The 138,941-nt window shown below is 46.0% G+C and overlaps 1 protein-coding gene and 1 long non-coding RNA gene across 3 annotated transcripts; one reads left to right on the top strand and one right to left on the bottom strand.

Moving 5' to 3' along the window:
- Positions 1 to 24,972: 24,972 nt before the first annotated feature.
- On the bottom strand, positions 24,973 to 94,618 carry LOC115081187. 2 transcript variants are annotated; one of them, XR_003853744.1, is made up of 3 exons: positions 94,471 to 94,618; positions 28,308 to 28,372; positions 24,973 to 25,256 (listed from the first exon to the last, which is right to left on the bottom strand). It is a non-coding gene; the product is annotated as an uncharacterized LOC115081187 (long non-coding RNA). The 2 variants fall into 2 exon arrangements; XR_003853745.1 differs by lacking the exon at positions 94,471 to 94,618 and adding an exon at positions 30,385 to 30,644.
- A 3,936-nt stretch (positions 94,619 to 98,554) lies between these two features.
- On the top strand, positions 98,555 to 132,749 carry PDZD4 (PDZ domain containing 4). The gene is made up of 8 exons (XM_029614593.1): positions 98,555 to 98,647; positions 98,981 to 99,294; positions 124,260 to 124,350; positions 125,407 to 125,505; positions 126,200 to 126,262; positions 126,381 to 126,482; positions 126,993 to 127,103; positions 130,509 to 132,749. Exons 1-8 carry the CDS (start codon positions 98,555 to 98,557, stop codon positions 132,090 to 132,092), a joined length of 2,457 nt encoding a protein of 818 aa, XP_029470453.1. The 3' UTR covers positions 132,093 to 132,749.
- Positions 132,750 to 138,941: the final 6,192 nt, after the last annotated feature.

The following is a 138,941-nucleotide window of genomic DNA, read 5'->3' as shown; positions in this document are numbered from 1 at the left end:
TTTCTTTCTGAGCACGCTACCAAAATGTTCATCCATGCTCTTATCACCTCCCACTTAGCATACTGCAACTTGCTTTTTGCCACTGAATTGTCTTTCTCCACTGCAGTCTATTCAAAATTTGGCTGTATTACTCATCTGTCTTCAACGTCACTATGATCATGTAACCCCCCTCTTCTCAAGTTGCTACATTAACTCCCTGTCCTCTTCCACATACTGTTCAGGCTTCTCTTACTCGCCTACAAAGGCATTAACTCTGCAGCTTCTCATTTCCTATCTTCTGTTCTCTTTCCCTACATTCTTCCTCGTGAACGCCGACCATCCAGCAAGTTGCTCGCATCAGTGCCCTTCTCCACTGCCAACTCCTCACTTTCCACCTTGCTGTGCTGTATATGTCTGGAACGGACTTCTCGAGTCTGTGCGTCATGCTCCCTCTCTGACCTTATTCAAATTCAGCTTAAAAATTCACCTTTTTGAAGCTGCTTTTAAATCCTAAGCTCTTCTCTACAATAAATACACTTCTCACAGACTCTTGTTTGTCGTGTGTGTGTGTCTTGACTAGATTGTAAGCTCTTATGTGTGACTGTATCGCGCTTTATAAATGATAATTAATAGCAGTAGTTGTAGCTCTGCCAATGCACCTCAATCCTGCCCTGCAGCGCACCCCCTGTTTCAGTGACTAAGCCACTGGTCCACTGACATCAGTAGCCCAGTGGGGCAGTTGTCTAGCCTCCGGTGATCTAGAGCCTGAGATTTTTCCCACTCTACCCCCATGCAGCGGGTCTCCAGCTGCTCTGCCTGCGACAGGTTCTCCTGTACTCCTCACACAGTGAGACGCTCTCCTTCCCAGGGAAACAATCCCTGCTCTGAGCTGCTTTCGTGTCAATTTAATAGACCAAGTTTTGAATTTTACAGCAAGAACAAGAGCATCCTAGCAATATTTATGAAGACCCTCTCTCTGCACAATCTGTCCAAACTCTCTTTCCCTTCCATCTGTCCTTCCTTCTCTCACACTCTACCACCATTCTCCCCTCCCTGCTGTCCCTCTCTCTGCACACTCTCACCATTGCTCTGTCTCTTTTCCCCATTCCTTTTTTCTCTCTACTCTCTACTACATTTTCCCTCCCTTTCCCTACTCCTTCCATCTCTTTCTCTGCTCTGCATGTCCACTATTTCTCTCCATTCTTTGCACCCGTCTGCTCTCTCTCTCCTCTTCCCCATCTACCTCTTTGCTCTCTCCTTTTGTCTCTCTCTCTGCTTTCCACTTCTCTGTTTCTCCATTTTCCCTGCCACAACTCTCTCTCTTACCATCTATTTCTCTTCCTCTCCCCCATCTTTTTCCATTCTCCCCTCCCCTCTATCTCTCTGTTCTGCTCTCCTCTATCTGTTCTTCCCTTCCTCTCCATCTCTCTTCATATTCCTCCACGCTCCCCTTCTCCCCATCCCTTCTGCCTCTTTCTCCACTATCCCCCCGTCTCTCGTCTCTCCCTTTCTCTTCCGTCTCCAGCATTTCCCCCTCCCTTCTCCATCCTTTTAACCAGCAGTAGCGCTGCTGAGACAGAGACACACACACAGGGTGCATGTGTGTGTGTGTGTGTGTGTGAGGGCATGCAGATGCTGTATTGCTGCAGAACAGGCATCTCTTGCCTCCTGTCTCTTGACAAGGTGCTGCGCAAGGGGGTGGAAGGCAGGATAAACCCATCTCAGACTTAAACCACCCTGGACAGCGTCTGCTGGGGTGGTGCTGGGGAGGACTTTTCCCATCTTTCTGAAGAGCTGATTTCTTTTCCTTCCTGCTGAAAGGAATGCATTTTGTTGCTACATTCTAATTGATTATTTCCAGGCATTTTCCAGCCTAGCTCCGTGGCTGTAATTTTATTTTTCATTTTTTGTGTGTGATTTTGGGGGTGGTTGTTTGTTTTGTTTTGTTTTTTTTGCCTGCCAGCAGGTGTTCTTCCCCCGTTCCTTGGGGCTGACCCTGCCATTCTCAGGGGTCTTGAGGAGGGTCAGAGTGGGGGGGTACTTGGAGATGATGTACCCCCGCCTGGTGCCCCCCCCAGGCCCCAGGCTCCCTCTGAACCCCCTGGCACACGATTTACATCTTTCTGCTGATGCCTTCCCCTCCCCAGCGGCTGGACGGATCACTGAATAATTTGTTTTTACAGATATCTTTTTTTTTTTTTTTTTAACATCCCCTGTTTTTGAGAGGGGGGGAAGGAAGAGAAGCATTCCATACCAAGCTTGGAAATAAAGAATTGCAGAGCCTCAGGGGCACCATGGGATGTAATATGTGCGTGGTGCAGAAGGCAGAGGAACAGCGCCGGGTGATGCTTCAGGTACGGAGGAGGGGGGAGGGGAAGAGGAGGTAGGTTGGGGGCAGGGAAAAACTCACCTGAAGAAAGGTGCAAGTCAGATTATAACCAACCCAATGCCTCCTGCAAGGGAAAGAAAGCATAGGTAACACATCTGGAAGAGAAATGCACCCACCTCATCACCACAAGCTGAGAAACATTTACATGAATACACCTTATTGTACAAGAGAAACAAGGATGCTCACAGGAGTGTCACAACATGGGAATAGACCTGTTTGTTTTACAGTACTGCTGCTGCCTATGCTGTACCTGTTCTACTCTGGGGCAGTGAGTATTGGGGAAGCTTGCACTGCTATCTGTTCTGTGGTGAGTTAGCCTGTGTGCGTTTGTATGTGAGGGAAGTGTGTACTGCTGCTGCCTGTGCTGTGGCAAGGCTGTGTGTGTGTGTGTGTGTGTGTGTGTGTGTGTGAAGCTTGCACTGCTGCTGGCCACCTGTTCTGTGGTGTGCACTAAGCTTGCACTGTGGACACCTGTGCTCCTGTGCTGTACCTGTTTTGTGGCGGAGCAGCGCGTGCATGTCTGTGTTTGTGTCAGTGTGAGGGAAGCTTGCATTGCTGCTGCTGCTGCCTGTGCTGCACCTGGTTCCGTGGTGGGGCAGCACCTGCGTGTGTGAGAGGAAGCTCGCACAGTTGCGGCCTGTGCTATAGGTGTTCCATGTTGCTCGGTGCCTAGTGAATGTTCATTCTCAGTTAAGAAATGTTATAAGGGGTTTAGAGAGAAAGCAGCCTCCTTTTTTTTTAGTGTGCAGTCTATTGCTTTCCCTTGGAAGAAGGATCTCCCACACAGGCAGCCGGCCCTGCTGATCTGATTGCAGCGGGCGGGGTCCCCCAGGCCCTGCACTTCTGGGATTTGTGATCGTAGATCAGCCAGCGGTCTCCCCCCCTGGGAGCAGCAGCAGCAGCAGCACCGTCCTCACTCACGCTGGCTTAACGGGACTGCCTGTTACTTGGGTCCTCCGAGAGGCTGAGAAATAAACGAGGGCCCGTGGTGGGGTGGAACTGGAATGGGCGGGGGGTTGCTCTGGACTCAGCAAGTGGTTTCAGTAGAAGGTTTGACCGGGATATTTCCCACTCGGGCGGCCCATCTGCTGGAGCTCAAGAGGCTTCTCTCCCTCCAGGCGGTAGATCGCAGTCCTAACATTTGACCTTTCACGACTGCAAACAAATGCTTTTACTCTATCCTTCCCCAGGATATGGCGGCAGCCCTCCCGCTTGTTTATTGCTCTCTCCATTTTCTGGTGATGGCCCCCATTTTCTTTTTCTCTAATGCTCTCTCCCCTGTTTTTTTTTTTTGTCTTTATTGTTCTCTCTCTGTCCTAGTTTTTTTCCTCTCTCCACTTCCCTGTTCTCTATCTCTCCCGTTTCTCTTCTCCTGCCCTTTCTCTTCTGCTTATTTTTCCTTTCCTCATCCCTCTCTCCTGCTTTTCATTTTCTTCTCCATTCTTTCTTCTCTCTCCTGTCTTCAGTTTCTTCTCCATTCTTTCGTGTCTCTCTCCTGCTTTCTATTCTGTTCTCCCCTTTTTTCCATTCATTCTGCCTCTCCCCCTTCTGTTCCCTTTTCCTATCTTCCATTTGTTTTCTCTCTCTCCTTTTCTTCCATTGTCTCTTTTCTCTCCTGCCTTTCATTCTGTTTTCCTTCTCTTACTCATGCTTTGCGCATACAATGACAGGAAGAAACCTTGTTCCTGAGCCAGAGTATTCTGGGCATAATCTCGGTCTCTCAGATTTACTACTAGCTGCTCTTCTTAATGTTTGCATTGTGTCAAAGAGCTGCCTTCCGGAGCCCCAAGGATGGAATCTTATATACCGATAACATATTGAGATGTACTGGGAAGGATTTGTTCGTTTTTTAATCAGGCCAGTGGTACTTATGACAACTAGGACTATTTCTGTATTTCTTTGCCTGAATTTCTTGGTCAATGATTGCATCTCCTGGCACTTGATGATCTTCTCGCTTGTCATATGCAGTGCAGAATAGTTGCTTGGTGCTGACGCTTTTATTAGCAACGCCGTTCTTGGAAGAGAAACAGGAGGACATGTTCTGTAATCCCTTCAGCAATTTACCATTTACTGTAGGAATAAATAAGTCTTGCTTTTGGCACCCCGGGAATTTCCTCCTCTCTAGAACTGAGAATCGGAGACAAGGGAGATTTGCAAGGCTTTAAATCCAGTTGATCTTGTAGGGAAGGGAAAGGAGGTGGTGAGGAGACAGAACGAGCCCTAATTAGTGAAATGAAAGCACAGGTATGATCACAGTGAGGCCGGTGTTATCAAGTGTGCTAGACCAAGCACTTTTACTCCCACTTATGCACACTTTTTTGTGCACGTAACTTTACGCACAATGTAATAAGGATTTTAGTGCACAAATATGTGCACAACAAATGAGACTACAGTCTGGCCAATGCAATACAGTGCGCTCCACTGAGTGCACTGGTTAACCCGTGGTTGGACGCGCGTTTTGGATGCGCATCAAAAACCCCTTATGCTATAAGGGATTAGAACGTCTAAAACACGTGTCCAACACCCCCGCGAAGGTAACAGCGATTATCACATGTAAATTCATGTTGATGAGGCTATTAGCTATTCCCCCCCCCCCCCCCCGATCCAAAAATAAATGTGCGCCCAACTCGCACGTTTTTACCCTCAAAAATTAACGCATGCCCTGAGCAGGTGTTAAGTTTTGAGGAGCCCAAAAAGTTGATAGAAAAGCAGAAAATACTGCTTTTTTGTACTTCCTCCGACTTAATATCATGCCAATATTAAATATTAAATCGGGCACCCCGAAGAGGTCGCTCAGCACGCATTATGCACCCGTTTTCCACACGCCAATATTGCATTGGCCTTAGTGTGCACATAAATTAGTGCTTTTGCATGTAAATCTCATTCTAACTAAGGCACTAGCTATTACTGTCCCATGCAGGGAGGTGAGCGAAAGCCCTGAAGGCTTAACTTATGTTTGGGTTTTTTGTTTTTTTTTAATACTGGAAATTTAACTCCTGTGTCAAAGGCAAAGTAATGTTAACTCACATTTCTGGAGCTAGTGTTAGTCTATGGTGCTGTGCCAGCATGATCTTGGACTGAGGTTTTGGGATGCAGGAGTCCCGGATTGAGTCTCCCCTAGAACAGCTGTTCCCTTCCAGCACCTCATGGCTCTCAGTGAGCGTGAGCCCTGCAGTGCACAAACTTCTGCGCTGTTCTCACAATCTTGTGGTCTCACAAGTTTAGGCCCTGCAAGGCTCAAACACGCCAAGAGCTGTGCAGTGCCAAAAGGGAACAGCTGTTCTGGGGGCTGTGGCTGCAAGCATCAGAACAAGGTAAGAGAGAGAGAGATGGGTGGATTAGTAAACTGGTAGAGACTGACTGAGAGAGCCAGTGGACACTGGGGGGGGGGGGGTGGCTAGAGACTGGGAAGACCTCTAGAGACTCGGGAGGGGGCAGCTGGAAACTGGGGGGAATGTTTGGGGATTGAGAAAAAAAGGCAGGTGGAGACTGGAAGAGGGGTGAATTGAGAGGGGGGGGGAAGGGGTTGAGCAGTTGGAGACTTGCTGACTTGAGGAGACAGCGGTGGGAGAAAAAGAGGCGAGGAGCCCTGTGGGTCCACTTCGTGCCGTTTTTCTGTTCCATTGGCCCAAGCCGCCACTCACATTTTGCATGTTTAGGAAATGCTGCCCTAATTCTGCATTATGCAGCAGTGCAGAATTCCCCCAGGAGTAAGGAAGGTGCAATTTTCCATAATAAAAAGAAATTCAAGGACAATGGATCACAATATCAAGCTTGAAAGAGGGAGGCTCAGAGGTAACATGAAGGAATACGAGCAGAGGTGGGGAGAGCCAATGCTGTCCATATCATTTAAGCATGCTTGGGCTGAATATAGAGGATGAGAGGTGGGGAGAAACACATGGTGGGAGAAGAAGCCTGGGAGTTTAAACATTAATCGCATAGAAAAGCCGAATGTTTAGGACAACAGTCTCTCAGGCTTTGGTGGCTATGTGAAATGATGCCACACTAGTTAGTAGGGCATGGATCTTGGATTGAGTGTTGGTCTTCTGGGAAGCGGAGAGGAAGATGACAAGGCCCGGGGTGACCTGCCTGCTGGGGCGGTGGGGACTGGTGCAGTGGCAGGGTTTGTTAATGTTTGGGATGGATGGTGGAAGAGGGCCAGAGACATGGGGAGTTTGGGCATGGGAATTTGTGTGCTAATCTACCCAGGGTGATAGAGAACCAAAGAAGAAGAATTTCAGTTGGTTAGACTAGATGGTCCAATTGGTCTTTATCTGCCATTGTTATTATGTCTGTTTAAGTGGGACCTTGTACGCTTCTCTGTCCAGAATGGTAGAGAGCCAAGAAAGAAAGACGATTGAATAAAGAAAAGTATTCTGCAGGTGGTCAAGCTTGTATGGCTGACAGATGGAAGATATCCTTAGCTGGAGCAGCCTAGATAGGAACAACAGGGCAGACTAGGAGGGCAAACTGGTCCTTATCTACCATCATCTACTACATTACACTGTAGTAGAAACTCATAGAGGTTTAGCCCCCTCCCTTTGCTGAGTTTTAAAGAAAACTGTTAGCAAAACAAGGAAGCAGAGAAAGGAGATACTGGAAAAAAAAGGTAGGATAAAAAAGAAAAAAATAACAGAATGTAAAGGACGTACCCGAACCTGCAACTGAAGAAGACATGGATCCAGCTCATTTCAATAGACATTTTATTATCAGGCCCAAAACATTTCCAGCTGTCAATAAGGACTACTGTAGCCCCACCTAACTCCCCCTTCTGAACTCCCAGAGGGGAACTGTCAACTCCATAACTGCCAGCTTGCAAGAGGCACAACACTTCTATGGGAGGGAGGCTATGCACATTTGCTTCATGGGTCTTCTCACGGGTCATCCTTCTGTGTAAAGGTCATCTCTGCAGGGGCTACACTCCCCACTCCACAGAATTAGTTCAGGACAGGCTGATCCAGTCCTGATTTGATCCCACTGCATGCAAGTCTTGTAGACCTGTTTTTCTTTAAAAAAAAAAAATCAAGAGTCACCAGAACTATAATTCTATGCAGGCAGAAAGATAAAACCAGGACTGGAGCAACCTATCCTGAAAAAAGGAGCCAGTTGGCCATTCCAAACAGAACTGTTGTAAGTTCATGTTGAAATTGAAGCTGGTTAAGTGCCAGAGGAGAAAAAAACAACAACATTATGCATCTGTAAATCCACTCCCCCCGTTCCCCCCCCCCCCCCCCCCCCCATCCCGCTAAAGGATTATAACTGATGTGGGCTTTCATCATTGCAAAGTCTTTTGGGGATTTGAGGGGAGGGGTGGATTGAGTGCTGTGGCCTGCATTGATAATCCTTTAGGCAGGGTGGAGAGTGGGGGATCAGGCCTACAGGTCTGCAATGTTGAGAGGGTGTTAGGTTTTTGCAGCATTTAACCGCCTAGATTTTGAATATAGCTCGTTAAGGTTAATGTTATCCAGGAACGCATTCCTGGATGATTTTAACCCCACTCTGAGGCACATTCAGACAGCTGAATAATTGATTAGGCTTATTCTGAATTTCAGAGTTAGCCGAGTAAATTATCCGGCTAAGCTAACTCTGCTCCTGAGTGCCTGCAATTTATCTGGATAAATTTTATCTGGTTAATGACTTAGCCAGATAAAATATATACGAATGCAGGGGCCAGAATTTTAAACCTCTGGATTTGTCTAGCAAACTCAAAAGTTATCAAGACAAACTCCTTTGAATATCGACCTCATAATGCCTCCATATCGATCCATGGTGTGACTGCGCCTTGAGTACTGTGTGAAGTTCTGGTCACCCCATCTTAAGAAAGATATAGCAGACCTAGAAAAGGTGCAGAAGAGAGCGAGAAAAATGCTAGAGGAGATGTAATGGCTCCCTTATGAAGAAAGGCTAAACAGGTTAGGGATCTTTAGCTTGGAGAAGAAATGACTGAAATATGAAAGAGTTTTATAAAATCATGAGCAGGATGGAACAGCTAAATAGGGAATAGTTATTTACCTTTTCAAATAGTAATAAGACTGGGGGACACTCCATGAAACTAACAAATCGTAGAAAATTCTTTTTCAATCCACATACAATTAAGCTGTGGAATCTGTTGCCACAGGACGTGGTCAAGGCAATTACCATAGCAGGGGTTTAAAAGGGGTTGGTGCATTTTCCCGAAGGAAAAATCCATAAACAATTATTAGCCAGCTAAATTTGGGAAAACTGTTGCTCATTCCTGGGAGTGGGCAACAAGGAATGGATCTACTCTTTGGGATGTGCTGGGTATTTCCAAGTGGACTGGCAATTGTCAGAGAGAGGATGCTGGGCTCGATGGTCTGCCCCAACTTGGCACGTTAAAAAAATAAAGTACGTGGGTGTTTTCAGTGTGCACACTTTACATGGGCTAATTTTCAAAGAGAGGATACCAGGATGCGTGTGCTGTCTGAAAATTGCCCCTATTACATTTCTGGCCTGGTGGCAGTCTGCCACATGTTTTGCTGCTGGAGCTGCTGGTTTGGGGTTTGTTTTTTATTTTCCTATGCTTATACAGAGATTTTCCTGCTCATCCTTTTGTGAGAAGTCATTTATTTTCTCTGTCATCTCTGGGAAATATGCACGTCTGATATCTTGGATTTTGCACAGCTCAGGAAGAAATTTTCCAGTGTTGCACTGCATACAGAGTTTGACTTCTTAGAATTTCCAGTTCAGTTTTTGTTTGCATCTTTCTATTTCTAATGTGTAGTCCCTTAGTTTGTATTTGGTAAGGATCTGTCTGTGTTCTGTGAGTGGGACCAAGGTGAGGGATTCTGCTGGCATGTAAGTGTAGGGATCGATAGCAGCACAGCTTCTTGTATTTTCCAATCTGCATCCCCTAATAGGAGGTATATTGGTGTTCTAGGAACCAGTGTAATGTTTGCGGTGTTGCCTTGTCATAGGTGGGGTTTTGTCAGTTTCAGTCCTGGGAGTCAATGCTGTTGTAGCAAATCAGGTTTGCTACATAGCTGCTGACTGTTCTTTGCTGGAGTTTTGTGTTACATCACAGAGTGGAGGGAATTTGTGGCACTGTTACTGTGGTGACACAGAAACTGAATATTATTTTTTGTTTGGTAATAAGGGGGCGCATCCTTGTCTGGAGGGACTTTCTGCAGATGCAAAGTCTCCATTTACAGAACTAGAGGTGCAGGGGTTTTGCTCAGGTTCTGTATAGTTTTAGGATAATGATGGACCCCAGATTTCTTTTGTATGCAAGAGACTTGTTGAATGATACTGTCAAATAATTTTGATAGTGGTTTCACCAGTTTGAAACTGGCCAGAGGTTTCTTTGGAGTTTTGTTTTTTTTTTCTCATAGTGTCTTTATTGCCAATATTGGAGGCAATTTTCAAGCTTTCTGCACCAGGACATAAGTCGCTCGTACTTTTAACCCCCAGACTTTGCACCAATTTTCAAAGCAAAAATCTTTCGCCTTGAAACTTGTTGCGGGTATGAAGTACTCCCCAGATATTTGCATTTGCTTTGTATGCATGTAAATTTTTGCTTGAACAGTATGCCGTCTACGCGTGTACTCTGCCTCCTCCCGGTGTGCGTCGTTCCGCAATGCACGGTGGGGAGGGCAGTTTGCAGAGCTGCTTTACGTGTAAATGCCTTTCAAAATGGCCCTCTTACAAAACCTCGATGCACTTATTGTCAGGACAAGGTACCCAGAACCTAGGGTGTGCTCTATTTCCTGGTTAGTTATGTAAAATTGGAATTTGTTTTGGTGACTTCTTGGCCTTTTCTTTATTGGGAAAACACAACTTTTGTCATGTCTAGATTCACCTGTAGGGCTCATGATTTGCGATGGGAGGATCCTCCTCCAAGCCATCTGGGGTGAGGGATGAAATGACCGGATTCTCTCTCCTTCTGAATCATATTGGGGTCATTTTTATCAGCAACTCAATCTGAACACGTCGCCAAAGGAATACAGCTCTCATTCCCCTTCTCTCATTTCTCTATAGGTAGCAGGTGCAGCACTCCTGCTGCCTTTGTTTATGTGTGTCTTTCTTTCTCTCAACACGGGAGGGAACAAAAGTCACAGCTACCGTAATGAATATAACTTCCTTCACCTCTCAGAGAATGCAGGCAGAATCACAAGACAGCAGAGCTCCCCCCCCCCCCCTCCCCCCTTTTCCAGTCGCCTTCCATCCCGAAAAGTACAAATGCAATACGGCTCACTGATTGTGTGTGCGCTGGAGGTGCAGTTAACATTACAAAGCATTTCTTTGCACACGGGGTGGTGGATGACTGCAGCTAGCCTTCCAGGGGAGGAGTCAGAGGACAAAACAGTAACAGAATTCAAGAAGGCCTGGGATAAAAGGATCCTTAGCTGTGGGGAAATAAGAGTAAAGCTGCAAATTATGAAATGTTCTCCCATTTTCAGTCTATGGGGAAAATGCATAGCACATAGAGCAACAGGAAGGGAAATGGGGGCTGATGGTTCATGTGTTCCTTCTCTCTCATTATAGTCTTCTTTTTCTTCCTATGTTAAAGGGCTGAATAGTGGAACAGTAGGGGCTGCTGCAGGGCAGGATCGAAGTGCATCAGCAGAGCTATGTGTGTGGGTTGTAGTATCTCTTCAAAGTGTCCCATAAGCAATTCTGCCAGACTGACCCCCATAATTGGACAAAGTGTCACATGTTGCAAGATAGGAAATTGGGCAAACCTAACAGCTAAATCTTCTTCAGCGATTCTTTTTAATACATCTTTTTTTTGACTGCGCCATCCGCTCTGTCAGGCCATTTGCCTGGAGTCGGCTAGGTTCAATGGTGACAGCCCTAATGAGGTATCTTTGCATAAAGATTTTGAAGTCATCAGATGTGAAAGTAGACCTGTTGTCTGAATCAATCATGTCTGATTGCCCATAAATTGCAAACTGCTGTTGAAGCACTGTAATTGATACAGCCCATGTTTGTGAGGAAACTGAGATTATCTCAAGCCACCTCAAATAAGAAACTACCACAACAGGGAGGTTCTTCACTTGAAATGGACCTGTACAGTCAATATGAATCTTTGACTATGGTTTCTTAGTAATCCCCCAGGGAAAGTGGGGGCTTTTGATGGGTTGTGCCTAGACATCTGGCATGTGTCAAACTCCTTGACAACCCTTTCAATGTCAGCATCTATTCCAGATTACCAGATGTGGATCCTGGCCAGTGCCTTCATATGCACAACTTGTCTGCACCTTGAATTTACAACTTAAAGAGGTCCATATTCAGCACCACTTAAGCCGGATAGGTTTCAACTTATATGGCTAAGTGGCAGCAGCTGAATATGCGCCCAGGATCAGCAGCCACCACTTAGCTGGGTAACTATTTATCCATGTGGTTAGTCAGCTAAGTGGCGGGTAGGGCAAGGGCGTAACTGGGAAGAACTGAGATATCTGGCCAACTCCGACATTCGCCCAATAGACTTGTCCTAAAGTTAACCAGATAGGCAGTGGGGTGGACAGCTTGGGAGGACTGTGAGTAGGAGACAATTTCTTGCGAGTGTCACTGATGTCGACACCCCAGAACAAAAGTCAACCTCCATTTTGCATCCATTTGGACTGTTATTTACACTTCTATCTTCATCCAGACCCTGGGATCCTCCATGAGCTCCGGAATTCATCCCAAATATTCTGTAGAGCAAAGAGCCCAAAAAAAACTTGGGTGATAAAATCCAGAAACAAAGAGAAGAAACTATATCCAGCAGGTGCACTGGAAAAACCTCAACAATGTTTATAGCAGATTTAAAGCTCCAACTAATTAGGGTGGCCTACTCCCTATAAAGCCCATTGCGAAAACCACAACACAGAAGAGAAACAACCACATGATAGCTGCGTTAAAGCTTTTCCATGAAAAGTTCGAACTCATCATTGGTGGTAAACAATTTAGTTTCCCCATTATCAAAAATCTTTAAGCAGGAAGGATATTGAAGGGAAAATGTGATCCCTTTGTGGAAGAGCTGGGAGCAGTATGGCAAAAAGCTCCTTATGTGATGGCAAAACATTTTTTAGAGAAGTCAGGAAAAACCAGTTGTTGAGCATCTTCATATTGCAACCCCTTTGCCTTGAAGTAGTTGTTAATCACATTTTGTCAGTTAAGTTCAAATATTAAATGATAACTTGCCTTGACTTATGGGCAACATAGGGAGCAGAAACCAAGTAGTGAGTACATTCCACTAAAATCGGGTGTTCACCCAGTCTTCGGCAGCCAGGTCTCATCTCATCAAAGTAAGGCCTCACCCTGCATGCTTTTTGGGAGATCTACAATTTGTATATTATTCTGTCGACTTCAGTCCTCAAAGTCATCGTTTATCTTCAAGGACCTGATTTTCTGATGCAGTTGAAGCCAGGAAGCGCCCCATCCTTTCCCAACCCTCATTATGTTGTACCACTTTCTGCTCAGTTGCGGTAGTCACTCCTGGTGTTGCTCCATTTTATTGTTAAGCTCACCCATAAAAGATTGCAGCTTTTGCAGCTTGTCGTTCACTGCAGCTGACACAGCCCTAGTCGGTTCTTTTTAACAGGGCCTCCGGAATCCCTTCTGCTGCGTTGTTCGACTCCAGCGCCATCTTCTCTTCCGCCGCCGCAGTTTTCCCCCAACTCCCGTTCTTATCTGCCTGTCCGACATTTCCAAAGATTTCTTGATTTACAAACTGCCCAGGAATAAAGTAAGGTAAAGGCAAGTAAATAAGCTATCGCCACTTCCAAAAATACAAGAAATAGATCAAGATCGCCGCCGAATCCCAGGAGCGAGGACAAGCGACAGTCGCTCAACTCTGCCTCATCACTGTTCAGAGCTTCTGAATGATGTGACTCCATGTTCTCTACTATCTGGATGTGATATAGTTTTCCCAGTCTCACCACTCATTGCTATGTTGAGCATCTTTGTGAGCACACAACCAATTTCAAGAGGTAACTGATTCAAATTTTATATACAATACCAATCATGAACCTTGTGCACCATCTCCAAAGGAAATGTTTTTCAAAACATTTTTTTCATATATATGTAGGACCTCTAAACTCGATGAGTCTGTCAATCATTCAGACTCATACTAGGGTGAAATGGTCCAGTTGCTTTATTAATCAAAAATCAATTTTTAATCCTATCATTTTTTAGACCTATCAAAGTCATTGCCAATAAAATGCTCAAACAGTGCATCCATGAAACAGTTTAAAGATAATGTGAAAAAATACTCATCTGAATCATTCAGCAACGAATTCCATGAATAAAGATGTCCCCTTATCTGAGTTAATCAACAATAGATGCCATTTTAAAAAACTGTCCCGACACGATCGTGTTTTGGACCACACCGGGTCCTGCTTCAGGGGTAACGGCACATCCAAAGAGGTTCTTCACCAGCACTGCGATAAACAAAATTTTTCCGGTTCCATTCGATTTATTTTTCTTTTTAGGGCTCATTTGGTGTGATTGAGCATCTTTGTGAAACAGGGTCTTTGTTGTTTCCGCTATGCCTCTCACCACTGCATTTTGATCTGCAAACTCGTTCATTGTGGATTTCTCTTTGCAAAAATGACACTCTGCCCCTTTAAATCTGCATACAGAGCACTGATGCTGTCCTCCACAGCTAAAACACAAGTCTGGAAGCACAGCCCTTTAGGTTGGCTGCTGAGTGTTTTTCTTGTTACTGTGGTTGGTTTCTGCATTGGTTACTGTGACCCAGATTTCTTTCATGTGTTGCAGTGTCATTTCAGCTGCCAAAGCCTTTTCCTGTGCTGCTGCGAGGATGACATTTTTGGCTCAGCCACTACTGAAATGCTTCATTCTGGAGGCCGCAGATTAGACGGTCACAAAGCATGTCGTTTAGGAATTCACTGAATCTGTAATGCTCTGAGATTCTCTGCAGCTCAGCCATGTAGGTGGCAAAGCTCTCAAAAACAACCTTGATTCTGCTTGTGGAACTGAAACCTTTGCACTATGATGGACGATGCAAGTGAGAAATGGGCTTTTAGCAACGCCATGATCTCCTCATATATCTTAGTGTTTGGCAAGGCTGTCAAGTCCAGTGAATGTATGATGGCATGTGTTTTTTCCACATACACAGTCAAGAGAATAGCGCGTGTCTGTTCAGGGATCTCAATCTTATTGGTTTCCAAATAGAATGACAGTCTCGCTGCATAAGAGTCCCAAGCACTGGACTGTCCCACATCCAATATCTGAATGTATCCAACAATGGCCACAGCTGCAGGTGCATGTGTTGCTTTGATTTCCAAGCGCAGCGCTGCCCTCTGAGTGCTGGCTGATTGTGCTGGATTCACCAATGAAGACCTGCACATTCCTGCTGCCCACGCACATCATTTGCAGCAAAATTCCACCCTCATCACCCCAAAATGGGTGTAGAATATTAGGTGAAGCAAGAAGATATTAACCAACTTTTATTATGTACACCAGCACCCACCTTGGTAGAAGCGGCACAGAAAAGACAGGAGCAGGAACCAAGTGAGTGTCTAGCACAGAACTTAAATACTCAGTACAACTAAAATGCTCCCTGCTGTATGCATGATACGTGCCTCAGTAATGGAATAACAGGGGTTGCTGCAGAGCCGGAGTGAGGTGCCATTGACAGAGCTGTATGTTTGCCTGTGTTCTGGTCTCAGCACTGGAATAGGAAGGGATGATGCAATGGAGAACTGAGGCACTTTGCTAGAGCTGGATCTACTGTTGAAAGAGGGGAGCAGGGCAAGATCAAGGTGCACTGACAAACAGAATGAGGTCCAGGACTATAGAAAGAGCAGCTTTGAAGGATGCAGATGGAGGGTGAGACAGGGAAAAAGATGCTGATGGACAGAGAGAGAGAGAGAGAGAGACATATACATGCAATGAGACACTGGGGGAAACAGATTGACTGATGTAGGAGTGTGAGAAAGTTGAGAAACACACACATAGTGGAGGTGAAAGCCACAGAGTGATACTGAGTGTTAAGAGAGCAGGACAGATGGGGAGAAAGCCAGGGATGCATCAGCCATGTAAATGCAGCTGCAAATCAATAACAGCATAATAAAGCACCAGGGCTGGAAGAGCCTTTGAAAGTGTGAAATGAACAGATCGAGCTGATAAAAATGCAGCTCTGGAACTCATTACACACAGAGGTGAGACTCATCCGGGGGCAATGAACTCCGTTCTTAACGATGGAGAGACAGAGTAATGTGCTACTTTGGCAACACATGTACAAATTGTAATGCTAAGAAAGTTTCTTTAACAAACCCAAGCCTCTGTTAAATCCTTTTATGCAAATTCCAAAGGGTGTTTGATCGTTTTTACTTCAAATGTCTTTAGGTTGCTGGGTTTATTCTGAATTTCCCTTGCAGTATCCTGGTCCATAAGGCCGTTGATGCGGTGGTTCTGGTCCTGAAACATTTCCCCTCCCTGGAACTGTTCCCCTGCTCTTATCTGTGATGTGCATTCTGCATCTGTATTCTTGTCTTCGGCTTCTGGCCTGTGTTGCCACATTAGAGGAGGAGGAGGAGCATGAGCAGGATCTCGTGGTAGTGTAAGTAACTGTGGGGTCCTGTGCGACTCGCAGGGGTAAGTGCCACTTTTGTCTTCCAGGTTTTTTTTTACTGATTTTTCCTTCAGAGGAAGTGGATGCCGGAAGCATCCTCTAGGAGTAGTGACTGTAATAGGCCTTCTATGATTTTTCTCACTTTGTCCAGCTCTCGAGTTGTACGTCACTGTAAGGGATGTTCGCTCAGTGTTTTTTTTTCCTTTGCTTGTATTGCACTAGATTTCCTTGGATGTTTCAAGTGAAGATGCAGTCTTCCTGGAGATGATTTTGGGGTTGTAGTCTCTTTTTGTTTCAAGGAGTCAGTCAGGACTTTGAGGTGTTTCTTGTCCCTATTTTTTTTTTTTTTGGATCAGAGTATTTATAATATTGTGTGGCTCAGCTGTGTAATATGGACTCTTGTGTATGAAGGGTGGAAGCTGGAACTGTAAAGGTAGCTGTAATTGTCACTCGGTTTTCTGCCCGGAGATGCTTGTAGTACAGAGGGATGTGCATTTATTTGAAACGAATGGGAACTTTTAACTAAATATCCTTTTTCACTTCAATTAATAAAACAAAAGAAAAAGCTAATTCAATTTCCTTCATTTTCTTTCAAAATTTTGCTGCCACCAAAAGGAAAAAAAAAAACCAAACCTTCCCAGGCCTCCTCTATGATCTCCCCCACCTCCCCAACCTCTTTCCCCATAATTTTCTTCTTCTTCACAGGGCAGGAGTGAGCGATCCCCAGTCGCTCCTACCCAGCCTGAGTTATGCTCACAAATGGCACCTGGAAGACCAAGCTCAGCGCTGTTACTGATTTTCTTCCGTGCGTCATGGATCTGGGCCTGGCCAGTGCCAGTTTGTAAGGGGAGAAATTAACAATGGCTGCCAGCTAACAATTGTCAGTCTTCCGGCACCGTTTGTGAGGCTACCTCTGGTAAGTTTCTAAATATAAGGGTCCGGCAGCGGCAGCGGCCTTCACCTTCCACTGTTTCCCAGTGAGAAATAGGAAGTGAGTTCAAAGAAATTCTGGGCTGTGAGCTGGCATTGCCCCTGCGGAAAATGGCCACTGCCTCTGGTGGGTCAGGAGTCACTGGGGATTGCTCCTGCCCTGCGAAGAAAACTAAGGGGAAAGGGATTATGGGGGTCGGGTGGGGGAGATCAGAGGCACAGGAAGGGTTTTGTTCTCTCTGATGGGTCCCAGTATTCTTGCTTGGTTTTTCATTGCAACATAGTAAACGACGGCGGGTCAAGACCAACATGGCCCATCCGGTCGGCCCAGTAGCGACTGTATGCATACCTGCCCAAAGTGGACCAAATTCCCATGTGGAACCCATCCCCCCCCCCGTGTGTGACTTTTAGGACCTGTAACTGCTGCTCCGTGCAGGTTACCTCAGTGCTTCCTTTCCATCCTCTTGCCTCTGTGTTTATCCCATGCTTTTTTTTTTCAGCAAATGAAACAAAACCCAAACGGAGGTCCATGCGCACCCCCGGTGTTTTGATGGCCATTGTTGTCTGAGATTGTGGCACGCAAAAACGTAACTCTTTCCCATGGTAGAGTCCATTTTGAATCTGACTGAAGAATGGAATAGTGAAATTGTTTGAGAGCCCCTTCTCCCTAAACCCAAATCATAAAACATGTCCCCTCACGTAAAATAAATAAATAAACACCCAGGGCCAAACCCTGCTGCAATACAAATGAAGGCAAACTGCAGAGAGAGCACATTTTCTGGAAACATGCTACAGTTTCCCAGTTTTTCTTATCTGTCTGGATAATGTTTTATTTGGTTCCTTTTTTTTTTTTTTTTTTAGCTCTTTTGGTTGGGAGAATTTGGAGGGATCTTTGTCATCTGCGCAGGGAAGGAAGGTGGATTGGGAATATGGGGAGGAGACAGAGATGGGGAAACAGGGAGGGGGAAGGATCGGGAATATGGGGAGGAGACAGAGATGGGGGAACAGGGAGGGGGAAGGATCGGGAATATGGGGAGGAGACAGAGATGGGGGAACAGGGAGGGGGAAGGATCGGGAATATGGGGAGGAGACAGAAATGGGGGAACAGGGAGGGGGAAGGATCGGGAATATGGGGAGGAGAGTAGAGAAAAATCAGGGATGGGAAAAATAGGGAAGATCATGGTTGAAGCAGAAGAAAGGGAAGGGAGGAAGGATCAAGGACATTTTCTTTTAGGATAAATTATGTTGTCCCTTGCTTTGGGTGCCACTCTGTGAGAATGTGAGCAATAAATAAGATTGGATTGGATTGAAGGATTGGGGATGATCAAGGAAGAGGAGGATCCAGGGCTTAGAGTGAGGGGTGATGGGAGGATCCTCTCTTTCGCACCTACTTTCTGGTGAAGATCCCCTCTCTCTCTCTCTCACACACACACTCACACACACACAGCCTTGGCACAGATATCTCATCTCTCTCTCTCATGTTCAGGAAACTGATTTGGCATGACAGTTTGTACGTGGATTTTGGATTTAGCTATTCGTATTTCTAAATCCGATGTCAAGGCAAGTTGCATTTAAGTGTGGTAGATATTTCCCTATCCCAGAAGGCTTACAATCTAAACGTTTGTTCTTGAGGTAATGGAGAGTGACGTGACTTGCTCAAGATCACAAGGAGCATCAGTGGGAGAAGCGGGTAATTAAACCCTCCCTTCATGTGCCCCAAACCATGCTGACCTCTTCTACAGGGGTCTCTGATGTACAAAGGGATAGGAGCAATCCCCAGTCATGCCTGCCCTGCTGGCTGCTGGTTCAAAAATGGCACCCGCCAGTCCTCAGGCTGGCACTATTTTGTTGTAGGGCTGTACAGCATAAAGCCAACCAAGAAAATGGCGCCAGCCTCAGGGCCATTCAGCCCCCTTTTTGAACCAGGAGCCAGAGGGGCAGGAGTGGCTGGGGATTGCTCCTGCCCCTTTCTACACTGAAGACCCCCATGACAGGATTAAGCATAGTCTGAGGAAAGGAGAATTTGGGTCTTTTAGGGGGGGGGGGGGGTTATGGACTTTCTCAAACAAAAGTCAACAAGAAAGCCCTAATTTGGCTGGTGGGGGAGATGTGTTTCATTTTTAAACAAAACAAAATGAAATGCAATGCAAATGTTTCATTGCATTTTTCATCCCTAGTAATGTATTTTTACAGGATATTTCTAGGCGGGTTGGTGATGGGGTCATAATAATTGATGAGTTGGCGATGCGACCGCATGGGATACATCCGAGGGTACTAAGAGATGTCCTGGAGGCTCTGCTGGCTCACCTTTTCAATGCTTCTTTAGAGTCTGGAGGAGTTCTGGAGGCCTGGAAAAGGGCAGATGTGGTTCCTATTCAGAAAACTGGAAGTTAAGGAAGAGTTTGGGATATCCAGCCCAATTAGTCTGACCTCTGTGGTGAGCAAACTAATGGAATTGTTGCTAAAACAGAGGAAAGTGCAATTTTTGGAATCCAATGGATTGCAAGATCCGAGGCAGCCTGGTTTTACCAGAGGTAAATCTTGTCAGATGAATCTGATTTTCTTCTTGATTGGATGACCAAAGCGTTGGATCAAGGGAGAGCACTAGATGTAGTGCACTTGGATTTCAGCAAGACCTTGACACGGTTTTGCACCAAAGACTTATAAATAAATTCTGTGCCCTTGGCATGGATCCTAGAGTGACTAACAGGATTAGAAATTGGCTGAGTGGGGAAGCGACAAAAGGTAATGGTAAATGGAGCTTTCTCTGAAGAGAGAGTTATTACTAGCAGTGTGACTCAGGGATTGCACTGGTTCTTTTCAACATTTTTTGTGAGCAACATAATGGTAGGCTTATTGGGAAAGGTTTGTCTTTTTGCCAGTGACATCAAAATCTGTAACAAAAAGGATATAAATAGGATGGAGTCAGTCCAGAGTGTGGCTACTAAAATGGCCAGTGGTCTTTGTTCTAAAGCGTATGGGGATAGACTAAAAGAACATGTACACCTTAGAGAAAAGGTGAGATAGGGGAGATATGATAGAGACATTCAAATATCTCAAAGGCTTCCATGCACAGGAGGTGAACCTCTTTCAATGGAAATGAGGTTCTAGAATGAGGGGGTCATGCAATGAGATTGACAGATGGTAAACTTGGGAGTAATCTTAGGAAATATTTCTTTACAGAGAGGGTGGTAGATGTGTGGAACAGCCTCCCAGTGGAGGTGGTGGAGACAAAAAAAGTATCTGAATTCAAGAAAGCATGGGATAAATGCAGGGGATCTCTAAGGAAGTGATGAGGATTATAATGCTAAATTAATTGGATGGATGGGTAGACTGAATAAGTCATATGGTCTTCTTCTGCCGTCATGTTTCTATATATTTCTATATGAGTTTAATTATCAAAATATCATGGGAGGGGGGCAGAGATCCTGAAAGTTTAATTTGGGAAGGGGTGCAAGGCTGAAGGTTCACGTAGGGCAATGGTTCCTAAATCTGTCCTAGGGGACCGCAGCCAGTCAGATTTTCAAGATAGTCACAATGAATATGCATAACATGAATTTGCATGCAAATATATCTCATACATATTTATTGTGTCTATCCTATAAGCCTGATTGGCTGGAGGCTCGCCAAGACAGTTTGGGAACCATTGACTTAGGATAGCTACTACCTTGCTTTGACCCTATTCATAGTGCAAGGCTCCTAACATCATGTTTGCACCAGCCCATCCAAGCCAGAAGGAGGAAGATGATTCACACCACACTGGACGGATGCACATGGACCAGAAGAAGATAGCAGAGTGTTTGCATCTAGGGCTGGTGCCTCCATTAGGTGCACTGGGTGGTTGTCTAAGGTGCCAAACCTAGAGGGGTGCCAACAGCTCTCCAGTGTTTCCTGCTGGTGGAGCCCATCCCACCAATGAAGGAAGAGTGACAGACCTGGGGACTAGGACCACTGGTGGAGTCCATTCCACCAGTGACTGAAGAAGAGTGAGAGGACCAGCAGGGCCACTCTTGGAGCCCATTCCACTACTGGCCAAAGAAAAGAGAGAGGCCCAGGGCCATGGCAGCCAACATAGCACATCTTGCTGGCAGCTGAAGAAGTCTGAAGTGCCTTAGGACTGCCACCAGTAGATAAGTCTGGGGGGGAGGCAGAGGAAGGGGCAAGATCAGGAGTTCGCCTAGTGCACCCAATACCCTTGTTCCGGCCCTTCTTGCATCAGCCTACATAGGCTACAAAAAGATATGTTTTTGTGTTGGTCTGCACAGGCCAGAAGTGGCATGCAGCTGCCCTCTTGTCAGCTGGCAGAGAGGAAGAAAGCTGAAGCAGCAGCGGGCTGGCAGCCTCATATTAACAGGAGGAGGAGGGAAGGAGGAGAATGCTACAGTCAGGGAGGCAAGGTAAGATGGCAGTCAATATAAACAATATAAAAGGGGGCCATCCACAGATCTTTGTGCAGAGCCCTTTAAGTGGTTAACATGGTTTGCATCTCTTACATTTTTGTATTTTACCCTGTAAAGGAGGCAATGCATTTCTGTTTCTTTTTCTTTAGTGTTGAACTGCATGCAGAGTCTGGCTTCTCTAGGTTTGCACTTCAGTTTTTGTCTGCACTTTTCTGTTTCTAATATGTAAAATATTCTATATTTGGCATAGATCTGTCTATATTCTTCATGTGTAACTGTGGTGAGGTAATCTGCTGGTGCAAGTTTCTGTGTAGGGACCTATAGTAGTCCAACTTGTTATATTTTCCAGGAGGTGTATTGGGATTCTAGGACCCATTGTAATATTTGCAATACTGCTTTTTCATGGATGAGGTTTTTGCTGTTTGAGTCTGGGGACTTAGTGCTGCTATCGTATGACAGGTTTGCAACATAGGTTCTGAGTGTTTTTTAAGAGTTTTGTATTACTTCAGAGAGTGCAATGGTAATGGAGGGAATTTGCATCATTGTTACTGAGGTGACACCAGAAATTAAATATTTGAGTTTTTAATGGTGTATAGTAAAGGAAATTGTCCTAGTTCTGCTCTGTTCCTATCACTGGGGGAATTTCTGTGGATGCAGACTGTCTTATGCAGAACTGGAGGTGCAGGTTTCTATGTCATTCTGTACAGTTGTAATAACGAACTCCAGAGTTCACTTCCATACAGGAGAATTGGTTGAATGATGCCATCAAATAGTTCTAATAGTAGCCTTACAGAGGGGTTGATGTTGGCCAGGACTGTCTTTATTGCATATAGTACTTTCAGAGATTATGCCTGTAGCGTCTTTATAGCCAATTTAATGCTAACATATGTACTCACTGGCAGGACAAAGTAGACAAGGTCTAGGGCAGAGATGGGGAATTCTAGCTCTCAAGGACCACCAACCAGTTGAGTTTTCAGGATATCCCTAATTAATATTTGCATTCAATTAAGGCAGTGTGCATGCAAATCTGTCGCATGCACATTCATTAGAGATATCCTGAAAACCTCTCAAGGACTGGAATTGTCCACTCCTGGCCTAGGGTAGTGGTGGGCAAACTCTTGGGCATGAGGGCCACATTGCAGGCCCAGTCTCTCTGGGGAGACCTATAAGGGTCCAGGAAAGGGAGAGGTCACCCCCCCCCCCCCAAGAAATTCAAGGAACAGGGGGAGAATCCCCTCAAAATCTGAGAGGCACATGGGACGGGGGAGTGTCCCCAGAGGTCCGACAGCAACATCACTTCCAGCTGGAAGTGACAGATATAGCTGGGAACTTATGAGTTGTGGTCACCCTGACATTGCTGTTGATTAACAGGAGAGAGAGAATATCAGATTTCTCTCTTCCCTCACCCACCACTACCACCACTTTACCCCTTCTAGGGATGAGCCCAGCTTTCTTCCCCTTCCTAGCTCTCTCTTTGCTCCCATCCCCAATAAGTCACAGCTTCCCGACTTGTGCTCCCTCAGTCTGAGTCCCAAGTCCTGGAATTACAACTGCAGACTAAGTTGTGTCTATTGAAGGCAGCTCCTCCTCAGTTTCTCCCCAGACTCACCGCTCCATTCCTGTTCCCTGCAGGAGTGGCCAGAGCAGTAAACAGAGGCCCAGAGCTTTCTAGGTTTCCCCAGCAATTGATGCAAATTCCCCAAGTCTCTGAGTGAAATCCAGAGGGTTCCCAGCTATGGTGACAGGCTATCATTGCCATAGGCTAAATGTGGTCCAGGGCCACCCATGGACCATAGCTGCCAGTCTCTGTTCTAGAGTGTGCTTTATCTTTTTTATTATTTAAATATAATTTTAAATTTGTATTGGAGATATTTAGATTTTTCTGTAAAATCATAGAGGTCCATATACAGCCATTATCCGGCTCAGCAAGTTAGCTGAATAAAGATTTCCGGCTAATTTGTTTGGGATATTCAGTGGTGCAGCCACGCTGCTGAATATATCCAACTAATAGATAACTAGATAAGTTTATCCAGCTAACTTTAGACATGCTCAAAAGCAGGTCTAGCTTAGCTGGATAAAGTGGAATATCGGCACTTATCCAGCTAGCTGGGAGATGCATCAAGCCACAATATGGGCTCTAATGCATGACAGAGTCCTATCGTTTGTAATATCCTGCGATATACACGATATTTTGCATGGCCCTGCCCAGATTCCCTCCCCTATTGGAATGAGCTGTTTTGAACGTGATTTTCATGCATGAATTTCACAAATCCATGCAACGCAGCTCATTAATAGGCAATTCTATTGTAATAATTTATCGCAGCTGACTGAGAAAGTGGTCAGCCGTGATAAATTTTCTCCCTGGGAATCGTTAAATCTAATGTAGGAGCCCTGGGACCCTAACACGGACCCCGAGGCTCCTGCCTTAGATTTAAAGGGCCGACCGCTTTAAAAACAAACAAAAAAGAAAAAGTGTAGTGAGGATCAAGGCTTTGCCCTGTTCACCCTGGGGCTGCCTCCTGAGGGGGGCCCCCAACACCCAAAGTTTTAAGAGAGAATAAATTAGTCATGGGGCAACATCCCCATCCCACCCCTCAACTCTGTGTTCTGTAAATAAATTGTGCCCCCATCTCCTCTTTCCTTTAGAAATAAGGGATGCCATGGTACCCCCCTCCCACCTCATCCCAATTTTCAAATTCAATCATTGGGGGTATAGTGCCCCCTCACTACCTCTCCCTCCCCATCCATCAAATGTAGGAAAAAGTATTTGATTGTCAGTGGGACCTCGCCCCGCACCCTAGAAATCTGATCAGGATCACGCGATGGAGTCGGTGACTGGGGCAGGGTCCGGTGATCGGACCTTGGATAATATCTTTATTATCCAGCTAAAATTTAGTTGGCTTATCTTAGGAGTGTTTTGGGACAGAGTTACAGTAGCTGGATACGTTACTTGGCTAACTCTGATATTCAGAGTTAGCCAAATAACTTATTCAGTTGAGTCTAGTTGCATCAAAGAACTGCCCTAAAGATTGCTGGATAATTAGTTTATCCAGCAAAATTTGCTATCCGGTCAGCATGTGAATATGGATCTCAACATTTTTCTTCTTTCATTTTTGCCTGCAGAGTACATAATTTCAGTAGGTCTCTAACACAAGTTCTCACATAGCAGCAGCTGTGGATGAATCTAGATGAAAACCTTTCGCACCCCAGTCTGACCTTGATGGAGTCACTTTATCGCCCTCTGCTTCAGCTCTAATCTCTGGCTCTGTCACTGACTCTGTGTGTGACCACGGAGGAATCACTTTATCTTCCTGTGCGGCAGCTCCAATCCTTGCTCTGTCACTGACTCTGTTTGTCCTCAGCTGGCTCACTTTTTTATCCCCCTTGCCTCAGCTGTACTTCTCAGCTCTGTCACTGACTCTGTGTGACCTCGACGGAGCCACAATCTCCCTGTGCCTCAGTTCTAATCCCCGACTCTATCACTGGCTCTCTGTGTGTGTGTGTGATCTCATGGTAATCACATTATCTCCCTGTACTTCAGCTTTAATCCCCACCTCTGTCACTGATTCTCTATTTATTTATTTTTATTTTCTTAAGGTTCAAACTGTTTATTAATATTCAACAAACATTACAAAGCATGTACTGTACCAAAGGCTTACACTTGTACAGATGAATCCGTTTCAAGATTTCAGCCCCTCCACCCCTCCCCTCCTCATCCCCCCTAGAGGATAGATATATACATGTAAATTTGGCACGTATATGCAGATAAATGTAAGCATAAGAGAACAATAATAATAAGAAAAAGAAAAGGATCCATAAGAACAGCATTGTTGACTTTGCGCAACGGGACTCCTCTCCTTATGAAAATCGGTCCAGGAGCATCAGGACTCCATAATTGGGCTTTCAGCAAATTTGTCTTGCCAGTCTGGCGAGAGATGTTGGGGAAATGTGGCCCATATTTTAGCGAATGCCCCTTTTTTTTGCGCAGTTCAGACAGAATCCAGGTACGATAATCCAACTGCAATAGAGTACACATCTCAGTTAGCCAAAAAATCTAGAGTTGGTGAATCTGGTTGTATCCCACTTTGCTAAAATACAGTGTCTCACCAGACCCAAGGCTTTACTGATTAATAAGTCATTGCTTTGTTCCCCTTCCAAATCAACAGGACCCACACCAAGGACCGCCCGCTCAGCCACCAGAGGGGGTAGACCATCTAGAATTTCTGTCATGTATGCCCAAATCTTGGACCAGAATTCTTGGATTGGCGGGCAAGATCACATTCCATGTGTTAGTGAAGCTGCCTTATCCTGACATTTGGGACATGCTGGGGTAGAAACAATTCCTATTTGAAACGCTCATGCGGGTGATATAGTGACTCTGTGTAGTATCCGCAGGTATTGTTCACGTCTCTGCAGTGCTGGCATAGCTTTGAGGTAGAAGTGAATTGCCTCAAGTAGCCCTTCTTCCGTCACCTCGGTCTACAGGTCTCTACTCCAAAGTTCCGACAGAGTTTGTTACTGCCTTCTGTAACAATCTGTACAGAGATGCTAGGGATTGTTTCCATGCTTTGTATAGACCCAACATCCTCTGAAATGGTCCGGAAATTACATTAGCCTCACTGGGTCCAAAGGTTTTAGCCACAAAGCTTGTTATTTGGAGATAATATAAAAAATCGTGGGGACGCCAACCAAACAGTTCTTGGCATTGAGAAAAAGTATATAATTTAAAGGTCAGGTCCATGAGATCCGCAAATGTGGCTATTCCCAGCCGCTCCAGATTATGATAGAAGGATTCAACTTGACCTGGAATAAATTTAGGGTTACCATATATAGGCAGTAATAACGAAAACTTTTCTTTCAGATTCAGCCTTTTACGCATGGTGCGCCACCCATACTGTCCGTAGGCTACCAGTATATTATTTTGCAATTGAGTAGAGAGTTCACGAGGCACTACATGAAGTATGAATCTTAAATCGAGTGGCTGGGCGAGCTTACTATCTAAATGTACGTCTGAAAAACAAGTACTTCCACATACCCAGTCTCCTACCATACGTAATGCACATGCCAAGTTGAATAAAAGTACGTTAGGGAACCCCCACCCTCCAAGAGCCGCCGGTACTATTAGTTTCTTAAAGGCAATCCGTGGTTTGCAATTACGCCACAGGAAGGCAGTGCAAACTCTCTGTATCTTACGGATATCCATATTGGATAAGACTAGTGGCATTAATTGTAGAACATAGAGTAATTTTGGGAGGTGTGCCATCTTGAATAGAGCTATACGTCCCATCAGGGAAAGAGGAAGCGCCATCCAGCTCGTCGTTAATTTCCCAATTCTTTCTATAATAGGGGGTAGGTTTAGATTATACCAGTGAGTGGGATTACCCAATATATATATACCAAAGTATTTGAGGGATTTATCAACCCAACGGAGAGGAAGATCGGGCCAGGTTGCCTGTAGGTGGCCCAGAATATCCAATACCTTGGATTTATCGAGGTTCAGTTTGAGATCTGAGAATAAACCAAACGCTGCAAAGGTCTGAAAAACCTTTGGGAGAAAGATGGGTGCCTGCGGGACAAAGAGTAGGATGTCATCTGCAAACAAAAAAGTATTAGGAAGCACTACCCCCTTATAGGCGGTAAAGTTGTCCAGAATGAGTTGTAAAGCATGAACTAAGGGTTCCAATGACAGTATGAACAATAAAGCGGACATTGGGCACCCCTGTGATTCTCTATTTATTCTTCATTCCTCTCAAAATAATTCCAAATATTTTATTTGTTTTTTGACCGCCACTGTACACTGAGCTGAGGATTTCAAAGTATTGTCCACAAGGATTCCAAGGTCCTTTTCCTGGGTGGTGATTTCTAATAAGAAACCCAGCATTGTGTACCTATAGTTGGGATTATTTTTCCCCATATGTTTCACTTTGCACTTGACCACATTAAATTTTAGGGATGTGCATTCGTTTCATCCGTTTCCTATACAAGCATGTAATGTGAAACGTATGAAACATATGAAACGAATGCACATCTAATTGACATGTAATGGGAAACGTATGAAACGAATTAAACGAATGAAACGAATGCACATCCCTATTAAATTTCATCTGCCATTTAGATGTCTAGTTCTCCACTCTGGTAATGTCTTCCTGTCTCCCAAGGTTCTTCTACAATTCCGCACAATCCACTGCTGTTTTAACAACTTTGAATAATTTTGTGTCATCTGCAAATTTGATCACCTGACTCGTCATTCCCTTTTCCAGATCATTTATGAATATATTAAACAGCACTGGTCCCAGTACAAATCCTTGGAACACTCCTCTCGACATTTTTCCATAGAAACATAGAAATGATGGCAGAAAAGGACCAAATGGTCCATCCAGTCTTCCCAGCAAGCTTATGGTAATGTCTGCTGCGCCATGCAGTATACCTTTATGCTTATCAGTTTCCCAAACCATAAAAAGGACCCCACAGCTTTTCGTACATGAAGCAACTGGAATTACCTGATCTTGAAATGAATATAAAGAGGGTACCGCCAGCTTCCCATTTCTTTGAAGTACCATGATTTCAGTTTTACTTAGGTTCAATACTAGCCTATTACAAATCATCCATCAATGAACAGCAGACAAACAAATAGACACCATTGCAAATGTTTCAGACCAAGTTTTGGAATCTGGTATAAAAAGCTGAATATCATCTGCATAAAGATAGTATCCTGAAGAAAGCCTGGCTAATAGTTTACATAAAGGAGCCATGTAGATGTTGAAAAGGTTGGCAGAAAGTGCCGAGCCCTGTGGGACACCTGTCTTTAGTGTCTGCCAGAAGGAGTGTTCAGATGAAAGATGATCACATTGAGTTCTGTTTAGGGATTTTACCTCTTTAGCATATCCTGATTTATTTTATTTAACAAATTTATAGCCTGCTAATCCAGAGATCTTAGTGGATAACACATTTACATACATAATATCAGCAAAATTACAACACTCAAAAATAGAAAATAAAATTTAAAAAAATTGGACAACTTAAAATTTCCAAAACACAATAACAATTAATATGTTGTCATCAAACTCACCCATATTGCTGGCCCAAACAGTGGGATATCATAACACTATCAGGCCAAAGTATGTATGGTCATTACTACATAGGAAAGATAATAGAAAAGAGATACATGGGTTTTAAGTAATTTCCTAAATCAGAATAAATCAGACTCTGTTTTAATTCACGAAATTCATTCCAGAGTGAGAATCTAGCAACACCAAAAATACATGAACATGATTGACAGCATGAATTAATGCATAACACAAGTTGTAGAGGTAAGGAAACTGTCGCAAAGCAACGGCATTGTTGGAAATGCTTTCTGCATTAACAATTAGCAAACAACCCTCCCTGATCACTGTTTTATAATCTTGTGAAGCTGAGTAGACATACATTACAGAAAAAAATGAATTTGCTATATATTATGATTTTATTCAAGTGCTGTTTTCTGGGCAGAGGCATGCTAGGAACTTAAGATTACTTAAAATAAACTTAAAAGAATAAAGTATGCAAAGTACTTAAGATACTTAAAAGAGTACTTAAAAGATTTCAAAGCTCTCCTCCTCTCTCTCTGCCCCACCCACCCAGGGTAGGCAGGAATGGCTCAAGGCAATCTGCTGCCTAAGGTTAGGGTGAGATGGCAGCCCTCCCAAGGTGTGGTACAGGTCAAATCATCCAGACAGCCAAGGGGGTACCTCTTGGAGTCTGGCCTTTCCAGTGATTTGTAGTGCTGGTTAAGAGGGAGACAGGGGTCAGTGCTCCCAGAGGATGGTAGATAGTATCATTGACTATTTCTAGGAAGTTAGCAACCCTGCTACGCTCCTGAGCACCCTATCACCTGCCTCCCACCCTTCCCCAGCATATAACATGAGGTAATTGAAATCTTCCAATATTATTGTGTTGTCAGTTTTATTAGCCTGTCTAATCTCTGTTAGCATTTTACAGTCCATTTTCTCATCTTGACCAAGCAGTTGGTTGCATATCCCTACTACTGTATTCTTCCAGTCACCCTTGGAATTTGTATCCATAAGGATTCCAGAATGCTGTTTGTTTCCTGAAAAACTTTTATTCTACTTGACTCTATGCCATCCTTAACATATAGAGCCACCCCTCCACCAATTTTATCTGCTCTGTTTTGCCAATATAATTTATACTCTGGTATCACAGTGTCTCATTCTTTGGATATCCTCATTCTACCAGGTTGGATATCCTCATTCTACCATAATCTCTAAGATGCCTATTATGTCTATAATTTAACATACATTCTAATTCTCTGATCTCATTTTTCAGACTTCTGCCATTCGCATACAGACATTTTTATCTGTATTCTCAACTTGCTAATCAGCAGATGAGACAGGCAGTTTGGAGTCATTCATATGTGTGTGCTTTTTATTTAAATCTGTCTGGGCTACTTCAACCTTTACTACAGCCTCCCTATTGGAATATTCTAATTCCCTGTTTTGCCAGTATGCTTTGAAGGTACCGCACCTCCGGACCATACACTTCTGAGATACTATCAGCATTTCCCCATAATCTATTTTCAGTGCTGTTCTATCTCCTTTTTAAATGTTAGCGCCAGCAACCAGGTTCCAACCTGGTTAAGGTAGAGCCCATCCTGTTGGAATCATCTCCCCCTTCCCCAGAATGTTTTCCAGGTCCTAACAAATGTAAAGCCTCTTCCCTGCACATCATCTCACCCAAGCACTGAGAGTCTGTGGCTCAGTCTGCCTCTGGGGTCCTGCCCGTGGAACGAGCAGCATTTCTGAGAATGCAAGCCTGGAAGTTCTGGATTTCAATTTCCTCCCTCTCCTGCACCTTCCTATGGTATTGGTACCCACATGTACCATGACAGACGGCTTCTCCCCAGCACGCTCTAAAATCCTCTCATTGCTCAACTGTGCTTCCTATTCCTAATATCATATCCTAGCCCCCTCCCCCCCTCCTGCTTCAAGCTGTGAACATGTAATCCAGTTAGTAAAACACATTAGCAGAGAAACAGCCTCTTTAATGAGCATTAATGACCTCCCCCCTAGCGAGTTTGCCTTTTGTTTATAAAGAGACACCCCCCACCCCCCTTCTCCATCTGTAATCAGACTGGCATGTTATCTGCCTACCAGCCACTGCCAGGATGTGCCCACCGTGCCCCTATAGAGCAAGCTAATTGCAGCTCCAGGGCCATCTCTGTGCAGGTGTGCATCAGCCCCCATAGCCGGAGGGGGCCCTTCGGTGATGGTCGTATCTGCACAGGGCTAGAGACAGCCCTGCATTGTGGGCAGCAGCAGATAAAGAAGCTGGGGCCTGTGCAGGGCTGGCAGGAGCAGCAGCAGCTCCCAGGCGAGCCAGACCTTTGCTCCCCCACCCCGGCACAGCAGCCCCGCTTGTATCTCTTGTGTGAAAAGCTGGCACCAGAAGAGCAGCAGGACGGTAGAGGTCACGTGAAAGGGGACAGGACGGTGCTCGCCTCACGTGGTTCATCCTTGGCCCACCCTGCTGAGGGGAAGCAATGAGGCACAGGAGGAGGCAGGAGAAGCAGCGGCGGCAGCAGCAGCAATGAGAGCGCGTCCTCCCGCTCCTGTCCTGCTGCCCCCACAGCCCGCTTGGCACGGGCTGTTCTTTAAACGCACCGCTGGAGAAAGCAAGCAGCAAAGGGAACGAAAGGAAAAGGGAACAAGCAAGAGAAGGAGAACAAAGGGAAGAGCAGTGAAGAAAGAATAGGGGAGAGAGCAGGAGAAAGGAAGAAGCGGTAAAAGGGAGAAGGAACAGCAGAGGCTATTAAGCCTCTGCTGTTAAGTTCACTTAGAGAATAGCCACTGCCATCAGCAATGGTTACATGGAATAGACTTAGGTTTTGGGTACTTGCCAGGTTCTTATGGCCTGGATTGGCCACTGTTGGAAACAGGATGCTGGGCTTGATGGACCCTTGGTCTGACCCAGTATGGCATTTTCTTATGTTCTTATGTAGCTGCCAGAGCTGCAGCAAGTGATTACAATCCCGCCACCCTGTTTCATTTCCTAGCCTTCCTTAGACTAGAGTGAGGGAAGGAAGAGGATACTTGAACGGTTTGAAGGCAAGGTAGCCTGGTACGTTGGGAGCCAGCCACCCAGTCCCCAGCTGCTAACTTCAGACACCATCTGTGCTGGGTGCAGGGTGGGCTAACCTTGAAGAGGCAGCTAGTTATAAGCCATCACAGTTTGCACAAATAGTGCCATTCATTCAGCATCTGCTGATGCTTTACTCCCTCCAGGATTCGGCTCCATATCTAAGTCAGTTTTGTTGTCTTCCCTATTACTACTAATCACTTCTACAGCCATACTTGACATTTGCAGCACTGTATAAATGCACATAAGGAACAGCTCCTCCATAGAATTTGCAATGTAATCAAGACAAATATACAGGAGAAAAGAGACTATGGGAATTTCATTTGTAGCTGGTCCCCCGTTTGGGCAATTAGCTGCAACCAGAGGTGCTATGGGTCTGGGTCCAAGTCTGGATGGGAGGGAAGCTATCTTCCTGGGCCCCCGGCATGGTCAATCACAACCACAATCAATGGCTCACACTCTAGTTTGATAATCACCACTAGGTGCAAAAGTGTCCCGTATAAGAGCAAGGAAGCAAAAGTATCAGAATGGGTAAAAAGACGTAATCATATCAATGTCTTATCTATTCAGCCAATGCACTGGACAACGAAGGACAAACCAAATAAAGTCCACAGTGGTGTTCAAAATAATCAGTTTACTGTAACTTAAATAGTAGCTAAAATACCTGACCCCAGAGTAGTATGAAACTATTTAATATCGGTGGGCCTACCTAGACTGACAGAAAATCAGATATCTAAACTGAACCTTCCTGGCCAAACATTAGAGCTTCAAGTAGGTATCCAGAAGGCGCGGCTTTTGAAATCTCCAGGCCCCGATGGGTTTCCAGTAGAATTTTACAAATTATTGAGAGACCAAATTGTCCTCCCTCTGGAGCATATGGCAGAGGATCTGATAGCAAGCCTCAATCTTTTTTCTCTAATAAGGCTCATGTTACTGTCATCCTGAAGCCCGGAAAAGATCCAGAATACGAAGGGTCATATCGACCAATTTCTTTATTAAACTTTGATCTCAAGCTTATTGCAAAAATGATGGCAGACTGGCAAAATATTTACCAACCTTAATAAGTGAAGTGCAGGTGGGCTTTGCGAAAAACAGATGTTTGGTATTGATTGTACGATGGTTATTGGCCTCTGTGGAGTCTAGTCTTTGGCACCAGATTCCTTCCCTTAAGTTTTGATGCCAAAAGGCTTTTGACAAGCTAGACTGGCTTTTCATGATGGAAACTTTGAAAATTTTGGGAATCTCTGGCTATTTTTTGCAGGTAATGCAGACCTTATACCATAAGCCTCTCACCTCAGTAATAGTAAATGGCTCACCTATCGGACAACTTTTCAATAGGCCGCAGTACCAGGCAGGGATGCACGCTGTCTCCAGCCTTTTTTATGTTTTCCATAGAACCCCTCCTAACATAAAAGGAGTTCCCATTGGCCCACGAGCAACTTGCTATTTCAAACTAGCCACTTTTGCAGATGACATTCTGCTCCATATTACAGAACCGGTACTTCCTTTGAACAGGGATTGACAGAATTTAAGGAATATGGTCAAATGGCAGGATTCACATTGAATCTGAACAAATCTGAGGCCTTGCCAAGGCAGGATACGGTAGTGACTTTATTTGGCCAGTCCTTCCCGATGAAGAAGGCTGGAGATTCGATTATATATTTGAGCATTAATATATGTAAAGATACCACTAGGTTCCATAAGGTTAATTACATGAGGCTATGAGGAAACTAAATGCCTGCTGTTAAATTGGAGGGATCTGGTCAACATATTTCAGATGATCATTCTGCAGAAGTGGCTTTACTTATAGAAACATATATAGAAACATAGAAATGACGGCAGAAGAAGACCAAACGGCCCATCCAGTCTGCCCAGCAAGCTTTCATACTTATTTTTTCTCATACTTATCTGTTACTCTTGGCCCTTAGTAACTTTTTGGTTCTATTTCACTTCCACCCCCGCCATTGCTGTAGAGAGCAGTGCTGGAGCTGCATCTAAGTGAAGTATCTAGCTTAATTGGTTAGGGTTAGTAACTGCCACAATAAGCAAGCTACTCCCATGCTTATTTGTTTACCCAACCTGTGCAATTCAGTCCTTGTTGGTTGTCTGAGTATAATTCCACTTTTACTTCATTCCCCCCTGCCGTTGAAGCAGTGAGTTGCGCTGGATATGTATTCCAAGTGAAGTATCATGCTTAATTGATTCGGGGTAGTAACCGCCGTAACAAGCAAGCTACACCCATGCTTATTTGCTTATCCAGACTATGTAATTCAGTCCTTACTTGCTTCAAATATTGCCAGTATTCCTTATGGCTCGGGATGTTCGTGAGATTGAGTCGCTGGTTTGACTCTTCTTATAGAAGCATCAGAAGCTATGCACAGCATTAACTACTTTGATGAGGAAATGGGAAGAGGGAGGAATTAGTTTGGCAAATTTAAGGTGGTATAATGTAGCATGTTTATTTCGACATATGGGAGACTGAGTAATGATTTGAATACTACATTTTATACCCCTAAAGAATTAGAACAAGGATTGGTCTTTCCATTAGATATTAGATTTCTCCTATACTGCCATGTCACACAACTTCCAGAACAAATACAGAAGAGTGAAATGATAAGGCCACTTTTGATGACCTGTCAATGGATTTGTATACAACTGAAATTGAATTGTAGAATTTCTAACTTTCTCCCTATTGCAGGAAATCTGAGTTTTCAGCCGGGAATTCGATTGGGGGTTTTACAAAATGGGCCTTGTTAGGTCTCCAGACTGTGTGGCTTCTCTTCAAGGATGATGTTCAGATGGTTAATTTTCAGGAACTGCAAGATACTTTATTTGGAGCAGCCAAATTTCTTTGCTTATTTACAGGCGAGACATTATGCTGGCTCCTTAAGCAAGCAGGAGTTAAAACTTGAGAACAGACAACTTCTTTTAGTCCATTTTGATCAACAAAATCTTTTTCACCACACTATCTCGGAGTTTTACAAATTTAAAAAAAACCCAACCACTCATAAACCAATGGACTATCTGTCCCAAAGGAACCACTGGTAGGATGAGTTGAACCATTGATTTAACTGATCAAACTTATGTTGGTTGTTTTAAGCGAATCAGACAACTCTCTGGCAGTATGGATTTGAGAGAAACTCAATATAAATTCTTACTACGTTTTTATATATCGCAAAGGCAGGCTAAAAGCATGCACTTAACCACATTCGATTTGTGTGTGAAGTGTGGGAGAGCAGCTGGAACCCTTGGACATCAGTTTTGGACATGCTCCATAATTCAAGTCTTTTAGCGAAAGTCAATAGACAAAAGACTATTACAATGATAGTTCTCTAAGTATTTTATTGTAAAGCTTGTTGCTGCATTATTGTTCCTTGTAAACCGAGGTGATGTTCTGAACTTGCCACGGTATATAAAAATCTCTAAATAAAATAAATAAATAAAATAAATAAATAGATTTGTTTTTTTTTCAATTACTGGGATACAGACACCTTTAGATGCCAAAGTCATATTTATTTGATAATCTGCATAGGGAACCTTTTCGTACTGGCTATATACGTTTATGGTGTAGAAAGGTACTTCTACCAGCGAAAAAACCAATCCTGCAGAAATGGCTTGTGTTGGAGTTACAATTATACAGTTAAGAAATGCTATCTTTCATTCTTGTTTTATGGGAAAATATGTGGTTAAATATGATTTGTTACAAACTAAATTCATTTTTCTGTGGGTCAGAATATGTATTTACAGTTGTTGCCACATAAAGTTCATAGTATATGATTGTCAATGACTTGTCTGTGAATGAAGGAATTGTACTGGTTGGGTATTCAAAACTATAGTATACTGAAGGATGGTAATAGTTTTGGAGAGACAGGATGGGAAGTAAAGTGTGTGTGTGGTGGTGGGGGGGGGGGGGGTAACGGATGTTTCCATGTTCTTCACCTGTTATCTGTTTCTTTCTAGGTAGTGGATAAGAGCTTGCTACTGCCAGATTATGTTAATGTATTAAAAATGCAATAAAAAAAGATTTAAACATAAATAGTAGTATCCAGGCCAAAATCATAAAAATAAAAAATAGAATTAAAAAAATTACTACAATAAAAACAATGGTATTCTTGTCCATTTTAGATATTCTCAACAGGGATATGCATTTGTTTCATTCATTTCAGCGGTATGCGCATACCTCGTGGACTTTATAATACACGGGTAAAACCGGATAGTACGCGTGTATTTTTAAGAATGAGTTATGTGCATACTATCCGTTTTTACCCCGGGTGCTATAAAGTCTACAAGGTATGTGCACACCGCCAAAACGAATGCACATCCCTACTGCTCAACACTCTCCCTTCTCTCGAAATTTCATCCATAGTAAAAATATCCTCCCCTTGTAGGGTAGGATAACTAGAGTAGTATAAGCTGGTCAAGAGGGAAAAAGTATTTCCAAGCGCAAAAATCTTCAGGAATAAAACCCAATTGGGTCAAAAACTCTTTTAACTGTAATCCATCTTCAGAAACTTCAAGTCTCTTGAGTTCCTTTCTCAAAAGCCTCAATACTTCTCTTCACCCGTGCTGTTAACTGGTTGCCTGGGTAAAAAGATTGTGTGATTCAGCCTTTTGGGATACCAGGGGGATGCTGGACTGATCAATCTTCTTTCCAAAAGCCTTCTCAAAACAGTAGCACTCCCTCATGTCACTGGTCCCCCAGGGATGAGACCAAGACTCTTCAGAGCTCCTCTCCTTCTCCGATCTCCTTCCACTTGCCCCACTAAACACTGAACATGCTCAGGAGAATATTTATATTCCACACAAGTCACCCTCAAAAAGGTGAGTTTATGGCAAGAGGAGGAATCCTAGATATAAAAAAAAAAAAAAAAGCAAACCTCCTACTGCCCATTACTGGGAAAATATAATTGGGAGCAAATATTAGTGATCGGCATAGCCCCCTCACGCATTTATTAAAATAATTGTTGAAATCAATAAAGCAGTGAGCAGGATAAATAGGGACTAAAATTTAAAAGCAGCTTAGAAAGGTGGGTTTTTAGACTGGATTTGAATAAGGCCAGATAGGGAACGTGACACAGCAACTCAGGAAATCCATTCCAAGATGGAAAGCACGGAGTTGGGAATTGGCAGTAAGGGAGATGGGCATAGATAACAGTGACTTCCCTGATGAACGGAGTTCATGAGGAGGGGAATGGGGGAGATAAGAGAGGAGAGGTAGTGAGGAGCTGCAGAGTGAAGGCTTTTGTAGGTGAGTGAGTAAGAAAAGCTTAAACTGTATGTGGAAATGGATAGGGAGCTAATGTAATGATTTAAGAAGGATAAACTATGTTGATTTTAGATAGAGACTGTGGTGGTGAGAGATGGCTCACTGTGAGGAGCAGACTGCAATAATCTAAGCGATTGGTGATGAGAAAGTAGACAAGGGTTCAGGTATTGTGTTCAGAAAGGAAGGGACAGATGTTGGTGATGTTAAAGAAAAAAACAACACATTTTAGCAATGTTTTGGATGTATGTAGAGAAGGAAAGAGAGGAGTTAAAGGTAACCCCAAGATAACGATCTGAGGGGTCTGAGAGGCTGACGGTATTACTCATAGAAACAGGTAAGAAGGGAAGTGGGTTGTTTGGGGTTGGTTTTTTTTTGGGGGGGAGGGGTTTCACAAGACGTTCCATCTTGCCCATATTAAGTTAAAGGTGGTGGTAGGACACCCAGGCAGCAATATCAGAAAACAGGTTGAGACTGGGGATTGGATTCCTTATGAAATTTCTGGTGTAGAGGTAGATCTTGGAGTCGTCAGCACAAAGACAGTATTGAAAGCCATGGGAGGAGATGAGAGCATCACAGGAATTAGTATAGAGAGAGAAAAGAAAAGGCCCAGGGCAAAGTCCCGAGGCACACCGATTGATAGTGGGATGGAAGTAGAGGAGAATCCACCAGAGGTAGGAAGATGACCTAACAGGACAGAATCCTGAAATCCTTTTTGGTCTTCTACCATTCTGGGTAGATAAGCAAACAACACCCACTTAAATTAACACCCAGGCCTCCACCCACTTATGTCTATTACCCAATCTCTCAAGCCGGTGACGGATTTAGATAGGGTAAGTCACCCAGGGCCCAAGCCTAGAGATGGAGCTGTACAGGGTTATGGGTAAGGATAATGGAAGTAGAAGGGCCCGTGGCATCTTTACTCCATTCCTGTGTCAACTCTATTCACACCACTGCCATGTACATCTAGCCCAAACATGTTTACATTCTGTCACAGCTGTTCCAAGCGTCCACCAACCTTTCGGTAAAGTTCATATGTTCTCATACGTATTTCATCATACTTCCTTCATCTAGCTTGTTATCATGACCTCTTGTCCTCATTTTCAGAATTGGAGGTGCAGGATTCTTTCGGGGTTCTGCCCCATTCTGTATAGTTGTAGATCAGCAATAGACCCCAGACTTCACTCCCATATAGGAGAATTAGTTGAATGATGCTACTGAATAATTTTAAGGGTAGTTTTAGGGGGGGGGGGAGTTTGAACCTGTCTATGGGATTTCTTTATTACTTATCTATTTCCTTCTCCCTGTCTTTCCCTCTCCATTCTCTCTTTCCTTATTTGGGTGCATCTCTCTCTCTCTTCTCTGTTTCATCCTTGCCAGAGCTATCTCCCTTTCTCTAAGGTTTGATTTTTAAAAACTATCTTTAGCATATTCATGCATTCAATCCCACTCCCATTGTCACTCCCATTGATCCCTGAAATGGAAATAGTAACAGGGAGAGAAAAGAAGGGAGAGACAGACCTGCTAGGCCAAGAAATCCCAGACATGACTGTCCTGATCTAAACCCATTTACCCATGTCTGCCTGCCTGCTAATGTCCTGCCCTACCCTCAGAACCTATTTTCTGTCACCGATTGGAAAAATTCTACAGTCCAAATTCTCCAGGTAGTAGCGTATATATGTCAAAGAGACTGTTAGGAGGCTGGGATGACGTAATAAGTAGTTCAGCTGTCTACTGGCTAGGCCTGCCATTGGTACCTGTCTATGGGGGGTCATTTATTAAAGTGCTATATGGCGTTTTTGCATGAAGAACACACCTTTAATGCATGTGAAAACACCATAACGCATAGTGTGATGCAAATTAGAAAAAGGGGAGGAGTTTGGGGGCCAAGTGGGGGGAGAGAGAGAGAGAGAGACTAGTCATAATGCCCTCATACTAGGTAGGCATTTATACCTCTATATGAGGCCTACCTAATCACTCGCGGTGAGGTTTAGGTATTAGTGTAGGGGTTAGGGGCCACTTTGACATTCAAAGTGAGACGTACGACCCGAACAGTGCTCTCTTGTGAAGATTTGATGACTTTCGGAGTGAGGAAACTCACCCAAAGATGATATCTGTGCAATGTTCTCTCAACCTAGCTTGATGGACTCTCTACCTGGGTAACATCATTACCATAAAACATGCCCCTTTTCCTATCACATGCGATATTTAGTGCATTTTGATAAATCCAGGCCTATATTACTGTGAAATATATTGAAATAAAGGTTGTTGAAAGGCATGGCCTGCTTGTCAAACATGGTGTCAGAAGCCTGGTGTTTTTTAAGCCACTAAATTGTATTCCCATCAAGAGGAAAGCTGTAAACACAAAATGTTACTGCTAGGGAAGGACAAACCAGATCAGGACTGAAGAACAGTAGGTAAATAATCTTCTGCTTAGACTACTGCAACTTGCTCCTTGCTAGCCTCCCACTGAACTATCTTTCCCCACTGCAATCTATTCAAAATTCAGCTGCAGGACGTAAACCCTTTTCTCAAGTCCCTACGTTGGATCCCTGCCCACTTCCACATACAGTTTAAGCTTCTCTTCCTCACCTACAAATGCATGCACTCTGCAGCTCCTCATTACCTATCTTCTTTCTCCCTACACCCTTCCTTGTGAACTCTGCTCATCGGGCAAGTTGCTCTCGTCTGTGCCCTTCTCTGTCACCACCAACTCTCAGCTCTGCGCATTCCACCTTGCTGTGCCATATGTCTGGAATAGACTTCCTGAGTCTTTGACCACATTCACATTCAGTTTATAAACTCACCTTTTTTATACTGCAGTTAAATTCTAAGTATTTCTCTATCTTACACCTCTTCCAAATTTGTATTTGTCATGTATGTTTGTCTTAACTAGATTGTAAGCTCCTTTGAGTAAGGTCGTTTATGTGTGACTGTTTCTTATGTCCGGTAGCACGTTATAAATGATAAATAGTAGTAGTAGTAGCAGCAGCAGCAGCAGCAGTAGTAGTAGTAGTGGTGGTGGTGGTAAACTAAAAGCAAACAGGAAAGGTGAATGGCAGTAACTAACTTTCCTGTCCTGACCCCTATGAACTGTAAGGTAGCCCTGGATGTAAACTGTGTGTTTCTCCAGTCATAATGGGAAGATTATGAAATTGCAACTGTACTGGACAAGAAAGAACTCAAGATGTGGATTCCTTCCCTGTGCTTCATAATGGGAAAGGACTGTGTTCACACATTTATCAGCCTCTCACACTGTCTGAGACAGACAAGCATGGAGATTTAAAAAAAAAAAAAAAAAAGCACTTGATGCACTCAGAAGCCATTTCCAGCCCTCTGGTAATGTTCTATATGAGCGAAATATATTTAATACAATGGACCAAGCTCAGTCTGAAAACTACTGACCAATATATCACCAAACTTCAGCAGCTAGCTGCAAAGTTTGATTTTGTGGGTCTCCATGATGAACTCATTTGTTATCGCACAGTGCATAGGACAAAAGACACAGGTGCCAGGGCGAAAATGCTAAGAGAAGCCCAGCTCATCTTGTAGCGAGCTATTGACATGTGCAGGAGCAGTGAAGTGGCTGGTGTGCAACTGAAGGAAATCTGTGCACTGTATCTGTGCTGTTCACAGCAAGCGAAAGAAATAACACAAGCAGGGCACAAAAGTGACCCCCAAGCACATTCCAGAGGAAAGAATGGTAAATGCCAATTTTGTCGGTGCAATCACTCCCAGGCAGGGCTAGATTTTACATTATGGTACCCATAGGCAAAGAACCAGGGGTGCTGTGTTTCACCCCTGGAAATCAGAGAGCAGCGGATGGGGGGGGGGGAGACGACTCGCAGTTTTTGTATACTTTCAGAATTTGGCATCCTATGCACATGGCTTTTGTTACCTAGGCTTAAATCCGACTCTACTCCCAGGGCAAGCAGTGCCCATTGTTTGGGGAGATAGGCCCCACAATCTTTTTCTGCCATCATATTTCTATATACAGGGAATCTCTGAGAGAGCAATGGTAATTGTAAAGCTAAATTAGTTGGGCGGATGGGCAGATTAGATAGCCATACGGTCTTTTTCTGCTATCATGTTTCTATGTTTCTATGCTGAAAATGCAAGAAAAGGAATCATTTTGCAAAAGTCTGCAAACAGATATCAAACAGTGACAAGATCCATATGGTACACAATGCAGAAAACAACACTTCTGACAAATCAGTTTTCGTTACTATACAACATGCAGGTAAGGTGAACAGCATAAGGAGTGCAGTGGTTCCAGCCACTAAACCTGCGCACAGAGAAGCAGCCAGGCAAGCAAGTCCTGTGCCAGATGGACTGTGGTTCAACATGCAATCTAATGGTGTGCAAAGACTGCTGCAAATGGCACAAGATGAGAATCCCCTGTTGCAGAAAAGTAAAGCCAAGCTAAAATGGTACGATGACGTCTATATGCTGCCTGTGGCACAATGTACTCACCTCCAAATTGTGTAAGGGGCATGCATGCCACTACTGTCTGCTGACACATGTGAGGTAATGGGGCTGCTGACGTTGGAGGTAGAGAAGGACTTATACCTCGCAGTGCATACAACTCCAACCCTGGAGCACCCTCCGACCTATGAGAAGATCACGGCCAGCTACATGGTTATCCAAGGGACTTGGGTATTTGCTGGGTGAGTATTGACTGGAGGTGGACCCCACTATCAAACCACTTCAACGCTAGCCAAGGAAAGTCCCATCCCTTTCTGAATGCAGAGCTGAAAGAGCACATAAACAAGTTAGAAAAACTGGGAGGGCTGAAGAAAGTTTCCAAGCCAACCACACAGCAGTGTGGTTACAGTCGGGAAACCAGGAAAGCTAAAATCTGCGCTGATGCGAAGAGACCTTGCCAAAACCTGGCCAGAGCCAAGATGCTCTCTGGCCTGGATGCTAAAGATCGGTTCTGGAAAGTGAAGTTAGAGTCGGGAATAGTTCTGGAAGACTGGAGACAGGTGGATGTGAAGCCTCGTCACAAAAGTGGAAGGAGGAGGCTGAGAACTAGAGGCTAATTACTCTGACCTCCGTGGTGAGTACATTAACGGAACTGCTGCTATAACAGAGGATAGATAGTACAATTTCTGCAATCCAGTGAATGACAAGATCCAAGGGAGCATGGTTTTGTGAACCCCAGGTCCCTATAGGACTCTTTCCAGTGCTGGATACCTCTAGAAATTCTGACAAAACAATAAGGATTCAGCAAAGTTTACTATGCAAGCTTCAACCTTCCTTGCTTAACCCGTGTCTGGCTGTGTATTTATCAACTAAAAACACCCAACATCCATCTAGGATGTATGTCTCCTGAAGTTGAGCTGATTAGAAGTCCATGGCCAGTTGAGTTCTTTAGCAGGGCATGTCTCTGTGCTGTCACGGGTCCATCTCTTGGTCTCCAGTTGCGATCTGATCTCTAATGTTCTGGTACTCATAGTTAAAAGGCCTAAATCAGGGCAGTTTCACACTGGCATTGTGAGTGGTGCCAGATTGGATACAAGAACTTATGGCTCCCCAGCTGGATAATGACTGATTTGCTTGGGTAATTGCCAGGTTCTTGTGGCCTGGTTTGGCCTCTGTTGGAAACGGGATGCTGGGCTTGATGGACCCTTGGTCTGACCCAGCATGGCAATTTCTTATGTTCTTATGTTGTCATAGCTCGTTTGTCTAGATTTTACTCACTCTGGATCACTCTGGGAGCACAACCTGCAAGCCCACTTGATCATGAGTTCACTATCACCTGCTTCTGAAAGGTCCAAAGTTGTTCCCTTGTATCTGTATATCTGGTTTGCAGTTTTACACTGTCTATTTGGGTCCAGTATCTCATGATGGTGACTCAACTCTCCCTGTGACTGTCTGAGATTACAGCTTTAGCATGTAATCTGCAGCTTAAAATTATCCCACTCTAAATCACTCATTTGTTTCCCTCCTCCCATTAGCTTCTACAAAACCTTGATATCAATTATATAAAAATCAGCAATTATTCTAAATATCATGAGTGGAGACAACTACCTAGATACAATCTATTTATTAGAAAAGTTGAATCCCGATAATTTATATTACAAAACTGACTTTATTGAATCTTTACTTTCATAAATAACTAAATGATACCCTATCCTGAAAATACCTAAACTAAATCCAACCGATCAGTATTATGTAAGACAATGCTATAAATAAAAGGAGACAGTACTGGAAACAAAACAAACCATTTCCAGAACAATATTAACCAAAGAATTTAAAGATCGTCTAGTGGAAACTTGCATTCCTACATAAGAACATGCATACTGGATCAGATCAAGGGACCATCAAGCCAATCCAGGCCATAAGAACCTGGCAAGTACCCAAAAACTAAGTCTATTCCATGTTACTGTTGCTAGTAATAATAGCAGTGGCTATTTTCTAAGTCAACTTAATTAATAGCAGGTAATGGACTTCTCCAAGAACTTATCCAAACCTTTTTTAAACCCAGCTACACTAACTGCACTAACCACATCCCCTGGCAACAAATTCCAGAGTTTAATTGTGCGTTGAGTGAAAAAGAATTTTCTCCGATTAGTTTTAAATGTGCCACATGCTAATTTCATGTAGTGCCCCCTAGTCTTTCTATTATCCAAAAGAGTAAATAACCGATTCACATCTACCCGTTCTAGACCTCTCATGATTTTAAACACCTCTATCATATCCCCCCTCAGTCGTGTCTTCTCCAAGCTGAAAAGTCCTAACCTCTTTAGTCTTTCCTCATAGGATTTCCTCTAGATTTTGCTCCCCTCTTTAAAAGGCTATTCATGTAGTTCAATATTCACAGGATATTATTCAAAGGGTCTTCTGATACATCTTCCAACTGCATTAAAATTGATCATGGCTCACGAGAAGTATTGAAACATCCTCTAAAACAAATAAACATCAGCATCTCTCACACTCATAAACATATCAAACATTTCTGCGATGTGCAGTTATATAATATTTGACAACCACGCCTGTAAAATTAAAATGCATGATACCCCAATGACTGGTAAAACATGAATCAGATGTGCAGTCCACCACATTAGTTGATTTCAACATCTAACAATGGTGGGTTCCAGCATAGAAACTGGAAGTAGTTATTATATGATGTCCTATTGCCCTATGCTTCTTGATAGGTAAGAGGGAGGGGTTTCGGCATACTGGGGAGGGAGGGAGAACTTGCTGGGCCAGCGAACGCACCTGGCCTGACCAGCCCCATCATGCCAAGCAAGAGGGAGGGAGGTCCATTCAGTGAGGTCAGGCGACTTGTTTGTTTGGGGTATTTTGACGCAGATTAGCACGCAAATGGACCATGAGTAAAAAAAAAAAGTGTTTTCTCAGTTTAGTTGTTTTTTTTAGCTTCTAGTACATTTGCATGTCATTAGCTTCCTGCACCCCGCAGGGTCCACATATTTTAACATGCACATTATATAAAACCCCTCTTAAAATCTTACTCTGATTTTAGTCCACGTTTTATTGCATCAGCCCCACAGTTCTGGACTCTATTTGGAAGGTACTGGTGGCCTTGGAGGGCATGTGGAATTCTCACGGGAATCGAAGGAATACCAACACAGGCAGCGTGAAGCGATGGAAGGTCTACCAGGAGCGAAGATGATCACAGATGATACCCCACTATGTGGCTGCAGGGACACAATGGCAGAAGCAATGGCTGACCATGATCACTATCTGACAGGGCTATTAGAAACAGCAAAACCCAAAATTAATCAACAAAAAGCTACGGCTGCAAGTTTCAGCTTTTCTGTATCTTGGACCATCTCCTGATGGCATCCTGCCCAGATCCAGAGAAGGTGTGCACAGTCTTAGTGGTGCCCAAACCTGACAGCACACAGGGCGCTTAGCGCTTTTTGGGGTTCATGAACTTGAAAAGTTCCAACCTCATTTGTCAAATGCATGTGAGCCATTCTGGGAACTGACTGACTAAGACAGCATCAGGGCATGGCAGTCATGTCACAGCAAGGAAATTAAAGAAAGCCTCCTGTTACACAACATCCAATGCTTTGGTACTATGGTGTTCGTGAAGAAGTCACTGTGCCATGTGATGCAAGTGAAAAAGGCTTGGAAACAAATCTGCAAAATAGTCAGTCAGTTACTTGGTCATCAAGTTTCCTTTCACTCAGAGAACAGTGGTACGCACAGACAGAGGATTGCCTAGACATAGGATTTGCCTGTGAGAGATTTGATCAGTACTTACATGGTCGAGCAGTAGTTCATGTTGAGTCTGACCATAAACCACTAGAGACGATCTTCAAAAAAAAAACCCTCTGCTTCATGGCCCTAAATGCCTGCAGTGTTTGATGTTATGGCTACAAAAGTACAACCTGGCAGTAATCTACAAGAAAGACTCAAGACATGTACATCGCTGACCTCCAGTTCCGGGCAGCACTATATCAAAGGCATGTCAAGTCAGACACACCGGACGATGAGATCTTTTCCATCCAAGCTGAGGTAAAATTCTGCACAGGACTTGAGCAGATTAACGTTGATGAATTTCTGCAGGTGTAAGATGCATGTGTATGGAGCAAATTACAAAGAGGAATCCAACGGGATGCAGTGTTGCAACAGTTTTAGCTGGACGGTCGGATCTGAAGGACAATATTCCTGTCAGCATCTGGGATAACTGGGTTTACAGAGATGACATAAACCTTGCAGAATGGTAATATTTACAAAGGCCACAGATTCATCATACTTCAGACACTGAGGTTCATATCCGCTCACTGTCTGAAGGTATATTCAGTAATGCAGTCGCCCTATTGAATATAGCCAGCTATCTTTAGGGCAGCTCTTTGGTCCAACCAGACTTAGCTGGATAAGTTACCTGGCTAACTCTGAATATCGGAGTTAGCCGGCTAACGTAACTCTCCCCGAAGTGCTCCAAGAACGCCCCTAAGTTATCTGGATAAGTTTTAGCCAGATAATAAGATAGCCTAAATATTCATTTAGCTGGATAACTTCTGCGCTAGCCATCTAAATGCTTTCGAATATGGACCTTAATGAGAACAGAGATGGTAGCCAGAATCCATGCTAACTTTTGGAGTAGAGGCCTGCCTCTGCAAAGCCAGAGATGTCCTAGTCTTGCCACATTTGAATGCAGAGGTAAAAGATGCAGTACGGAATTGTGACACTTGCAATGAATATCTGTGAATTTTGTCCAAGGAACCTTTCATGACTTCTGCACTGCCATCCCTCCCATGGGGCGCACTGAGCCTGGACTTGTTTCACTGCCAGGTCAGGACTAGCTGGTGATGGCAATTACTCTGCTATCTGGGAGGTGGATCTTATGCAAGACATTACATCCAAGACCAGCCGAGTGTGCTGCAAGGCACAGTTCAGTCACCATGGGATTCCCGACTGTCACAACAGATAATGTGCTGCAATTTGCAAGTGAGAAGCTTGCAAGCATCTGGGAGTTTGAACATATTACCTCCTTGCCACAGCATAGCCAGTCTAATAGGACGGCAGAATTGGCGGTTAAAATAACTAAAGAACTTCTAAAGAAAGCCAAGTGCAGCAAAACAGGTCCCTGGAAAGCTATATTAGACTGGAAAAACACCCTCAGAAGGTACGACTATCAGCCCCGCTGAACGGTTGATATCCAGCCAAACCCAGGCAATGCTCCTGACTGCCAGAAAGCTTCTGCTTCCCACAGTGACAGAGGTAGTGGTTAACCAAATCACAGAGCCAAATAACTTGCAAACAGAGCTGTCGGCCAACCGCTGCACAGTTAAGATGCTTTGAACTCTTGAGCTGGAAAAGAGCGTAAATAAACTATGACGATTACGCGTAGCAAAAAGAAAATGGACTTGGCACTAACTTATGGAAGGGTGACATCATGTTGATACATAGTAGAGGCTGATGGACACTTGTACTGGCAAAAAAAAGAAGAAGATTCCTTAGGACTACCAAAGAAACAGGAGAAGCAGCCACAGTCACTGAAGAGGACACAGTGACCATGCCACCCTCTGAGCTTCTCACCTCGTGGCTCTCAGAACCCGACAAATCTGGAACCAGAGAACCTGAAGAAGTAAAGAACAGATGAAGTGCAAATGCCACGAACACCACTACATACATGAACTAGAATAAACCCTCAAAACTTAAGGGCTATATGTGCTGAAGGGCCTGGGTAGACCGGGATTCAGGTTTGAGAAATTGTTTTGATAAAAGTCTCTAGCAGATTATTAGTTCTACAAGTTAATACTTGCTCTGTTGCATAAGTATTAATATTTTGGGCACAACAATTTCAGTTACGGAAAGGAGGAAAAGTTACGAGACTGGGATGATGTTATGAGTAGCTCTGTCATCTGTTGGCTGTGTCTGTCACTGGTACCTATTTGTGTTACTGTGGAACCTGTTGAAACCAAGGTTGTTGAAAGGCTTAGCCTGCTTATCAGTAAAGCTGACATACACAGGCATCAGCTGAAGGCCTAATTTATTCACACTGACTCCTCAGCAGAGGGGGTACTTAGATTGCTTGAAGGCTCACCACTGTTAAAATGTCATTATGCAGGACATGTAATAAGACATGAATCAAAAAATGTGTGCAGAACTTCAGTGCTCATTTTCTTTACTTGTGCGTTATTAAAAAAAGAGATAATTCCTGATGCAGTAAGTTAAAGGAATGCTAATGTATCAGAAGTTTAAAAAAGTGTGCTAACCCAAAAATGAACATACAAAGACATGCTTAGCATACATAAAACAGTACTTTTGCACATAAACCATGTTTTCTGCTCACATGTTTTGTGTGCAGAAAATATGATTATGCACACAGAACATGTTTTACGGGTATAAAAGATATTTTGTGCACAAATCGTGTTTTATGCACATAAATCCTGAGTACAGAACCCCTGTACCACAGACTCCAGGTTCAGCCCCGTAGACTAACATTAGCCCCAGAAAATGTACTCCACCTCTGACCAGGCGTTATATATCTAGCATTAATAAAACTTGAGTTAGGCATAAGTACCTTCATGCACTAGGGAGTAATAGCCAATACCTTAATTAACATGCAATTTGCATGGCAGATCTCTGATTTTTAAGTGCACAGTTTTACTGATATGAAATGTGCACACAGGTGAACCCTACTTTATTACATCAGGACCTAGAACTGGAAACAAAGTAATACAGTAGATAACATCAGATACGTCTAATCAGCCTGGTTCAGCTGCCCCTTCCTAGCTGTTGTCTCCGAGGAGAATTCCCAGCTGTGGCAACGAAACCTTCCCTCAGACTTGGCATATACCTCCGTCCTCTCCCTCACACTTCACAAGCTTGACACGCCATGGTTCAGGGCCCTGGCCGCTCATGTCACCTTAAGGAAGGAAAGGAAATAGGGGAAGTGGGAGATCCTAAATATTTTCACCGTTCTACCGTGAACATTCTCAGAAAACGATCCTGCTGACTGGTCAGATGCTTTCCAAACGGTTTAGTGTTAAATTGATATATACAGATAATTTTTTTTTAATGTCAGCGTTTTAGTCTCCTGCGCTGAGAGATCCCGCAAGAGCTCCCAGGACTTTGCATTCGACACAGGGGCGTTAGGGGGCTGTTTTCCCCTGCCTGCCGGGGAGTTACAGCCTCTCTGCCCCTGTGAGATCCAGCAGAAACCCGGATTAGATGGTTGCAGCGCAGAACAATGGCATCCTGCCGGGAACCTCCAGGAATTTCTGCTGTCAGAGCTCATTCCATAAATAAGGGAACAGGTGAGGGGGGAGGGAGTACCCTTCACCTCCCCTCTTCAGATTAATGAGGCGCTAGCGCTCGTAAGATTGGAAAGCGGTTCAATAAAGTGTAATGGCATGGGAAAAAGCCTTGGCCTTTGACCCCCCTCTGTGGTCACGTGAGGCAGTTTTGTTGGAAGCCGCGGTTGCAGGCAGAGAGACCTTGGGGGGGGGGGGGGGTGTATATATCGCACTCATTTATAACCGTCCTGTGATGGGAGGTGGGGGTTTGGGGAGAGAGACAGAAATGGGAAAATTAGAAATGCTTCACAGCCCTGCTCTATCAGTTGGGAATAAATAACACATCCATGCCTCCAGCCACGCTTACCCAGACGTAGTTTTCCCCGCAGCAGTGCTGATTATTTGTACTTGTGCAAGGCTTTTGATGCAATCTAGATACTAGGGGTATTTTACTGCTGTGGTAAGCACTCAGCCACCTCCAGAGAGCAGGACGTGGGAAGTACTGCACCGTTGAAAATACAAGGATGTCAGAAAGATGCACATTTCCCTAGAACGGACAGAGAAAAATCAAGAGTTTTCCCACAAAAGAATGAGCAGGAAAAAATAAAAAAAAACAGGATAGCAGGAAAATGTGTGGTATCCTGTCACCAGGCCAGCAACAGAACCCAGGAATTGTCACTGGATTTGGATTTATAGTTCTTTCTTCTAATTTTATTTTGCTGTATTTACTGATACTGCACTATGTATTTTTTTTCTCATGTTAATTTGAATGTCTTTGGAGGCAATCATCAAACTACCTGTGGGCTGGCATAATTCACAGGTAGTTTTTACCTGAGGGATTTGCTGCAATAAACAAAACTACCCAGGCAGTTTTGCTTTTATTATGGTCTCTTCAAAATTACCTGCACAAATTTGTGCCAGCTTTTTTTTTCTTTAAGGCAAATTAACACACCTAGAAACATAGAAATGACGGCAGAAAAGGACCAAATGGTCCATCCAGTCTATCCAGCAAGCTTCTTAAGATAGTAACTGCCGCTCCGTGCAGGGTACTCCCATGTTTCTCTTAAGGGTAGTAACTGCCGCTCCGTGCCATTATCCCCAAGCCTTATGATAAGCCATAAAAATTATAGCTAGCAACAATTTTTACAGGGTGATTAGCTTTCTTGAAAATTCAGACAGTGCTGCTTGACGTGCTTTCTAACATACAGGCTGATACAGTACAGTGCGCTCCACCGGAGCGATATTAAGTCGGAGGCCCCAAAAGTAAAAATTAAAAATCGGCCCACAGGTCGGAAGACGGACGCTCAATTATGTCGACGTCCGTTTTCCGAACCCGTGGCTGTCAGCGGGTTTGAGAACCAACGCCGGTAAAACTGAGCATTGGCTGTCAAACCTGCTGACAAAAAGGAGGCGCTAGGGACGCGCTAGTGTTCCTAGCGCCTCCTTTTACCGCGGGCCCTAATTTGCATAGGCCACCCTCCTGAATTGCGCGCCCAGGAGAGTGGCCCGCGTTTTTCTGTATCGGCCTGTAAGTAACATAATATTGTCAACATAAAAAGACCAAATGGTTCATCCAGTCTGCCTAGCAAGCTTCCCATGGCAGCAACTGCCACTCCGTGTAGGTTATCCCCAAGTGTCCGCCGCGGACAGTAACTGCTGCTCCGTGCAGGTTAACCCCTTTGCTTATGGACTTGGCCATAAAAGCAGTCCTGTGGCGTTTCAGTCCCTCAGACAACCTTTGGTTGTTGTCTGGATCCAGTTCCACTTTTCCCACTGCCGTCAAAGTGGGGAGCAATGTTGCAGTTGCACTAAAAGCATCAAGGCTTAAAAACATAAGAAATTTCCATACTGGGTCAGACCAAGGGCCCATCAAGCCCAGCATCCTGTTTCCATCAATGGCCCAATCCAGGCTACAAGTACCTGACAAGTACCCAAACACTAAGTAGATCCCAGGCTACTGATGCCAGTAATAGCAGTGGCTATTCCCTAAGTCATTGATTCTTAACCTTTTCCCCATCGTGACACACCTGACAGACCATGCTCACATGTGTGATACACTGCTCATTACAATTCACGGCAGAAATAAAAAATAAAGGCCCAGTATTATTTTTATTATTAAGAATGACACAAGGGAAAGATACATATTCTGTCTGAACAGAAATAGCATAAATAGTAAACATCCCACACCAAAACGGCACCAATTTCCAGTACTCAAACAGTAAACACCTTACTTAAGAAAAGGCAACACTGAAAATATTACACCAGGCCTTAAGGCACCAAGAACCTCACCAGAATCACATGTGCTGACCTTCACCTAACAAGGAATAAAGAGACCAAAACGCATAACTAGAAGCATGCAGACAAAAACTGAATTGGAAACTGCAACAAGCCAGAGTCTCTGTATGCAGTGTAACAAAGTAAAAAGAGAAACACACCAGTCCTTATAAAACAAATCAAGAAATATAAAATCAGTAGCAGCAAAACCATATTAACAAAAAGAACAGATTATTTCGAAACAGCTGATGAGTGGAATATCCAATAATTAAAAACTCATATAAAAAATTTCTAGATACCAATAAAATATTTCAAAATAGCAGACACAAAGGCCCAATAATGAGAAATAATAAGGATATAAAAAATGTTTTGCTCTGCATACCTGGGAACGTTTGATATCCAGGTGCCCTGAGATTGTTTTGAATTAGCAGGAGGAGGGATGGTTTGCTTGCAACTTTCTCCTCTCTCGCTCTCACACTGGATCTCAATCACTCACATATACACATGCTTTTTCTCTCTCACTTATATTAATTACACATTTACACACGTTGTCTGTCTTTTCAGGCTTACACACACAGGCTTTCAATCGCACACATACATGCTGTCTTTTTCTCTCACACACAGACTCTCTTTCAAATGCTTACACACATACGCTCTCTCTCTCATTTACACACAGGCTCTCAATCACATACTCACATGCACCCTCACCTAAACCAGCTCTCAATCACACAGACCCATATGGTTTCTCTTTTACTTATACACACAGGGGCGGATTTTAAAAGGCGAGCGAATAGCCTACTTTTGTTTGCGCTCCAGGCGCAAACAAAAGTACGCTGGATTTTAGTAGATACGCGCGGAGCCGCGCGTATCTGCTAAAAACCTGGATCGGCGCGCGCAAGGCTATGGATTTTGTATAGCCGGCGCGCGCCAAGCCGCGCAGCCTACCCCCGTTCCCTCCAAGGCCGCTCCGAAATCGGAGCGGCCTCGGAGGGAACTTTCCTTTGCCCTCCCCTCACCTTCCCCTCCCTTCCCCTACCTAACCCACCCGCCCGGCCCTGTCTAAACCCCCCCCTTACCTTTGTCGGGGGATTTACGCCTCCCAGAGGGAGGCGTAAATCCCCGCGCGCCAGCGGGCCTCCTGCGCGCCGGGCCGCGACCTGGGGCGGGTACGGAGGGCGCGGCCACGCCCCCGGACTGCCCCGGGCCATAGCCACACCCCCGTACCCGCCCCCAAAACGCTGCCAACACGCCCCCGAAACGCCGCGACGACCGGGCCCGCCCCCGACACGCCCCCCTCGGAGAACCCCGGGACTTACGCGAGTCCCGGGGCTCTGCGCGCGCCGGGAGGCCTATGTAAAATAGGCTTCCCGGCGCGCAGGGCCCTGCTCGCGTAAATCCGCCCGGTTTTGGGCGGATTTACGCGAGCAGGGCTCTGAAAATCCGCCCCACAAGCTTTTAACCATACATACACATGATCTCTCTCACACACAAAGGATCTCAATCACACATGCATACTCTGTCACACAAACAGGTTTCAATTACAAACTTACACATACAGATTCTCAGTCATACACTTCCATTCATGTTCTCTCTCACACACAGGCTCTCAATCACACACATACACTTTCACATATACAGGCCTCAATCATTCACATACATGCTGTCTCACTCACACACACACACTCTTTCACACAAACAGGTTTTCAATCACAAACTTACACATACAGGTTCTCAGTCATATACTTCCATTCATGCTCTCTCTCACACACAGGCTCTCAATCACACACATACTCTCTTTCACATATACAGGCCTCAATCATTCACATACATGCTGTCTCACTCACACACACACATAGCACCTCAAACACACATGCTTGCTCATTCACTCACTCCCCCCCCCCCCCCCAAACTAGTGACAGCAGTAGCCTCTTCCACTTCCAAACCTAAAGGCAGCAGCAACCTCCTTACTTTCAGCCCCCGCGGAGAAAGGAGTCCCATCGGCCGTGGGGGTTGACGATGTTCTTCATTTTTCTCCGAACCGCACTGCTCATTCCTCAGGCTGCGCCTCTCTTCTCTTCTTCGGGCTGACGCTGCCTGCACTAGCATGGTCTCTTCTTCCTGCGCACGTACCCGCTGCTCACCACTTCCACTTCCAGGCCGTGGGGTGGAGGGGCGGGAAGAAGAGACTCTGCCGGTGCCACTGACTCAAACTGTCCTGCTGCGTTCCGCCCGGGCTATCAGTGTTTTAAGCCCGGGTGGAGGAACTATTTTGCTCGGGTAGGGGGAGCAGCTGGTCAGTGGGGGACCGGAAAGTGTGGCAACACACCTGCGTGTGCTTGGCGAACACTGGTTGAGAACCACTGCTCTAAGTCAACTTGATTAACAGCAGTTAATGGACTTCTCTAAGAACTTATCCAAATCTTTTTTGAACCCAGCCACACTAACTGCACTAACCACATTCTCTGGCAACAAATTCCAGAGCTTAATTGTACGTAGAGTGGAAAATAATTTTCTCCGATTAGTTTTAAATGTGCTACTTGCTAACTTCATGGAATGCCCCCCTAGTCCTTCTATTATTCGAAAGTGTAAATAACTGATTCACATTTACCTGTTCTAGACCTCTCATGATTTTGTAGACCTCTATCATATCCCCCCTCAGCCATCTCTTCTCCAAGCTGAACAGCCCTAACCTCTTCAGCCTTTCCTCAGGGGGAGCCGTTCCATCCCCTTTATCATTTTGGTTGCCCTTCTCTGTACCTTCTCCATTGCAACTATATCTTTTTTGAGATGCGGCGACCAGAATTGTACACAGTATTCAAGGTGCGGTCTCACCATGGAGCGATATAGAGGCATTATGACATTTTCTGTTTTATTAACCATTCCCTTCCTAATAATTCCTAATATTCTGTTTGCTTTTTTGACTGCCGCACTACACTGAGCCGACGATTTTAAAGTATTATCCACTATGACTCCTAGATCTTTTTCCTGGGTGGTAGCTCCTAATATGGCACCTAACATCGTGTAGCTACAGCAAAGGTTATTTTTCCCTATATGCAACACCTTGCACTTGTCCACATTAATTTTCATCTTCCTTTAGAAGCCCATTCTTCCAGTCTCACAAGGTCCTCTTGCAATTTATCACAATCTGCTTGTGATTTAACTACTCTGCAAAATTTTGTATCATCTGCTTATTGGTTAAGGGTAGTAATCTCCATGCCTTCTGCTAAGGGTACTATCCGCCGCACCAGCAAGTTACCCCCATGCATGCTTTTTTCATTTCCTTTAAGACTTGGCCATAGAAGCAGTCCTGTGCTTTTTTCCTTTATGTCTGCATAACAGTATCCCAGTTGTCGTCTGAATCCAATTTCTCTTTCCCCCCTCTGCCATCTAAGTGGGGAGCAATGTTGCAGTTGCATTAAAGGCATGAAGATTATATTAGTTAAGGGTAGTAATCTCCATGTTTTCTGCTAAATTAACCACCGCACCAGCAAGTTACCTCCTATACGCTTTTCTCATTTCCATCTTCTAGCCTCTAGAGATCCACAGTGTTTATCCCATGCCCTTTTGAATTATTTGTTTTTGTCTTCACTACCTCCTCTGAAACAGCATTCCAGGTATCCACCACCCTCTCTGTGAAGAAATATTTCCTGATATTGGTTCTGAGTCATCTCTCTTGGAGTTTCATTTCGTGACCCCCTAGTTCTATAGTTTTCATTCCAACAGAAAAGGTTCAAAGTTCGTGCATCATTAAAACCTTTTAGGTATCTGAAGGTCTATATCATATCTCCCCTGCACCTCCTCTCTTCCAAGGTATACATATTCATATCCTTCAGTCTCTCCTCATAGGTCTTCTGATATAGACCCCACACCATTTTGGTCACCCTTCTCTGGACCACCTCTATCCTCTCTCTATCCTTTTTGAGATACAGGCATTAGAACTGAACACAGTATTTCAGGTGAGGCCTCACCAAGTACCTGTACAAGGGCATTATCACCTCCTTTTTCTTACTGGTTATTCCTCCTTCTATGCACCCCAGCTTTCTACTGGCTTTAGCTATCACCTTGTCACATTGCTTTGCCATCTTCAGATCACCATACATTATTACCCCACGATCCCTCTCTTGGTCCGTGCACATCAGTCTTTCACTCCCCATCACAAACAGCTCTTTTGGATTACTGCATCCCAGATGTATGACTCTGCACTTCTTGGCATTTAATCTTAGCAGCCAAATCTTCGATCACTCTTCAAGATTTCTTAATTCAGTTTTCATTCTCTTTATTCTTTCATGCATGCCCACTCTGTTGCAGATCTTTGTATCATTCGCAAATAGACAAACTTTATCTTTTATCCCTTCCACAATGTTGCTCACAAAAATATTGAACAGAACCAGTACCAATATCTGTTGCAATTATGGCCGCTATGTGGCCTCCTCTCCACTAGAGGACCCCAGTGAGCCTGGCTCTGAACTGTTCTCCAGCATTCTCTGGCTCCTGCCCTCAGCCTGTGTGTCTGCCTCCACACCAGCAGGCAACCTCCATGAGCGCAGTCCCCTGGCTGACCAACCCCTTCACTCCTGCCTGTACCACACCTCAACTCTAGCCCTATTTACCTCTATCTCTCCCATGCCTCAATGCTTTGGCATCAAATCCTTCTTGGCTCCCTGCTCTAGCCCTCTCTGCCTGGCAGCTTTCTCAAGCCATTCCTAGCTTTGTCTCGTGGCTTCCATGCTTTCTGACTCCAGCCTTGCTTTTCCCTATCCCCTGGCCTCCGGGCCTTCAATTCCCAGCTTACCTCGCTCTTGCCTTGTGGCCATCCAGCCTTCTGTTCCAAGTCTTGCTCTGTTGTCTGAGGGCATTCTGGTTTCTTCCTTGCCATGTAGTCTACTCTAGGCCTCTCTCTCTTTCCTGACCTGACATTGCCCTGAGACTCCAGGTCTCTGACTTGCTTCTAGGTCTCTCTGCCTTGCTTTGTCTTTGCTGCCTTCGGGCATTTTATGTTCCATGTTCTGGTCCTGGTTTGTCCTGTCTTGTCCTAGTCTGTCTTGCCCTAGTCCCTGTTTCCAGAGTCACACTTCTACGCTTGCTTGCACTCAGTCCCCGTCTGTTCCAACATTCCAGTTCCACGTATACTTGTATCCACGCCACTCTTACCTGCACCCAGATGCAGTCTGTACCTTCTGTTCCAGTCCACGCTTACCTCACTCTGTTCCTGTGGTTCCAGTTCCACCCTTACTAGCACTCAGATCGAGCGTTCCAGTGCTCCAGCCCAGTCTGCACCTTGTTCCAGCGCTCCAGCCTCACCAAACCAATCACACTCCATTCCAGTCTTGCGCCACTCCAGGATGTGATGTCTACAACACCCTCTCTCCAGCTGCCCTTCATTCCCAACAACACTGACCCCCGTGGCACTCCACTTAATACAGATCTCTCTTCAGAGTAGATTCCATTTACCATTAAACGCTGTCTCCTATCAGTCAGCCAGTTTGTAGTCCATACCACCAACTTGGTGCTCACTCCCAAGGTTATTTTATTCACAAGCCTCCTGTGCAGGACCGTATCAAAAGCTTTGCAGAAATCCAAATAGATCACATTGAGTGCTCTTCCTCAATCCAATTCTCTAGTCAGATTTATCTGACAGTAACTTCCCCTAGTGAATCCATGATACCTCGGGTCCAGCAACCCACTGGATTGTAGATGGTTCACTATATTTTCCTTCAGCAGGGACGCCATTAATTTTACCACCACCGAGGTAAAGCTAACCAGCCTGTAATTTCCAGCCTGCCCTCTGCTAACACTGCTCTTCTCCAATCCCGCAGCACCACATCCATTTCCAGGCATCTATTGAACAGGTCCTTCAGCAGACCCGCCAGCACATGTCTGAACAACCTTAGTATCCTGGGATGTATCTCATCCAGCCCCATGGTCCTGTCCACTTTCAGTTTGCCTAGCTCCTCCCATAGTTCTTCCCTGTAAACAGAGTTTCGTCTACTCCATCCCCATCTACCGACTTGTCAACCAGCGATGGTCCTTCTCCAGGATCTTTAGTGAACACTGAACTGAAGTAGAGCACTGCTGGAATTACATAGGAAATTCACTAAATTCAATTTAGCTGACATAAAAATCTACTTACTTTCCCACATTTTTAACTCTCTGCCAGTCTGTTTATAACTTTCAAACAGAAAAACTAATTCTTTACTGCCATAGAAGTGAATCCTTTGCCCTGTTTGTGTACAGAGGAAACATTCAGTCTTGCATATCCCCCACTTCCCTTCCTCCTTATCAGTAAATTTCATTAACTTTTCAGTTCCCTGTGATTTTTCAGATTTTTTTTTTATGTAATGTAATTTTTATTCAACATATTTTAACTTGATAACAATGTACAAGTATATGCAGGAAGATAGCTCTGCAATGACCAGCGATACAGCAATGTAAACAGATCAAGAAACAAACAAATAAACAACGGTGGTTATAGTGATACACATAAAATGGTCTAAGAGTCTTCATTTCCTGAGAAGACTGTCGTTGAAGAGTCAAGAAAGTTGTAGGAAGAGAACTACCCTCTATTGTATGTATGGATTCCACACCTGAGTGAATCGTGGTAGAGTGTGATGTCTCTGGGCAGTAATCTGGTACAAGGTGCTCATTGTGTCCAATTTTTGAAGCAAAACGTTCACTGATGGCACCTTCGCCTGCTTCAATGTTGCAGCAAGTATGCACCAAGTCCCCAGACACGGTTGGCCAACAACCTCTCACTCTGGGGACCATCAATGGAACATTTAAAAACACCCGTTCCGGTGTCAGCTGGATGGGTCGTCGCATAATTTGTTGTATAATATCTGACACTTCCTTCCATAGTCTTCCCACCTTAGGGCATTCCCACCACATATGAATAAAAGTCCCTCTCTGTCCACAACCTTTCCAGCATAAATCATTGGGGCTTAGGTTGGCTCTATGTAATCTATGTGGGATAAAATGCCAACGAAACAGTACTTTATAACCGTTTTCCGTAAGTGATGCAGAAATAGAGCTCCTTTTAGTTTGCAGAAATATCTGATCCCACTCATCCTCAGAAAGGGACTTACCCAGGTCTTTCTCCCAGGCCTGGATATAAGTTGGGCTACCGGGAGGAGCTTTCTGTAAAAGATTATATATCTTGAAAAGTTCTCCCTTGACCTGATCACACCACCCCTCAAACTGCAACTTGCCCTGACCAAGATCCCCTTCTATGGCTTCCCTCCGTAAAAATTGGCGAATTTGAAGATGAGGATAAATAGCAGAGGGTTGCAACTGATGTAGGTCCTGAAGGTGAGCAAAAGACACTAGCCCATCCTGTCCCATAGCTGCCCCAAGGTGGTTATTCCCTTAATTTTCCACTCCTGAAAAAGGGAAGAATCCCAGCCCGGGGAAAATTTCACATTATGAAACAAGTATGTATTAAAAAAATATTTCCGCGAGCCTATTATTAAGTGTCTCCACTGTGCCCATAGGTGAAGTGTAGTTTGTAGAGACGGAGGAAGTGCTCCCCGAATCCTCCATGTCTCTCGAGGTTGCCATATAAGGGCCTTAATCAGCATAGCTCCCAGCACTGCTTGTTCAATGACAACCCACCGTGGAATCTCTCCTCGTTTATGCCAGGATAGAATAGCACTAAGCTGCGCGGCTGCATAGTACCACTGATGCCGGGGACCCACATTCCACCCCTCAATTTATGTCTATGGAGCACGTTATGAGCCACCCTGGGGGGCCTCCGTTTCCAAATAAATGCAAACAAGCATTTCTGCCAGCATTTCATCTTTGCCGTGGGGATATGTATCAGTAGGGATTGAAAGAGGTAATTAAATTTGGGGAGGACATTCATTTTTATCATTGCAATTCTCCCCGTCCAGGCGATTGCTTGATTCTCCCAGTTATCCAGGTCTTGGAATATCTTTGCTAGCAAGGGGGTGAAATTTAGCTTAAATAACTCTTCCAGTTGGTTGCTAATCAAAATTCCCAAATACTTTATGTTTCTCCCAGCCCATTTAAAGGGAAATTGTTTTTTCAAAGGGATGGTCTGCTCATATGGCAAAGAGATGTTAAGCACTTCTGATTTGTCTAGATTAAGGCGGAAACCCGACACAGAACTAAATTCTGTCAACTTGTCTACTACTCTGGCCAAGGATTGATGAGGCTCTGTCAGCATGAATAACACGTTGTCCCAAACAAGGACATTTTATAATCTATACCCCCAATTTGTATACCGATGATAGACGCTTCCACTCTAATTCTGATGGTGAAGGGTTCTAAAAACAGCGCAAACAATAATGGGGATAAAGTGCAGCCTTGCCTCGTTCCCTATGGATCGGGAAAGAGTCGGAATAGGCCCTGTTCACTTTAATTCTAGCCTTCAGTTCTTCATATAATTTGAGTAGCCAATTTCGGAATTTAGGGCCAAAATTCATTTTTTCCAAAGTTTTAAATAAGAATGGCCAATGGACCCAGTTGAAAGCTTTCTCTGCATCGACAGTGAGCAACACTGCCGGAATATGGTTTTGTTTAGCCCACCATAATAGGTCTATAATTTTTCGGACGTTGTCCGCAGCCTTCCTCCCTGGGATAAATCCCGCTTGGTCTGGGTGTGTCAACTTCACCATTACCCCATTGAGGCGATTAGCCAAAATTTTAGCTAAAATTTTCAAATCAATATTTATCAAACATATGGGCCTATATGACCCACACTCCATGGGGTCCCAACCCGGCTTGACCAGTATGATGATCCCGGCCACGTTTGTTCCTGGTGGTAGCGAGACCTCCTCCTGCAAAGCGTTATACAACTCAGTTAGATGGGGAGTTAGTTGGTCTCTGAACGTTTTATAGAAATGACCCATATATCCCTGAGCCCCGGGGTCTTATTAACCTTAAGCTCTTGTATGACTTGACTGATCTCCGTTGGGGATATATTATTTTCAAAAAACTGCTTTTCTGACTCCGTTAACTGAGGTAACTATTTTATTAAGATCCGATGTAATCCCGTCCCCCTGAATACTTGAGTCAGCTGCATACAAGGTCCCGTAGAATTGTTGGAATCTCTGCAGTATCTCTGCCGGCAAAGCCAGTATAGAGCCATCCTCCAACAGAGAGTCATTTAATCTCCAGTACCGAATCCCTGACTTCGTAGCTTGCAATTGTATGGTTAGCCAGATCGGGGCATGGTCCGACAATGTAATAGATCCTATATCCGCCTCCCTAATGTTATGATCAGATGTCCCTCCTCTAAGCTATCCAACAGGTGTCCCAGACTATCAAGGAATCCCTGTTGGCCCGTATTTGCAGCATAAACATTTAATAGAGTATATTTCTCTCTGCCCATTTCCAATTGTAATAGCAGATAGCGCCCCATTGGATCCTGTAGGGAATTTAAAACTTGACACTGTAAATCTTTATGTAAAAGTATGCTTCCCCCTGAATATCGCGCCAATTTAGAGGCCGCAGCATGGTATTGGCAGGGGAAAAAGAGGCCATTGTAGCAGCATCGATTTCCTGAAGAAACAAAATATCTGCCCTCGAGTTTTGGGCCTCATTTCTGAGTAGTTGTCTTTTTTGAGGGCTCTTTTGACCCTTCAAATTGAGTGATAATAATTTAATAGACATCATCCTGCTAGAGAAAATATTAGGATTGATCCATCCTCATCTGAAAGCCCCATGCTGCAACCTCTATGGCGTAGGGTGCGACCTCCCGAAATTTCTGTGTATTGCTTTATGCGTGTCACGCTCCGGCGAGGACTCTGTACATGAATGAAATAAAAACTGTTATCCTGCATAACTATGTAATACGTTAAGCCTTCATTTATGTCCCTCACCCCCCTGTTCCCACCCCCCTCCGTTTTGTACCCTGATAGCCCCGCAGCCCTGTGCCCGTAGCATATCTGCGCAGGCAAATGGAAGCAGAATCACACATGGAGCCTGCTCTCCCCCCCCCCCCCCCCCCCAAACCAAGCATTCTTTTTAACATCTAACCGAAAGATCATAAATTAAACCTCTGATGATCTTTTGAATATGTCCATATCGTAACAACTCCATCAAGCAGAATCTCCAGTTATAGTACTTAGATATCCAAAACAGATGCTATGTCATGGGTGTTCATCCCTTTCCTTTGCCTTGTTCCGGAATAATATCCCCCCGAATTTCTGAATAGTCTCTTACTGCCTTTATGAATCCGCTGCCATCTTGGGGTGTCCACCGGAGTGGCTGAGGAAGTTTGCTTCCCAGACACCGATTTTCACTGTGTGGCCTACCTCTTTCAAAATGGCTACCGCTTCTTCTATAGTCTTGGCCCTGGATGGTCTTATGCCTTGGATGGTCATGGCAATACTAAAGGGGAAGAGCCAACGATATCTGATCCCCTCTTTTCTCAGAACCATAGTGATGTCTTTAAAGTCCATTTTTCTTCTCAGAGTTAAAGGAGAAATATCTGCAAAAATCATTATGGTGAGGGACTCCCACTCCCAGGTTGGTTGTTTTCTGGCCGCCAAGAAGATCTTTTCCTTCACAGAATATCTTCAAAAGCATACAATAATGTCACTTGGTTTTCTATTCACCTTGGGGCCCAGCGATCTGTGAGCACGCTCCAATTCCACTTTTGGCGCATCCTCAGTCACTGCTGTGTTATTGGGCTGTTGCAATAAAAAAACCACAAAATTTCTGAATGGTCATTCTGCATTCAGCATATTCATCCATTTCGGGTATCCCGCGAAAACGCAGGTTACAGCGTCTGCTGCAGTTTTCCAAATCCTCCAATTTCGCCATTATATCCGCATTATCATTTGTAGCTTGAGTGACTGATTTCTGCATAGACTATTTTCACTGCTTGAGCATCCAAATGCATGTCACAGTCATCCACCCTCTTCCCAATTTCTGCCATGTCCTCTTTAATATTTTCCATGGAAGTGAGAAGTTCCTGCTTGCTATCTTTCATTTCCTTCCTCAGGTCACTGAACCAGTGACAAAATTCATCCTGCAATGGGAGATCGGTAAGATGTGCTGTGGCTCCCCCCGAATCACTCCCCTCTGCGGATTCGATCTCACCCGAGTTCGGGGCTTCACAGTCACAGTCTTCGGGACTGGTATTTTTTGCATACGAGAACTGTTTAAAATCGGGCCCTTTCTTTTTCCGAGCCATCGTTGGTGGTTTTTACATTTAGCTTTCAAGGTTTGATGCTTGTAATTTTCTTTGAAGTGCGTTATCGTCTGGGTTTTGGTTTGGGGTAGGCAGGAGCTTGTGATCAAGCAGCCATCTTGCTCCGCGGCAAGAGTGCCCCCCCTCCCCGACTTTTCAGATTCTAAAACTTCAGTACTGGTAATTGCCTCTGTAACAAGTGAATCATTAATGTCCTCATTAGAGGGATTTTCTTGTCTCTTTGAGACCAGATTCTGAATTTCTGCCTAATTGTGTGTCTCATCTGAAAATACACACGGATACTGAGCACTGATCAGGACTTGGTAACACAGCATTTCTTCAATTCGATGCTGTAAATCAGTTACACCCTTCTGAAGTGTATACTGATAGTCAGACCAGCAGATAGACAAAAGCATCCAACATTCCTGTAAGCAGTTCCAGACATTTTCAAACCTCCGCTAGAAGAGGGAGGTAACCATTTCAGAGGGCAAGTCATAGTTCTGTCCCAGCCTTAGATTTTCTTTCACATCAGCTATTTCTATCTGTGCTACTACATTAAATTTTTCATGACTGGTCCAGCCAGACACAATAACAGAAATCTGGACTTAAACATGATCACAGTATTAATAGCAAAAAGGACACTTTTTTTTGTCACTCTCTGGCACTTACTCACTGTATGGCAATAACTAGAAGACAAACAAACACTATTGAAGGATACCTTATTTTCTTAAACATACTTATAACAGTGAACACTCAATGAATATAATATCCTGTTCGTGTCGCCAAATGTAAATGGTGGGATGAGTAGTGGTATATTATGTCACAGAATACATGACACAGATTTTTAAAAGCAAATAGTTAATAAATATTTTAAAATATGGAAAAAAAAATCAGCAAAGATAAATAATATCACACAGTATCACAGCAATATTGTATAAATCAATAAAAAGCAAATAGTGCTTTAATAATTAAAAATAAAGATTAATAAAGAGATACAGAGAGAAGGATTAAATGGTCAATTTTCTCAGTGGAAAGGGGTAAACAATGGAGTACCTCAGGAATCTGTACTTGGACTGGTAATTCTCAATATATTTATAAATGATCTGGAAAGGTAAGTATAGGAATAGGGATGATCTGGAATAGGAAAAGTGAGGTAATCAAATTTGCAGATTGTACAAAATTATTCAGTGCAGTTAAATCAAAAGCAGATTGTAATAAATTGCAGGAGGATCTTGCAAGACTGGAAGACTGAGCATCCAAATGGTAGATGAAATTTAATGTGGACAAGTGCAAGATGATGTATATAGGGAAAAATAACCCATGCTGTAGTTACTTGACATTAGGTTCCATATTAGGAGTTACCACCCAGGAAAAAGATCTAGGCGTCATAGTGGATAATACATTGAAATCGTCGGCTCAGTGTGCTATGAAAGTCAAAAAAGCAAACAGAATGTTAGGAATTATTAGGAAGGGAATGGTGAATAAAACGGAAAATGTCATAATGCCTCTGTATTGCTCCAGGGTGAGAACACACCTTGAGTCTGTGTTCAATTCTGTTTGCTGCATCTCAAAAAAGATATAGTTGCACTGGAAAAGGTACAGAGAAGGGCAACCAAAATGATAAGGGGATGGAACAGCTCTCTTATGAGGAAAGGCTAAAGAGGTTAGGGCTATTCAGCTTGGAGAAGAGACGGCTGAGGGGGGATATGATAGAGGTCTTTCAAATCATAAGAGGTCTAGAACAGGTAGATGTGAATCGGTTATATACACTTTTGGATAATAGAAGGACTAGGGGGGCATTCCATGAAGTTATCAAGTAGCACATTTAAAACTAATCGGAGAAAATTCTTTTCCACTCTACACACAATTAAGCTCTGGAATTTGTTGCCAGAGGATGTGGTTAGTGCAGTTAGTGAGGCTGGGTTTAAAAAAGAGTTGGATAAGTTCTTAGAGAAGTCCATTAACTGCTGTTAATTAAGTTGACTTAGGGGATAGCCACTGCTATTACTGGCATCGGTAGCATAAGATCTACTTAGTGTTTGGGTACTTGCCAGGTACTTGTAGCCTGGATTTGCCACTGTTGGAAACAGGATGCTGGGCTTGATGGACCCTTGGTCTGACCAAGTATGGCAATTTCTTAGGTTCTTACCTCCCTCACAAGTCTCCCTTTTTTGTGAGTCAACATATCTCTGAAAACTGGGAGACAACAGGCCTGTGAACCCAGATGAGATGGCTAAGATGCTCTCCCTCTCTGGAGGTCTAAAAGACACTTTTTTTTGTCAATTTCTTATATTCTCTTTTTCTGGCTCTACTCAGGCTTTGCAAACCCAGTTGTTCTAATTAGAACTCACAACTTCAACAAGATTTATGCATCAGCTCTGGCTCGTTAGGTATCTTGTTACTGCCTGATTCCCAAAAAGTTTAAGCACCAGCCTTATCAATTAGAAAAACAGATGTTCCCTGTTCCTATTTCAACCTGTTAATGAGAAAACTAGAGAAGAAAGAAAAAAAAACAGTATGCAGCAGTATTGTGTTTAAAAACATCTTATGCTAGGTTGTGCACTATATATTGATCCACATTTATTAGTATATTTATTGGTGATTGCTTTGTTCCATTATTCCAACTGCATATACAAAGTTCTTCACGTCATCTAAAATAACTCCCCATTAATTCTTTCCACAGATGGGCATTGTGATATCTTGCCCATGACCAGATTCGGATGGCCTACTGGCAGAAGACATAAGACCCTGTTCTTCCTTATTTGTTTAAATAGAACATGGCCACTTGGATTTCTTTTCCGTTTCCCAAGAGGTGTTGAGAGAAAGTGCTCAGAGCATACTGAATAGCTTGCAGCTCCAGGTGGTTGATTTGCAGATGACTCTCCCCTGGGGATCACAATCCTTGGGTCCACATCACACTAGTTTTTGCCGCCGCCCCTTAGTGGAGGCATCAATAGATAGAAACACTTGATTTGGTAGGAATCTTAGTAAGAGACCTACATTTAGAACGTCTGGATTAATCTACCACTGAAGGAATGCTCTCATCCTGTTGCGATTTTGTTTATGGGATAGCCCCACAAGCAGCCTCTTACCTCAGCGGGGTCTGGTGGCCAATGCCTGCCTTCCTGTGGCCTGGAGGCCACCACCATCACCACTGCCTCCGGCGGCCTGGAGGCCGCCACCAGTTTCGCCACTCCCCGTGGCTTGGAAGCCCCCGACGACCAGGCCTTCCTCGCCAGATCCTCTTCCGTAGCCAGGAGGCCGTTCCGGATCTCCTCTTCATGCAACCTGGGAACCGCCATCATCTTCGTTCTTCACGGCAGGGAGCCGCCAATGTCAAGGCCTTCTTCTTCTTCCTGCAGCAGGACATCACTCTCCAAGGTCCTGCCTCTTCCTACGTGCGCAGCCATGCCTCCTTTCCTCCTTTAAAGGGCCAGCGGTAGGCTATCCTCTTAGGCTCCTCCTGCTGACGTCCTCTAGGCGTTTTCTCTTCAGCCCTACAAAAGGGCTCAGCCTTCAATCAGTCTTTGGCTTCGCAAGGAGTTGGTCATGGAGTCTGACCTCTCCTGGATCTTCAGTTCCAGCTCTTCATTCCAGGAGTCCTCCATGATCCTTCTTCACTTCTTCAAGGCACTCAGTTCTTCGTTGGTCCTCCTTGTCTTCGTACACGGTTCTTGAACCTCCGTCATTGTCTTCATTCCATGTTCTGGTCTCTCGTCGGATCCCATCCTCTTGTCTTCAGATATCCAGATGTCTCCGTGTCTTCAGATGTCTTCTCGTCTTCAGGTGTCCTGACGTCTCTCTATCTCCGGATGTCCTGACATCCCCTTCGGATGTCCAGACGTTCCAGACTCCTGATGTCTTCATCCATCATGTTCCAAGGCCCCTGATGTCCAGATGCCATAGATGTCCTGATGTCCCAAGGTACCGGTGACCATTCATATTCGATGTCCTACATTCCAACCCTGATGTTCCACGTCTCGCTTCTGATGCCCTCTGTCAGGTTCCAATCCTGAAGTTCAGTCAGTTCTTAAGTTATGGGTTCAGTTCGCTTGGCCTGGCCCTCGTCTTCAGCTGATCTTCCTGGGAGTAAATCCGTTTCTATCCGGTGTCTGAGTTTGGTGGTGGATCCCTCTTCTGGCAGGATCTGTCTTCGAGCACTGCCTGGATTCCTCCTAATTCCTAAGCCTCTGTCTTCGTCTGAGTATCTTGAGTCCTTATCCTCGTCTGAGTCTTCCCCAGTTCCAAATCCTCATCGGAGTATCTGAAATCCTCACCCGACTCTCTAGAATCCACTTCTGATCTCCACCTACGCCTGAGCGTCTTGCGTCTGAGTTCCAAGCCACCTCATGTCCTCGTCTCATCTGAGTCTTCAAGTGTCCTCATCTCGTCTGAGTCCCAACCTCCACATGTCCTTATTTCATCTGAGCCTCCGAGCTTCCTCGCCTTCTTCAAGCCGTCAGTCTAGTCTAAGGCTGAGGTCTCATCTTGTTCCAGGTTCCAGTACTATCGCCTGTCCTCAACCTCTATCCTTCCTGCCTCATCTGTCGCTACCCAGTGGCAGGTCTGAAAGGACTATCAAGTGGCCGGAGGGCTACCCCAGAGACCAGCATTGCGCTGCTGGGTCTCTACTAGTGCGTACAGGTTCGGCAAAGATTAGGGTGGTGGTCAGCCTGCTCCTCCCATGCTGAGACACTTCTTGCCTGCCACGGCGCTTCCACGGAGCTCCTCTCTGCAGTCGTGTCGCCGTCCAAGGGCACACATCTCCCCGGAATCGGGAGCGCTCCCTAGCGCTCCCTCTCACAGATCCCAACACATCCTAGAGGTCATGTGATTTGGTGCAACAGTGGTTGATAGAGCTGATCCCATTGACAGATTAAGAAGGGTTGGAGATGAAAATCATAATGTAGGAATCCCCAAACTATGGACTGAAGGCCAGATTCAGCCCTTGGCTGAATTTCATCCATCCTCCAGCAACAACAGCAGGAGCAGCTTGATCTGGCCCTTATCAGCAATGACAAGAGGAGCTTGATCTGTTTTTGCAGTGGTAGCAGTGTGAGCACATTCCGCTGCTACCATCAGTTTAGATACTTGAAATCTGAAATGCAAGTAGCAGCACATTAGAGAGGCGTGGGCAGGGCATGCTGATGCAAGGCCACTGTTGATTGGCTTAATTATATATTGCTAGTGTTAGTGCTGCTTGTGCCTGTATGGCCGCTTGAGCCAAAAAAACAGGGAGACAGGCTTCAGCACAGCCGTATGGAGTTTTCAGCCACTGTGGAGGGCAGTGTAGACAACTGGGAGTAAGACACTGGTGACACTGAGCCATGGGCTATGAGGGGCTGCCAGGGAAATCCGGGTAAGGATGAATGGCCCTGGAGATCCCATCCATGCCATTATCTCTCCGGAGATATGGGGGGGGGGGGGGGGGGGTATGGACATCGCCACCTAAAGATGCAGGCTTTTGAGATACAGAGTGCAGAAATCCTTACTATTATAACCCAGATACTAAGTCCAATAGTATCTTCCAGGATTAGGATCTCCAGAGGGGCTTGTTTTGCTCATACCACAAACCTGCAGTGTTGCATAAGAGGGGAATGAGAGGAGGGAAAAAGGGAGAAGGGGTGCGAAAGGGGAAGACAGTAGAGAGGGAGCAAGGGTGCATGGGAGGTATGTGAATTAAAGTGCACTACACCCCTCCCCACCAAACATCCCATCTTGCTATCCATCTACCCTCCACCCTCCCCGCCTCCTTCCTCCCTAGGTGGACAGATATTGAGGAAATGGGGAGAGACCAGGGGCAAGATTGCTGGAGGTGTGGGAGGATTGCCAAATATGGAGAAATCTAGAAATATTATTACTGACACTCTGGGGGTAAGTTTCTAAAGAGTTACACATGTAAATATAACATTTTATCATCGTAATTTTCAAAAGCCCATTTACTTAAAGTGCATTTATGCATGTAAAACTTATTGACAATTCAATGGCATAGAATGCAGCCATTTTCAAAAGCTCACTTCCATACATAAAGTGCATTTACATATATAAAACTCAGTTTTATGCATGTAAATCCTTTTGAAAATTACCCCCTCTATCTGCTCTGGGAAGTCTTCCTGCTGCCTCTACCTTCCTCAGCATTTCAAATCACTGAAAGGGCCAGACTGTTATGAGCAGAGACGGACATGAGCGTGAGCCCCGTGCCATGATGCGATCAACACAAGCCCGGGGCTGGCCGTGGTCCCACGCTCCTGGCTGGCAAGTGCATCTGGGCATGAGCTGGCTGAAACAGAAACACTCGACTTTGAACAGGAACACTTGGATGTCCAACATGCACCATGAACTGAGAACCAGTAACCCATGCTTGTCCCTGGGGTAGCCCTCTGGCCACTCTGAAAGCACTTTCAGACTACCGCTTAGAAGCGGATGTGCGTGAGTACAGATGGAGGCAGAGAACTCAGAAGGTGACTCTGGAGATGTGGACAAGACACTGGAGACTTGGATATAACAATGAAGACTTGGACATGATGGAGGCTGAAGCATGGCTTGAAGAGTAAACACAAGGCTTGACACAGGAACATGGCAGATGGAGGTCCAGGCTAGACAAAGAATCAGACACGGATGGAGACAGGGATCCAGGCGAGGACAAAGAACCAGACAGGAGACTGGAACAAGAACTCCAGAGACTAGGGACAAGACTCCGGAACTCAGGATTCAGAAACTTGGAACTCAGGGACACTGGCTTAGACTCAGGAACTCGGAAGAAACTCCAAAACCATGAACCAGTGGCAGAGACTTGGATACAGGAACAAAGACTTGGACACAGGAATCAGGAGAACCACAAGAAACAAGAGACCTTGAAGGACCGGTAACCTTGCGAAGGCCAAGCTGAGCAGACTGAAAAGCTATTTTATAGGGCTGACAGGAAGAATGTCATCTGAGAACGCCACAGGTTTTTCAGACTACTGGCCCTTTAAATCATGAGCTGGTGCGTGCATGCACATGGCTAGGGGACACCAGGCAGGAGCAACAGCATGGCTGCAGTCAGCAGCATTCCAGGCTGCTGTTACAGACGTGGACCCTTGGGCCGGTTGGGATAGTGGATGATATGCTATGGAAGACCACAGCAAGCGTCCCAGCCGGGAGGCGGCACGGAAGAGATTCAGAAGAGGCTTCACCACTGGAAGTCCGAGGTCCCCCCAGGAGGAGCCCGTAAGGACTCGGACCTCTTGGACTTAGGTGGGACCCTATGCGACCAAGGATCCAGGCAGCGGCCGAAGAGATGGACGAAGGCTGGGCCCAGGTAGTTGAAGAGTCTTCACCCTTGGAAGCCCACGGCTCCCCCAGGAGGAGCCTGTGAGAGCTCGAGCCACTGGGACTTAGGAGAATCCCCTGGGCCAACAAGTACCGGATACCTGAGGTGAGGAAGAAGCCGAAGTCGGAGTCCAGGAGCAAAGCCGGGTCGAAAGCCAGGAGTCAGAGGTCCAAACCAAAGCCAGGGACGAAGCAGAAGAAGGAGTCGTGGACGGAGCCAGGGACGAAGCAGAAGAAGGAGTCGTGGACAGAGCTGGGTCGGAAGCCAGAGGTCAGACGACAATTCCAAACCAGGAACAGAAGCTGGAGACGAAGTCGTGGGACGGAGCCGGGTCGGAAGCCAGAAGTCAGACGTCGATACCAAAACCAAGGGGCGGAAGCTGAAGATAGGTCAGGAGACGAAGCCAGGTCAAGCCAGAAGATAGTAGAGATGATCCAGGATACTATGCAGCAACTAGACGCTCTGAAGCCAGAGGGAACCTCGTTGCAAGGCAAAGGCTTGATAGAGCTGCAAGGTTTAAATACCCTGCAGCGTGTGACGTCATCCGGAGGCCATCCTAGGATTTCCTGCGCTGGCCCCTTTAAGGATCGGCGCCTAGGGGGCAGGGCCCAGCGCGTCGGGTTGGCGGCGTCTCCCTTGAGCAGGGAGAGCCGCAGCAGGCTGAAGATTGGGCCTATGCTGCCGGGAAGAGCTCCGTGCGGGCCAGGCCGGCCCCGAGGTAGGAGGAGGGCCCAGGGCATGGCCCGGTCCTGTAACAGCTACAAGGATGATAAAGGCGGTATCCAGCCACGTGACTCACCTCCGGCGGCAGCAGGGGTCGGCGGCACTCCAGGCCACAAGAGGAAGTGGTAGCAACAGCATCTCACTGCTGCAGGGAACAGCGCAGCATTGCTCAGCGTCATTAGGAGGTGAGTCGCTTGTGGGCTGCTTCTCACATTCCTCCTTGTCTTTTATTGCTTGTCTGAAGTCTACCTATTCTTGATCTGATGACTCTGTCAAGGATTATAGCTTTTGTACACATTCCTACAAATAAAATACCTTGTAGAGGTGATGAGCCGCAATCCAGACACTCAGTATGGAATGTTGGAAGACCTTCCTCCCAAATGCATTACACAGCTTTGAGTCCCTTCCTGGGGGCATGTTAGAATGATCACGAGTTCGCCTGGTACACTTCAATACTGATTTTTAACACTTGGAGTGGTGTGGCAATTGGACCACCCCACGTCCAAGGGCAGCCTACACTCTATAATTCAAATCTAGCTTCTGGGCCACTGGAAAGCACAATATAGACATCTGCCACATACTTATTTGAAGGTCCTATAGAGGCTAATGAACCAGATAGCCGCAGAATCAACTGGAGGTTGAAGAACCTGAAGTAGCTTGAAAATGTCTGTTCTTGGGTCTTTTTCTTTCCTGACATTGATAGAGTCTTTGCCAGCTTATCCAAGAAACTGGAGTAGCAGAGATCCTCCAGAGGGGATGTATGCTGTGGCAAGTCTAAAAAGGGATCAGATGAAATCCCGTGGAGTCGTCCTCGTCTCATGGCCATGGGGGGGGGAGACTTAGCCACAATCCCAATGATGCAGAAGGCAACCAAGTGGAGACCTATGCTGATCCGGAGGAGAAACAACCAGGAGGATCTCAGAGCAGTCAGATCCCAATTTTCTACCCTTCAGTTGTTGAAGGGACTCCCCATGGTGATGACTTACTCCCAATACTGGAAGCTCTTGTGATGAAATATGTACCAGCATGGAACTAACATAATAACATAGAAATGACGGCAGAAAAACCAAAACGGTTCACCCAGTCTGCCCAGCAAGTTTCTTATGATATTAACTGCCGCTCCATGCAGGTTACTCCATGTTTCTGTTAAGGGTAGTAGCTGCTTTGTGCAGGCTACCCCGAAGCCTTATGTTAAGGGTAGTAATATTTACAACTGCCAAATCCATAAAAATGTAATGCCAGCAACATTTTTACAGGATGAGCAACCTTCTTGATAATTCAGTTAATGCTGCTTGACATGCTTTACTTTTGGACTTTGCCATATAGGCAGTCCTGAACTTTTTCCCTAATGTCAGTACCCTGGACCTTAAAAGTCAGGGCCCAGCATTGGTTGTCATCTGAATCCAATTCCTCTTTTAATCCTGCTGTTGAAGCAGAGAGCGATGTTGCAAAGGTGTCAAAATCTTGAAAGCTAATTGGTTACGGGTGGTAATTGCCACTCCATGCAAGTTACCTCCAAGCATCCTTTTCTTTATTTCCATGCTCTAGCTTTTAGGGATCCACAGTGTTCATCCCATGCCTTTTCTAATTCGTTTACTGTTTTCGTCCTCACCACCTCTTCCGGAAGGGCATGCCAGGCATCCACCCAGTGGCGTAGCCAGAATTGATTTTTTGGGTGGGCACAAGGTTAACATAGGTGGGCACAAGGCATGCAGGTCTACTAGTTGTTTTCTTACTGATAAATAATGCCATATACTGCACCCTAGAATGGCTTTCTAAGTAGTTTGCAACAGCCATTATGTGTCATGTATGAAACTTTAAAATAATTTACTTCAATTATTTCAAGTATAGAAAACAATCAAATCCAATCATATAATAAAACAAAAATTAATGTATTCTTTCATTAACCATCTTTGCAGAAACCCAGAAATCTTCATAAATACAATAAAATATAATTAATCATCAGAACAGGTGCAGCGCAAAGCTAGGGCAATTCACATTACAAGTAACATGAAAAAAAAAATTCAAATTCTGGTATAATCTCAGCAAAAAATAACCCTCCACTGCTATTTTGTGAAGTAACAAACTCTTGCAAAGAAAGAGGCATCTGGAACCTTGCCAAACAATCACAGCACTGACTCTCAGGATTCAAACAGCAACCTTATGAAAAAGCAGCAATGCAAATACTACACCAGGCCCTAGAACATTAATACATCACCTACGGGAATAACAGAACAGGCTGGACTACTACTACAGAGAAACTATATGCTAGAAATACTCATTTCTGTCACAAACAGGCAAAACTGAGACCGACCCTTACCTAATATAGAAATAAGAGACTATAAATTAGAAACAGAAACATGTAGATAAAGCCAAAATAGAAAGCCTGAGAAACTAAAATGTCTGAACAGTGGAATACTTAAGAAAGAGCAAAATACAAAATATAAGAATGCACATTCCCAAAGATGACATATTTAAATTGCTAACATCTCTCTCTCTCTCTCTCTCTCTCTATATATATATATATTTTTTTTTTTTACCTTTGTTGTCTGATCTTTGTATTTTTCTAATCAGTTGGTCCTGGTCTCTCTTTCCCATTTTTTCCCTTGTCGCTCATTTCCTAATTCCTCTTCAGTGTCTTTTCTACTACTGTCTTCTTCCCTTCCACACACACACACATATATACATAAATGCTTTCTCTCACAGACTCCCTCACACACTCAGGCTCTCACTCTCATATGCTCTCCCCCCCCCCCCCCCAGCTCACATTCTCTGCAGACACACATACAAGCTCTCACTTTCTCACCCCTCCCCAGGCTTATATTCTTATGCACACACAGACGCACATCCAGGCACCCATTCTCATCCACACACACAAACCCATTCTCCCATTCTCACCCACACATACACACATTTAAGGTCCCATTCTCACCCACACATACACACTTTCAAGCACCCATTCTTACCCACATATTCAAGCTTCCATTCTCACCCACACACACAAACCCAGGCTCCCATTCTCACCCATATAAATACACATTCAAGCTTCCATCCTCACCCACATATTCAAGCTTCCATTCTCACCCACACACACAAACCCAGGCTCCCATTCTCACCCATATATACACACATTCAAGCTTCCATCCTCACCCATATATACACACATTCAAGCTTCCAACCTCACCCACATATTCAAGCTTCCAACCTCACCCACATATTCAAGCTTCCATTATCACACACACACATTCAAGACTCCATTCTCACTCCCATACACACCCAGGGTCCGATTTTCACCCACACACACACAAGGCTCCCATTCTCATCCTCACATACACATTCAAGCCTGTGCACAGTTTCCGCTTCCTCCCCCCAGAGCAGGAAGATCAGCTGGCCTCTCCTGCTGCCACTGGCCTCCTGCTATCTTCGGGCCATATGGCCGACTGATCTTCCTGTTTGGGGGGGGGGAGGAGAGCGGAAGCGCCGCGCACAGTTTCCGCTTCCTCCCCCCAGAGCAGGAAGATCAGCTGGCCTCTCCTGCTGCCACTGGCCTCCTGCTATCTTCGAGCCATACGGCCGACCGATCTTCCTGCGGGGGGGGGGGGGAGCGGAAGCTGTGCGCGGCGCTTCCGCTCTTCTTCCCCCCCCCCAACAGGAAGATCGATCGGCTGTACGCAGGAGGCCAGTGGCAGCAGGAGAGGCCAGCTGATCTTCCTGCTCTGGGGGGAGGAAGCGGAAACTGTGTGCGGCGCTTCCGCTCTCCTCCCCCCCCCCCCCAAACAGGAAGATCGGTCGGCCACACGGCCCGAAGATAGCAGGAGAGACCAGCTGATCTTCCTGCTTTGGGGGGAGGAAGTGGAAGCTGTGCACGGCGCTTCCGCTCCCCCCGCAAACAGGAAGATCGGTCGGCCATATGGTTGTAGGACCGCTTCCCCACGTGTGCCGTGATGGCGTGCCAAGCATGGGTTCTCCTCTTCACTGTCGCGGGGATGGGATCCCGCAACAGCCTTGCAGTTCTGGTGTCAGTTGGGTGGGCCTGGGTCTAAATTGGGTGGGCAGCTGCCCACCCAGGCCCACCCGTGGCTACGCCACTGCATCCACCATTCTCTCGGTGAAGAAATATTTCCTGGTTCTGATTCATACCCCCCTGAAGTTTCATTTCGTGACCCCTAGTTCTACTGTCTGCTTTCCAAAGTTTGTGCATCATTAAAATCTTTCATATATCTGAAGGTGTGTATCATATTTCTCTGCACCTCCTCTCTTCCAGGGTGTACATATTCAGATCCTTCAGTCTCTCCTCATAAGTCTTCCATTATAGACCCCACACCATTTTGCTCGTGCTTCTCTGGACCGCCTGTCTCTATCTCTTTTGATAGTAGCCCCACTATGTGGGAAAATTTCCCACATCTTGGAGAGAAGCAGTTCTAATCTCCCTCTTCTATCTTCAGGACTTAAGGAGGCAAATAAATGTTCACGAGTTCCAATAACTGGGCCCTCACTGCTTGAGGAACTCTCTGAGTCAGAGTTGGAGGAGAGACACCCTCTTCAGAAACCTAAATTGGCCAATATGCTCCTGAGACCGAATGAGGCACTAGGCCCAGAAAAGTTAGAAACGTTCAAGAGAGAGAGACATGTCCATGAGGTAGCTCGCACAAAGACTGAGGCATTCATGAGGCAGTGTGTACATGTAGGAACTCCCATACATGCTCAGTAAATTCTTCACTGAGAGCTGGGTCTGTGTTGATGCCATTGGATAGTGTCACCTATAATAATAGCTAATTCATGCCTGACTGTCGACAGCAAAACGCGACACCCCCCTGAGGTTGCACACAGAGGAGTTGATATAATAAACTCTGTGTTAAGACTATGTGCTGAAATTTCTTAATGCAGGCACTAAAATAAACTTAACACCTGATGAGTAAACAAATGGTATGCTAATGCATCAGGAGTTAAAACTGTGCGCAGAAACCCAAGATAAAATGTGTGCTCAGGGAGTCTCTCAGCAGGATTTATGTGTACAAAAATCATGTTTTGTTAAGACTTTTACGTACATAAAACATGATTTATACTTGCTTTATATGCGTAAAATATAAGTTATGCGTACAAAAATGCTTTCGGAGCAGGAAAAAAACGTTTGTGCACATAAATCATATTTATGCTCGGAAAACATGCTTTGTGTGCACAAAGCATGTTTTCTGCAAATAAATAACGATGACAGGTCCTGGCACCAGAGCTCCTGTTTCTGCTCATAGATTAATACTCGTGCCAGGAACTATACTCCACTTCTGACCAGGAGTAAAATTTCCAGCCCTAACAAAATCTGAGCTATGCCAGCACGCCTCTCTGCAGAAGGGGTCAGCAATAGCGAATGCTGCATTAGTATGGGATTTTTATTATGCAAGGGCACTAAGCAATGTGCACAGTTTTACACATTCTTTTTTTTTTTTTATAAAGTTCTGCACACAAAAAAATACGCACCCTACTGTGGGTAAAACTGTGCACTCTGCTTGGCGCACCTTATTACCCTGGGCCCTCCGAGTCAGTGCTGGAGCCCGGGATTACAGCCGAGGCTCACTGAGATACCGTGGCTTGTGCAGAGAGAGAGTGAGGATGTGAACGGTGGTAGGCACTGTTTCCCCCCCCGGGTTCTTCTCCTTTCCATGGGTCTCCTGTGAGGTGGATCTCATCTGTACCCAACCAGCTGTTCACCCCCTACTACTCCGTCTTCTTTCCGCTCCTGCTCCTAATGAAATAAAGAGATGGCAGTGTGTAGCTTCTGGGCCAGGGGAACGTTTTAATAACCGCTAACGTAATTAGAGATGGCGGGAGAGGAGGGAGTGGATATTTATTATAACCTTTGGATGATGAACAGCCCCGCTCACTGAGAACCTGCCAGACCTATGCCTTCAGGGCTCTCCCGGGTGGGGGTTAAGGCGAGAGAAAGGCTTCAGTGCTCTCTCTTTATTTACCCTGCTCATTGATTGCAAAACGGCGGGCAAGAGGGCAGGGCTCATATTATAGGATTTATTGGCAGGTTAAATTATAGGAAAACTGCCATTTCCTCAGGCTGGAATCAGTGTATGTGCACTGTCAAAAGAGAACTGCTTTATTTCTCTTCTCTGCTCCCCGAGTTCACCCCTCGCTATGCCTTTCTCCCCCATCCTCCAGCTCCTCCTCTCATAGGCTGGCAGTTTCCATGACAATGCGGCACTGTCATCCTGGGAGAGGGGGAGAAAGTGAGGGGGGGGGGGGGGAAACAGAGTTGTTATGCCTGCTGAGGCTAAAGGGATAGAAATGCTTTTTGCAAGGTGCAGGCGTGCAGGCAGGAAGCCGGTGAATAAACGGCCCTCTCTACCCTCTTCCCATAGGCAGCGCCTCCCTCTGATTTTTAGCTCATCTTGGTCCAAATTTCACTCGAATACTACAGAAGGAAGCCAGCTGATGAAGGTCAGGATGACGGGACATGCTATGGAGGGAACTTTTCGAGATGGCACAGATGACTGCTTCACGGAGTAGCTGATCTTTTTACCGATAAGGGGCTGGGGGGGGGGGGGGGGTGCAGGAGGTAATGGTGATGGAGCTTCTCAGTAAGAGAGATCATAACACAAATATAGCAGTCATTGGAGGGAGAATAATAAATAAAACTGCAGTAGCATTTAACCTTTTCTTTTTTTTTTAAATTAACTGCTTATTGAGCCGACAACAGGCTACAAGAAAGAAGAAACGAGTAAATGTCTCTTAACGTGCCCTTGTACAATATCCAGTCTATAATAATGTACAATAACTCATGACCCACATTTTAGGAATATTATCCCACCCAAGACCAGCCCTCCCTCCCTCCCTCCCATACTCATAATACAACTGCAGCAAAGAAGTAGGATTCATTCCAAATAGAAACATACTGGTCTGACCCAGTATGGCATGTTCTTATGAAAGGCTGAAGAGGTTAGGGCTGTTCAGCTTGGAGAAGCGACGGCTGAGGGGGGATATGATAGAGGTCTTTAAGACCATGAGAGGTCTTAAATGAGTAGATGTGACTCGGTTATTTACACTTTCAGATAATACAAGGACTAGGGGGCATTCCATGAAGTTAGCAAGTAGCACATTTAAGACTAATTGGAGAAAGTTCTTTTTCACTCAACGCACAAACTCTGGAATTTGTTGCCAGAGGATGTGGTTAGTGCAGTTAGTGTTGCTGGGTTTAAAAAAGGTTTGGATAAGTTCTTGGAGGAGAAGTCAATTACCTGCTATTAATCAAGTTGACTTAGAAAATAGCCACTGCTATTACTAGCATCAGTAGCATGGGATATATTTAGTTTTTGGGTACTTGCCAGATACTTCTAGCCTGGATTGGCCACTGTTGAACACAGGATGCTCGGCTAGATGGACCCTTGGCCTGACCCAGCATGGCAATTTCTTATGTTCAAAGTTATGTATACACCCCATGTCAACTTAAATAAGATTTCCAAATATTAAGAATAGGTTGTAAAGCTTCTTTATGAATCGCAGTCAGTTTCCTCACAAAAAAAAAAAAAATCTTCCAAATACAAATATGAAGAGTATCTCTAGAAGGCAAAGCTAATTTTCTCCAGGAAGCGGCATCTTCACATCTGGCAGCATTAATAAACTGCAGCATCAGTTTAAGTGTCTTAGCAGGTAAATCAGTTATGAAAATAGATAGTAAAAAGACTTTGGGGGTCTTTTGGTAATACAACATGAATGACTTGAGCTACCCCCTAATAGGCCTGCACTAATTCACAATCTTGTCATATATGAAAGAATGATCTTAACTTCCCACACAATTGTCAACAAAAATCCTTAATGTGTGGATATATTTTATGCAATTTTTTTATGAATCAAAATACTGCAGTAGCATCTAACTTTAAAAAACGAGATTATGACAAAATGAGGAACTCAGAAAGAAGGAAGGAGAAATTACTACTTAGCTGATAATTTGGTTTTCCTTAGTGTAGACAGATGGACTCAGGACCAGTGGGTTATGTTGGCCCATCTTGATGAAAGCAGAGAACAGGCCTTCTCCCTCAGCAGGTCCTCTCCTGTGGCACAGTCTTCCAAAGGAAGTGAGATGCCTCCGCGAAAGAGCTTTCTTTAAAAAAGCTTTAAAGACCCACCTCTTTAAAAACGTTTTTCAAACATGAAGCAACAATTTATACTCCCCACACAACTCCCTTCTGGGGTTCCTTAGCCCCTCTGAATTGCCTGTAAATCTTCCCTGTGGTTCCTAATGCTCATGTTATCCTATGTTCGATTTTATTCATAATGTTTTAACTATTTAATAGTGACTTTTATTGACTAGTTGTTACTTTACGCCTGTTATTTTGATGTATGGCCATGCTATATGATGTTGGTTTTACTCATATTGTTTATTCACTTGACAGTTACTTTTATTAGCTAGTTGCTATATTATGTGTGTTCTTAATGTATCCCGCTCTGAATGCCAAGAAGGGCAGGTAATAAATGCTTTTACATAAATAAATGAATATGCACATCTGCCAGCAGATGGAGATGGAGCAAACTGATGTCACAGAATATATATTCTTGCAGTGACCCCAGCCTGCCAGTATTCTCTTCAAAAGCCAACTGTGGACAGACTAGCAAAAATCTTGATTAAAAACAGACAACCATTACTGTACTCAACCAACAAGAAACACTGAACTCAGGCAATGAATGTATGTACCCAAATCTGGGGACTGGATGAACACTTACCAGTAATCCCCTGCAACACGTAACCACACAGGAGGACCATTAACACAATCATTCGGCAGCCAAGGGCGGGAGGCTGAGTCCATCAGTCTGCACTAAGGAAAATCAAATTATCAGGTAAGTAGTAATTTCTCATTTCCTAGCATGTAGACAGATGGACTCAGGATTAGTAGGATGTACCCAAGCTACTCCCAAACAGGGTGGGAGGCTGCCTGTGGCCTAGTCAAAACTTCACGTGCAAAGGCTGCATCCTCCTGGGCCTGCACATCCAGACGATAATACCTGGAAGAGGTGTGTAAGGAGGACAACATTGCGGCTCAGCAAATGTTGGAGAGACAACAATCTTAACCTCTGCCCATGACACTGCCTGAGCCCTACTGGAATGAACCCTAACCTGACTAGGCAATGGCTTTTCCGCAGCCACATATGCAGCCATGATTACCTCCTTAATCCAGCAAGCTATTGTAGCCTGCGAAGCCGGCTTGCCCCGTTTACCTCCACCATGAAGGACAAACAGGTGATCCGTCTTCCGGAAAGATTTAGAAACCTCCAAATACCTCACGACATGTCTCTTGATATCCAAGGGGTGTAACAGGCGATATTCCTCTGCATCTCTTTCCTTATCCAGAGATGGCAAGGAAATGGACTGATTAAAGTGAAAATCTGAAACCACGTTAGTCAAGACGCTGTATCGTCCCTGGAGTCACTTGAAAGAACGGCTCCCGGCAAGACAAGGTCTGCAGCTGGGAAATTCAATGCGCAGAACATATCGCCTCCAGAAACACCATTTTCAAGGTCAGTAACTACAAGGAAAGACTCCACAGTGGTCAAAACATAAGGCCCATCAAGAAGTCCAACACCGGGTTAAAACGCCACAAAGGAACCAGCAACCTCAAGGGAGGATGATGATGTTTCACTTCTCTCAAGAAACGGGCCACATCTGGATGAGCCAATAAGGATTCACCATTCACCTGACCCTTGAAACAAGCAAGAGCCGCTAGCTGTACCTTCATGGAATTAAGGGCCAACCCTTTATTCAATCCATCCTGCAAAAATTCCAAAATGAGCGGGACCCTAACTGAACAAAGAAGCACGCCTTGATCTTCACACCAAGCTTCAAACACATGCCAAACCTGCACATAGGCTAAGGAAGTGGAGAACTTTTGTGCTCGTAGCAAGGTGACAATCACCGCAGTAGAATATTCACGCTTCAACAATCGAGCCCTTTCAAGGGCCATACTGTAAGGCAAAACCAAGTCAGATCTTTGTGAAGGACAGGTCCCTGCTACAACAGATTCCTGTGCGCTGGAAGACGGAGGGGGGAGTCTACCAGGAGTCTTCGCAGATCTGAGTACCATGGTCTCCTGGGCCAATATGGAGCCACCAACAGTACCAGCCCTCAGTGATGTTCAACCCTTCGAATCAGTCTGCCTAGATGGGCCACGGAGGAGAGGCATACATCAAGTTGTCTTCCGGCCATGCCTGCACGAGAGCATCGGTGCCCGACGACTTTGGATCTCTCCTGCAACTGAAGAATCGAGGATCATTTACATTGCGAGTAGTTGCCAGCAGGTATAGAAATGGAAGGCCCCAGCGATCTACTATCAGCTGAAATACCCATTCGCCTGAGACCAGACTTTCTCCACTGAGAAAGTCCACTCTCACATTGTCTTTTCCTGCTATGCTTGAGGCTGAGATCATCCGAAGATGCACATCCACCCATACCAAAAGTTGGTCTATCTCCTGCAACACTTGCTGGCTCTTGGTTCCTCCCTGCCGACTGATGTAAGCCACCGTCATTGCAATGGTCAGACATTATTCGGACTGCACATCCCCACAACCTGCTGCTGAATTGTAAACATGTAGCCGGACCATTCGGGCTTCCAGCCGATTGATGTTCCAGAGACTCTTCCGTATTCCAGCACCCTTGCACTGTTAGTTCCTGACAGTGAGCTCCCCAACCCTGGAAACTCGCATCTGTCGTGAGTAACAACCAGTCCAGTGAAGTCAGGAAACTCCCTTTCTTAGATAATCCGCTTGCAGCCACCACTGAAGGTGAGAGCAGACTCAAATATTCCTGAGACTGTGGGTTCCAACAAGACAGCAGGGAGCGCTCTAGAGGAAGCATATGCACCCTCGCCCATGGCACCATGTCCAGGGTCGCCGCTATCAAACTGAGTACCTGTATTTAGGACTACACTGTTGGGCGTATAGTGTTCACCAAGAGAAGCACGTGTGACATCAACTTCTGAATATGGGCTTCCAGCAGGAAAACTTTGCCCTGCTTCGTGTCGAACCAAACACCCAGATACTGCAACGACTGAGATGGCTGAAGATTGCTCTTGGTCAGTTCACCACCCAACCAAGCTCCTGCAACAAGGAAATCACCTTGCGGGTCACCAGGTGGCTCTCTTCCAGACATTTGGCTCGAATCAACCAGTTGTCCAAATAAGGGTGTACTAGGATTCCATCCTTCCTCAACGCTGCTGCCACTTGGATGGGGATATGGAGGTACACCTTGGACAGATCCAAGGACATCAGAAATTCCCCCAACTGCACAGCCATTATCACTGAGCACAAAGTTTCCATGCGGAAATGAGTCACCCGCAAATGGCGGTTGACTACTTTGAGATCCAGGATGGGACGAATTGAGCCCTCCTTCTTGGGCACAATGAAATAAATGGAATATCACCCCGTATTTTCTTGAGAAATGGGTACTGGAACAACAGCTCTCAGACTGAGGAACCTTGATAATGTACACTCTACTGCCTGTGTCTTCTGCAGAGTGATAGGGAGACACCATGAACATGTCCTGAGGAACACTGAGATACTCCAGCACAAATCCTTCTAGTATCACCTCCAGGACCCACTGATCCGATGTGATCTCGACTCACCTCTGATAAAAGAGAGAGGCACATCCCCCTATCTCTTGTTCCTGGGGCTGGGTCGGCAAACCTTCATTGGAAGGCTTGGGAGGATCCACCACCCGAGATCGTGCCTCGCTTGAGCTATCTGGGACGAAAGAACTGAGACCTACCACAAGGCCAAGTCCTCTGAAAGTGCATCCCTCTGTGAGGGCAAAACCGCTTGGAACTTCTGGAGATGACCCCTCATACCAAATGGGCAAGACAACTGCTTCTTATCTTCCAGCAACTGAGAGACCGGAGATTCACCCCATTTACTGGCCAGCTTCTCCAACTTGCTCGCAAACAAGAGCGAGCCTTTAAAAGGCAATTTTGTAAGATTAGCTTTGGAGGTTACATCTGCCGACCAATTTCTCAGCCATAACGGACGTCTGGCCACTATTACCGAAGCTACTCTCCTGGCTGAAGTGCGGACTAAATCACGGCCCGCATCCGCTAAAAAGGCATCATCAGGTTCAATTACTGCTCTGGAATTCATCCCAGAGTCATCAACCTCCTGAGAGAAAAGCAAACAAGAGCAAGCCACCAGGGAACAACAGGAAACTATCTGCAATGTCATTGCCACAGCTTCAAATGCTTGCTTAAGACTGTCCTCAATCCTCCTATCATGCACATCCTTCAAAGCCACTCCACTCTCCACGGGACAGTCATCCGTTTAGAGACAGCCTAGACAAGCGCATCCACTTTTGGAAAACACAGACGTTCTCTCACTACTGGATCCAGGGGGTACAGGGCTTTCAAGGTGCAACCATTCTTGAATGGTCTCTATAACAGAGGAAAAAAAAAAACCCCAAGAGGCTTTACGCAGAGACCAGAATCAGATTTTACTTTGGTTCAGACATGGAAACAGCCCCAGAAACTCCCAGCATCTTCAGTGTCTGGGAAATCAGGGCCAGCAGTTCATCTCTGTGAAAGAATCGCAACATAGTCCTGTATGGTTCCAGAAACTGGAAGGTTTTCCCCGTCCTCCAAGAAGTCAAGATCTGCCTCATCATCAGTGACATTTGGATTCCTGTCCGAAACACCTGCCGTTGGGGATGTACTTTGGTGCTTAAATGAAGACTCGGAAGATGGGGAGGCCACTGCCTGAGGATCTGACCTGATAGGATTGGGTGGGACTGAGGACTGCACCTGAATAAAGGCTTGCAATCCTTGAAAAAATTCTACCCAAGAAAAGGCAGAAGGATCCATGCCAAACCCAGGAGGTGCTTGTGCAGGGCCCACTGTGCTGCCGTCCTTTGCTGAGGAACCAGTCAAGGGAGTTCCAAGGTCAGGTGTCCCTTCTGAAATATCCTTAACCAGGCTATCATCAGGCTGGGAAGACTCAGGCTTAGTAAAATCAAATGAAGATAATTCTCCCTGAGCTTCTAAGCAGCGCTGGCATAAGTTAGAGCAGTGGTTCTCAACCTTTTTTCGGTCGGGACACACCTGACAGATGGTTCTCACATGCGTGGCACACTGAACATGTGACCATCACCAGGCTAAATGTAAACAAACACTCTGCATTCCACAGGAACCCCCTCGACCCCCAACAATGGGTGCAGTGCAAAAGTAGGACATTCCCCGTTCAATTTACCACACAAAAAAAGATATTTCTGGTGACATCTCAATAACAGCAGCATAAACACCCTCTCCTACCAGGTGCAATAGGAAAAAAACAGTAATTTACCACCAATGCATGTTCTATTGAGAAAACACAACAAATAATATTGATACAAATGCCTACATGCTAGTAAATACTTCACCTTGGTCACACACATAGAATCAACCTTCACCAAGTACAGAAAGACCACAAATTACAAATATGGAAACAGAAACTGGAATGGAAACCCATAAAAGCCACTCTGCATTCTATGTAAAACAGAAATATAGCACCTAACAGACTTCCAGGATCTGCAATAATGTACACAAACTAATGCGCACAAAGTTACACCAGCATTACGGAACTCAAACAGTAACAACCCTACCTATGAAAAGGCAGTACTGCAAAAATTACACCAGGCCCTAAACACCAATACACCTCCTATTAGGAAAACAGAACAAATCAAGCTGCTATAGATCCCTACACAGAAACTACAAGCTCGCAGAACACCCTTAGTTGGGTCACACATGCAGAACACAGACAGATCCTCACCAAATACACAATAAAGTGACCATAAAGCTAATGTTTTTGTTTTTGCTTTGTTTTACTGCATACAGAGTTTGGCTTCTTGCTGTTTCCAGTTCAGTTTTTGTCTCCACATTTCTATTTATACATTCCCTGAGAAATATAAAATAATTCTAAAACTAGAATATAATAAATGTTTCAAAACAACTGATAAATGGAATAGCATCCAATCATTAAAAATTTTCAAAATTATTAAAAATTCTCCAAACACCAATAAAAGTTTTCTAATAGCGGATACATCACATAATACCTAATAATTAAAATGTCAGTCAATCAAGAAAGATAAACTTAAAAAGCCACCTTTACTTACCCTCTCCAGTAACTCTCCTACTCCTTTCCCTTGTAGGCCAATAGCACATACCAGAAGCAACAAGGGCTGCTGAAGCCCTGTCCTCATACTCTTCTTCCTTAGGGCCCATGACTAGTCTATCTCACACACACACACACAAACACCAGTCACCTGCCTGACCATTCTCTCTTTCTCTCACACATACACACACACGTCACCTGCCTGACCAATCTCTCTCACACACACACACACCAGTAACCTGCCTGACCAATCCCTCTCTCACACATGCACACACACCAGTCACCTGCCTGACCAATCTCTCTCACACACACAAACACACACCAGTCACCTGCCTGACCAATCTCTCTCTCACACACAAACACACACCAGTCACCTGCCTGACCAATCTCTCTCTCTCACACAGTCACATCTCTGACCAATCTCTCTCTCACACCCAACACACACCAGTCACCTGCCTGACCAATCTCTCTCTCACATACAAACACACACCAGTCATCTGCCTGACCAATCTCTCTCTCTCACACAGTCACGTCTCTGACCAATCTCTCTCTCACACACACACGTCACGTCCCTGACCAATCTCTCTCTCTCTCACACACACACCAGTCACATCCCTGACCAATCTCTCTGTCACACATGCACACACCAGTCACCTGCCTGACCAATCTCTCTCTCACACACGCACACACCAGTCACCTACCTGACCAATCTCTCTCTCACACACACACCAGTCACCTGCCTGACCAATCTCTCTCACACACACACACACCAGTCACCTGCCTGACCAATCTCTCTCACACAGTCACATCTCTGACCAATCTCTCTCTCTCTCTCTCACACACACACACACACACACACACACCAGTCACATCCCTGACCAATCTCTCTCTCACACACACACACACCAGTCACGTCCCTGACCAATCTTTCTCACACACACACCAGTCATGTCCCTGACCAATCTTTCTCTCTCTCTCTCACACACACACACACACACACCAGTCATGTCCCTGACCAATCTCTTTCACACACACCAGTGACTTTCCCGAGCAGTCTCTTGCTCTCACACATTTCTCTTACTTACACACACATTCTCTCATACACTTACACACATGCTGGCGCACTCTCTGTCTCACTCACTCCCACCCACAGCACACATAGCAGCTACAGCACAAGGTAGCCGGTATGCTGCTATTAAAAGCAGAGTCCTGACAGGCTGGAAACTGCAGCAGGAGTGACCTCCCCAGCCCCACAGCGCTAAGAAGGCAGCACTCAGCTGTTTGCTTGTGCTGTGATCAATCGCGGCACAGAACAATCAGCTGAGAATATAATTCTATGCTTTTCTCCCCACCCCACCCCAGCCTTTTTTTTTTTTTTTTGCAGTTTATTATTAATTTTATATTTTCTTGCTGGTGTTGTGCTGGCGAGAGAAGGGCAGGTCGGAGCCGGGGGCGGGGGGGCAGCAGCACTGTACTACTGTAGGCCCTGGAAAAGTGGCCAGGAAGCATCAAATGCGATTTCTGCAGCAGCAGCATGCATGGCCTTTTCTTCTTCCCACGTGCCCGGTAAACATCAATTCCTCTTCCGGGCCACAGGGGCGGGAAGAAGAAAAGATCACGCTCCTGTTGCCGGCTTCCATAAACACTGCTGCCATTCCCCTCGGGGCTTGAATGTGCTGATAGCCCGGGGCACGAATGGCAGCAGTGTTCATCTCACTGAGGTGAAAGGGGGGGAGGGGGAAGAGCAGCGGGTGCACGACACCACTGCCAGTGCTTCACGACACACTAGTGTGCCGTGACACACTGGTTGAGAACCGCTGAGTTAGAGGGCACTCCAGGCTGAGATGCAAGAATATGACAGGCAGCACAGAGGGAAAAGCCCTTAGGTCTCATAGCCACCAGCGCCACAGGCGACTGAAAATGTGCGACCAGTCGAATTTCTGCTAAAAAAGATTTTTTAGGGGCATGAAATTTAGGCACACAAAATTTATACAGCCCAAGTCTGTGTGCTAAAAAACTAAGCACATTGTCTCACGCCCGCACAACTCATAGGTAAGAGAATGGGCGCACAATTCGGACGCACAGCTGGATGCACTTACAGCACTAATGATCCTGTAGAGGGCAGCCGAACATGCAGAAAAGTGTGCAAAAATGCTTCTGGGGCCTACCACGTGGCACACAAAAAGATGCCTAACAACAAGTTTTAGCCAACTCAGGCTGCTCAACCTACCAGGCTGCCCAGTTCCCCTAACTCCACTGGAGTGGGAACGAACGTCGGGATGGCGCACCGAGCACAGAGACCCGAGGAAGACCTACACTAACCCTTCCTCTGTCTCTGTTTCTCTTTTTTTTTTTTTAATTTACTGTGCTCAGCCTTCCCAGCCGAGTACAGAGATGGTTATTAAAGCCAAGAAGGCATCCTTTAAAAAAACGAAAAGCAGATCTAATGAGAAAAAAAGGAAAGAGAACAAGCTCTGGGAAATCAGATATAAAACATCAATAGGAGTGCCACCCCAGTGGCTCAAATGGTTTATGTGCTTTTCACTGCCATATGGAAGGTCCCCAGATCAGGTCTTCTGCTCTACAGGTTGACTAGGGTTGGGGATGCTACAGAGACATCATTCTCAGAACTGGGGTGGGGGATAAAGAATCATACTTAAAGGTTAATTTACTGGTCAGATTCAGGGCCAATGAATACAGGATCCTAGAAGGAGCCCTGGTGTATAGCCCTACCTTAGAATCATTACTGCAAAACAAACAAACAAATAAATAAAGCAGGCCCAGAAAGAATTTGAGGAATGAGGCAAAAAGCAAAAATAAAATCATTTTCAAGTACATTAAAGTCAAGAAGCCCATGGGGGAGTCAGTTGAACCCTTAGATGACTAGAGAGTACAATGGGCACTCAGGGAGGATAAGGTTGTAACAGAAAAAGTAAATTACCGTAACTCTTTGCTTCAATCCTTACTGCAGAGGATGTTGAGGAGATACTCCACAGGAACCATTTTTTTTTATAGGCAATGATTCAGAATAACTGAAGTAAAACACTGTAAATCTGGAAGAAGTGCTAGAACAAATTAACAAACTAAATAGCAGCAAATCACCAGGACCTGATGGTATTCATCCTAATGTTCTGAACGAATTCAGATATGAAATTGTAGATATGTCTGTAGCCTGTCATTAAAATCTACCATTGCCTTTAAGGATGGGAGGGTAGCAAATATAATGCCAATTTTTAAAAAGGGCTCCAGGGATGATCCAGAAAATTGCAGACCAGTGAGCTTCAGCTGAGTGTGCAGCAGTAGTAAAAAATGCAAACAGAATGTTAGGCATAATTCAGAAATATAATAGTGCCTTTTTAGAAATCCATGGTGCAGCCACACCTCGAATATTGGGTGAGTCCTGGTCGTCCGTATCTCAAAAAACATGTAGCACAGTCAGTGGTGTACTAAGGTGGGAGCAGGGACAGTGACCAGCCTGAGTGTCGCAACCAATAACCAATGCTCCTGCTGCTCATGGTGTGTGCACATGCCTGGGAAATCTGACCCCCTTCCTTCTTATTCCCTGCCAGCTTCCTGAGAGGAGGAGAAACAACAAGAGGGAAGAGGCTAGATTTGGGATCAGAATAGCTCTTCCCTGTCCATTCCAAAGTCACTCCCCCCCCCCTCTCCACACACACACACACACACACTTGCAGGAAATAGGAGGGGAGGAGGAGCAATAGGAAGAGAGGGGCTGTTTTACAGAGCAGAGTTGGTCTTCTTTTGTCTATTCAGTCTGTTCCAGCCTCAGCCCCACTCCCTCTCCTCCTGATCTCTACACCTTGCCTGGGAAGGGAGGAGCTGGAGAAGAAAGCAAAGGGCTGTTCTCTCGAGTGACATTCTTGTACTAGAGCTGTGTGCCCATGTCTAGCCAGGGCAAGAGTGCTGGAGTCAGGTTTAGAGCTAGAGGGGAGAATGCTGAGGTCATCTGTGGCGGGCGAAAGACAGAGAGAATGTGCGCATCAGTTACACAGGAGTCTTGTTTGTGCAGCTGCATACCTGGGAACGCTTTGGATTTGGCCTGGAGACTCCCGAACGTTGCATTAATTGCCGGATTTCTGGGCCAAGATTTGAAGACTCCTGGAGCCCTGCTGCTAACGATGGCCCAGAAGAAAAAGTGGCCAAAGCACCACAGTCTCCTGCAGCAGCAAGAGGACGAGAAGGAACGGTGGCCCCTGTGGCAGAAGGAAGACAAAGAGAAGAGTCTGCCCCCCACGTGGCAGGAGGAAGAAGAGCAGAAGCGATAGCACCCTCCAAGCAGATGCAGCAGCAGCATCAGGCGCCTGCAAGGAAAATGAAATAGAGACAGCGCTGGGCCCAATGTAGCAGGAGGAAGAAAAGAAGTGTTGATCCTGCAGCCTGGGGATAGTAGAAGCTGCTATGAATAACAATCAAGGCTAGGAGAGAATGAGTGTGCATGTGTATCAAAGAAGGAGAGGAGTGAATGAGTATGCATGTGTGTGTGAAAGAAGGAGGAGTGAATGAGTATGCATGTGTGTGAAAGAAGGAGAGGAGAGAATGAGTGTGCATGTGTATCAAAGAAGGAGAGGAGTGAATGAGTGTGCATGTGTATCAAAGAAGGAGAGGAGTGAATGAGTATGCATGTGTGTGAAAGAAGGAGAGGAGTGAATGAGTATGCATGTGTGTGAAAGAAGGAGGAGTGAATGAGTATGCATGTGTGTGAAAGAAGGAGGTGTGAATGAGTATGCACGTGTGTCAAAGGAGAGGAGAGAATGAGTGTGCATGTGTATCAAAGAAGGAGAGGAGTGAATGAGTGTGCATGTGTATCAAAGAAGGAGAGGAGTGAATGAGTATGCATGTGTGTGAAAGAAGGAGAGGAGTGAATGAGTATGCATGTGTGTGAAAGAAGGAGGAGTGAATGAGTATGCATGTGTGTGAAAGAAGGAGAGGAGAGAATGAGTGTGCATGTGTATCAAAGAAGGAGAGGAGTGAATGAGTGTGCATGTGTATCAAAGAAGGAGAGGAGTGAATGAGTATGCATGTGTGTGAAAGAAGGAGAGGAGTGAATGAGTATGCATGTGTGTGAAAGAAGGAGGAGTGAATGAGTATGCATGTGTGTGAAAGAAGGAGGTGTGAATGAGTATGCACGTGTGTCAAAGGAGAGGAGAGAATGAGTGTGCATGTGTATCAAAGAAGGAGAGGAGTGAATGAGTATGCATGTGTGTGAAAGAAGGAGAGGAGTGAATGAGTATGCATGTGTGTGAAAGAAGGAGGAGTGAATGAGTATGCATGTGTGTGAAAGAAGGAGAGGAGTGAATGAGTATGCATGTGTGTGAAAGAAGGAGGAGTGAATGAGTATGCATGTGTGTGAAAGAAGGAGAGGAGAGAATGAGTGTGCATGTGTATCAAAGAAGGAGAGGAGTGAATGAGTATGCATGTGTGTGAAAGAAGGAGAGGAGTGAATGAGTATGCATGTGTGTAAAAGAAGGAGGTGTGAATGAGTATGCACGTGTGTCAAAGGAGAGGAGTGAATGAGTGCACCTGTGGGGGAGGCAGAAGAGTGCATGTGTGTGTCAAAGGAGAGGAGTGAACGAGTATGCACGTGTGTGAAAGAAGGAGAGTGAATGAGTATGTGTGTGTGTGTGTGTGTGAAGAGTTTATATGTATTTGGGTGAATGAGGAGAGTGAACATGTGTGTAAGAATGAGCATATATGTTTAAGAGTGTGAGTGAACATGTAAGTGTGTTAGTGTGTGAGCAATTTTGTGTGCAACAATCTAGGGTGTAGGGAAATCAAAAGTTCCCAGGTATGTGCATCTCTGTGTGTGTGAGAGAAAATGGCATAGATCTGTGGATGCCCGAGTGACACTGCTCCTTTCCCCCATGTAGCTTTCAATGCTACCTGTTTGAGCTGATGCTTCTCTGCTGAATCCTTCTCTGCCATCCTCTCCCCTCCCTGAGTCCCTTTCACAGGCAGCTCACCATCTATACTTTCAACCAGCCAGGCCCCTGACTCGCCCCCTCCAGCAGCTGGCCAAGCACAGAACCTCCTTTCCCGGGAAGGCTCTCACCCTCAGTGCAGCTCTCACTGCTGCCACACAGTAGACCTCCCCGTACCTCAGCAAATCCCCTCTACATGAGGGGGTGGGCAGTGGGATGTAATGAGGCCACAGTGACACATGAAGGCCTGGGGGAAACATGAAAAGATTCAGATAAATCTGCCCCCCCCCCCCCCAGTCCAGAAGCAGAACGCTCTTAAAAGATCCCTTTTGTATTTGTATTATTGTGGCTTTCTGCGACATCTAACTAACCCTAGGAGAGGGACGGGGTCGGCGGGTGCGAAGGGAAGCATTGAGCCCCGGGCACAGAGCTCTTCTAAGTAGGGCCCTCAGGCCACTGGCAACTCCGCCGCCCAGCTTTTATTTATTTATTCCGCTGCTCTTCAGCAGGTACAAACTACAACAAATAGCAACTATAAACATGTTCCCTGTATTCTTTCGGATAAAGGGGTGGGGAGGGCTCTTGAAATGTAAACACCGCCAGGCCTTGTTACACCCCCAGCCCCCGGGCCCATCACCGTAGCCCTGCCACCCTTCAGCCGCCTGAAGCAGGGCAGCAGCTGAGCAGAGCAGCCGCAGGCTTTCATTTCTTTCTTTCTTTGTTTTAATTACCGCTGCTGCCCTGCTCTCACTCGGCTGTTTCTCTGCCAGCTTGAAGCGGCACTCGGCCGCCCAAGCCCAGATATTTGTTTCTGGTTTGTTAGGGATTTTTTTTTGTTTTTTTTACTTCTTTCTCAGTCCAGGAGCTTGCAGGGATGAGGCTGCTTCTGACAAACACCCCGCCCCCATTCCCCTTCACTTAAAACAAACAAAAAAAAACAAAACGCATCAGGACAGCCTCTGAGCTGTGCCCTACTGTGATTTAGGGACTGTACCTTATACAAAAGTAGCACCCCTCCCTAAAAAAAATAACGTTTTCTCTCTGGTTTACACTAATTTCCTTTTATAACAGAGTAACAACTCTTTTAGATAAGGCAGCAGAACATAAGAAGTGTCATGCTGAGGGTCAGACCAATGGCCCATGCATCCATCTCAGCCGCATCACTTGGCACTTCTCGTTAAATTTCACTAGGGTTGTGCATGCTGAAAAGTTTTTTGCTTAGGTTTTCATCGGTAGCGTAGGTTGAGGAGGATGGGAGAGCAAGGGAGAATGGTGGCACGGGGTTTCGGGAGAGGTTTGAGAGATTGGTGGGGGCATAAAATGGGGTGTTAAAAAGATTTGAACAGGTTTTTGGAGGACAGAGATATTAACAGTTATTAGCCAGGTAGACATGGAGATCAGCCCCCCTCTCATTCCTGAAAGTGAGCCACAGAGAATGGGATTTCCCGGGTACTTCCAAGTGACCCAGACTGATCGGTGTCAGTGGACCAGTGATGTGATCCAGCATGCTGCTTCTTTTATGTGCTTTGAGGACAGTGAGCCGCATGCAGGGGTCATATGACTCCATCATGTGTTAGTGCAGAGGAATCTTACAGAGCTTTCTAGTAAAGCTTCGAAGTACATGTGGCATTGCCTGCAGGCCACCAAACCTTTGGGTTTTTTCATCCATCGTTGCTGGGTGCCGGGCTATCATCGCCCCTTTAGGGCTCAGCTGTTTCTTTGCTGCTCTGAGGAAGGATTTCTTGTGTTTGCCCTTATTAATCTCCCAACTTAGGCTTTTAGATATTTTCAAGGGTTTTTGTTTTTTTTTTTAAATGCCGTTGCTTACCATTATCACCGAGTGTGGGGGCGTTCTCAAATCATCTTCACGGTGTTTTGTATGAGAGGATGCTTGGGCACCTGCCACCAACTCCTTGAGTGTATCCCGACTCACACTCAGTATCAGGGCTAAGTCTCTTTTTTTTGCCCCAGACTGGTGGATTCTCTGCAATAGGGAAGGATAAGGCTTCAGTCTCTTCTTATCAGCACCAATAAAGAAGCGGGAAACCGTGGTAGTGTTGCCATTTACTGAAGAAATAGTTCTGACATGAAAAGCATCACAGAGCACAGCCACCGAGCCCCATCAAAAACTTGGTTTTAACTCGGTGGGGCCCGGTGGCTGTGCTCTGCGGTGCTGCGAAGATGGCCTTGGGTTCCATTCCCAGGCCTGGTCTTCCTCTTACAAGCCTCCAGAACCTGTTCTGAAATATGACTTTTTTATTTTTTTTTGGGGGGGGGGGGGGGAATGGTCATTTCAGCCTGCAAAGCCAGTGAGCTCCAGGCCTTGATGATTTATCCACCTATAAGCCCAGTTCTGGTGGTTGAACCTAGAAGGCAGGGGTCATGCGGGGTCCCGGGGCCAACTCTTTTCTCTCTTTCTATTGCACAGTCCCAGGGTGTCAGGTTCTTTCCGAATGGGAGGGGGGGGGGGCGGCAGAAATAAATCCTCTTAAGGTGCAGGGGTGACTCAACTCCTCTATCCTGGGGAGATTTTTCTCAACTTTCAGTGGGAGGGATGCGAGTGACAACAAAATACTCCCGGGTGTTCAAGTTGGGTGTCCAGACAAAAACTTTACTGTAGCAGTTGTTCAAAAGCAAACAGTGGTGTTTTATACATCAGTTCTTGGCACCAGCAGCTTATCACAGTTCTCTTAACTTGGTTTTTTTTTTTTATCTGTGCAAGTGTCTCACAGTAAATGGTCAGAGGGAAAAAAAATAAAAAAAATCACCCTCCAGAGCATGGAAAGGCAAGGCTTCCCAGGTGGACAGGCGTATCCTATTTATAGGTGGCAACATCCTCTTCCAAAAATACTGGCAGACAAAAACAGGGTCTCAGTCTCTGCAAAACTCCCACTTGTACCTCTTAGAAAGGGAATGGTGAATAAAACGGAAAATGTCATAATGCCTCTGTATCGCTCCATGGTGAGACCGCACCTTGAATACTGTGTACAATTCTGGTCGCCGCATCTCAAAAAAGATATAATTGCGATGGAGAAGGTACAGAGAAGGGCTACCAAAATGATAAGGGGAATGGAACAACTCCCCTATGAAGAAAGACTAAAAAGGTTAGGACTTTTCAGCTTGGAGAAGAGACGGCTGAGGGGGGATATGATAGAGGTGTTTAAAATCATGAGAGGTCTAGAACGGGTAGATGTGAATCGGTTATTTACTCTTTCGGATAATAGAAAGACTAGGGGGCACTCCATGAAGTTAGCATGGGGCACATTTAAAACTAATCGGAGAAAGTTCTTTTTTACTCAACGCACAATTAAACTCTGGAATTTGTTGCCAGAGGATGTGGTTAGTGCAGTTAGTATAGCTGTGTTTAAAAAAGGATTGGATAAGTTCTTGGAGGAGAAGTCCATTACCTGCTATTAAGTTCACTTAGAGAATAGCCACTGCCATTAGCAATGGTAACATGGAATAGACTTAGTGTTTGGGTACTTGCCAGGTTCTTATGGCCTGGATTGGCCACTGTTGGAAACAGGATGCTGGGCTTGATGGACCCTTGGTCTGACCCAGTATAGCATTTTCTTATGTTCTTATGTTCTCATTGAGGTTTCCCAATGAATCAAAAAAGGTCTTACTTACAGTTCTCTCTTTCCAGATGACACACAGGCTCTTTCAGATGAAAGGGTCCAGGCAGCAGGGAACAAGCAGCTCTTCTAATTGTCCCCCATTCCAGGGCAGGAAGGGCCACAGCAAAAACCTTCCTCCCGGATCCTCAAAACAAAATTCTTCACTCAAATGTCCAAACTCTGAAATTCTCTTGCAGCCATGTCACTACCAGCTAGCAACCTTGGATTATGGGCTGGATCGGGCAGAGTCTTCTCCAGCCTGGCCAGCCAGAAAGGAGCATCCCTGTAATCCCTTCCTGGGCCAAGAACCAGGGGGGTCTCACAAAACAACTCCCAGAACTCAGCAAAAATCTTGGCGACTCCACACCGAGGGATAACCCAGCCAGACAGCTTGCGTACTGGAAAGGGATAGTCTCCTACCTCTCCTGGATTACAGGCTGGGGGCCTGGTCCCTGGAGAAGGCCAGAACTACAAACAAGAGAAAAGCTCCTACTTTCAGCTGTAAACTAAATCTGCACTGCCACAGACTGCAAAGCTGCAAGCTGCTTTTCTACCTGCAAAGGGCTAGCTAGCCATCCCAGCAGCCCCCACCGTGGAGGAGCTGTTCTGAAAGAGTGCACCCCTGCCTCTACTGCTGAACGCCTACTCCTAGCTCAAAAAAAGGGTTTAGGAACTAGAGCCATTTCGTGGTGATCCCGCCCCCCTTCACCTTCCTTTTACTCTCTCGTCACCCGGCCCCTGGCATCCTCCATTTCTCCCAAACCCCATTCCTCTCAACACCCTACCCAGCTACTGGCCGCTACCCTTCTGTACTCCTCCTCTCCCTTTAGCTTCTTTTCCTCCTCCCCCCACCCCCAGGCTTCCTCTTCTCTCCACCCAAGCAGACAGATACTGACTACCCCATTCCCCCCCCCCCCCACAACAACAACAACAAAAAAGCAGCTTCTACCATCTGCTTTTCTTTTCCTTTCACTCACCCAAACTCAGCTGCTGGTTCCTAATTAGTCGGTGATGGCAGCACTCGCCACTGCTCCTGGCACCGTAAGAATGTGTTTACTGTGATCTGAGCTCACAAGAGTCATCAGCATCTTTGCATGCGGAGCAGCGGCAGCAAAGGATGGAGGCTGGAGGGGGTAAGGGGCAGTTATTAAAGGCACACGAGGAAGCCAGCAATTGCGGAGACTGGCGGGGAGGGGGGGGGGGGCTAGAAACTAGGAAAAGGTCAGGCAGCGGTTGGGAAAGTTGGAGGAGAGAGAAACTCTGCAGCTGAAGGGGGGAGTCCCGGGGAAGGAGGAGAGACGTTGTCTCCAGAGAGCGATGGTACTCAGCCACTGAACTGCTGCTCGGGAGAGAGAAAGAGGGTAAGCAGAAGAGAAAAGCAACAGCCGCAGAGGGATAAAGACGATGGAAGTTAAGAGTCCATTTCCCACAGTTTCACAGCAAGCTGGAACTTATGAACCAATTGCCGTAATAATAAGTATGAAATCTCGGGAAATTGGAAAGCCTTGACAGGGAGTCACACAATCCAATGACCACTTTCCCAGAAGTGATGCAGTAACCTGACTGTGCAAAATCATCCAAAACAGCATTGAAAACTTTCCTTTTCAAACAAGCATATTTTTCCAGCTAACGTGGATTATTAGTAATAATTTGAGTTCCATGCCTGTTTTCGATGTTCAAGAACTCTGTTTTTGTTTGCTTAAAGTTTGTATGTCATTTCATTCTATGCTTGTTTGACATGTACAGTGGGCCCTTGGGTTACGAACTTAATTGGTTCCAGAGGGCTGGTTGTAACCCAAGTTGGTTGTAAGTCAAGACTATTTTTTTCCATAGGAAACAATGGGAAAACCAATAACGTGTTCTGAACCTTCGAAAAGCACCCTTTGCCTAAACATTTCTATCATAAAAAAAGGTTGTATAAGGTCGTTAATTACCAGAAACACCAATTCTTCCCTAGTGCACTCACCAAAAGGTTATAAAATGTGCTTAGCCTACCAGAAACAACAATTCAAGTTTCTTTTTCTATTTATTTATTTATTTATTTATTTATTTATTTATTTAAAAGTTGACATCTTTGGTTTGCAGGAAGGGAGGAAGGGGAAGCAAACAGCATCGGGGGAGGAAATGGAAGGTGGTTATTGTTCAGAAGGAGAGTCCCATTCCATAAGAACGTCTGGAATCTGGATCTCTGGTGTCCTTTCTTTCCATGGGGGAGTCTGTAGCTCACTAAGACCTGCTTCTGGCTCACTTGGTCTCAACCTTTTCTCAATTAAAAACTGGTCTAGGGTTGTCTGTTTCTGTCTTTTTTTTCAACACTGTCCTGTAGTATGACATGACATTATCATTAAGCAAGTGAATGCAATGATTGCCTTTTCCTCTGTCTGGGTGGGTCTTCTCTACAAATGTTTGTAGCTCTGCCCATACTAGCAATAGGCTTTCTACCTCATCTATCACTGTTGATCGTTGCTTGGTAATTTGAGTGACACCTCTAGCCACACTAACTTCCTTGTACAAATCTTTTCTTTGTAAGATTGTGGAAATGGTGGATTTTGACATGCTGTATATGAAAGTGAGATCGGGCACTCGAACGCCACTCTCAAATTTCTGCACAATTTCCTTCTTCTTTTCAATAGTTATTGATTTCTTTATCTTTGGGGCCATTTTAACACTTCTTTGGTGTTCTGCAGGGAGAAGAAATAAAAGAAAAAAGAAATCTAGAAAGGTGTACAGTATAACCAAAAACAACACCAACCCCACTCTTTCCCCCCTTCCTACCAATGTTTATAAGAACATCTATGGCCTCCAGAAACTGTTCTGTACCTTGCCAGATGAGTGCTGTCCCCGAAGCTGTTCACCGATGCTGTCCCCGATGCTGTTGTTTGCATTTCCGTGCCGGGTCTGCCCACGTGCAACACTAGCCATCCAATCTCTGTTTAAATCCCGCCTTCCAAGACCAAAAAAATGCAATAGGCAGCAACAACGGGCCAATTATAACCAATCCGGAAAAAAAACAAAACTGCACGCACGTGGCACACGGGTCGTAACCCGAAATCTGGTCGTAACTCGAAACCAAAAATTGTGTTCGTAACTCAAAATTTGTTCGCAACCCGAAACCTTGAATGTTGGTCGTAACCCGAGTTGATCGTAACCCGAGTCGTTCGTAACCCAAGGGCCCACTGTATATCACCTAGTCCTCTGTGTGTGGGTGATCTGTATATTTTAATAAAAGACAAAGATAAAAGGTCTGCTCCCTGGAACAGTGAACCCTCCTCCCCAGTACCTATTGATAGGGCAGCTATCCTTCTGTCACTCGGTGGAGCTTCTGGCTGACTTCCTATCGGCCGATACAGTATAGTGTGCTCCGGCAGAGCGCAGTTAGCCCGCGTTTGGACGCACGTTTTCGACGCGCTAGCTTTACCCTTTATACAGTAAGGGGTAATAGCGCGTCGAAAACGCGCGTCCAACCCCCCCCCCCCCCCCGAAACTAATAGCGCCCGCAACATGCAAAGGCATGTTGATGGGCCTATTAGACATTCCCGCGCGATCCAGAAAGCAAAATGTGCAGCCAAGCCACACATTTTACTTTAAAAAATTAACACCTGCCCAAAGGCTGGTATCTCCTCTCTCCTGGAGCCTTCCCTGTGAAGGGATAAGGCCCACTGGCACCACTTTGTGAAGAGATGACTCATGGTATAACGGAGACTCGTATTGGCCCTGGCAGCTGAAAAAGAGGAGAGACTGCGGGGTGGCTGGAGGAGCCCGACCCGCTGGGGGCCAAAAAAAAGGAAAAGCCATAGAACTGGCAGCAGCTATGCGACAGCCTGCCTGTGTGTATATGCATGAAAGAGGAAGCCTGCCTCTGTGTGTGTGTGTTTGTGTGAGAGAGGAAGGAAATCTGCCTCTGTGTGTGTGTGTGTGTATGTTTACAAGAGAGGAAGTCTGCCTGCCTCAGTGTGTGTTTGTTCGTGTGTGAGAAGAAGCCACTGTGTGTGTGTGTGTACGTGTGTATATGAAAGGAAGCCTGCTTGTATGTGTGTGTGTGAGAGGAAGCCTGCCTGCCTGTGTGTATGTATATGTGAGAAAGAAGAAGCCTGCTTGATTGTGTGTGTGAAAGAAAAATCCTGCCTGCAAGAGTGTGTGTGTGTGAATAGGAGCCTGCCTGGATTGTGTGTGTGAATGGGAGCCTACCTGGCATGTGTGTGAATGGGAACCTGCCTGGGGTGTGTGTATGTGGGTGTGAATAGGAGCTGCCTGGGATGTGTGTGTGTGAATGGAAGCCTGCTTTGGTTGTGTATGTGGGTGAGCCTTCCTCTACTCTCCCCCAATAATCCATGACAATCTCAGGACATATGGAAATAAAAAGTTCTCAGATATGGAGAGAGGGATTTGTTTTATCCTTATTTGCTTTACTTATTGCTTGGTGTTTGATGTGTCTGCTGTTTTGAAATATTTTATTGGTGTTTGGGAAATTTTGGATATTCTATTTAACTGGTTTGCAATATTTATTCTTTTTGTGAATATGGTTTTACTATTATGATTTTTTTAATTTGAACAGGACAGCAAAAAAGCTAGCACCAGCCCTGCTCCAGACTCTGGTTCTCAAAATTTCCCCAGGCATCACAAGCGTGCAGAGCTTTTATTTAGACTCCAAACCCCTTCTTTAACACACCTACCTACACTAACCTCACAACAAGGGCAGGGTCTGTTGAGATCACTGACTTAACTTACTGCTACGCGAGGCCTGTCCAGACCACTATGGTCATTAAAAGCTAAAGGAACAAAATCTGCCAGTAAGGGGCAGAATTGGGGTTCCCCTTTCACACAACTGAAGAACAGACCAAGAAGCTGCAGGTCTGACAGCGCAGCAAACCCCCGCACGTGCTCAGAAACATTACCAGAAAGCTCTGGAAGAATCCCCCATACCAACACCAGATGGACTTGTCGTACTGTTGTCATCACAGAGCACTTTCAAGCAAGCCAATGACCTTGCAGCAGTAAGAACTCTGGGATGGGAATGCTGTTTCTTCTTCTCCCCATGGCCAGGCCAAAACCACCTCGATTATGACGATGATCATTTCCTCAGATGCTGTGAACAATAACTTGCAGTTGATGTGTGCCTTTATTTGTTTGTACTTAGCCCACACCTCTTCAGTGGTAAGCTCGAGGCAGGGTACATTCAGGCGCTGTAGTACTGCCCACTCTTCGGCGGCCCTTCCAATCCAAGGGCCCCATTGCTAAGCTTTCTCCCCGCGGACACAGAATGGGGGAAAAGCCTTGGCGAATCAGGGTGAAATGGCGTGCCCAAGGTGGGCAAGGAAGAGCAGCAGGATTTGAACGTTGGCTTCCCTGGTTCTCAGCCTGCCGCTCTAACCACTAGGCGACTCCTCCTCTCTGTGTCTCAGGGAAGATTACCTTGCGTGCTTCGACGCAGAGAACCTCCGCACGGCTGGAGATCTGCGCATGGGACGGGATGTGGTTGTGTAAAAGAGGGCATTAGAAAGTGCCAGGTCTGAGCCCTCTCTCTCCCCTTCTGCCTTGTTTGTTCCCCCGCAGGTGAACGGGCGGGAGCTGCCGCAGGAACAGACACTGGAAACCCTGCGTGCCTCCAGGGACCCCTTGCTGATTCAGGTGCTGCGGCGCAGTCCCCGCGTCCGAGGTGGAGGCTCCTCCTCCCATGACCTGCAGCTGGTGGACAGTGGGACGCAGACAGACATCAGCTTCGAGCACATGATGGTCCTGGGCAAGGTCCAGCCCTCTTCCCCACCCAACCTTGCCCTGGAGCCCTATGTGCTCTCTGAACTGTGAGTATTTAAAAACTGTTGTTGGTTTGGTTTTTTTTTTTTACTGCTTTAAAAATGCTCCTCCTCTCTTTCTCTCTTTCTCTCTCTCTCAAGCCAGAGGAAGACAAGAACACTCATACAGTGAAAGTGCTCTTAGAATAATAAAAATCCCCTAAATGTTACTCATTGCAAATATTAAAATAACAACATTGCTGAAGTTAGGTAGGTTTTGCTGCTTTTCACCTTTCATGCTTGGGTTTGATTCCTGACGCCAAAATATGACAATGAAAAGGCACAAGATAGTAAAAGCTTTTGATTGGTGAATGCATTTATCGCCATACATAATAAGAAAAGTAGATAGCTGTAGATGCCTCTAAAGTAGAAGCAGGGAGAGATTAAGTTGCAAGCACCGAGAGTGCAGTGACTCAGGGGGAGGGTCACCACCTCACTCCAGGTCAGACAAACAGGCTGATCCACTTCTGGTTTTGCTCCCTGGCGGGCATAACTTTATAGTTTTCATTTTCCTAGGGAGAATGGACAAGAGAAATCAGAAGTACAAAGCTATGCATGACAAGGGGTGATACCAGGACTGAACCAGCCTGTTCAGTTAACTTGGGATGATGTGACAACCCGGGACACATTTACAGAAAAATCATAGAAACATGGCAGCAGAAAAAAGACCATATGGCTTATCTAGTCTGCCCATCCACACCAACGTTTTAGCTTCACAATCCCTACCACTCCCTCAGGGAGTTTAGATCTTTAAGTCTGTCCCCCGTATGCTTTAGAATGAAGACCACTGACCATTTTAGTAGCCACCCTCTGGACCGACTCCATCCTGTTTATATCCTTTTGAAGGTGCGGTCTCCAGAATTGTACACAGTATTCCAAGTGAGGTCTCACCAGGGACCTGTACAGGGGCAATATCACCTCCCTTTTTCTGCTGAACATTCCTCTCTCTATGCACCCAAGCATCTTTCTAGCTTTTGCTGTTGCCTTATCCACCTGTTTGGCCTCCTTAAGATCATCAGATACTATCACCTGCAGATCCTGCTGTTTTTTTCACGCTTAGAAAAATGTCACCTTTCCCTAGCTCTGTGGTTTTTTTAGCGCTATCTTCCAGACCCTAGACCATTTCTCAAGCTTCGCTAGATACCTTCTCGTATTTCCCATATCTTCCTGCCTGGCAACCCTGTTGCAGATTTTGGTATCATCGGCAAAAAGACAAACCACTCCCAACAATCCTTCCGCAATGCAACTAACAAAAATGATGAAAGGAACCGGGCCCAGGGCCTATCCCTGAGGCACACTGCTAGTAATTTCCCTCTCATCGGAATATCTCTACCTTTTGTCGCCTCCTAATCAAACGGTTTCTAGCCCAGTCACTTTAGGGCCCAGTTCAAGAGTACGCAATATATTTTTAAGTCGCGTAGGTGGAACTGTCCAAGTGCACTACATCTAACGTTCTCCTTGATCCAACTCTCTGGCCACCCAATCAGAGAAACTGATCACACTTATCTGACAAGCTCTACCTCTGATAAAGTCATGCTGCCTTGGATCTTCTGATCCATTGGATTCCAGAAACTTCATGATCCTCTGTTTTAGCAGCGATTCTATTAATTTTCTCACCACAGAGATCAGACTAATCACCTGTAGTTCCGAGCTTCTGCCTTACTTCCACTTTTGTGAATAGGAACCACATCCGCCTATCTCCAGTCACCTAGAACTACTCCCTACTCTAAAGAAGCTTTGAAAAAGTCAGCCAGAACTTCTCTAAGTTTTCTCAGATATATTCCAATTGGTCCCGTAGCTTTATCTATTTTAAGTTTCGTTAGCTCCTTACGAACACACTTTTCTGAAAATCATTTGAGATTTATTTCAGTTTCAGTCCTACTTGTGTGTTTGTTTTTTGTAGTTCTGCTCCTGGCCTTTTCAAGTGAACACCAAACAGAAATAAGCAATTTTGCTTTTTTCTCGTCAGCCTCTACATGTCACTCCCCTTCACCTCTGAGTTTCACGATGCCACTTTTGCACTTTCTCCTATTACTAACCTATCTAAAAAGAAATCTTATCCCCCTGTTTTAGTATATTAGCTATTTTTCCTTCCATCTCTACCTTCCTGACTGCTGACAGTACAGCCACTTCTAGACTACAAACAGATCCTGCTTTACAAACAGCCACTGATGGTATCGTCCCTATTACAGTAGAAACAGACTACTACAACTACTATTATTAATCATGTATACATTACCAGGCATATGCAGCGCTGTACAGAGACGCACACAAAATAGAGTCCCTGATCTATGGAGCTTATAATCTAGTCCATGCACATAACCAAGACAAATGAGAGAAACTTGGCTGACTGTAGAAAATGGTTAAAATCAAAAAGGCCAGATCAAGCAACGCCAGGATTTTAGTTTTAAAAGCAGCCTCAAAAATGTGGGGTTTTAGGAAGGATTTGAATATAGCCAGAATGGGGCATGTTGCTCCAGCTCAGGAAGGTGTAACTAATAGGAATGTGCATCGATAAAACTTTTCTTTTGTTTCATTTTTTTTCTTCCCCCTTTTTTTGTTTTAATTTCCTTAGGTTATTTTTTCCATCTTTTAAATTTTTCAGTTAGTGCGCACTATTTGAGTTACTGTGCACTATGTGACTTGTATTAGTGTAAACTAAACAAAAAATTTTAAAAACACGAAATTTCTTGGTTTCTATTCTTTTTTAATGATCTTTTATTGTATTTTGATTTTATCTTTAATGTATGTATTACTAACATAATTACCTTTGGATTTTATTTACTATTTGTCTTAATCAATGTATTTATATTTACTAATGTTTTTATTCATTTATACATTTCATGTTTTAATTGATATTATTTTAATTATGTGAACTATTGTGATGGCCCCCTGAACGACGGTATATAAAATCAATCAATCAATCAATCAATAAATTAAATAATTATTTATCATTTCAGTTTAGAAACAATATGAAACAAAATAGGCAATGTCATTGTCATAATGTATACCATTAAAAACAAAAGGACATCCCTAGTAACTAATAATTAGTCTTGTATGGTTTATCTAAATTTTAAATCAGATAAAATAAGATCCAAGTTCATGTAAAGAGAGCAAAATGTGTACACCTTTCTTGAAGTGGATAATAATAATGTTTATTGTAGCAGCATAAAATATACAATGATTTTATATACAGTAGATATTGCTTTAAGTTTGATTTAACAGAGCAAATCACTCTTGTTACAGTGTTTAGCCCAAGTTAACTTGTACCTCTCAAACACATTCAGGCTGATGCAATATTTGCGCGGGGAAAATGGGTGCTCATGAATGAGCGCCTGCTTTCCTAACGCACGCCAATCGGCCTCTCCGGGGTGCCTTATTTAATATTTAAATCGGCTGCCGCGGTAAAAAGGAGGCGCTAGGGGATATTGTATGTCCCTAGCGCCTTCTCGGTAGCGGGAGCCCAGGAGAGGTGGCAGTCAGTGGGTTAGGAAAACGGACGCTCAATGTTACGAACGTCCCTTTTCCTAACCTATGAACAGCCATTAATTGAGTGTCCCTTTTCCTAACCTGACTGCCGGCACACTTTTTTTTTAAAGGTTCCCATCCTTTTTGTTCCTCCGACTTAATATCGCCACGATATTAAGTCGGAGGAGGTACAGAAAAGCATGGGCATGCGTTAATTTCTGAGGGTAAAAATGTGCGCGTCGACCATATTTTTTTTTTCGCATCGGGGAGAATAGCTAATAGCCTCATCAACAAGCATTTTCCTAGCAAGTGGATAGATGAATTCAGGACCAGTGGGTTATGCACTTTTACCAGCAGATGGAGACGGAGAAAACTGATGTCACAATATATATACTCCTGCAGTGACATCAGCCTGACAGTATTCTCTGTCTCCAGCAGATGGTGGATGTGCATTTCCCTACTGGGGATTGCTTCAGATTTTAGAAGGAGAAATAAAAGGAAAATTGTTCACCCAGCTTTCCTGTGGTGATACCAAATGGTCCTTCCCCCAGTTGAGGTGATTTCTGTGGTCCCTCAGATGAGTGCCTTGGTCCGGTAGCTAGTTTTTTTAGCTGGCGTGGACTTAGCTGATTGTACAACTGAAAGACAGCAGGTGCAGGAAGCCGAGCGTGGTTATGATGGCAGATGCCCTCTCCCCCCGCAGCCAGAAACAGTCTCTGTATTCAGCCGGGAAGGGATGAGCTCCGGTAAGTCTAAAATAAATAAATAAATTACAGAGCAGTGAAGGAGCGTCGTTTAAAGGACTTCCCCTTCCCCGGTCTCCGTGCTTGGTGCGCTGTTCCAACATGTGTCCTGCCTCGAGGGGGGTTAGGGACGGGAGCAGCCTGCCAGGTTGAGCAGCCTCTTCTGGCTAGGCCCCGCTCAGAGGCTTGTTTGCTGTGGGCCGCTTAGTAGACCATGACCATATGCATTCGACTGCCCTCTACAGGACGTTAATTCAGCCAGGGCTTCTGGTTGTGCGTCCAGGTTTTGGATGCTTAGTTGGGCATCAGCTTAGGTGACCAGGTTACGCAACGTCCGGTTTAGACGCGCGCTTATCCCGAGCACACAAACTGGGCATACGTTTGTGTGCACTTAGGTTGAGACACCTAGCCTTGCAGCACCTAGTCTTGGGACGCCTAAACTTTGGAGGCCTAACCCTTGGATGCCTAAAATTTAAATGCACATAAAAAAAAATGACGCCTATAGCTAAGAAACCTAAGCACCTTGCCCTGTGCGCTGCCTGTCATGTTGGGCGTCTCAGCCTGGCCTGCCCTCCAAGTTGTACCAGCGCTGTTTAGAGGCTCAGGGAGAATTATCTACCTCTGATTTAAAGAACATAGGAACATAAGAAAATGCCATACTGGGTCAGACCAAGGGTCCATCAAGCCCAGCATCCTGTTTCCAACAGTGGCCAATCCAGGCCATAAGAACCTGGCAAGTGGCAAGTACCCAAAAACTAAGTCTATTCTATGTTACCATTGCTAATGGCAGTGGCTATTCTCTAAGTGAACTTAATAACAGGTAATGGACTTCTCCTCCAAGAACTTATCCAATCCTTTTTTAAACACAGCTATACTAACTGCACTAACCACATCCTCTGGCAACAAATTCCAGAGTCTAATTGTGCGTTGAGTGAAGAAGAACTTTCTCTGATTAGTTTTAAATGTGCCCCATGCTAACTTCATGGAGTGCCCCCTAGTCTTTCTACTATCCGAAAGTGCAAAAGTGCAAAAAGCGGAATATAAATCTAAATAAATACAAAATACAAATACTAAGCCTGGTTCTTTCCATCCTGATGAGGTTCTAGTTAAGGATGTGTCAGGAGGAACACCTGATACTGGAACTCCTTCGTCCAATTTCTCAGCAGGGGATGGCAGCTCAGTGGGTGCAGTCCTCCGCCCCATCTAATCCTGTCAGGTTGGATCCTCCGGCGGTGGCCTCTCCCTCTTCCGACATTACATTAAGCGCCAAAGTACACCTCAAGCTGCAGGTGTTCCTGATAGGAATCCGGAGGGCACTGTTGATGAGGCAGATCCTGACTCTAGAGAACGGTGTAATCCCTCCGGGACTGGAACCGTCCAGGACTATGTTGCGGTTCTTTCATAGAGATGAACTGCCGGCCCTTGTTTCCCAGACATTGAAGATGCTGGAAGTCCCTGGGACAGATTCCATGTCTGAGCCACATAAAAATTTTTCTTTGCGTAAAGCCTCTTGTTTTTTTCCTGGTTATGGAGGCCATTCAAGAATTGATTGATCTTGAGTGGAAAGCCCTGGAGGCAAAATTTAAAGTGGGTCAGACCCTGGAAGGCCTGTACCCCCTGGATCCAGTGGTGAGAGAGTGTCTGCGTTTCTTGAAAGTGGATGCACTTGTCTGTGCCGATTCCCTGTGGAGGGAAAAATTGCCTTGAAGGATGTGCATGATAGGAGGATTGAGGTCATCCTTAAGCAAGCATTTGAAGCAGTAGCAATGACATTGCAGATAGCTTCCTGTTATTCCCTGGTGGCTCGCTCTTGTTTGCTTCTCTCTCAGGAGGTTGATGATTCTGGAGTGAATTCTTTTTTTTTTATTTATGCAATTTTTACAATACTAGATAGCAATAGCTTATCTATGATGGGTCAAACTTATGGGTCTTTTACTTATGCCTACATTAGGCAATGTATCTTTTACTGGTTAACCCCATATATACCTATCCAAGTTATATCGACCTGTTCATTGTAAGACATTTACTTGTAAATGTGATTGTTCTGTTATAATGTAAACCGAGTTGATCAGTAATTCTGTTATTGGAAAGTCGGTATATAAAAATGCTAAATAAATAAATAAAGCAAATCAAAATTTATATTGTATATATCCTTACATTATTCAGGAAAATATCCACATCAGTATTCAATGCTATCACATTTTCAAGCAAAAGTTTCAATCAAAATATTAAGACCCGTTAAAGGAATTACAGGTGATCCAAGATTACAATTAGAGCAAATCTAAGAAAAAAATTTTTTTTTTCAGTTATGACAATGAGGGGCAGATTTTCAAAGGGGTACACGCGTAAGATACACGTGTACCCCCCAAAAACCTGCCCCAAGTTCTCCTTGCACGTGCCGAGCCTATGTTGAAGTCCCGGGGCTTTCCTGGGGGGGCTTGTTGGGGGCATGTCGTTGTGGCACATCATCCGGGGGCCTGGGCTGCGGGCATGGTTCCGGCCCGGGGGTGTTTCAGGGGCGTGGCCGAGGCCTCTGAAACTGCTCCCGGGCCGGGGAATCGCGCAGCCGGAGCGTGCGAGTTACACCAGCCTCGGGCAGGCATAACTCTTCAAACAAAGGTAGGGGGGTTTAGATAGGGCTAGGAGGGTGGGAGGGGAAGGGAAGGCAGGGGTAGGGGAAGGGAGGGGAAGGTGCGAGGGGTGGAAGGAACGGAGGCAGGCTGAGCGGCTCGGCGTGCACAGGCTGCCAATTTTGCACTAGGATATCGAATCATAATCATAGCACCAAGATTCCTCGCCTCTTGGCACATAGCTAGAAATGTTTTTCTACGCAATTGGGTGGTCTTAGTAATGTCTGGATAAATCCAGATTTTTTTGCGCAAAAAATAACATATCTCTGTTTCTAAGAAAAAGTCTCAACACAGTGTCTCTGTCAGAAGGAAAGACAAACGTTACCCACAGAGTTTCTCTGTAATCGACTTGCTCTTCTGTAAATTGCTCTATTAAATTTGTTAGATTAAGAGATTCAGTTTGCGGCATTACTGCTATTTCTTGTTGAACTTCCCCTTCTTTCTTTTTAACATTCAAAAAATATAATTTTGCTACAGGAGGAATAGATAATATTTCCATCATGTATTATTTTAATTGTTCATATGGCGATATTAATTTTATATGGGGGAAGTTTAGAACTCTCAAATTTTTATATTTCATCTGATTTTCAATATTTTCTAATTTTCTAAAAGTAATTTGTTCTCCTTGAAACAATTCAGATTGTGTTTTCTGTAGTTGAACTACTTGAGATTCTAAATTAGATATTTTTTCAGTATGAGATGATATTAAAGGTTCCATTTGTTTGATACTTTGTTGCGTTTCAGTCATTATACCCGCTAGAGTCACAATCGATGATTCTAAAGATGCTAATGCCTTCCAGACAGCCTCTAGAGTAATATTTTGTGGCTTGACCAGCTTCGAAGAAAATATGTGAATGCTTACCGCACATTCCTGATGGCATTCTTGTCCCGAATCCGGGGCCGCAGTTGGGTCTCCACTCCCTTCAGATGTTAAGGTAGTCGGGTAGGAATCAGTTTTTCTCTCTCAAACGTTCCCTGCCGAAACAATGGCGGTGTTTGAGGCATCATATCCTTTTCCCAGATTTCCTGAATGCTCACGGCCTTACTCTCAGGTTCCACCTCAGTGAGTGCAGAACCTCCCGGCGCCTTCCATTGCATGTTCTGCCCCGGTTCCTGGAGTAGCTCGTAGTGCGGAGGTGAAGGGGGTCATAGGCGCTCCAGGGCTCAGTGATATAATCAAGTCCAACGGCCCTGGAACCTGTTCCAAGCCAGAAGCCGAAGCAGACAGCTCGTCCGGAGTTTGTGTGCTGATAGGGGAGAAGAAGCCTTCGATTTTCGCCTGAGAATAGGTAATAATAGGAGTGGATGAGGTTTCCACTCTAATTTTCCCCTTTCTTTTTGTATGAGGCATTGTGCAGCAGGAAAAAATTCAGGCATGTGAAGAGCGACTTCCAACCCAACCTCACTTCAAGTGGTCATCTTGGATCTCTTTACTTCTGGAGTGAATTCTAGGGCACTTATAGAACCTGCCACTGCCTTTTTAGCAGATGCAGGCTGCGATTTGGTCCGCATCTCGGCCAGAGGATTGGCTTCGATAATAGACGTCAGTTATGGCTGAGAAATTGGTTGGCCAATATATCTAAAGTTGATCTTACAAAATTGTCCTTTAAAGGCTCACTCTTATTTGGGAGCGAGTTGGAGAAGTCTGCCAGTAAGTGGGGCATATCCCCAGTTCCTCGGTTGCCAGAGGATAAGAAGCAGTTGCTGCGCCCCTTTGGTATGAGGGTCGTCTCGGGATTCCAAGTGGTTTCATTCCTACAGAGAGACGACCTTTCAAGGACACGGCCTTTCGGCAGATCTCAGTCCTTTCATCCCAGACAGCCCAACTGAGGCACAGGCTTGGGTAGTGGAACCTCCCGAGCCTCCCAATGAAGGTTTGCTGACCCACCCTCTGGAACAGGAGATAGGGGGCGCCTCTTTCTCTTTTATCAGAGGTGGGTCGAGATCACATCAGATCAGTGGGTCCTGGAAGTGATACATGCTGGAATTTCGCAGTGTTCCTTAGGATGTGTTCATGGGGTCTCCCTGCCACTCTCCGCAGAAGAAGCAAGCAGTGGAGTGTACGCTGTCATTGCGCTCAGTGATAATGGCTGTGCAGTCGGTGGAATTTCTGACTTCCCTGAATCTGTCTGAGACGTACCTTCATATTCCTATCCGATTGGAGCACCAAATCTTTCTGCTCTTACATTGCCATTATCAGTTTCAGGTGCTGCCTTTTGGTCTGGCCACCACTCCCAGAACTTATTCCAAGGATATGGTGGTGTTGGCAACAGAACTGAGAGAAGATGGGATCCTAGTACCACCTGTATTTAGACAATTGGATGATTCAGGTCAAGTCTCTGGAAGAGAGCCGTTTGGTGACCTGAAAGGTGATCTCCCTGTTACAGGAGCTTGGTTGGATGGTGAACCTAGCCAAGAGCAGTCTTCAGCCATCTCAGTCATTGGAGTATCTGGGAGGGCAGTTCGACATGAAGCAGAGCAAGGTTTTTCTCCCAGAAGCTCGTATTCAGAAGTTGATGTCACAGGTGCATCTCTTGGTGAACACTACATGCCCGACGGTGTGGTCCTATCTATAGATACTCGGTTTGATGGTGGCGACCCTGGAAGTAGTGATTGGGCGAGGGCGCTGTCTCATGGGAATCCACAGTCTCAGGACTATTCAGTTCAGCTCCAGCTGTTGATGAAAGTCTGTTCTCACCTCCAGTGTTGGTATAAGCGGAGCATTTGAGAAAGGGAATTTCCCTGACATCGCTGGACTGGTTAGTCCTCATGACAGATGCGAGCCTCCAGGGCTGGGGAGCTCACTGTCAGGAACTATCAGCGCAAGGGCACTGGAATTACAGAGGAATCTCTCTGGAACATCAAAAGATTGTAAGCCCATGCGGTCCGGTTGGCATATTTGCAGTTCAGCAACAGGCTGCAAGGCGAAGCAGTCCGAGTAATGTCGGACAACGCAACAATGGTGGCTTACATCAATCAGCAGGGAGGAACCAAGAACCAGCAAGTGTCGCAGGAGATAGACCAACTTATGGAATGGGAAAAAATGTATCTTCAGGAGATTTTAGCTTCGCACATTTCAGGAAAAGACAATGTAAGAGCAGACTTTCTGAGCAGAAAGAGTCTGGTCCCAGGAGAATGGGTATTGTCGGACGAGGCATTTCAGCTGATAGTGGATTGCTGGGGGCTTCTGTTTCTAGATCTGATGGCGTCTTCTTGCAATGCAAAAGTTCCTCGATTCTTCAGGTGCAGGAGAGAGATCTGAAGTCTTTGGGTATCGATGCTCTTGTGCATTTCTGGCTAGAGGACAAGCTGCCTTATGCCTTTCCCCTGTGGCCCATGTTGGGCTGAAAGGTTCGGAGAGTCGAAGGCCACAGGGGGATGGTGCTCTTGATGGCACCGGATTGGCTCAGGAGATCATGGTATGCAGACCTGTGAAGACTCCTGGGAGACTCCCCCTCCATCTTCTGACCCACAGGAATCTATTGCAGCAGGGCTCTGTCCTTCACGAAGATCCAACTTGATTTTGTCTTATAGTATGGTCCTTGATAGGGCACACCTGTTGAAAGTGTGGATGTTCTACTGTGGTGATTGCCACCCTGTTATGAGCACAATAGTTTTCCACTTCCTTAGCCTATGTGCGGATTTGGCGAGTGTTTGAGGCTTGGTGTGAAGATCGAGGAGTGCTTCCTCGTTCAGTTAAAATCCCGCTTATTTTGGAGTTTTTGCAGGATGGGTTGAATAAAGGGTTGGCCCTTAATTCCTTGCAGGTACAGGTAGTGGCTCTTGCCTGTTTCAGGGGCTAGGTGAATGGTGAATCCTTATCATCTCATCCTGTTGTGACCCATTTTGTGGGGGGAGGGAAACATCTTCGTCCTCCCTTGCAGTTACCAGTTCCCCGTGGACTCTTAATCTGGTGTTGGATTTCTTGGCAGGCCCTATGTTTTGACCACTGCATAGCCTTTCTTTGCAGTTACTGACCTTGAAAGCTGTGATTCTGGTGGCAATAAATTCTGCACGTCGAATTTCGAAGCTGCAGGTCATGTCTTGCCGGGAGCTGTTCCTTCGGGTGACTACAGGAGCGATATAACTGCATGCTGTTCCTTCTTTCTTGCCTAAAATGGTCTCGGATTTTCACTTGATTCAGTCCATTTCCTTGTCATCCTTGGATAAGGAAAGAGATACGGAGGAATATCGCCTGTTGCGTCCCTTGGATGTCAAGAGACATGTCATGAGGTATCTGGAGATTTCTAAACTTTTCCGAAAGACAAATCGCCTGTTTGTCCTTCAAGGTGGAGGTAAACAGGGTGAGCCAGCTTCGTGGGCTACAATAGCTCGCTGAATTAAGGAGATAGTCACGGCTGTGTATGTGGCTGCGGAAAAGCCGTTGCCTTTTCAGTTTAGGGCTCATTCCACTAGGGCTCAGGCAGTGTCATGGGCAGAAGTTAGGTTGTTGTTTCCCATCAACATTTGCTGAGCTGTGATGTGGTCTTCCTTACACACCTTTTCCAGGTAATATCATCTGGATGTGCGGGCCTGGGAGGACGCAGCCTTTGCACGTGCGGTTTTGACTGGTCCGCGAGCAGCCTCCCGCCCTATTCGGAAGTAGCTTGGGTACATCCCAGTGGTCCTGAATCCATTTATCCACGTGCTAGGAAATAAGAAATTAATACTTATCTGATAATTTTCTTTTCCTTAAGTTGGCTAGATGGATTCAGTTTCCCGCCCTTGGCTGCCGAATGATTGTGCTATGGTGCTCCTGTATGGCTACGAATCCCAGGGGATTACTGGCAAGTGTGCATCCAGTCTCTAGATTAGTATTCATACATTCTTGCCCGAGTTCAGTGTTTCTTGTTAGTTGAATGCAGAAATGGTTGTCTGTTTTTAACAATTTTTTTGCTAGTCTGTCCTCTGTTGCTTTTGAAGAGAATACTGGCAGGCTGATGTTACTGTGTGAGTATATTTATTTATCGAGTTTTATATACCGTCATTCGGTTTCGCCATCACAACGGTTTACAAAGGATTGATTTCTGCAGTCATACATTTCTACATTACAACAGTCGTACATTTGTTAACATGGCTTTTTAAACATTCGAGTATATATTCTTTCAACGAGTCATATACCGTGAAGTCAATTTGCTTCGTCTCCATCTGCTGGTAGAAGTGCATAACCCATTGGCCCTGAGTCCATATGTCCATTTTAAGGAAAAGGAAATTATTAGGTAAGTAGTCATTTTTCACTGCATGTGATGAACGCTATTAGCTTCACAGGGGGGGGGGGGGGTTTGGATGCACATTTTGGACACACTAATCCTCTTATAGCATAAAGGGTTGTGGATGTGCATCCAACCACAGGTTAACCAGTGCGCTCAGCTGAGCGCACTGTATTGCATCATCCTGAAAGCCAATTAACTACCCAGTTTATAGTAGTAATTTTGCCAATTAATCTTATGCTGATCAGGAATGCATGAAGACGTCTCAGTGACAATTTCAGGCTTTCTCACTCTCCACTACAATTGGGTCATGCTTTTGGAGAACCAGTTAAGGGCCTTGTCTCTGGCATGAAGTACAATTAGTTGGACATCTGGCAGACCAATGTCAGATTAACACCACTGTCTCAGGGCAACAGACCCAGAGATTACTGAAGCCTCTGTAAATTGTTCAGGCAGGGGACAGAAGCAAAGATTGGTTTAGCCTGCAAAAGCTTGTGCAATGATGAGATTAGCAAGTACTCCCAAAGTTAATGGAGCAGGGCTTCGCTGAGCTGGAGCCCAGTCTCAAAGCCTGGTGTGAGGCTTTGTTAAAAGTCTTGTATGCTTTGTGAATGAAGTTTGCGTGCTGAAGTGTGAAGTTAGCACACGTGTGTGTGTGTGTGTGTGTGTGTGTGTGAAGTCCAAAGTCTTTTTCTTCATCAGAACTTCAGGCATAAACATGTGTTCCAAAATTCAATGTTGACTGGAGAGTACCATAATCTACAGCTTCTTCTTAGCTGGTGTGTATATGCAGGTTCTCACATGGAAGATAACATGGGTTGGAAGACATCTGGAGAACAGAATTGTGCCTCATGACTGGATGCAAAGTTGTCAAGGTCCAAGCTCAGCAAGTTTGTGTGCGGTAGTATCAGCTAAATTCTAAGGTGAAGACAGATTGCTTGATATGGAGAACAAGAGCAGCCTCTTCTCCTTAGTGCAGTTCTCACTGGCATTCACATTAAAACCGCAGGGGCCATCATGTGGCTTGACTTCCATGCTGTGTTTGTCCAGGCCCGCAAACAGTTTGGTTCAGCAGGCATAGTCCTTTGTAGGGTGAGTGGATTATCCCTACAAAAGGTGATTCCAGGCATATAGTGCAGCCAAGCAGAAAGCGCGGAGCCAAGAACTGGCATTGAAGGGGAAGGGCACAGAAAAGAGTGAACGGAGTTTGTGAGAAGGGGTGCAGGAGGAGAGAAGAGGGGATGAGGAGCTGCAAAATGAATGCACTTGTAGATGAGTACAAGAAGCTTGAACTTTGTGCGGAAGCAGATGGGGAGCCAATGTGGTGGCTCGGGAAGAGGGCGTACATGGTCATAACATCGGAGGAAGGTAAGTCGTGCAGTTGAATTCTGAATAGATTGCGACATTCGGTGGTTTACCTGTGAAGAGTAGGTTGTAATAGTTTAACATGAGGTGAGGAGAGAGCAGATAAGAGTTTTGGAAGTATGTTCACAAAGGAAGGGACAGATTGTGGTCATTTTATAGAGGAAGGCGTTATGTGTGCAGCAGGGAGTGCTCTAGTTGTGTGACATGCTCGAGATTTGTGCTAAACACTCTCTTGGTTCTTGTTCCGGTCTTATCTTTTCTGGCTGTGCATCTCCTACCTAGGAAGGTGCTGGTGTGCATAACAGGTTAATATCTGCTGGCTCCCTCTTATATTCTACAGAAGGAACAATACATTTTAGCAGTGTTTCAGAGGGTGACAGGAGAGGGAGGAGTCTGTGCCAGGGTGGGGAGGGGGAGGTCGCAGGAGAAGGAGAAGTCAGTACCACAATACAACACTTTTAGTTTGTTTGTTTTTTTAATCGTGCAGAGTCTGGTTGTTTGTATCTGCTTTCGGTTAAATCTTTTGTTTTAGTTGTTTCTGTCAATCAGTGTGGCCTCCTACTGCAGGGGATGTGCACGGGCAGAAGGGGAGTGCAGATCTTGATCGGTGAATCCGGCACAATCAGCCAGCGCTCGGAGGACAGGCTGTGCCTAGAAATCAAAGCAAAACATGCACCTGCAGCTATGACCATTGTGTTGGACACATTCGGGAATTTGATGTGGGACAGCCCAGTGCCTGGGACTCAGAGTGACTATTATTCTGTTTGGAAGCAAATAAGATTGAGATCCTTGAAAAGCACAGGCTATTCTCATGACTGTGTTTGAGGAAAAAAACATGCCACGATATGTTTGGTGGTCTTGCCAGCCTTGCCAAACACTAAGATGTACAAGGAGGTCATAGCATTGCTAAAGCTCCACTTCTCTCCTATGCCATCCATCATGAGGCAAAGGCTTCAATTCCATAAACAGAATCAGGGTTGTAATGAGGATATTACAAGCTCTATGGCGTTGAGAATTTGGCAAATCTCTAAACGACATGTTTCTTGACTATCTAGTCTGCGGGATCTAGAATAAAGCACGTTAGCATTGTCCCCTGGCTGAGCCAAATCTGACCTTTGCAACAGCACAGGAAAAGGCTTTGGCAACTGACATGGTGCTGCTGCTGCACAGGAAAGAAATCCAGTCATAATGATGGATGTGGATATTATCAGCCACAATAAAAAAAGTCATTTAGCAGCCAACCCAAAGGGCTGTGCTTCCAAACTCGTGTTTTAGCTGTGGAGGACAGCATCAGTGCTCTGTATGCAGATTTAAAGGGGCAGAGTGTCATTTTTGCAAAAAAGAAAGGCCACACTGAATGAGTTTGCAGATCAAAACTCAGTGGTGAGAGTCGTAAGGGGAACCCTAATTCACAAACAAATATGCTCAGCACAGCAATGAGTGATGGAATTAAGAAAGGATATCGCATCCAGGCTGAGGGGATCATGGAGTTACATGATTTGGAAATGTTAACAGTCCATATTAGTGGTTGTGAATGCAAAATGGAAACTGACTTTAGGTCTGGGATGTCAGTTACCAGTGAAGAGACTCTCAAGGGGTTGTTTCCTACTCATAATCCCCCCAAGTTGTCTACCCAATAGAGCAGTCTCTGCAATTACAATAGACAGAAGTTTGAGCTCACAGGAAGCTGAGTTATAAGTGCTTGCTATGGCCCTTTTACAGGAGACTATCAGCTGTCACTGAAAACCATGTGGGCCAAACACAAAAGCCTCTTAGAGAGGAACTGGTTCAGACCTCTAGGAATCAGTATGCAAGTAGTCTATGTCATCAATGATGGGCATATCAAGGTTGTCATGGATGAATTCCCTCAAGTGTTCTCTAAGATGCTGAGAGACCTGTAGTGTCATTCCAGCTGGACTCAACCATTGTACCCAGTCACTTTGAGGACCAGGAATGTGCCTTTTGCACTACATCCTAAGACTGAGGCAGCGCTCAAGTATCCCAGAACCAATTACACACACAAAATGGGCCACACTTATTGTACCAGTGCTAAAGCAAAATGGAGATGTGCAGATCGCTGAAGATTATAAGTGCATTGTTAGCAGGGCACTTAAAAATCACCTGGATGTCGTGCCAACTGCTTGTTCCACTTACTCGAAGGGTAAGATCTTTGTAAATCTTTTTTTTTTAATTAGTAATTTTTATTGCCGCTAATTAGTAATTTTTTTGCCGTTAATTAGTAATTTTTATTGCGAAGATCTTTGTAGATCTTGACCTTGAACAAGTCCACCAGCAATCGATTATGGATGAAGAAGCTGCAGATGCCCTGATAATAGGGGCGGATTGGCCTAACGGGGGATCGGACATCCCCCGGTGGGCCGGTTGTGCTAGCCACGTGGTCTGTCGAGCGCGGCCGTGACAGAACCGTGCTCGGCAGACCACGTGGTTTCTCCTGGGCGGCGAATCCCCGGGCCAGTCTTCATTGGGAATCCGCTGCTGCCAGATAATCATTATTTAGTGAGGAGCTTTCCGAGTTGAACATCTCCAATTCAGAATCTTTTTCCCAGCAGGCATCTTTCAATGCTTCATAGAAAAATTGTTGGCTGGAATTCCAGGTGTTGCATCTTATTTTGATGATGTCATGGGAGCATCAGATGCTGAATTAATTCTTTGGGCAACTTGGGGAAATCCTACACCAATTTGAACAGTTGGGTATTTGAGTGAAGAAAGACAATGTAAAATTGGGACTATTAATGTCACATTTTATGACTATCACATTGATGCTTCAGAACTCCCTCCAATGGAAGAAACAAATAAAGGCAATCCATGATGCCCGTGGACTTAATTCTATAGATGTACTGAGTTCTTTTTTGGGCATGCTCAATTATTATCATATGTTTCTTCCATAAAAAGCAGCACTCGCTAAACCACTACATAGACTTCTCTATACAAAAGGACCATAGAACTGGACCCAATGACATGAGGATGCTTCTTGGAACTTTACAAAACTCATGACGTTAGACTCGTTGCCTATTCACTATAATGAATACTGGTCCGCAATGCCTCATGATATGATGCTGAGGCTGTGCTGAGCCGTGCTTTGCCAGATAAGCATGGAGGTACCAATTGTCAAGATTATGTGTTTGTTTCTATTCTCAGCCCTTAATGTCATCTGAACAGAATAATGCTCAGATTGATAGAGAGGTGCTCGCTTTCTTTGGGTTTAAATGTTCTACAACTACATGTATGGCCCAGTTTTTCGAATCCATGCTCAACACAAGCCTCTATTTGGCATTTTCTCCAAAGACCAGCTTGCAACATAGATGTAGCATTGTAGTATTATACTGAGTGCCTGTTATTATACATTGGTATACAAGCCTGGTAAAGCAATTGCCCATGCTGATGCCTTGTACTGCCTGCTAATATATACCAGTGTTGCGTCCGTCGGTCCTAGACAGCTTCGCCCCATTTGCCTCACCTTATTCACGGCTCCTCCCGCTTACCTGGGAAAGATGGCTACCGGCGCGTCTACAAGCCGACCTCTCTGGCATCCCCAGAACGGCTATGGTGCAGCCTCCCGCCATTGCTCCTCCCAGGTACCTACCAGGGTGCGCGCACGCGCAACCCACGTCTTTGTACCACCCTTGGTGCGAACCTCAAGGGCGTTCCCTCATGCTGACATCACGCCATTTGGGTATATTACCTTCACTAATTTGCTAGCTCGTTGAGTTAGCAAGGACTCAAATCCTTTCCTATCTACGCTACTCTGCCGCTTCCGTGCTGCCACAGGAATCTCTCTCTCTGCTCTTCGGGGTAATCGCTAACCTGGGTACCCGCTCCTCAGGGGCCCTCTGCTTTATTTCAGGTGTCTTACAGGGAACAGGTACTTGCTCCTCAAGGGCCTGCTCTCCCTGCCTCGGTGCCTGTACCTTCTACAACATACCTGGTGGAATCGCATATCAACAGCCAACACCTAGTGAGTACTCTAACTGTCTTCTCATCCACAGTATCTCCTCGCTGGGAGACCTGCTGCGGAACCTCCTGACGTCATCAAGGAGAGAAGGACTCCCTCTGCCGAGGTCCCTGAGACTGCAACTACAGACTGCCTCACTACTGCCACCTCTGGTGGATATCATCAAGCTGTCTAATAAAGAACTTTGTGTCTTTGTGTAGTAAGAGTCTAGCCCAGTACTGTGGCTCCTCACAGGGCTCCTCCCCATGGGCGGGGTCACCTCCACAGCACCCAAGGATCCACCAAAACACACATAACCATAACAACCAGACTTTGTTATTCCACCTTTAGCCAAACTTTTGATGTTAGAAACTTTTCCTGATGCTCCTCTTCAAGCTGACTAACTGTACTGGCTTGTGTCCTGAACTGAGTGTGAAGAAGATAGTCCAAGTGGTAAACTGCCTGAGGAGTTCAGACCATTTTCAAGCAGGCAGAATGAACTATGAGCCCATAAGGGATAGCTCTTTTGGGGAAACTGTATTGTTATTGTAAGGAAAGGTCATCAGTTAATTCTAGCCATGATACATGCTGCATATCCTGGAGTTGTGCATGTGAAGACGCTGGCCAGGAACTATGTCTAGACCCAGATTTAGGAAGGGGCAACCTAGGCAACTGCCTCTGGTGGCAAATTTTCATAGGCAGCAAAGTGCCTTGCTGCCGATCTAAGCCTGCATCTCTATCTTCTATACAGGTGTCGGCCTTGGAGCAACTTCAAGAAGGGACTTCAGTGCATGGTGTGCGAGCTCTCACACAATCAGGGGCTCCTTGTATGGTTTAATGGTAAGGGAAAGCTGCTGCAGGAGGAGGGGTGGGGCTCTGCTGGGCCTCTGAGCTTGTGAATTTCCCTTCTTGAAGTTGTTGCCTATATGGAGGACAATAGGGGCTGCGACGATGACTGTAAAGTTGGGGGGTAGAGGATTTGGTCAAGAGCAATGGGGGGGACCAACTTCTTTCCCCACCCTCTTGCCTATGGTACTGACATAGTAAAAGCCAGCCCTGGATAAAATACTGACATGGAAAGTATTGTCAGGGAGTGTGATGTCTAGACACAACCCACCAAACCCCCTCCCCACTTTTCCTAGGGCAATGACAAAGAAGCCATGGTCAAGGATTCATATTGACTATGCAAGTTCCTTTCAGGGGAAGAACTTTCTTGTTGTTGTGGATTTTTTTTTTTTTGAGGTGGATCTAGATATTTCAGTATCCTGACGCACATCTGCTGCAATAATTACAGTGCCTTGTCAGCTGCTTGCAACGCATGGTCTGCCAGACATGATCATATCTGAAAAGGGGCCTACTTTTACACCTCATGACTTCAAGGACTTTCTGCAAAGAAACCTCATTAGGGCCTGTGACAGCCGAGACTAGGAAAATGGCTTGTCAAAGCAGATGTCGCAAGTCAAAAAAAAACAACCAAGATGCATTAAAGGGAATCATTGAGGGAGGTTTGCCCGTATTTTTTTTTTTACTTTTTGCAACATCATACCTTGTCCAACTACAGGGTCAGTCCGACAGAACTGCTTATGGAACATTGTCTGGCGTCATGCTTAGATTTTCTCAGTCTTGACCTCATTTGTGGAATTACAAAAGCAAGAACAGGAGCTGGACTCCTCCTGGGGCTCATCCGCTGTGTGCTCATATACACTACAAGCTCCTGTGCTTGTTAGAGGTTCTGGAACAAAGTGAGCCTCTGCTTCCATCACGGAGATCACTGAACCTCTGTCATATGCGGTCCACACCACTAATGGACAGATCTGGCGTCACCACAATTGATTCGCAAACACTGGAGTGCCCCTTGTCACTATGGAATATCCTGATGCTGGGCACACTGTCGTCCCCAGAGGCACTCCACCTTGCCAGAGCTACCAACATGCGAGGATGGATGCTCATGGCTCACCAGGGCCGGAGGCTAACATACAGTCTTCAGAAAAAACCAAAGCTGAGCGCAGGGGGCTGCAGAGACCTTGGCACAATTGTGATCAGCCCTTGAACCTGGATAATTATCACCTAGGAGGGGAGGAGTGTTATGTAAACCGGGGGAGTGCTGTAATTGTTGAGAGTGCTCAGGTTCCGTGCTAGATACCGTCTTGGTTCTTGTTCCTGTTTTGTTTTGCTTTTTTACCTTTTCTGGTTGTGGGAGCTGGTGTGCATAATTAAAATTGTTTAATATCTGTTGGCTAATATTCTACAGGAGGATCAATACATTTCAGCAGTGTTTGGAGGATGCACGGGAGAAGGAGTCAGTGCCAGGGTCCGGGTCACGGGACAGAGAGAAGTCATCACCACAATGCAGCACTTTTTATAAATCTTGCAAAGCCTGGTTGTTTGCGTCTGCTTTTGGTTGACCCTTTTGCTGTAGTTGCTTCTGGCTGAAATCTTCGTGCTGTTTCCGTTAATCCTATTTATTGATTTGTTAGTATGCTTATTTGGTGTATTCTGTGTTCTAATGTTTTTATGAAATGTATTTTTTGTGGTATGTTTTTTTAATTCTGCTTCTTGCTAGAGGGTATTTATTTATTTAAAAACTTTTCTATACCGTCGTTTAGTAATGTACCATCACAACAGTTTACATTTAGGCACGAAATAGGTTTGGTTTTTAAGTTATCCATAGTGTGCCAATATTTACGGTTACATAGTTTTATAAAAGTGAGACATAAATAAATAAATATACAGCGAGCAATCAAAGATGACCTAAGGTTTGTGAGCTGAGGGGACTGGAAGGATAATAGTGTTATTCACAGAAATAGAGAAAACGGGAAGGGGGAAGGGGGGGAAGTGGCTTTTGGAGGGAAAATAAAAAGTTCTGTTTTGGCCAAGTTCAATTGTGAGGTAATGGTGGACAAACAGGCTGAGATTTGGAACTGGATTCTTACTGAGGGTCCTGGGACAAAGAGGAAGATCTGCGCAGTCATCAGCGGAAAGGTGGTAGTGAAAGTCATGGGAGGAGATCAGATTACTAAGGGGAAATCAGGCCCAGGACAGAGCCCTGAGGCTCACCAGCTGATAATGGAATAACAATGGAAGAGAATCCACCAGAGCAGGGGTTCTTAACATGGGGTCTATGAACCAGGCGCAAAAAAAAAAGAAGCAAATTTGTGAGCTTATGTGCATTTTTCTGGGTCATCATTTTCTTATAAGGAGTTTGTGACCCAAAAAAGGTTAAGAAACACTGCAACAGAGGAAACACTAAAAGTATGATGTGAGAGAAGAGAGGAGAACCAGAAAAGAAGACAGACTAAGTCCAAATGAGGACAGGGTGCCAAGGAGTAGATGGTGATCAACTGTGTCAAAAGCCAGTGGATAACATTAAAGAGGATAAGGGCTGAGTAAACATGCCTGACTTTGGCCGTGAGCAGGTTGCTGAAGACTTTGGCAAGGGCTGTTTCTGTGGAATGTAAAGGAGATTGGCATGGAAGAAGAACAGTATAAGATGCAAAAAAAAAAACAAACCTCATGCCAGGGGAGGCAAACAGCACACTCCAAGTAGTTTGGATTTGAAAGGGAGAAGGGTCTCGAGTCAGCAGGGCAGGTAGAGTCCAGCAAATTTGTTTGAGGAATAGTGTGATCTCACCCTGTTCGGAGGCAGCAGGAACGGTTACAGTAGAAAGCACAAGATGGATGGCAGCAGTGAAGAGAGAATCAAGAGCTTTTTTTAATCCAACTACTGGACATGCAGCCACCGCTGGGGTGAGCGGTGTAGCTACTTGCAAGCCAGGAACACCAAGGAAGCTCCCAAAGGGCTGTGAAATCAGACTATCTATGGTCCTGTATCCACAGCAGAAGCCTTGTGGGTGCCTGACACTGCTGTGAAATGCCCCATCCAAGTCTGAGACATTCACACACATTCTTCCACAGGATCAGAGCCAAGAGCAGTCCTCACTCCCCCACCTTGCTGAATCTCCTGATGGCTCAGTCTTCTGCAGCCGTCTTCTTATCGATTGGAGGGGGACACGGAGGGAAGTGGAGAGGTGGGGGGGGGGGGAGACACTCCTTAATCTAATTGAGGCTGGCACTCTGGGAGGCTCCTCCCCTGCTGAGGCCTTCCTGCTGGAGGCCTGCGGAAGAAAAGGGACTTTGCCAACTGGCTCCATTTCTGTTGGTGCGGTAGATCCAGTCGTGGCCTTGCACGTGGTTGTGTACTCTGCTTTTCTTAGAGAAATCAGAATGCAATGGGATAAAAGTGGAACTGGATCAGCTTGGAAAGCAAAAATAGAGCCAACTGACATACATACATACATATAAATAAATAAATATGTATGTGTCTGTATATCTATATGCATATACACATATATAGATAATACATATTTTCCAAGAGATGTTGAAACCAGGCCCGGATATGCTTGTCCTTGATGACCTGGGGCTATCTGGTGACCCTGTTGTTTAAGTAATTGAAAATCTGCTGCAGTGGGGGTAATAAGGGCTGGCACAGGAGCCAGGCTGGTATGAAAGGTTGCACCTCTCACCCCCATCCATCCATTTTGTTCTGTGCTCTAGATTGTCTGCCAGTGGATGAGATGCAGGAAGGGCAGGAAAGGGAAAAAGGAATGGGGAATGGGGGAGGGGGGAGGGGGGAGGGGGAAGCAGAGGAGAAATGGGAATAGAGAATGGCAGACAGATATAGGTATCCTGCCAGCAGGCCAGAAACCTTATCTGATCAGAGACAATACTGCCCATCCTTAGAACTTGGGACTTGTCTTTGGTATTTTTCTTCTTTACTTTGCAATTTTAGTTTTCTTGTATTACTAGTGCTATTATTTTTCTTCTTCTGGTTTTTAACCAATTGGCGTCCCAGTTGGCGAACTAGGCAGTCGCCCAGGGTGCCAGCCATTAGGGGGGAGCGGCAAACAGCAGCCGTGTGGGGGGGGGGGCCACGAGCAGAGCCTATCCCACTCACGGCCGAGAGAAGCAGAGACTCGGCGGGCCGCAAGCTGTGCCTATCCTGCTGGTGGCCCAAGAGGAGTAGAACCTTGGCAGGACACGAGCGGTGCCTCTGTTTGTGTGTGTGTGTGTGTGTGTGTGTGTGAATGAGAGGGCCTGTATGTGTAAGAGACAGCAATGGTGATAGTGTGAGAGAGAGGGAGGGAGCTTGTGTAAGGGTGTGTGCGTGAATGAGACAAGAAACCTAAGGGGTGGATTTTAAGAGCCCTGCTCGCCTAAATCCGCCCAAATCCGGGCGGATTTAGGCGAGCAGGGCCCTGCGCGCCGGTGAGCCTATTTTACATAGGCCTACCAGCGCGCGCAGAGCCTCGGGACTTGCGTAAGTCCCGGGGTTTTCGGAGGGGGGCGTGTCGGGGGCGGGACCGAGCGCAGCGGCGTTTTCGGGGCGTGTCGGGAGCGTTCCGAGGGCGGGCCCAGAGGCGTGGCTATGGCCCGGGGCGGCCCGGGGGCGTGGCCGCGCCCTCCGGACCCGCCCCCAGGTCGCGTCCCAGCGCGCTAGCGGCCCGCTGGCGCACGGGGATTTACTTCTCCCTCCGGGAGGCGTAAATCCCCCGACAAAGGTAAGTGAGGGGTTTAGACAGGGCCGGGCGGGTGGGTTAGGTAGGGGAAGGGAGGGGAAGGTGAGGGGAGGGCAAAGGAAAGTTCCCTTCGAGGCCGCTCCGATTTCGGCCTAAAATCCAGCGTACTTTTGTTGGCGCCTGGAGCACCAACAAAAGTACGCCTATTCGCAGTATTTGAAAATCTACCCCATAGTGGGGTAGATTTACAAACAGTGCGAATAGGCGTACTTTTGCTGGCGCATCAGGCGCAAGCAAAAGTACGCGGGATTTTAGTAGATACGCGCGTAGCCGCGCGTATCCGCTAAAATCCTGGATCGGCGCGCGCAAGGCTATCGATTACGTATAGCCAGAGCGCGCCGAGCCGCGCAGCCTACCCCCGTTCCCTCCGAGGCCGCTCCGAAATCGGAGCGGCCTTGGAGGGAATCCTCTAACGCCCTCCCCTCACCTTCCCCTCCCTTCCTCTACCTAACCCAACCCCCCGGCCCTGTCTAAACCCCCCCCTTACCTTTGTCGGGGGATTTACGCCTCCCGGAGGGAGAAGTAAATCCCCTCGCGCCAGCGGGCCCCTAGCGCGCCGGGACGCGACCTGAGGGCGGATACGGAGGGCGCGGCCACGCCCCCGGGCCGCCCCGGGCCATAACCACGCCCCCGGGCCCGCCCCCAAAACGCTGCCGACACGCCCCGAAAACGGCGCGGCGCTCGGCCCCGCCCCGACACGCCCCCAACACTCCCCCCTCCGAAAACCCCGGGACTTACGCGAGTCCCGGGGCTCTGCGCGCGCCGCTAGGCCTATGTAAAATAGGCCTATGTAAAATAGGCCTACCGGCGCGCAGGGCCCTGCTCGCCTAAATCCGCCCGGTTTTGGGCAGATTTAGGTGAGCAGGGCTCTTAAAATCCGCCCCAGTGTGTGTAAGAGAGGGGGCCTCGTGAATGAGGTTGGAGCCGGGCGGGGAGCAAGGCAGAAGGTTCGCCTAGGGCACCTAATACCCTTGCACCGGCCCTGATAATAATACATAAACACAAGTTACAGATTGTCATGACAATTACGTTTCTCAAATTTGATACAAAAAGGGCTTGAATTAGCACAAACAGGCCGATACAGTACAGTGTGCTCCAGTGGAGTACACTGTTAACCCGCATTTGGACGCACGTTTTCGACGAGCTACCTTTACCCCTTATTCAGTAAGGGGTAATAGTGTGTCGAAAATGTGCGGCCAACCCCCCCAAAACTAATAGAGCCCGCAACATGCAAATGCATATTGATGGCCCTATTTAGTTATTCCCGTGCGATTCAGTAAGTAAAATGTGCAGCCAAACCGCACATTTTACTTTCAGAAATTAACGCCTACCCAAAGGCAGGCGTTAATTTCTGCCGGCACCGGGAAAGTGTACAGAAAAGCAGTAAAAACTGCTTTTCTGTGCACCCTCCGACTTAATATCATGGCGATATTAAGTCGGAGGTCCCAAAGTAAAAATTAATTTAAAATAATTAAAAAAAACATTTTAAATCGGCCCGCGGCTTGAAAACCGGACGCTCAATTTTGCCGGCGTCCAGTTTCCGAACCCGTGGCTGTCAGCGGGTTTGAGAACCGACGCAGGCAAAATTGAGCACCGGCTGTCAAACCTGCTGACAGCCGCAGCTCTTGTCAAAAAAGAGGCGCTAGGGACGCGCTAGTGTCCCTAGCGCCTCTTTTTACCGCGGGCCCTCATTTGAATACTAAATCGCGTGCACAGGAGTCCCGCGACTCTTACCGTATCGGCCTGAAAGTTCGAAACCTCCACGACTGGTGGCTCCTGCTCACAGGTTTCAAACTTGTGCTAATTCCAGCCCCGTTTTGTCACTGTCATTACCATGTGTCCAATACATGCGCATGTGTTTTCTTGAATCTGATGGAAGGGGTGAGCCAGGGAGGGAGAGAAAAAAAGAAGGAAGGAGTGAGAGCTGGGAAGGGAGAGAAAGAGAAAGTGAGAGGGGAGAGAGAGGGAGGGGAAGGAGGGTGGGAGAGACTTTCCTTGTTTTTTTCCTGCTGGTCTCTTGTTTTTCGCAGCCCCCCCATTGGCCAGGAGTTTTATGATCCGAGTGAGTACCTGGAAGGAGTGCAGCCGGAGGGGGACAGGACGGACGAGCTGGAATATGAGGTAAGGGGAGACCGCGCCGCACCCCTCCCCCTGCCCACTTTGGGGAGACCTTACACCAAGCCCAGCACGTGCAAGCTGTCCCCTTCCCCCACTAGCATGGTCATATCCCACCCCCCTCGTTATCCACTTAATTCCCGTGACCCAAACAGTAACATCGTCTGACTTGAATTTTCATTTAAAAAAATGGGGAAAAAAAAAAAAGATGATGGCCAATAATTGCTATTTGCTAGCTATAACCACTTCACATCAAGTAATAATTAACATTAGACATTGATGCTATTCATAAACCATTTTAGACACAGTATAAAATAAATATGGTAAAAAACAAACAAACCAAGGATCTGGGTCAGTTTCACTTATGTTCTAATGTGATAAAAGCCTGCCTGCTCCTGATCTTCATCCAATCTGCTCAAAAGATGAAACTGCTGCCTACACCTCGGGTCCCTCCTTCTGTCACTCTCTCCCTGCCCCTTCCCCAGTCCCCGCTGCTCTTATCTTTCCAACGCTCCTGCATGTGATATGAGATATTTTGTTCAATAAAGGTAATTAATAGTGAATAAATGTGCAAATCTCCTTACTTCCTAACATGCGGGCAGAGCCCTGGCTCCCTTTGGCTGTCGGTCATTCTGAGCCTCGCGCCGCCTGCACTCACACGCGCCTCTCAGCCGGCGGCTCGTGACCAGATGGGCCCGGGAGTAGGAGCACCGCCCCGAGCCAGGAAGCGGTGCGCGGTGCTGCCACGTGCACACCCTAGCTCTGCAGAACAGCTGGAACGGGTGCAGGCTGCGGAGATGGGGGGGGCCACGGCCAGGGGTGTGGACTCACCTTCCCACCTCCGGGAGAGTGGGTGGCAAAGGGGACTCTTACTTTTGATTAACTTCTTACCCGTTTCACTCTCCCCCAAGCTGTTCTTTTGCTTTGACAATCGGATAGTGAAGAGCTGGACTAGGGATCAGAGAGCCCTGGGGCCCTTCCCTACCACATCTCCAGCCCACACCTGGGTGGATCTGCCCCTGTCCCTGATGGCTTCTCTCTCTCTCCCCCTCCCCCCCTCAGGAGGTGGAATTGTATAAACCCAGCCACCAGGACAAGCTGGGCCTGACTGTCTGCTACCGCACCGACGACGAAGAAGACTTGGGGATCTACATTGGGGAGGTAGGAACCCGAGGCTCCTGCAGCTGTCGGCCTTGGGCTGAGGGGGAAAGTGTGAGACCCCTTGCAGCTGCCATGGCAGCTACGTCCCAGGAACACTCCGAGTCACCAGTTTGGGGGGGGGAGGGGACGCGGAATACGTGGGTATCTGAAAGGACCGACTGCTTCCTTCCGCCAGTGCCTGTGCCTGTGTCCATGTTACTGTGCATATGTGCATCTGTTTATATTTCTGTGCATGTATATGTTTGCCTGTGAATCTCTATGCATGTCTTATGTGTGCACGGTTATTTCTCCCCTTTCAAAACCTTTCAGGAGACCACACTGTTGGCACCAGAGGTGTCTGCTCTCCCCCAAAGTGCAAAGAGCTCTCAAGCACTATTAAAACATGGGATAAATGTTCCAGTTTGTGTTTTAGGCCATCACCTTGTCATGTTCTCCGGACTCTGTAACCCCTTCAGTGATCCCCTCTAAGAAGGCTGCAGTTTTCTCTGTCTCGTTGGTACACATGTGCACTACTTCCCCTCCCCCCCCCCCCCCCCCACTGCCTCCTAAAAGCTGATCCTGTACCACATTTATCTGCATTGACCCTGGAATTAATTTGCGTACAATCAAGAATGCCTGCGTCTCCTGCCTCTACGTATCTGTGGCTGAGCAGAAGCAGAGATGCTGACCCACTTCACCTCTCGTGTCTCCGCAGGTGAACCCCAACAGCATTGCGGGAAAGGATGGTCGGATACGAGAGGGCGACCGTATTGTTCAGGTAGGGCCAGGTTTGGGAGGTAGGTCCCCAGCTGCCTGCTCTCCACTGCACCCCCGGAGGGGGAACCCCACTAGTCTGCCGATGGATATCTGAATGACTGCCCCCTTCTCCCTCACAGATCAACGGCGTGGAGGTACAGAACCGCGAGGAGGCAGTGGCCATCCTAACACAGGAGGACAGCACTAATATTTCTTTACTTGTGGCCCGGGCGGAGACGGAGGTGAGGATCCCATCACAGACTCCAGGGCAGCATAGGAGGTGCTCAGACAGCCCAGTGCCGGTCACCGGCACCATACTCATTCTTGGGCCAGACATAATGTTTTCCTGATGAGTGTCCGATGGAGAAGCAGTAATAAGAGACGGTGCAAAATAGTGCTCTGATGAGCCATACGGTGGGGGGGGGGGGGGGGGGGGGGGGGAGAAGGGCAGAGAGAAGTTGTGAACAATGGCTCCCTGATGGGACCTGGTTGCAATAGGAAAGAGAAGAGAGGTCATGGACAATATCTCCCTGATGAGAACCCGAGGGGGAAGTACAGAGAGAAGCCAAGTATGGTGGCTCCCTGATGACAACCAGACGAAGGGGGAGAGGCTGTAAACGATGGCTCCCTGATGACATCTAGAGGGGAAGGGTGCAGACAATGGCTTCCTACTGAGAGCCAGATGGGGAGGGGGGAGTGTTTTAACATGAAGCATTTTGGAGGCCTGATGCTTGTCTTCCTTCCTTCACCAGCTCAGCAAACGCTGGAAGGACAGCGACCGGGATGACTTCCTGGACGATTTTGGCTCAGATAACGAGGAGGAGCTGCGGGCACGGAAGCTGCTGTCCCCCTGCCACCGGCAGGTACAGTTACTGAATTTAGACCTGGAGCCACCGAAGCAAAGGGAAGCGCTGCTATGCCTGAGCCCATGGCTCTTCTCGCCAGCTTAAAGGCCTGCCCGCCTGCCTCTCCCCTCTCCAACACTTTTTTTGGGTCAGAGAGGGAGGCAGGGCAGGCCTTTAGCTGGCGAGAAGGAAGCCACCAGAAGATGGAGAGAGAGGGAGACAAGAGGAGACTGTGATTCAGCTGTGAAAACCTAGGAAGAAAGAGAACAGAAAGATGCACAGAGGTGGACGGAAGAGAGAAAGACAAAAAGAGACTAATTCAACTATGGAATACCCTAGGGGGGAAAAACAGGAGAAACAGAGAGAGACTGTGATCAGGGTTTGGCAAACCGAGGAAGAGAGACTGATAGGGAAAGAGAGGAAGAGAGAAAGACAAGAGGGATGGAAGTAGAGAGGTAGGGATAGATATAGAGAAGAAATAATGATAGATATAATAGATATGGATACATACAGGGTATCTGGTCTTTGGTGATTCCATAGCAAGGGTCACAGAATCCATGACTTGCAGTAGAATTCCTTGGTCGGCCATGGACCGAGGTCAGCATCAGCACCAAAAGAGGAGTGGAGGGGAGGCTGAGACCCAGAAAGCGGCTGGCTGAGCTGGGTGCTGGTGGGGGGGGGGGGGGGGTGCGCACCCCTCTTGTCTTCATTCATCTATCAACCAGGAGGAGGAGAGTGGTGGTGCCCTCCTCTGCGTTTTCCTCCTCTGCCGCCCAGAACCCGACTCAGGACTGCAACCAAGTGGCACCACTTGGTTGCAGTCTCAGTTCAAACTGCGAGCCGAGCCCTGATCGGCAGAAGAGGAGGATGCAACCTGAGGCACCGCTGCTGTCACAGAGAGGCTCGGGATCAGTGGGAAGGGGAGGGTAAGAATTAGGAAAAAGGTGGAGAGGAAACTGAGAGGGGGTGGCTTGGGAGGAGAGGCTGAGGGTATGAATCGATGGGGAAAGAGTCGTGAATCAGTGGGGGTGCATGTGTGAAAGGGGATGGGGATGAGGGAAGGGACTGGCTTGGGGAGGGTAAGGGGTGGCTGAGAGAAAGGACAGGGCAAGCGTGGCGTGCATGTGAGAAATGAAATTGGGGTGGGTGGGGGAGGCGGAGCTGTGTGTGTGTAAGAAGGGTTAGGTGGGGGGGTAAAGGGTGTGGATGTGTGAGAGAGGACGTGGATGGGGTTTGGTGTGTGTATGTGAAGGGGTGGGCAAAGAAGTGGAGGTGTGTGTGTGAGAGTAAGGATAGGTGAGGTGGTCAGGGTGTGTGTATGCATATAACAGAGAAGGGGTGGGTGACTGTATGTGTGTGAGTGTCAGGGATGAGCAGACAAGGCAGGGGATGTGTGTGTGTGTGTGTGAGAAAGAGGATATATACAAAACTGGATATGTGTGAGAGAGGAGAGATAGGTAGGGTGTGCATGTGTGTGAGAGAGATGGATTAGGTAGGAAGATGGTGTGTGTGTGTATGAGAGGGAGTGAGCAAGGGGTGAGTGGACGTGAGAGGGAGTAAGCAGAGCATGGGGATGTATGTGAGAGGTGGGGAATATGAAAGAGGGGGTGGGCAGGAATGTGAGAAGTGAGCAGGGGATGGGTAGGGAGGTGCATGTGTATAAAAGGGATGGTGGTGGAGGATGGTATATGATAGCGGGTGTGTGTATGAGAGTTGAGGTAGGCAGGGGGTGGGTTGTGTCTGTGTGAGAGAAGACATGGGGTGGGGGGCTGTGTGTGAGAGAGGGATGAAGGGGTGTGTGTGTGAGGGAAGGGATAGGTACGGGAATGCTTGTATATGTGGGAGGGGGATCAGAGCTGGGGAAAGGGGGATAGGGCATGAGAAAGAGAATAAGGGGATCAACAGCAGAGGGAAGTGAAAGGGGGGACGAGGGGTCCTTCCCTCAACCCTTCATACCCCTCTATCTCTTCCTCCTTAGTCTCAGATCCCCCAGCAAACCCCTTCCATCTCAGAATCTCACCTCCTTCCTCTCTCCTTCCCTCATCTCTGATCCTCCCTCCATCTGCAGTGATTCCCTCCTCCCACTGCTGATTATCCCTCCTCCTCCTCCTCCTTCTCTCCCCCCCCCCTCCCGTAGTATAATCCCCCCTCCTTCCTTCCCTGGAGCAATCACTAAGAATTTTTTTTTTTTTAAATATATTTTAAAAGTGGGGGGGGGGGAAAGCAAAGAACGAAATTTTAAAAACTCAGACATAAGAAAGGTTGGAAAAAGACTTTTATTTTTATATAGCGAAATGACGTTTCCCTCATTTAATGCGCAAATCTGTGCAGTCCGCGCGTAAACGGAACTGTTGCAGAATCTTAACCCCTAGCTAGGCTGGGGGGGCTAGAGAGAGAGAAGGAGGTGGAGAGACGATAGACCCAGAGAGAGAGGGGGAGGTGAAGAAGGAATAGCCAGAGAGGGAGGAGGGGGTGAGAAGACTAGAGAGGGTGTGATGGCGCTCTGGAACAGGTAAGGCGGGGGAAAGTAGGGCGAGGTGTCGGATGGAGGAGCGGTGACAGCTTTGCCCGGCTTCTGCTCATTATTTCTGACATGTCTATCACACGGAGGAAGGCAGGGGGGGGGGGGGGGGAGGGGAGGCTGGCTGTCTGCTTGCTGCGCAAGGCAGCTCTCAACCCCTTCATCATTGTCCCGGGAGCCGCACGGTGTCGTCGTCCCCCCGGCTCATTACAGCTGCAGCTTTATTTTCAAGGTGCCATCTTTTCTGCAATGGCTGCCAGCTTTAACCATTTGCCTCCCCTCGGCCCTGTTGACAGCAGAACCTTTACAAACTCCTCCCCCCACCTCAGCAAATTCCTTCACAAATCAATTCCCGTCCCTTCCTTGTCCTCTTTGTATCTTTTCTTTCCAAAGCACCGATGTCAAAATCGTGGCATTCTATAAAGCATGCCGATTTATCCCTCTCTTCCCCCTTCCCCCGCCCCGCAGTGGTAATATTATATGCACACTGTGCGAGGCTAGATCGAAAGGTGCGGGGTATTCTCGGTAGGAACAGGCCTCCCACCCCACAAGTCTGTGACGGCATGACGTGGAGGGCTGTGGGGCCTGCTTGCAGACCGCACGGTAGCCGTGATGGTGGTAATGGTGGGACCGGGTGCGAGGCTTTGCAGCTCCGCAGGCTACATGTGCAGGCTTTGGCTCCTCCGCCTTAAATCCTAGAAGAGGGGTGCTGTAAAGGAGAAGAATTCACGGCTTTGCCAGATTTTTTAAATCACAAATGCAAACACCCATGCAACATGACCCAAAAAAAAGACGTCAGGCTGAGTCTGAGGTTGTCCACGACACCTCCTGAGTACAGCCGCAGCCAGTGCAGCAAGACTGGCTCAGTGTTTCTAAAACCCTGCTTTCCTCCCATCTTCCAGGGCGAGGATGGCCAGGGCCTGCCAGGCGCGTTGACGGCGCTGAGCAACAGTCAGGAGCTGGACAGTGGCGTGGGGCGGACAGACGAGAGCACACGGAACGAGGAGAGCTCAGAGCACGACCTGCTGGGCGATGACCCCACCAGCGCCAGCACCACCAATGCTACCAACACACCAGGCAGCCAGCGCCGGCTCCACCTCAAGGGCGGCGGCGGAGAGGCACTGCAGAGCCGTGACTTCCACTTTAGTATGGACTCGCTGCTGGCGGCTGACGCCGGGCTGACCGACGAAGCGTATGAGCGCTACCGGGAGCTTTTAGAGATCAAATGCCATCTGGAGAACGGCAATGAGCTGGGGTCCCTGTTCCGGCGGGGCCGGGCCCTGGACGTGAACCGCAACGAGAGCCTGGGCCACGAAATGGCCATGCTGGAGGAGGAACTACGCCACCTGGAGTTCAAATGCCGCAACATCCTGCGGGCGCAGAAGATGCAGCAGCTGCGGGAGCGCTGCATGAAGGCCTGGCTGCTGGAGGAGGAGGGCCTGTACGACTTTGGGGGTGGCACGGCTGGGGGGCCACAAGCACACGAGCTGTCCGACATCACTGAGCTGCCAGAGAGGTCTGACCGGGACAGCACCAGTGCCTACAATACTGGGGAGAGCTGCCGCAGCACCCCGCTAGTAACCGAGCCTCCGCCAGAGAGTCCACTCAGGAGAGTGACTGACACTATTTTTCGCCACAGCCCAGAAAGGGCAGTCTCTAATGCAAACCTCAATTGGGCATCACACAAGACCTCACTCCCTTACCCAGGGACCCCCGAGGGGAGCCCAGCCAAATTCCGCTGCTCACTTTCCCGCGGAGATGGGGAAGGCCGCCGGCACTCGGAAGAGCGGATCCGCCGCAGCCCCAAGGTGACCCATGCCGGGCCCCTGGAACGGGCCAGCAGGGAGGCAAGCCCTTACTTGTCCAGGCGCCACCGTTCTGCCAATGGGCAAGGCCAGCTGGGCGAGCGCTACCAGAGCTGTCTGCAGTTAGCCCACCCGTGCTCCCTGGAAGATCTGGATCAGGCCCCCATGAGCTTGGTCAGCATGTGCAAGGACTCCCTGGGTGCTTCTAAGGTTCCCCCACAGCCCGAGCCACGGATGGAGTGGAAGGTGAAAGTGCGCAGTGATGGCACGCGGTACGTGGCCAAGCGACCTGTCCGGGACCGCCTTCTGAAGGCCCGGGCCATGAAAATCAAGGAGGAGCGGAGCGGGATGACCACCGATGACGACGCGGTGAGCGAGATGAAGATGGGGCGCTACTGGAGCAAGGAGGAACGGAAGCGGCACCTGATGCGGGCGCGGGAGCAGCGGAAACGGCGGGAGTTCATGATGCAGAGCCGGCTGGACTGTCTGCGGGAGCAGCAGGGTGCAGAGGGCAAGGCAGAGCTCAGTATCATCAGCCTCAGCCACCGCAAGACCATGAAGAAGCGCAACAGGAAGATCCTGGACAACTGGATCACCATCCAGGAGATGCTGGCCCACGGCAGCCGGTCGGCCGACGGCAAGAGGATCTACAACCCTCTTCTCTCGGTGACCACCGTGTGAGTCGCCAAGGCCTTCAAGCTATCTTCTGAGCCACAAAAGACCATTACCTTTGAGGAACATCAAAAGTGGACTTCCACTATTCACCATGTCAGAGCCTCTCAGAGGGTGGAAGGGTTGTGTCGTTAGCTCAACGTACATACTATAGCACAAAAAAAAAGTACTTTGTCAGGCCTAGACTACCCAACTTCTTTAGGGATTTGGATAAAGCTGTCGGGTGAGCCTCTCCCATCCTGGAGCTGGTTTGCAAGAATGCCTTTTGGGTTTCTCAAAGGACTGATTGATTAGTGGTGCTCCCTGCGGGCACAAAAAAGGAAGATGGGAGTCGGGTGATGGGAAGGTTGCGTTTTGTGAGCACACAATGTGGGAGACTGTCAACAACGGCAGGCCAACAGTCATAGACTGCAAGAGATGGGCAGGGGGGTGGGTGGGAGGGACCCTCGTTCCCCTTGCCTGCCACTTCCCAATTCTCGTTAGCACACTTCTGCCCAAAAGAGGACGCGCCATCGGGAGCTCTTCCTTGAGCAATCTACTAGATGCCTAAGACTTTAGACTCTCCATTAGGAGAACCAGCAGCTCAGCACAGTTGTCCTTTTTTTGCTGTTGATTTTCTTTTTTTTTTCTTTTGTTGGTGCTTGCAATATAGATGTCAGATTTTTTTTTAAATTCATTTTGTCCGATCATTGCTGCCGGGGGACTTGGGGGGGTTTTGTCATTAGGGCGGGAGGGGCCAAGGTGGGTGAATGTCAATACATGCATACATAGATATTTCTCTCTCTCTCTTTTCCTTTTTCATTTAAATAAGGGAGGGAGGTGACGTGGGGTGAGGTCGAGGTGCTGAGAAACTCACCCAGCCAATGATTTAAGGAATAATTATAAAGGGGAGTCACATCCCACTCTGTCTCCATGTTACCTGATATGGTTGGTTCAGTCTTCCCCTCCTGAATCTCCTTTCCCACAATATACATACATACACACAAGGTCCATATTCAAAAGCTGGACAGTGACTGAATATGGACCTCATGTATATATACTGTATATAATTTTTTTTCCATTTAGTCTCATTGGTGAACCCCTCACTCCTGCATCAGTAGCTTGAGTGTCTGTGCTAACAAGATTTGCCTTTGTACCGGGCTGGATGTGACAGGTGGCTGTGGGGAGAGGGGCGTTTGAGATGTGACATTTCCTTTGCCGTGTCTCCTTATATCCTTCTCCCTGAGGGACTAAGCTTGGGGTCACTCCCATAAGCTCTAGTGAAGAGGGGTATACGTTATTTCCCGTGACAAAGCGAGCTTTAACAACGCAGGCTTGTGCTCTTCAACCTCCTAGACGCACCCCTGAGTGCTGCTTTTGCCTACAGGGCTATGGCATAGGGCTCGGCATCTTCTCATCTATGGGGCTAAGCGAGTTAACCATAAAATCAATAATAGCTTAAATCCCCATGTAACAGAAGTCATAAAATACTCCCTGGCTTCTCTGTGAATGTGGTTGGCTGTCGCTATTTCATGTCTTGTACAGACACCACCCTGATATAAAGGGGGCGTCACATACAAAGGGTAATTATCCAACAGCCCGTGCAGTGGTACAGCCTGTGTGTACACTGTACGCATGTAAGTTTGCTCTGAAAATCCTTGGGTATTTGGCTGGGTACGCACACATTCAATGGTGTAAAGTTGCACCTCCTCTTCAGCGAGCGTAACATATGCGTGTATTTATTTCCGGCCTACTTATTCAAATCAAGAAGTATATGTGTAAGCCTCTCCTCGGTGAGCATAACACTGACGCACTGAGCCCCTGATGAAATTAGGCAGGTAGCAATTTATGCACCTAGAGCCAGCTTTTACGTGCATAAACAGCTTTGAAAAAGACCCCAGCAAGATTCGGGGACAGCCTCTTCTTTTTATAATACAGAACCTGCATTTACTTTTCCATTTTCACCCATCAGCTTCCTCCTGGCTCCTGTGGACCTCCATCAACTGAAACCAGCCTCCACTAGAGAGAAAAAGTGACTCCCCTGCGGTCACAGAGACAGTGGCAGAGCTGGGGATTAGAGCTGAGGCACTTGGAGAGAAAGTGACTCCCCTGAGCGCACACACACACACACAGTGACTGAGCTCGGGATTGGAACTCACCAGGCCCATTTATGTTCTTGACCTGCCGGACCCCTTGCAATCCCTGTCTGCCTAGGGAGCACTGACAGCTGCAGAGACCAGGCTGCCTACTCACAGGTAGACGCACTGTATGATTTCAGCAGCCCCCAGTGGTCCACCACTGCTTTACCTCTAATGATGACAATCAGGGCAACCAGCCTGCCACTTGTTTCCATGGCAACCTCACAGCCCCTGCGGCTTCTGACTTGCCGGCAGCCACGCCAATAGCGGGGGTGGGGGGAAGACTTTCTGTGAGCAGACTGGATTCTGCTCTTCTCTCCCTCCACTCAAATCAAAAACACAGCCGCTGAGAGGACAACAAAAGAAAGTGGAGAGCGAAATGCAGGGACAGAGAGGAAGGACGCAGAAAAAGATGTGAAACAGGAACACGGCCGATTGCCTGCCCAGCATACAGTAACAGCTGCAATCCCTTTCCACTGACAGCACAGGATGACGTTTTGTACACCATAAGAGACGGGTCCAGGCTGCGCCTAGCAACCACTAACTCACACAAAGGGATAAAACAAGTGCAGCCTGGAAAGAGTGCTGATTGGCTGATTGGCTTCTGTTGCTTGGGCTTGCTTGTCAAATTAGAACCTTGTTCTGAAAAGATATAGGGGGGGCGGGTTGACACTATATTTGCCGAAAATACAAGAGAGTGGTCTAACGGTATTTAAAAGAAGGGGGAGGGGAGGAGGGAAACAAAGGGTCAAATTTGGGTTACACATCCCCCCACCTTTCCTCCTAAGCACTGAACCACCGCCTACATCTTTACTTTACAGGCACTGATTATCAAATATGTGAAAAAAACACACCTCCGGGGAAACTATTTCCATGCTTTATTGACTTTAAGCGTTTGACTAGCATCTCGGTCCTCCTCCTCAATCTACTGTACATTGGAATGGGATGGCGGTGGTGGTGGTGATGGTGAGGACGGGGGAAGAGAAACCCATTATATAATTAAATGTATTTATCCATCAGCTGTAAGGTAAATAAAACAACCTGCAGACAGGCAGCTTTAGACAGGCGGGAAAGGTGAGACGGTAGTCTCGGTCCTAACCCCCCTATAACATTTATTTATTTATTTGACTATTTTCTATACCGGCTTTCACGACCAGGGGTCACATCAAACCGGTTTACATTGAACAGTTTGTGCATTAAACATAGAACTGGAACAACTAAACTGGTGCAGGAAATACAGTTACAATGAACAAGGAATTATACAACTGGGGGAGTGGGAAGAAGAAGAAGAGAGTATAACAATTAAAAAATACATTTACAAAGGCTCTTTACAAAATATGTAACTTAAAGACCTTGATTGGGAGCAGTCTTGGTCTGGAGTAGGTGGTGGATGATTAAGTCTTTATAATGGAGTTATGAAATGATGTGAACTTGGAAAAAGTGATTAAGGGATGATGTTAACATGAGTTAATCTAAGATCGGAAATGCTTTTCTAAAAAGCCAGGTTTTTAGTCTTTTTCTAAAAGTTAGTAAGCATGTTTCCTGGCGCAGCTCGGATGGGATAGAGTTCCATAAGCGTGGTCCTGCTGTTGATGGTGCTCTGTCTTCGAGTGATTTGTGTTTGAATGTTTTGGCGTGTGGAACCTGTAATGCTTCTTTGTAGCAATTCCTGGTTGGTCTGGCTGTGGTGTGTTTTTCCAGGGGGATTTGTAGATTTAATGGTGCGAGATGATGGATGACTTTGCAGATGGAAGTTATGGACTTATACATAATTCTGTATTGAATAGGTAGCCAGTGAAGGGCTTTCAGGATCGGGGTGATGTGGTCAAATCTCCTGGAGTTGGTCAGAATTCTGGCAGCTGTGTTCTGCACCATCTGTAAAGGTTTTGTATGAGAAGCTGGAAGGCCTAGTAGAATGGAATTACAATAGTCCAGCTTGGAAAATATAATTGATTGTAAAATTGTTCTGAAGTCGCAGGAATGGAAGAGCGGTCTGATTCTTTTGAGGATGTATAATTTGTAAAAACAGTCCTTGGTCGTTTGGTTAATGAATGGTTTTAGGGTTAGGCGGTTGTCGAGGATAACTCCTAGATCTCTTACGTTTGTGGTTTGCAGATTGGCTGGAGGGTTTGAGGTGGTTTTGTTATTGTCATGGGCTAAGATAAGGAATTCCGTTTTTGAAGCGTTGAGAATCAGGTTCAGACTGTTGAGAAGGTGTTTGATCTCCGTTAGGCAGCTCTCCCAGAATTCTAATGTATTTGTAATGGATTTATTTATGGGGATAACGATCTGCACATTGTCTGCGAATAGGAAGTGTTTTAATTTTAGTTTAGTAAGAAGGTGGCAGAGTGGGAGAAGGTAAATATTAAAAAGGGTTGGAGAAAGGGAGGAACCCTGTGGCACCCCTTGCGAAGACGGATGGTATTGAGATTCTTTATTGTGGACTTTAACCTTGTATCCTCTGTTCTCCAAGAAGGTTTTGAACCAGGTCCGTGCAGTGCCTGAAACTCCGATGTTTGCCAGTTGGTTTAGTAGGATGTGATGGTTAACCGTATCGAATGCCGCCGAGAAGTCTAGGAGAATTAGAAGGTAAGCGTGGCCTTTATCGATGCCGGCTAGGAGGAAGTCTGTAAGAGAGAGCAATAGTGTTTCCGTGCTTGCTGCTTTGCGGAATCCAAATTGATTGGGCGATAGTATTTGGTGATCCTCCAGGTAGTTGGATAACTGTGTGTTTACTAGTTTTTCCATAATTTTTGATATGAATGGGAGGTTAGAGATGGGGCGGAAGTTGCCTGGATCATTGGTGTTCAGGTTTGGTTTTTTGAGTAGTGGCTTGATTGAAGCTGTTTTCAGGTCATCTGGGTAGATACCCTGGGCTAGGGAGCAATTTATAATGTCGGCTAGAGATTTAGAAATGGTATCCGGGATAAGTAAGAGTATTTTGGTAGGGATTTGGTCGAAGGGGTGTGATGATGGTTTCATTTTTTTCAAGATCGTTCGGATGTCATCAGTAGTGATGGGTTCGAAAGTGTTGAGAGTGATGTCTTTGTTTGGATGAACATATGAAGTGTTGGAAGGTCCACTTGTATTTGGAGTCAGCTTATTCAGGAGGTCGGATATTTTTCTATTGAAGTAGATAGCCAATTCGTCTGCTTTAGTTTGTGCTAGGTCCTCTGGGATTGCTGGAGTGATGGTTTTTGTGAGGTTGGACACGTAATTGAATAAAGCTTTCGAGTCAAAAACGAGGTGGTGAATCTTGCGGGCGTAATAGTCTCTTTTTGTTTTTAATGTGCTGTTTTTGTAGAAGTGGAGGGTGCGTTTATATTCTTGTAGAGAAGTAAGTGAAGGGGTTTTTCTCCATTTTTTTTCCTTCTGTCGTAAAGTCAATTTGAGTTTTCGCAGATCCTCATTGAACCATGGTTGACTCTTAGGTGCATTATGTTTGATATTTTTTGGTGTTAGGGGACATAGTGTGTTGGCTGCTGATTCTGTTATTTTCAACCAGGATTGGACTGCTGAGTTGGGCGTGGAAACGTCTAGGAGTGAAAGATCTGGGGCTAGATGCTTGGCGAGGTGTTCCGAGGGGCATGTTTTCCTGTATAGAAATGGTTGAGGTGGGGGATTGTTGTAGCTTGGTTTTAACAGAGAGAATGCTGTGGAGATTAATGTATGATCCGACCATGGGACCTTTTTGCACTCGGGATGTTCTGGGAGTGAGATGCCGGAATTGGTAAAGAGAAGGTCCAGCGTGTGGCCCGCTTTGTGTGTGGGTTTGTTAATTTGTTGTTTGAAACCTAAGGCTGTCATGGCCGTGAGAAAGGTTTCGCAGTTGGAAGAGAGCGGGGACTTGTCCACGTGAAGATTGAAGTCTCCCATGATAATGGTTGGTGAGTCCAAGTTTAGGTGAGTAGTAATGATTTCCAGAATAGAAGAGGAGTCGAATTCTAGGAGGTTAGGTGGGGCGTAGACTAAGAGAATTTGAAGATATTCAGATTTAAAGAGGCCTATTTCGAGTTTGGTTGGTGATTTGATTGGATGATGAGTAAATCTCAGAGATTTTTTTACTGCCAGGAAGATACCCCCGCCTCTTTTTTTTTGCCTTGGGATAGAGAAGAGGTCGTAGTCTTGGGTGGGGAGTTGGTTTAAGAGGGCGATATCCGATGTTTTGAGCCATGTTTCCGTTATGGCACAGAAGTCTGGGTTGTTATCTTGAAGAAGGTCATTGAGTATCAGCGTTTTGTTAGTAAGCGATTGAGCGTTGAAAAGGATAATGGTGAATAATGTGAGTCCTAAAAACTGAGTGGTGGGGGAGATCATGATTGGAATGAGAGATTTGTACGTGTTTGGCCGGTTAATCATTGTAGCTTTTGTAGATGATTAAACTGCCTGTTGAGAAGATGTTGTGGGTATAGTAATTCTTGTCTCCTCGCTGATAGTGTGGCTGTTCGGGGTGGCGTTGAGAGAGGTGTTTATGGTCCTGGGTAAATTAAAAGGAAAACTGATTTGCTACTCAATGTTCTTTCTCCAATGTGTCGTCCTTATTGAGTTCTGTGAAGTTGAGTCTGGTTGTGGCTGGATGGGTGTTGTATGGTGGTGGATGTGTGCTGGGAGTGGCTGGATATTGTTGAGTGGGTCCTGGATGTGTGGTAGATGAATACTGATGTGACCTGGCTGTTAAGAGTTGAAAGACTGTGTGAGCTGAGTTGGAAACGAGGCTAACTGTATGAGACTGGATTATTGA

Source organism: Rhinatrema bivittatum, chromosome 1, assembly GCF_901001135.1.
Source record: "Rhinatrema bivittatum chromosome 1, aRhiBiv1.1, whole genome shotgun sequence".
In the NCBI taxonomy this organism is placed as follows: domain Eukaryota; kingdom Metazoa; phylum Chordata; class Amphibia; order Gymnophiona; family Rhinatrematidae; genus Rhinatrema; species Rhinatrema bivittatum.
Note: the sequence above shows the minus strand (reverse complement) of the source record. Positions and strands in the feature narration are given on the sequence as shown.

Excerpts from the sequence above, each read along its gene's own strand:
- PDZD4 (XM_029614593.1), top strand. The coding sequence starts at position 98,555 with ATGACGATGATCATTTCCTCAGATGCTGTGAACAATAACTTGCAGTTG. Across the intron at positions 126,263-126,380 it reads AGGGCGACCGTATTGTTCAG|ATCAACGGCGTGGAGGTACA; the intron begins GTAGGGCCAGGT and ends TCTCCCTCACAG. Across the intron at positions 127,104-130,508 it reads TGTCCCCCTGCCACCGGCAG|GGCGAGGATGGCCAGGGCCT; the intron begins GTACAGTTACTG and ends CCCATCTTCCAG.